Here is a 144179-nt window from a genome sequence, read left to right as displayed (position 1 = left end):
CAACAGCAGCACCTACCTCTCTGACTCCTTCTCCTCCAACGCATCTCAAAGCTGTACCTCATCCGGAAATGCTAACCCAGCACCAGCAGCAGTAGGATCGTGGAAGCAGTGCAGCACAGCTGTTGGCATGCGTCAGCAAGCGTTGCTGAAGCTGATCTGCCTTGGGGATAAGCAGCACACAGGGGAGGAAATTTGGAGGGGAATAAAGGAACAGACGGATTTGTGGCTGGCACCGCTGGACCTAAAACCGGGCATGAAGCTAGACACCTGGCACGAACTGGCAATGTACGCAATAGAGGTGCTGGCTTGCCCGGCAGCCAGCGTTATGTCGGAACGCTGTTTCAGTGCTGCCGGAGGCATCATCACAGATCGGCGTATCCGCCTCTCCACAGAAAATGCAGACCGTCTGACTCAAATTAAAATGAATCAATCCTGGATTGGAAACGACTACGCAACACTCCTGGACCCCAACCAAGTAACATGACCGATGAACATCTGGGATGGTTTAGCGTTTCCGGTCCCTGTTTATTGAACCTCTCATCTGTATTACATTTATGACTGCATGGCGGCAAAAAGCATTGCTGCTATATCCGCACGCTTTTTGTCCTCATGCAAGGCCTGGGTTGTTGTGTCTCACAAAGCGTGGCCTTCTCCTCCTGCGCCTCCTCCTGTTCCATCACGTGTGCTGCTGCTGCTGCTGCTGCTGCTGGGTTACCGTTGCCGCGTGGTCCCTGTTTATGTAACCTCTTATCTTTATTACATTTATGACTACATGGCGGTACAAAGCATGCTATCCGCACGCTTTTTGTCCTCATGCAAGGCCTGGGTTGTTGTGTCTCACAAAGCGTGGCCTTCTCCTCCTGCGCCTCCTCCTGTTCCATCACGTGTGCTGCTGCTGCTGCTGCTGCTGCTGGGTTAGCGTTGCCGGTCCCTGTTTATGGAACCTCTTATCTTTATTACATTTATGACTACATGGCGGTACAAAGCATGCTATCCGCACGCTTTTTGTCCTCATGCAAGGCCTGGGTTGTTGTGTCTCACAAAGCGTGGCCTTCTCCTCCTGCGCCTCCTCCTGTTCCATCACGTGTGCTGCTGCTGCTGCTGCTGCTGGGTTAGCGTTGCCGCGTGGTCCCTGTTTATTGAACCTCTTATCTTTATTACATTTATGACTACATGGCGGTACAAAGCATGCTCTCCGCACGCTTTTTGTCCTCATGCAAGGCCTGGGTTGTTGTGTCTCACAAAGCGTGGCCTTCTCCTCCTGCGCCTCCTCCTGTTCCATCACGTGTGCTGCTGCTGGGTTAGCGTTGCCGCGTGGTCCCTGTTTATTGAACCACTTATCTTTATTACATTTATGACTGCATGGTGGTACAAAGCATGCTATCCGCACGCTTCTTGTCCTCATGCAAGGCCTGGGTTGTTGTGTCTCAAAGCGTGGCCTTCTCCTCCTGCGCCACCCTCCTCCTGTTCCATCACGTGTGCTGCTGCTGGGTTAGCATTACCGGTCCCTTTTCCTGGAACCTCTTATATGTATTACATTTATGACTGCATGCCGACAAAAAGCATGTTACCTGTGCAAAGAAAACAGACATTTCCCGCATTTAAAAGACAGTTTTCCCTTTGAAACTTTAAAATCGATTTTCTCAAAAACTATAAGCTCTTTTTGCTAAATTTTTTTTTCCTCTTGTACCCACTCCCAAGGTGCACATACCCTGTAAATTTGGGGTATGTAGCATGTAAGGAGGCTTTACAAAGCACAAAAGTTCGGGTCCCCATTGACTTCCATTATGTTCGGAGTTCGGGTCGAACACCCGAACATCGCGGACATGTTCGGCCTGTTCGGCCCGAACCCGAACATCTAGATGTTCGCCCAACACTAATGGGAGCTTCTTTCAAATCCTCATCCTATACACAGATATAAGTATGTTCTGCCACTGAAAGCCTACACATATCTAGAAAAACAATTTGGGCTTAAAGTTTGGCTTTAATTAAAGGGAGTCTGAGGTGAAAAAACAAACAAACAGGTACTCTGGGTCCTATAGAGCCTTCCCATTCTCTTCACTGTCCCCACGTTCCCCCGCAGGCTGCTCTATTAGCAGTTTACTGCTGATAGGTTGTAGACCGCTCTCTTCTGCGTTGGGCTGGCTTCGGGGAGACTTTGGAAGCACTCAGGCTTCAGAAGACGGGCCTCTCCGTACTGCACATGCGCGAGCACCCTCTCTCGAGCACTCGCGCGTGCACAGTACAGAGCCGCCCATCTTCAGGAGCCCGAGTGCTTCTGAAGACTTAGGAAGTCTCCCGCAGTGCACAGTACAGAGCCGCCCATCTTCAGGAGCCCGAGTGCTTCTGAAGACTTAGGAAGTCTCCCGCAGTGCAACGCAGGAGCCTGCGGTGAAACGAGTACACCATGAGGAGAACAGGAAGGCTCTGTAGAACCCAGAGCCTTCCCTTTCCTTAGGTGAGTATCTGTTTTTTGTTTTTTTTTAATTTCCCTTCAGAATTGCTTTAAGTATTCAAGCAAGACAATGACACCCAAGTGGCCTGATATTTCCAAAGTATCCGGAAACCTCTTATTCCCCACACTAGCCCCCATACGGAAGCCCACTTCTTCGCTCTGTTGGGAGATATACTGGAACCTGCGCAGATATATATTCTGCGTTTTACAATGCTTTTCACTAGATGCATTTTTACCGACATCCTAAAAAAGTCAGAATACCCATAAATCTGCAGTCTCAGCTCGTAAGATTTCCCGTCTCTCGGGAGCGCAGCTGATTCCTTCTGGCGACCAAACGTGTGACTGTAAAACATATGCTGGTATCATCTTCCCCAGACACCGCTAACATTCTGCAATTTGCACTCAGAAACTTATTAGCAGTTACCACTTTCAAAGTCAAAAGCCTAAAATTGTAATATTGCAATCAAATTATTTGTGTGTTTGCTTTCTCTGGCTTTTAACGTGTTTGATATTTGTCCTTTGGGTACATTCCCGTGTAATCCCCGCCGTGATGTACAATGTATAAATCAAGTTTGTCCCGTCCTATACTGAACGTTGTTTGTCTTCAGAAGTGATTTATGTTTTGTAATAACGGGATCAGTTGGCCATAATTCAGTTTTAGTGTATTTTAAATAGATTGTAGGGAAAAGAAGTTTTGAGTCTAATCAATCACTGCCAACAATAGACAAGATATGTAATAACTAACATGTGGTTTCCAGTATCAACAATAAAGGCTAGTTAAGCTGATCACAGGAGTCACCATCTAAGACCCCCCCCCTAATTTTATGCACCACCAGGATGGAGGGAGGGCGATTCTTGGTTTATGTAACAGGGCTGCTTGAGAAATTCATGAGAGGACTAAACCGTTTCTACAAAGCACAGCTCTAGTTATATAATCATAGAGGCCCATTTATTGAAATGGTTGAAATTCAATGGTTTAAAGCCCCTCCTGATTTAAAGCACAGTGGCGTAGAGGTTAGCGCTCTCGCCGTGCATCTCTGGGTCGTGGGTTCCTATCCCAGTCAGGCACTATCTACACGGAGTTTGTATGTTCACCCCGTGTATGTGTCTGTTTCCTCCGGGCACTACAGTTTCCATCCACATCCCAAAAACATGCAAATAAATTAATTGGCTTCCCCCTAAATTGGCCCTAGACTACAATACATACACTACACGATACATACAGAGGCATATGACTATGGCAGTGATTAGATTGTGAGCTCCTCTGAGGGACAGTTAGTGACAAGACTGTGTATTCTGTACAGTGCTGGAGAAGATGTTAGCGCTATATAAATACTAAATAATTATAATAATAATATTAGCATGTGTACAGAATGAAGGCCTCTCTTAACATTGGCAGGGGAATATCTGGGTAATAAAGCGCCAATGGCAATTACTGAAATTGCTGCCCCCCAGGTGCGGCTTCCTTGCCCCATAATAACAGCTTCTTTTCTTTTATATATTCATTATTGTCTGTGTTTTCTGCACGGATATTACAGAAGTTACTTGTGTTGTCCATAGGTACCACATTTAAGAAGCTGGGTTGCCCGAATACCAGAATTTTTTATGTCACCAGATGAATACATTGGTCCCACGGCCCCTTAATATTAGAATTAAGTACCATAACTTAAAATGAAAGAAACTCAAAATGAAAGAAATAAAGTGACATGCCTCCAAATAAAGGGATGAAATAGTTCCATGCCACCAGATCAAAGAATCAAGTGTAACATCCGTAGAAATGGCGGCTGCGGGCACGCAGGGTGTCTCCGCAGCCGCCTTGCGTTTCCGCTCAGGGACTTTGCCCGTGCCTCTGGCGTCTAGTACGCCGAGGACGGGGTTGTCTTTTGCACATAGAGTTGCCGTATCGTGCGGGCGCGCGCAGAGACAGGACCTTTATGCAGGGAGGAGGCGCGTCAGCTGACCGACCGGTCAGCTGACGTCAGAGAAGACTCGCGGCGCTCTGGATTGGTTGATTGTTGTTGGCGTAGCGGTGGGGTCTCCTCTGCTTCATAAGCCTTCTCTGTTCACTCGCAACTTGTCTGCTGTTGTGAATACTTATGTGCTAGCGCTCAGACCCTAGATAGTATCCGGTGTGCTTTGATCTGGGAGGAAACCAGGGATTTCACACAGGATTATTGTTTACTGTTATTGATATTCTGTGTATGACTCTTGCTACCCTCTGACTATGCTCTTGCTTATCGTTCCTGTACATCTGCCCATCTGACTCTGTTGCTGAACCCTGTCTGATATCTTACTATTCTCTTGCCTGTTGATTCTGTACTGTGCCTGCTCGGTCGTTACTGATCATAGCCTGTCTGACCTCTCTACTCACCACCAATGAGCCCTTGTCACTGGTGATGTGCTCTACTGATAGTACCCACCAGCTCCTCTGGTGAGGTGAAGCCAAACTATCAGTTACTGTGTTCTAATAGTACCCACCAGCTCCTCTGGTGAGGTCTAGCTAAACTATTCTGTTACTGTTGCACCAAGCACTACATACCTCGTTGCTTACCAGCTATACTTGTATTATTGGTGATACTGCAGTTCACACATAATCAGACATCTGTGTTGCTACGCCAATTGTTACATCAAGTAACATGCCCCCCCCCCCCCCCCCCCATTAAAAATAAATAAATAAATAAGTAGTCACAAGCATCCGGATAAAATTATTAAGTAGTCACTTGCCTCACGTTATTCAAGTAGTCCCCCCCCCCCCAAGTATAGGTAATGAGATGTCCCTCAGTATAAGTATCCCCCCAGTATACGTGGTGAGAAGTATCCCTCAGTATAAGTAGGTTTCCGCTCAGTATAATTAGTCCCCCAGTGACGGTAGTAATATATGTCCCCTAGTATTAGTAGCCTTCATAGTTTAGGTAGTGAAAGCTGTCCCCAATATAAGAAGCCCCCCAGTATAGGTGGTAAAAGGTGTCCCACAGTAAAGGTAATGAGAGGTGTCCCCCAGTATAAATAGCCCCCCAGTATAGGTAGTGAGACATCCCCTGGTATGGCGATGCAGCATGAGTGATGAGCGGGCAGGCATAGTCCTATAGCGCCCATAGCAAGTGCCATTCCTGCACCCCTCTAGATATGCCTGTGCACATGAGCAGCCGAAAGGCACTCTGTGGCCGTCAGATCATTGCCAAGCATGCAGTCAAGCCTTCCACGTGAAAAAGCCCTTAGGGACCACAAAGTTGTAAAAAGGAAGCTTAGAGACTTTGCCTTCTTGCCCTCAAAGCTGTGTAGAAAGGCACTGCCCTCATTTGTGTACATATTTTTCATGTTCCTTAAAGGAAACATCCAAGCTACAAAAAATAAAATCCACTTACCTGGGGTTTCCTCCAGCCTGTGGCAGCCGTCCTGTGCCCTCGCCGCAGCTCCGGTGGCTCCCGGTCTTCTCTGCTTGCGCAGCCGACCTCGCCAGGCTGGGTTCTGGGTCGGCTTCCTCTGTGCTCCACCACGCAGGTCACGTGGTCCCTCTGAAGTCATCAGTAGCTTGGACCATTACTTTAAACAGCAGAATGCTCTTTGGAAATTAAGTAGTCTTCCCATTCCAGTTGGTGCATTTGGCTGCTTTAGTTACTTTTTAGAGATCAAAACAAACCACCACACTTTTCCACCATGTATTCTGTTTGGCTTTGGAATGAGTTCTTGAACCTGCAAAGCCAAACAGCTTTGAAAATGATCTGAGGCAAATTTAATAAAAAAAATCCACTCGTTATGCAGATATTCACCACTTTGACAATAATGGAACCGTGGTATTCACAGCTAAAATGATTTGACACAAAATGGTGTCTCATTCTCTCCCTATGAATATGCAAGTTTTGATTGGTGCATTGAGCAGGAAGTATGGTTTTCTTTTGGCTTCATCAAACGCCCCCTTTTGGTGCCTGTGTGACAGAGCGTAACTATGGAGGAGCAGCCCCTGCATCTGCAGGTAGGCCCAGAGGTAAAGGTGGGCCGAACCAATAACCTTCCCTCACTCCGATACACTAGATCAGGTATTTTGTGGCTACACATGTTATGGGTGTTATTATCCTGATGGCCACACTTGTTTTATGGCCCATGTAAGATGGGTCCCCAGGCTGTGAGGGTCACCAAAGGGAGGTAAGGTTGTGAACCTTAATGGAGCTCCATCAAAGCTTTGCTGCGGGCCCCATGGTTTGTAGTTTCGCCCCTGGTGTGTGAACAAGCTTTGTGTCAGGTTTTTCTTTTTTTACCGTATTTTATGTGCTGATCTGAGAGCAGAAAAAATAAAGTTCTCATTTGTTTTGCTGCAGCTGAGTAAAGTTATAATCAGAGTTCTACACCCAAAGCCTCTCAGTGCTCCACAGACGAGAGGAGAAGCCCTCGTATCATTACACAGCTCAGCTAAGAGGCCACAGAAGATTCCCCAACCACAACAGCTGGCTTTGAAGATCAATGAGTTTACTAAGCAAGAGGTGTATTCCTCTAAAAGTCCCCCAGAGGCTTCAAGTTCTTGACCCACTCCTTTCAAGCAGCTCCATTAGAGCTAATCCGTGTGTGTCGTGGGAGGAATGTTCCTTTAACTGGCTGTTGCTTAGCAACACAAAAAACTATCTTTTTTTACTTTGAAAGTACAAAAAGGAGCAGGATATGTAAAATGAACCTCTACTGTATTCGGTGCAGTGTAAAAATATCCTGTTACAGAACACCGGTCAATATCTATACAAAAGCTCATTATATATATATATAAATGCCAAGACAAGACAAAGGACATTTATATCATGCTTTTCTCCTAGCGGACTCAAGCACCAGAGCTGCAGCCACTAGGATGTGCTCCATAGGCTATAGCAGTGTTAGGGAGTCTTGCCCAAGGTCTCCTACTAAATAGGTGCTGGCTTACTGAACAGTAAGAGCCAAGATTCAAACCCTGGTCTCCTGTGTCAGAAGCAGAGCCCTCAACCAATACACTCAGTACAGCCTCACTTTTATTATTTTTTTTATTATTATTATTTAGTATTTATATAGCACCGACATATTACGCAGCGCTGTACAGTATATATATATATATATATATATATATATATATATATATATATATAAAGAACAACGAAGAGTTGCAGCACACTGCTCTTTTATTTGAGCTTGTCACAAGTTTATACAGGCACCCCATTGGACTGTATATATATATATATATATATATCTTGTCACTAACTGTCCCTCAAAGGAGCTCACAATCTAATCCCTACCATTGCCATATGTCTATATTATGTAGTGTAAGTACTGTAGTCTAGGGCCAATTTTTTAGGGGGAGCCAATTAACTTATTCGTATGTTTTTGGAATGTGGGAGGAAACCTGAGTGCCCGGAGGAAACCCACGCAGACACGGAGAGAACATACAAACTCTTTGCAGATAGTGCCCTGACTGGGATTCGAACCGGGGACCCAGCGCTGCAAGGCGAGAGAGCTAACCACTACGCCACCGTGCCGCCACCGTGCTACGCTCACTTCAGTAAAGATGACCCGAACCTCCGATTTTAGGTTCGCGAACTTCCTGCGAAAGTTCAGTTCGTGCGAACTTTCGCGAACCGCACTAGACTTCAATGGGGAGGCGAACTTGGAAAACTAGAAAAATGTATGCTGGCCACAAAAGTGATGGAAAAGATGTTTCAAGGGGTCTAACAACTGGAGGGGGGCATAGCGGAGTGGGATAGACGCCAAAAGTCCCAGAAAAAATCTGGATTTGACGCAAAGCAGCATTTTAAGGGCCGAAGTCACATTGGGCTCGATTCACAAAGCGGTGCTAACCCAGTTAGAGACTTTAGGCATGATAACCATTGCACCACGCTGGTGAAAAGCCAGTTTAGGCGTGATAAGTTTAGGCATGCTAAGTTTAGGCATGATAAGTTTAGATAAGTTTAGATTGCGCGCAAAGTCCCGTACGCAAAGCAGCCCCATTAAACTATATGCGAAGTGCACCAGACTTTGCTAGCGCAAAACTTTTGATCAGCTGTGCACTGCGGTGCTAACCCAGTTGGTGCTTAAACTTATCACGCCTAAACTTATCATGCCTAAACTTATCACACCTAAACTTATCATGCCTAAACTTATCATGCCTAAACTGAGTTTAGGCGTGATAAAGGGCTTTTCACCAGTGTGCTAACTGTTAGCACCGCTTTGTGAATCAGGCCCATTGAATGCTAAATTGCAGGCCTAAAGTGCTTTAAACATCTTGCATGTGTATACATCAATCAGGGAGTGTAATTAGAGTTCTGCTACACACTGACACACCAAACTCACTGTGTAACGCACCGCAAACAGCTGTTTGTGTAGTGACGACCGTGCTGGACTGGTGCGCACCGTGGCCAGAGTGCAGGCCGTGGCGGTTTTTAAGCCCATATGGTCACCGGGCTGAGGAAGCTGAATGACAGAACAGTGACTGTCCAGCTGATCAAATTTGGTCTGTCCACAAAGAAGCAACAACCTTATTAGCTTGGGTGTGCCCCCCCCCCCCCCTCATATAGCTGGCGGTCATTGCTTCATTGTGATATGCAAGCCCCTTCACCACGGCAAGGTAATGATCACGAAGGGGAATTGGCACATGTACATGCCTTTTGTTTTGTTGTTGCAGCCGCAGTGCAGCCAGAAAAATTAGGCAGGCATGTACATGCACCAGAAAAATTATTATAGCGGCCGCTGCAAGCAGCAGTAAAGTGGCCTGCAGGCAGAGATGATGCGTGAGGACTGACTTAGTTCTACGGCAGGCAGCCAGTCCCACGGTGTGCAGGCAGAGAACATTTGCATGCGAGAGTGCGAAGGGTTACTGATTTTTGCTAATTTTCTAGCTACACCCCCTTCAACACCTCCCTTTACTTAATACCTTATTTAATGTCCTAACTAGAGGCGATGTGCCTGGATATATGTTTTTATTTTTTTCCTTAGTCTTGGGGCAGGCTGCCAGTCACAAGGCATGCAGGCAGAGATGCTGTGTGTGGGGACTGACTTAGTCTTCGGGCAGGCAGTAGCCCTCCGGGATCCATGCCTCGTTCATTTTGATAAAGGTGAGGTACTGAACACTTTTGTGACTTAGGCGACTTCTCTTCTCAGTGACAATGCCACTAGCTGCGCTGAAGGTCCTTTCTGAGAGGACGCTTGAGGCAGGGCAAGACAGAAGTTGGATGGCAAATTGTGACAGCTCTGGCCACAGGTCAAGCCTGCGCAACCAGTAGTCCAAGGGTTCATCGCTGCTCACAGTGTCTACATCCACACTTAAGGCCAGGTAGTCGGCTACCTGCCGGTCCAGGCATTGGTGGAGGGTGGACCTGGAAGCGCTAAGTTGAGGCATTGGACTAAAGAATGTCTGCATGTTCGACATCACCATGAGATCGCTAGAGCGTCCTGTCCTTGCCTGCGTGGATATGGGAGGAGGTTTACTGGCAGTGGTACCTTTACTCCGTTGTGCTGTGACATCAACCTTACACACACTGTAAAACATAGTTGCCAGCTTGTTCTGCATGTGCAGTATCCTTTCTGCCTTCAGGTGAGTTGGTAACATGTCCGCCACTTTGTGCCTATACCAAGGGTCTAGTAGTGTGGCCACGCAGTACAGCTCATTCCTCTTGAGTTTTTTCATATGGGGGGTCCCTCAACAGGCTGAACAACAAGAAAAATGCCATCTGCACAAAGTTAGATCCAGACGTACTACCCAACTCCTCTTGCTCTACCTCAGTGATGTCAGGTAAGTCTTCCTCCTCCCCCCAGCCACGAACAATACCATGGGAGCATTGAGCAGCACAAGCCCCCTGCGACTCCTGCTGCGGTTGTTCTTCTGCTGCCTCCTCCTCCTCAAAAAAAAAACACCTTCCTCATCATCTGACTCCTCTTCCCCGCACGACTCTTTGTCGTCCTCCTCCTCCTCCCCACTGTTCCTGTTTGCGCTCATCCACAGCTTGATCCACCACTCTACGCACGGCACGCTCCAGGAAGAAGGCATACGGGATCAAGTCACTGATGACGCCTTCACTGCGACTCACCATGTTTGTCACCTCCTCAAAAGGCCGCATGAGCCTGTGGGCATTTCGCATGAGTGTCCAGTTCTTCGGCCAGAACATCCCCATCTCCCCAGAGCATGTCCTTCTACTGTAGTTGTAGAGATACTGGGTGACGGCTTTCTCCTGTTGTAGCAGTCGGTCGAACATCAGGAGGGTTGAATTCCAGTGAGTCGAGCTATCACAAATCAAGCGCCTCACCGGCAAGTTTTTTCTCTGCTGAATATCGGCCAAGTGTGCCATGGCCGTGTAAGACCGCCTGAAATGCCCACACAACTTCCTGGCCTGCTTCAGGACGTCCTGTAAGCCTGGGTACTTTGACACAAATCTCTGGATTACGAGATTGAGCACATGTGCCATTCAGTGTACATGTGTCAACTTTCCCAAATTCAAAGCCGAAATGAGATTGTTGCCATTGTCACACACCACGTTGCCAATCTCCAGTTGGTGCAGGGTCAGCCACTGATCCACCTGTTTGTTCAGAGCAGCCAGGAGAGCTGCTCCAGTGTGACTCTCCGCTTTGAGGCAAGATATGTCTAAGATGGCGTGACACCGTCTTACCTGACATGCAGCATAGGCCCTAGGGAGCTGGGGCTGTGTAGCTGGAGAGGAGATCACAGCACCAGTAAAGGTGCGCTGCCACTCAGCCAAGGAGGAGGAAGATGACGACAGCAAAGAGGATGTAGCAGGAGGAGAAGGAGAGTAGGTGGCATCAGGCCTGCCTGCAAGCTGGGGAGGTGTCACAACTAGGTCCGCCGCACAGCCACGTACTCCCTGCTTGCCATTGGTCACCAGGTTGACCCCATGGGCTGTGTAAGTAATGTACCTGCCCTGACCGTGCTTGGCAGATCAGGCATCCGTGGTCAGATGCACCCTTGACCCAACGCCGTGTGCCAGAGATGACACCACTTGCCTTTCTACTTCACGTTACAGTTTGGGTATCGCTTTTTTTGAGAAATAATTGCAGCCTGGTATCTTCCACTGCGGTGTCCCAATGGCCACAAATTTTCGGAAAGGACTCAGAGTCCACCAGCTTGTATGGTAACAGCTGGCGGGCTAACAGTTCCGCCAAGCCACCTGTCAGATACCGGGCAAGGAGGTGACTGGCAGACATTGGCTTCTTCCGCTCAAAGATTTCCCTCACGGACACAAGGCTGCTGCTGTGGGCAGAGGAGCAGTAACCATTCAAGGTGAGAGGCGGAGTGGAGGAGGTTGGCTGTGATTGTGAAGGTGCAAGGGAGAAAGCGGCTGAAAATGATGCACCTGAAGGAGGAAGAGGAGAAGGAGGGTGGCTTTGCTTTTGTGTGCTGCTTTTGCTCAGGTGGTCTTCCCATTGCAGTTTGTGCCTTTTTTGCATGTGCCTTCCTAAGGTAGTTGTCCCTACGTGGGTGTTGGCCTTTCAACGGCTCAATTTTTGGTGGCAGAGAGTACAGATGGAATTGCTCTGATCTGTGGCATACATACTAAAAAATTTCCACACCGCTGAGCCACCCTGGGGTGTGGGCACTATGGTGGCGTCAGCAGCTGACGTTGAAGGTCATGTTGGCTGGCTGTCCATAGGTGGCGATACATGGCGCCGGACACTGCCACCAGCTGTTTCTGACAAAAAGCTCCCCCTGCTTCTTTCAGGAACTCGTCTCCTCCTACTCTGACTCCCCCTCTGAACTGTCCCCTGTTCATCTCCTCTATTGGGAACCCATGTGGCATCCGTATCATCATAATCATCATAATCATCCTCCCCAGCTTCGCTTGTATCAAACAACTCCAAAACTGCACCAACAGCAGGTACTTCATCCTCCTCCTCCTCACACCTTACGTCCATAGTGTCGCCTAACTCAGACATATGAGGTGGTGTAACTTGCGTAGCGCCTTCATCTTTTTGTAACAATAATGACTGTGAATCAGTTATTTCCCCACCAAATAACTCCTGTGAAGTGTCAAATGTAGCGGATGTGGTACTTGGAGTAGTGCTGGTGGCTGCGGAAGATGAGGTGTTCTGTGTTTGTTAAATAGTCAACCACGTCCTGACAATCTTGGGAGTTGATAGGACGTGCCTTCTTCTGAGCACTGTACTTTGGCCTAGGACCACACAAAATCACGTCAGCACGACCTCGAACAGACCTGCTGGGTGGCCTGCCTCTGGGTCTGCCTCTGCCTGTTGTTTTGTCAATATTGGGGGGAGGGGGGGTGAAGTGAAAGGAATGCACTGACTTGACTAATACAATGTGCATTCACACAGGTGCAGTGAAAGGTAGCAGTGACTGGTATTACAATACAATGCGCAGCTGTCAAACAGGTGCAGTTAACAGGTATGCACGGACTGGTATACTAAACAGTGTGCGGTCACACAGGTGCAGTGAACAGGTATGCAGGGATTGGTATTAAAAATGTGCAGCTGTCACACACAGGAACCGTGACCAGGTGCAGTGACTGGTGGTATATTACACTGCTTGCGCTCACGTAGGTGCACTGAACAGGTTACAGGTATGCACTGCAGTGATTGGTATTACAAATGTGCAGCTGTCACACACAGGTACCGTGAACAGGTGCAGTGATAGGTGGTATATTACACTGCTTGCGCTCACGTAGGTGCACTGAACAGGTTACAGGTATTCACTGCAGTGATTGGTATTACAAATGTGCAGCTGTCACACACAGGTACCTTGAACAGGTGCAATGACTGGGGGTATTAACAATGCGTGCGCTCACATAAGTAGGTAAGTAGGTGCAGTGAACAGGTGCAGTGATTGGGATTACAAATGTGCAGCTGCCTGTCACACACACAGGTAGTCACTAAATGTGCTGGGCTTGGCAGTGGCACAGTAGGAATTACCACCAAGGGGCCAAAGGCCAGCTGCAACTGACTGGCAGGGCTGTATATAATGCAAGTGGGCCACAAAAAAAAAAAGAGATCACAAGAACAAGATTAGCTCTCAAAAGAGCTGTTGAGGGGTGCTTTTTTAGCAATAAGAATCAGTAAGGTGCAAGCTAACAAGCCTACAAGAGCCTAACTAAGCTTTCCCTATAGCTCTCCCTGCAGCAGCTCTCCCTTCTCTAATTACTGCAGGCACACGAGTGAGTGAAATGCCTGACGCTGCCTACCTTTTAGAAGGGGGGTGGGGCTCCAGGAGGGAGTGAATCCTGATTGGCTACAATGTGCCTGCTGACTGTGATGTAGAGGGTCAAAGTTGACCCAAATAATGCAGTGTAGGGGCGGACCGAACTTCCGAAAAAGTTTGGGGTTTTTGCGATCGCGAATCGCGGAAGTTTGCCGGTTCCCATTCGCCGGCGAACCGTTCGGGCCATCTCTAGAGGGGATCATAAAAAAAAAGAAAAAAAATAGCAATATGTATTGTTAAAAAAAGACATATTTATTAAAAAATCAATAAACATCCCGGGAGCCATCACAGCCCACCAACAGAAAGCTCTGTTGGTGGGCAGAAAAGGAAGGGGGGAAGTACTTGTGTGCTGAGTTGTGCGGCCCTGCAACAAGCCCCTAAAGCTGCAATGGCCTTAATTGTGAAAAGTAGTCTGGTCACTGGGAGGGGGGAGGTATACGCCTGTGGTCCTTAAGGTGGTTAATGTATGAACTGTGGCTGGACTCTATAAATGTCTCTCACACTGGACTTTGCAGTAGCTCAAGCTTATAGATATGGACAAGATACAGTAGTTGTGCTTTTGTTGGAATGTAATTATCCAGCTGTACATTGCTTTAAAATAGGAGTTAATTGAGGTTAAATAGTGATGCATGACAGAGCAGCTTGCGTTAAATATTGTCATTAGAGATGTAGCTGGCGGTGTTACTTTGATCTGCTCCCCCCGCTACTGTTTGTTTGTTGCGATGAGACACATGACTCTATTAACAAATGCATTAATTATGCACATCAGCATTAGAGGAGCATATAAACCATAATACTGGTAATGACTGTGCATTCTCTATCCCAATTAACTCTTCAAAGATAATTACTTGTCACATAATACACTACTGTGAAATGTAATATGCATCATTAATATGCACCGATACCATTTCATTATTTCACAGAAATGTAATCGTGTGAATCACTGTGCCTCTAAAATGTAAGTATTTGTTTAATAACAGGAATTTTAGGAAACTTTGTTGTTCGCTTTGAGAATCTGATCCCTGCTGATGAGTGGAACAATTCATCCAAGGAGGGCCGGGCCGAGGCAAAGGCAAGAGAGGCTCCAGCCTCAAGGCGCAGTGTAGGAGAGGCCGGGCCGAGGCAGAGGCGAGAGGGGCTCCAGCCTCAAGGCGCAGTGTAGGAGAGGCCGGGCCGAGGCAGAGGCGAGAGGGGCTCCAGCCTCAAGGCGGAGTGTAGGAGAGGCCGGGCCGAGGCAGAGGCGAGAGGGGCTCCTGCCTCAGGGTGCAGTGTAGGAGGGGACGCACAACTCACTCAGCTATTATTCCCCTATTGTGTTTCAAGCAAAGAGAAATAAGGAAAGGGGATACATGGCAGTGACTGCAAGCCAGATAACTAGAGATTAAGGTGTGTGTGTGTGTGTGTGTGGGGGGGGGGGGGGGGGGGATTGGGGGCCCTGGGGAGCCTGGGGAGCCTCTTAGTCTAATAGCAATCAGTGTGTGACAGCTGGGGTGGGAGGAATGGAGGGCCGCACTTTGGTGTCTCAGCCTTGGGTGCTGGAGGACCTTGTCCCAACTCTGCATCCAAGTCTGGATATGACCTTGAATCAAGCTGATCATGGCCTCTAAATGGGCAATCAATCCACTGAGGAAACCCTTCCAATCCAATGAATGGGTTAAAGGCAACCCAAGGTTAGAGGGATATAGAGGGTGCCGTATTTATTTCCTTTTAAACAATTCCAGTTGCCTGGCTGTCCTGCTGATCCTGTGTCTCTAAAGCTGAATACTCAGTCAGCACCCAATGGGTCCGGCAACGTCACCTTAAAGAGGAGCTGTTAGGTATAAGGTCTCAGAGAAAATAAACACATATATCAGTAGCTAAAGATTGGCTGTACTTACATTACATATGCATTTCACTGTCCACGTTTGGATTTCACAGAATTTGTATATAGTATATGCAGAGATAGATGCTCCTGACAGCTCATGGCAGGCTCCATGTTTTTCTGTCAAATGTGTCGTCATGTCCTGCCTGCTTCCTGATCACAGATAAGCTCCTACTTGAACAAGACACTGTGCAGTGAATATTAATGAGCCATGTGGCTAGGAACAATAGCTGACTCCTGCAGTGTACTCTGCCCGAGATTTATCAGTGCTACGCGATTACAAGCTGCTGTAACTCTCATTAGCAGCCGAGGGGAGAGCCCCAGAATGCTTTGCAGTATGGTATGCGGCTTGCGTCTTCTTAAGAATAACAGCCTTGCTGATAAGCACACATCAAAGGTAACTGAGATTTTTATCTTCACTAATTGCTTTTGGGCTTCCTTCTAAACTGTTTAACACAGGAGAATAGAGGTTTAAATTAACTTCTGCAGCCTGACAGTAAAGGTCCGTACACACGCCGGACTTTAGGCAACGACGGGTCCGTCGTTGCCTCCCGCTGGGTGGGCGTGCCAGCGAAAGTCCGGCGTGTGTACGCTCTGTCGTCAGACTGATACGGCTGTTCCTGAGCGATCCGCCGGGCGGATCGCTCAGAGACAGCCGTATCAGTCTGACGACAGAGCGTACACACGCCAGACTGTCGCTGGCACGCCCACCCAGCGGGAGGCAACGACGGACCCGTCGTTGCCTAAAGTCCGGCGTGTGTACGGACCTTTACTCTTTAAAGAGAACCTGAACTGAAAATAGTCAAATAACCATACACAGGTCATACTTACCTCCTGTGTAGTCTACTCATCAATCTCTTTCTCCTCTCCTGCGTCCCATTTGTCCACCGTGATCAATGGATTTCTCCTTCCTCCATTTTAAAAATGGCTATTACCCTATAACAGCTTCCTGGTCAGCACACTGTTAAAATGTAATATCACCCACTTGAGCCATAGGGAAACATGGACATTACCTTGCACATTCAGTTGTAACTGACAGCTGCTGATAAATACCTGACAGCAACTGGTACATTTCAGTTCTGACAAAATATTCTCAGAACTGGAAGGAAGCACTGTAAGAAGAAAATGGTGAGCTTCTGAGAGGAACTGACGGTGAGGTTAGTATGTAATATTCATTTGCAGCTACGGCATGTGTTCATTTTAAGAAATTTTCCTTGCTTCAGGTTCCTTTTAATGACAAGCATTCAACGATTCCTCTTCCTGCTCGTGACATCACACAATGTCACATGACGGCACACGACAGGCGTGCATGGGAAGTCAAGTGATCACAGTACTTTGCGTGGAATTCTCAGGGATCTTAAAAATTCAATCTGCTGTGGCGGTTGTTATTGACGTGCGTCGCTAAGCTTTGTTTGGGTGATCGTGCGTCTGTACCCACATCCCAAGATAAAAAAAAATGACCGCTCATTGCTCGAATCGCCGGCCATCTGGAAAATCACCGAGAAAATTGCGTGGTGGTTACGGGCCTTAAAGAGACTCCGTAACAAAAATTGCATCCTGTTTTTTATCATCCTACAAGTTCCAAAAGCTATTCTAATGTGTTCTGGCTTACTGCAGCACTTTCTACTATCACAGTCTCTGTAATAAATCAATGTATCTTTTCCCTGTCAGACTTGTCAGCCTGTGTCTGAAAGGCTGCCAAGTTCTTCAGTGTTGTGGTTCTGCTATGAACTCCCCCTTCCAGGCCCCTCTATGCACACTGCCTGTGTATTATTTAGATTAGGGCAGCTTCTCTCTTCTCTCTTATCTTTTACAAGCTGGATAAATCGTCCTCTGAGCTGGCTGGGCTTTCACATACTGAGGAATTACAGACAAAGGCAAAGCTGTTTGCAGGAAGAAACGAGCAGCCTGAAACTTCAGTGCATGAGAACTGCAGGGGGAAAGAAACACACAAATGATCTCTTGAGATTCAAAAGGAAGGGTGTATACAGCCTGCTTGTGTATGGATGTATTTTCTATGTGTGGACATACTGTACATCAACCTACTTCCTGTTTTGGTGGCCATTTTGTTTGTTTACAATCAAAATTTTTAAAACTGTTTTTAACCACTTTTAATGTGGCGAGGAGCGGCGAAATTGTGACAGAGGGTAATAGGAGATGTCCCCTAACGCACTGGTATGTTTACTTTTGTGCGATTTTAACAATACAGATTCTCTTTAATACTTTTAGCCACAGTGTGAGGAAACGCGGAAAAGCCGCCGTCTCTCATAGTGAGGCGGCTGTTTCCGCGTCCAGCAGGGCGTCACAACGCGGAAAAACCGCCGCATGCCGCTTAGGCAGAGCGGCGGAATCCGCATTGGGAACGGCGGATTCCGCATTGAGAACGGCGGAATCCGCATTGGAGGCGGCCCCCGCAAGCGGTTCACAAGATATATTGCAAGACAGTACTGGTGTGGCTGGGACTGATAGTCCACCAAGATTCAGAGTGACACGCGCGCGCGCACAGAGGCTGAGTTTAAATAACAGCCAGAAGTGAGTCAGCTGACCAGGAGGGTCAGCTGACATTTTCCACAACTCTCATTGGTCCAGCAATTAGGGAGGTCCTGGAAAGGTCCTTGTGTATATATACTGCTGGCTGTTCACTTGCTCTTTGTCTGGCGTTGCGATCACATACGTGGAAGCACCCAGATCCGTAGTCAGATCCGCAAGTGTGCCGGGACCAGCTGGAGCTGTAATCCTACACTTTAGCTAGATTCTGTTGATAGCTAAAGTACTAGTTTGATTGTGATTATCTGTTATGACCTTTGCCTGCCTTGACTATCCCCCTGAACTCTGATCTTGTACCTCGATACTTCTGATACTCTGTTGCCGTACCCCGGCTCGTTCCTAGACTCCGCTTCTGCCTCCTGATTCTGTACCTCGATATATCTGATACCCCGTTGCCGAACCCCGCCTGTATTTAGACTCTGCCTTTGTCTTCTGATCTTGTACTGTATCTGTCCGTGTGTGTACTACCTGGCTTGTCCGACCTCGAGAACCGACCTTACTATTGGAGGCGGTTCCCCGTCCTGTCAGTGACACCTCCTCCTGAGTGTCACTTTCAGACCATCCTTCCTACTGTCAGTCTGACTCCTCCCGTCTTCGAGAGCTCAGGTCTGCGGAAGGAATCTGTGCAGTACTCCTTGCTGCACTGAGGCCTAGTCCTCTAAACGTTACTGTTACACCAAACACTACACTCTACTCAGGTGAACAGAGGTTAGCTAGTATATCGGATTATCGGTGATACTGCAGATCACGTATAATCTGGTATACATCTGTATTCCCAGTAATACTGCAAATCACCGGTAATCAGATCCTCTCTGTGCTCACCGATCGTTACACACAGACCCTGAACAAGCATGCAGCAGATCAAGTACTCTGACTCAGCTAACACAGGTTTTACTGGATTAGCCACATGCTTGTTCCGGGGTTTGGCAACTGGCATTGTTTACAAGGAAATACATATGGCAGCCTCCATATCCCTCTCCCCTCGGGTTCCCTTTAAGATGTTTATTGGACCCTTATCATATATTCATCGCTTTCCGATTGATGGATTGAACAATCGTTGTTTTTCAATGAAAAAAATATATTGGAGTAGAAATCGATCAAAGCACCAGACACTGGTAGTGGTATTGGGTAAATCGAATATATGTTTCCAGTTGCTATAAGATCAGTATGAGATTAAGATTAATGTGAAAACAATAAAGTGCATGGTCAGAAACAGTAAAGTCGATCTTCAGTTCATCAAAAGTGGCCGAAAAGACAGCTGAATTCCTGTGCAAGCGATCAGAAATTTCCAATCTGCTCGATGGACAGAAATGATGTTGTTGTTGATGATGTTGATTGAACACAAGAATTGATAAGTGTGCGACTAGCTTAACTCTTTGGGGACCAGCTTCCTAACCCCCCCTTAAAGAACAAGCGACACACATACTAACCTAGAAATAAAAAACAGATCTATAAGTAGATAAATACGACTTCTACTTACATAACAGATGTATTGTGCTATCCACGTAATGATTCCTGTGAATTTTAAAAAGAAAAGCAGAAAATCCTATTCTAGGCAGTGGCCATCTTGCCAAGCTAATGCTGACATCATATCATCCCTGAGGGCCTGTTCACACTTAAAATCGCAGAACGCCGGCGATTACCGCCGGCGTTTTCTGGGGAGTGATTTTCCCGCGATTAGCGCGGAAAAATCACTGGACACTGCGGCGGTTTTGGAGCGAGCGCGATTAGCGTGCTATGCACGCTAATCACGATCGCAAATCGCGGAACGCTCGGCGCCGGCAAACCTCTGCATGCGATAACCGCAACCGCGGCAGTGAGAACACTGCCACTCGCTACATTGTGTAGCGGTTCTTGTAGAACTGCTAGCGGTTTGCCGTGAGCGGGAATCGCTCGATTCCCGCTCAGGTGAGAACGGGCCTTGACTCTTGTTTTCCCCCTCCTTTCTCTTGCTCATTGTGTATTCATTAGCTGTCCTCCTCCCAGAGTCTTTTTTTTTAATTTACACATCCAATCACTGAGTGACCTCAGCCTTGCTTGTAAACACAAGTGATAGCTAGGCAGGGAAATAAATGGAAGAGGAGGAATATATTATAGATAAAAAGAACTCCCAGCATTCAATAGAACTCCCAGCATTCAACTTTTTGGCACTGTTTGGCACTAGGGCCCGTGCTCCTATAGTATGTGATAACTCCAAACCATAACAGCAGAAAAAAGTTTTTAATGCAGGATTAGCATCTTTATCACTTAAAGTGGACCCAAATTAAAAATACAAGATTTCAGAAATAAAATCTATTTTCTAAATTATAATAATAAATAGCAGCCTTTTTTCAGCATGATGACTAATATAAAATATTTTACATTTATTGGAGGAACTCCTCCCTTCCTTTCAAATTGCCGGGATTTATCCGGCAAACTGGTGGAGTAGATGGTGTCCGGCAATGGAGGAATTGCTAATGGCTGCCCCCAGTATAATCCTAGTTATGAAAAGAGAAGGGTGAAAAGCATGCACTGAAATGCTCATAGGTTTGAAGGAGTGTTTATTTATCTTTGTATGTGTCAGAGTGGTGCAACTAAATATTTTTAATTAAAAAAATGTTTGGTTTGGGTCCGCTTTAATACACTCAGACCAGTTGCTGTTGAAATTTGATTTTTATGGTGACAATACCGCTTTAAGGACCAGGCTATTTTACATGTGGGTTGGGGGAGGGGGCCCATGGGGTCAGGCAGCTGGATCCCGTCTAGCTAGCTGAGCATGGTGTCCCTTTTGTAGCCAGGTGCCTCCCCTGTAGCCAGCAGCCTTTACTCACCTCCCAGGCTCCAGTGATGAGCAGCCGTGGACCCCTCCGCTGTGGCCGGGAAACCCTCCTACTGCCGCTAAGTTCCTACTCGCGGCTTGATGACGGCAGAGCAAGCGGGGATGCTGGCCAAAGCGGAGGGGAGCGCCGATTGCCTGGGGAACGTCAGGAAGGTGAGTGGATTCTCTTCTTCCCCTCCTACTGCGCCACTGCCTATAGTGATAATAACTACGATCCGCTGGTGATCGTAGTGATCACGTGAGAAGGAGCCAATCGTGATGGCTGCTGATCTCTGAGGGGAGATATCAGCTGTCATATGACAGCTTAATCTCCACTGTCGGGTGCGCACAATCATGTCGGGAACGGAAAAGTCATTAGGCTTAGACAGCCACAAGTGCGTGATAGGATTTACCTACAGCGGTATGGAAAAGGTTAAAGCAAGCCTGTGAGATTATTTTGACCAAAAAGCAGATATGTACCTCAGTAGAGGGAAGCCCAGAGACTTGCCATGTCCTCTGGTGATGAAACTCTAAGAGGTTTGTGGTTGCCCTCCCATAATGAACGAGCACGGCCGCACTGCGCAGGCCGGCTCACACCTGCACAGTGGCAACGAGCCGTTGCTTGGAATGGCTGGAGCGCTGGAATGGCAAGGAGGAGGGGAGCATGGGAAGCCTCTGAATTGTCCAGAGGTTTACCTCTACTCAGGTAAGTACCTATTTGGGGCACTTTCTTCCCTTCAGGTACACTTTATGCAAGTCAGTCACTAGGAGGTGTTTTCACATCTTATCAATTAAAAACCCTTTAAAGGATACCCGAAGTGACATGTGACATGATGAGATAGACATGTGTATGTACAGTGCCTAGCACTGTGTTGTTTTTTTTCTTTCTCTGTCTGAAAGGTTTAAACATCAGGTATGCAAGTGACAGTTTCTGTCAGGACAGGGTCAGACTACAGTGTGACCCTCACTGATAAGGAAATGCAGCCATAAAGCACTTTCCTAGCAGAAAAAGCTTCAAAGAGCAGAATAGAGACAAGGGGGGCCAATAGTTAATAGATTTTAGCTCTGGCAATCTTTAATGAATGTGTCACTGAGCAGAAACAATTAAAAAGTAAAAACTTAAAGAGACACTGAAGCGAAAAAAATATATTATATAGTGAATTGGTTGTGTACTATGAATAATTACTAGAAGATTAGCAGCAAAGAAAATATTCTCATATTTTTATTTTCAGGTATATAGTGTTTTTTCTAACATTGCATCATTCTATAATATGTGCAGATTACACAACACTCAGCATTCAAAATGATTCTTTCAGAGCAGTCTGTGCACTAATGACCTCTCCTCTAGCAGAGAAAAAGAAAACAGTTGAGATAATAAAAGTCAGATAACAGCCCTCTCCACGACTAAACTTAGTCGGAGAGTTAATGGCTTGTTTGCATAGAGATAACAACTGGAGTTTCTTAACTCTTCCTGTACTGGAAACAATTAGACTGATGTATCTGATCTTAATGTTTTATTTCTTAGCTGTACTACACATATAAATCATAATATCATAATTTTTTTTTCGCTTCAGTGTCTCTTTAAAAAGATTTAAATATAAAATAATTCCGTGGGATATCTTAAAAAGCCATTTGTATAAGAAAGAGGATAGATGCAATTGTTTGTCACATCAAGGAGAAGAAGGGCCCGCACTTGTCAAAAGAAGCAACCTTTATTGGAAGGACGTATCCATAAACAGCCAAGGCAACATTTAGATAGCTAACATGTTTCGGACTATCTGTCCTTAACTACTTCAGGATCACAGGTTTTTCCCCTTAAAAACCAAAACAACTTTCACATTTCAGCGCTCCTCCCATTCATTCAGCGATAACTTTATTGTTACTTATCACACTGAAATGATCTATATATTGTTTTTTTCGCCATAAATTATGCTTTCTTTGGGTGGTAGTTTTTGCTCTGAATTATTTTATTTTATATGCATTGTAAAGGGAATAATAAGGAAAAAAGAAAAAAAATGATTATTTCTCAGTTTTCAGCCATTAGTTTTAAAATAAAATGTGCTTTGGTACATAAAACCCACACATCTTATTTGCCCATTTGTCCGGTTTATTACAACATTTAAATTGTGTCCCTAGTACAATGTATGGTGATAATATTTTAACTGGAAATGAGGGAGCATTTTTCCATTTAGGGATTTTTAATACTTTTTCACTTATTACAAGAACTTTTTTTGAAAAAATATACTCATGACATCCGTATTACAAAAGTCCCTAAGGTAACTATTTATGTAAAAAAAATTAAATTATGTAATTTTTTTATTTTTTTTTTAACAGGTTTTATTTCTGTAACTGTGGGGCAGGGATAAAAGGGGTTAAAAGTAATAAAATAAATAAAAAAATAATAATAAACTTGCTATGGAAAACAGTATAGTGGCATAAATAGGTGTATTTTACTTTTTGGCCACAAGATGGTGCTATTGAGACCGTGTTTCTATTAATAGAACACAGCCGAACACGGAAGTGTCAGGTCTCAGAGCTTATGCGACATTAAAGAGACTCCGTAACAAAAATTGCATCCTGTTTTTTATCATCCTACAAGTTCCAAAAGCTATTCTAATGTGTTCTGGCTTACTGCAGCACGTTCTACTATCACCATCTCTGTAATAAATCAACTTATCTCTCTCTTGTCAGACTTGTCGGCCTGTGTCTGGAAGGCTGCCAAGTTCTTCAGTGTTGTGGTTCTGTGATGCATCTCCCCCCTCCAGGCCCCTCTCTGCACATTTAGATTAGGACAGCTTCTCTCTTATATTTTACAAGCTGGATAAATCCTCCTCTGAGCTGGCTGGGCTTTCACATACTGAGGAATTACATACAGGCAGAGCTGTCTGCACTCTGCAGGAAGAAACAGCCTGACACTTCAGTGGAAGATAGCTGCAGGGGGAAAGAAACACACAAATGATCTCTTGAGATTCAAAAGGAAGGGTGTATACAGCCTGCTTGTGTATGAATGTATTTTCTATGTGTGGACATACTGTACATCAATCTACTTCCTGTTTTGGTGGCCATTTTGTTTGTTTATAAACAAACTTTTTAAAACTGTTTTTAACCACTTTTAATGCGGCGAGGAGCGGCGAAATTGTGACAGAGGGTAATAGGAGATGTCCCCTAACGCACTGGTATGTTTACTTTTGTGCAATTTTACCAATACAGATTCTCTTTAACAAGCTCTGCAAAGACAAGGGAACGGTGATCAGGATTGAGAATCAAAAGATTCTCACATCCTGATCACAGATTGAGGGGGCTGCGACGGTGGATCGGCGGAAAACAGCGCGGGGATCGTGAATGCGACGGTAAGGCAGCAGTACGCATATCTATGCCCCTGATCCGCACGTGAAGTTTAAAGGGGCGTGGATATGCGTACCAAGGATCCTAAAGTGGTTAATCATGAGCTATGATTAAGGACAGATAGTCCGAAACATGTTAGCTATCTAAATGTACCTTTATTGGAAGGACGTATACATAAACAGCCAGTTTATGGATATGTCCTTCCAATAAAGGTTGCTTCTTTTGACAAGTGCCTGTTTGTCACATCATTTCAATCTCACCTCGGGTGTCCTTTAATTCCCTAGCAAGCAAGAAAATACTCAAAATAGGTTCCATATTATTTCTGTCATGAAAAGTAATTTCATTGGTCTACTGTTAGCTCCTAATGAAAGTGTTCCTAAATGCTGGAAGCAGGTGTACTATGTGTTTATATGCTCAGTATAATGGGCCATAGCTAGAAACTGGAAGACTGCTGGGGTTCTCTACATCACAAATTCTGCATAGGGTGGAAGGGATATGCCACATGGATTACTTGTATCACACCCTGCACGACACCTTGTTGCAATATAAAGCAAACTGGGAGAACTGGTCTGGCATTAGCACAGTGGCGTGACTAGAGAGCATGAGGTCCCATAGCAAAACTTTCATGGAGCCCTCAGATGTAGGCGCTCTTGAGTAATGCCACCTTCCCCTACCCTATTGATAAGAGTTCATTGGCAATTTACATTCTTATGCAGTCAGAGGGTGGAGGAACAAAAGAAAATTAATAGTGAATACATGAAGTACCACCTGGGCCCCCTCTGCTCCAGGGTCCCATAGCATCCGCTTTGGTTGCTATGGCTATTGCTACACCCCTGCATTAGCATCTTGTAGTGTAGTAACTCGTTCATGTGTTTTTGATTGGCCTGGGAAGATATGGGTTGGGTGCTCTTGATTAGTGTTGGGCGAACAGTGTTCGCCACTGTTCGGGTTCTGCAGAACATCACCCTGTTCGGGTGATGTTCGAGTTCGGCCGAACACCTGATGGTGTTCGGCCTTTTAAGTTCGGGTTCGACCCGAACTTCTAATGGCCGCCGAACAGGGCCGAACAGGGCCCCTGTTCGGCCGAACAGGGCCCTGTTCGGCCGAATACTGCCCCCCTATGGGGTCGCAGGCATAAGGGGGGAGCATGCCCCGATCGCGGGGGGGGGTCGGAAATTCCCCCCACCCCCTCCGCTAGCGCTCCCCCCTCTGCCCGCTTCCCCATACAAAAATTTCAAGAAGTACCTGTGTCCGGTGGTAGTGGGTGGCTGCCTGGCTGGCAGTGGGCGGCACTATGAAGTGACTGACTGAGGAGGAGGAGTCCGGAGAGTGACGCGTTGAGGGAGGCCGGGCAGCGGGCGGTTCAGCAGTAGTACCGTACTACTGCTGATCCGCCCACTGCCCGGCCTCCCTCAAAGCGTCACTCTCCGGACTCCTCCTCCTCAGTCAGTCACTTCATAGTGCCGCCCACTGCCAGCCACCCACTACCACCGGACACAGGTACTTCTTGAAATTTTTGTATGGGGAAGCGGGCAGAGGGGGGAGCGCTAGCGGAGGGGGTGGGGGGAATTTCCGACCCCCCCCGCGATCGGGGCATGCTCCCCCCTTATGCCTGCGACCCCATAGGGCCCCTAAAAGCGGGATGTTCGGGGAGTTCGGGGTTCGGCCCGAACATGCCGAACATTGCGGCCATGTTCGGCGAACTTTCCCGAACCCGAACATCCAGGTGTTCGCCCAACACTACTCTTGATATCTTACAGTATTTATGCTGTTGTACCATGAGTTGGAATACTGTAGTTACATGTGAAGGTTTACATAATTGTTTTCTTCCTAATATGTTGTTTCATGTCCTTTTTTGGATTATGTGTTTGGTCTTATTATATGCTTTATTATTGATCTGTCAGATGTAACTTTTATTGATCTACCTGCACTCTTCTGTTGTTTGTTTCTGATCTTTTTTCCTTTTGCAATAAAGACTAAGTGAAAAGTAATGTCATTGTGTTACATGATGACATTGAAGTGCTTGAACTTTGCCTACCTTTTTATACTTTTCCAATTGGCAGGTGCTGAAAAGTTATTTCGTGGACAAGATGAAAATGTTAATTGAATAGGGCCCTTATCTGTCTTATCTAATGAGTTTTCTCCCTTTGGTGAACCGAGGATTGCGTGTTGTTGGGGTTCAGAGTTGGCACACCGTCAGTGTTGTTGGGTGCTTGGAATATGATATAGGCAATATCACTTTAGAATCATAGGTAAAAAAAGTCCATCAGCACACCAAATTAATGGTAGGAAAACATTATTTATTGTGCTCGAAACCCACAGAAGAGCCAAGAAAAGTTTGCAGGGTCTCCTTTTTACAAGGCATATCACATGTTACATAAAGAATGTGCTACTGCCATTAAAGAGAGTCTGAAGCAAGTTAAAAACTCGCTTTTTAGCTTATAATCATCATGGGTATGCTTGCCTCAGCTAAAACGCCGCTATCCCCCCAAATCCCCTAATGGCCGCAGCCCTGCCTCCATGCGCGTATATCAGTGCGTATCTCCGCCTCCGTCCGCCCCTCTCAGTCTTCCTGAGAGGAGGCAGAGCTACAGCTCATAGCTCTGCCCCCATGAGCAGCAACATCTACGACCAAGTTGGTTGTGGATTTTGCAGGGGGGGATTTGGGGGGTAAAGGCCCCTCGTTCTGCCGCGGGATAGCAGCGTTTTAGCTGGGGCAAGCATGCCCATGTTGATTATAAGCTAAAAAGCGAGTTTTTAACTCGCTTCAGAGTCTCTTTAATAACTTGGTGCACTGATGGACTTTGTTACGTTTGGACTGAGGATTGGGGAGGAATGACCTGCTACTTGTGATGTTAGGCTCTTTCTATATCAATAACCCTGGAGGAACCCTGCAAATACTTTTTGGATCTCAAGGGAACTCCTGTAAGTAATTTTTGGATCTCAAGGAACTCCTGGCATGGTCTTTTAAAGCTGATGCGGCTGTTTATGCCACTATCCCTATTACAGTGCCCTTTATTACAAATTCTAATGCTTTTTATGAATGTGCTCATTATTCTGACCCCCAATTTAGTGCTTCTTTTTACAGTACCCCCTATTATAGTGTGCTCTCTATCATACTTCCCCCAACCCCCTTGATGAAGAAAAATGCCAAGGAACCCCTGCAGAGTACTCAAGGAACCCTGGTGGAGAAAGACTGCTCTATTCAGTAAGGAGTTATTGGGCAAGACTCCTTAACTCTGCTACTGCCTAATGTATGCACTCTAGTGGCTGGACTGGAGAACAGTGCTATACAAAAACTGGAATCATAATAATTGTTATTAATATATCATTAGAAAGACAGTAACATCACAAAGGATGATAATGCCGTCCCATAATCTCCTTCAGTCAGTAAAAGTAGAATCCCAGAAGGATCCTGCTATCTCGCTGACTTTCCAGAACACAGAAACTAATAAGAATTTCTCTGCTGTTCTCCTGGTGAAACACAACTGAGATCAATAACTAGCAAATATTATTATTTTCACACCGTGTATCCTGATCTCTGCAGCCAGAGACAGCAGACTGATTCAGAACTGAGCTAGCTTCAACAAAATCAAAGCTACTGTTTATGAAATCTGCTTGCATCCAATACAGGCCTATGCTGCTATAAATGCAGTATAATGACCATGAGCATGTACAGTACGTTAAAGAGACTCTGAAGTCTCCTGAAAACGATCTTTTTATTTAAAAAATGGGCTTAACATCTTTGCCCTAACTAAACCACTGCATGCCCACCACTGAAATCTATTGAAATCCCCCCAAACTCACCCTCCATCTCCCCTGCAAAATCCACAACTTTCTTGGTCGTGGCTTTTGCTGCTGTTGGAGGCGGAGCTATGAGCCGCAGCTCTGCCTCCATGCCCCGTCTATCAGCGGCGGATCTCCGCCTCTCCCCCGCCCCTCTCAGTGAAGGAAGACTGAGAGGGGCGGGGGAGAGGCGGCGGTCCGGGCTGAGCTGCGGCTCATAGCTCTGCCTCTCACGGAAGCGCTGCCCGGTTGGCCCCCGGCGAGTTAGGGGGGATTTGGTTAGTGTACAGCGGCGGGAATGCGGAGGTTTAGTTAGGGCAAAGATGTTAAGCACATTTTTTAAATAAAAAGATCGTTTTCAGGAGACTTCAGAGTCTCTTTAACCATTTCCAATCATATTTCCAGATCTCCCACATCCCGGGTCCAGAAAAAAAGACTGGCATTGGTGGTCCGAAGCCTCTCCTACCGACATCAGTGGCGAGGGGCTGCGGGCTGGCATCAGTGGCGGGGGATAGTGCCAGCACCAGCTCACATGCTGTAGCTCCACCCCATTACACAAGCGCCAGTGTAATATTGTTATTTCATGACGCTCTGTGCCTCAGAAGGGGATCAAAGTGTCAGTTTTTGTCGTAGGGGGGGGGGGGGGGGCGCCGTGCCAGACTCAATCCAGCAGCAGCATCCCTACGATGGAGCTAAATGTGGCAGAGGAGCAAGGAAATGGTGGATGCCGAGGTGGGGTTGATGGTCATTGGAGATCAGAGTATTGGACATAGTCTGACTGACACTCTGATCTGTACAGATGGCGCTGTGCTGAATTTTATTTAGCAACAGCGCCACCTACCAGTTCCCGACATAGAAGCCATGCAGGAAAATTGCAATATGGGAAATAGTATGATTTTTATAAAAATGCAATCACTTCACCTGTAATGTATTTCAATAGCATTGCATTCTTTATTGCATTCATATGCAAATTTACATTTACTTTTTTTTCTGCATTTTAATTCAGATGGCAGGTCTGCTTTTTTTCATGTGCGATGTGGGATTAGGGTTTCAGTATAAGTCAATTAGAGTTAAGAAAATTTACAGAAAATTCACATAAAATTACACAAAAATTTGCAAGCACTTTTGAAGTTAATTAGATGGGATATTCATTAAATTAATTTCATTAGTATTCACCAAAAATTGCAATGTGAAATCTTGCATTCAACACATGTAAAAATTGAAAAAACATGCAGAAAAGTTTGTACGAAAAATATCACAAAATCGCATATGTAGAATGGTGCATGTGGAAGATAGCATGCATAAAATCCTAGGACAAGTTTGAATGGGAAGTACTTGTTGATAGTTTGATCATTCTTTTTTTTTTTTTTTAAGGAATAATTTTTATCAATTTTATGTACTTTAACCTCTTGCGGAACGCCTAACGCAGAATGGCGGCGGGTCCGCGTCTCTCTTGTTCCTCTGCGTTGTGAATATGCATCATCTCACAAGGAGCGAGATTTGACGGGAAATTGCACAAGCTCCTGTCAGTGTGCAGTGCGGGTCTCAGTCATCAGCCTGCCAGCCAATGATCGGCGCTGACAGGCTGTTTTATTTTTAGCAATTAGTTATTTCAGTATTTATATAGCGCTTTCATCTTACACAGCGCAGTAGAGAGTATATTGTCTTGTCACTAACTGTCACAATCTAATTCCCGAACACGCTGAAACCAGCGCAGGAGATTTGGGCGCAGCCGGCGCTGAAATTACTTTTAAATTACTTGTAAAACACAATAATTCGGCCTCCAGCAATTGCTGGAAGCCAAATTATTTAATTCCCCACTATCCATGGCGGCCTGGAGGGGGAATAGTATTTAATACGGCCGGGACTTGTGCGGTAGCAGGATCAGCCATATACCGGCTGAATCCTGCGCTCAAGTCTCCAGTGCTGTTATCTCTCGTACGCCTAATCCCTGCCATAGCCATATTTTTATGTATGTATTGTGTAGTGTATGTATCTTAGTCTAGGGCCAATTTAGGGGGAAGCCAATTAACTTATCAGTATGTTTTTGTTTCTACAACATTAGATTTTTCATTAATAAAATACAAACTAAAAACTAAACTAGCTGGCAGCAGGGGACCAGAGGATTAGTGAGTGGCTGCGAGGGCACAGGACTGCTGCAGGGGGCTGGTAGAAGCCCCAGGTGAGTAAAACTCATTTTTTTCTGACGTAAGTGTTTCTTTAAGGTGCACATATACCTCCTGTGAGAAAAACTCTGGAAAAGTTTACTAAATCAATTGTTGGGTCAAAAGGCTTTTCTCTTTAATCATCTTACCTTACTTATTTTTCCTCTTAACTAATAGGAGAAATAATTCACGAGATAAACTGATAAGGGAAGTTAATTTATTGGATAAACAGAGGTTTTTTATTGTGAGTTTTCTCCCAGGAGGCAATTTTTAATCTTACTGGCAAAATAATATTTCAGCACCTGGTGGCTGAAAAAGTACCGTAAAGTGGCAAAATAGAAATTAAGATTTGAGTATTTTATTGCTTGCTGGGGGCTTAAAAATGCGTTTTATTGAGATAGTGTAAAAATGCACCCTGTTAGAATTTTTTTTTTTTATCTGGGGGTGATGCTTTCATATTCTATTAATAATAAAACATGTTTATGACCCAGCAAGCAAGGAAATATTCTAAATTGCATTGATATTACTTTTTTCTTTACTTTTTTAAGTTGCTTAGGGCTGAAACTTTATTTTGCAAATACGATTAAAAAATATGTCCTGGGAGAAAACGCATGACAAAAGTTAATTAACTAGAGAGACCATGAAAAGATAAATCATGAGTTAAGTCAGAGAAATATAATGAGTTAATAGTAAGGGGAAATCATTTATGAGATGCGTTCTGTGAATCAACACCCAAGTCTTTAAAACTTTTTCTACTTTTATCTGTAAAATAATTCTACATCACAAAAAGAAAAAAAAAACATTTAAAATACAGCAAGCTGTTCTTGATTAGCTTAACTTTGATACTGCTTTTCACACTATATTTTGGGAGCCTTTAGCTTCTTAGGTGCGAAAAAAGAATGATAGAAACAAAGTGAAAAAAGGAAATGGAAGATAACTAATAAGGTAAGTTTGGTTTATAGGTGGTCAATGCTGCTTAACTACTTTGGCCTCCTGGACGTACTAGCTATGCCCAGGAGGCCATGTGTGCGTCCGCGCGCTCCCGCGGCCGATCGCGCGCATGCACGCACGCTCCCAGGCCGCGGTTCGTTAGCCTGGCAATCAGGCAATCAGGCTATGGTGCCCGATCACTGATTCCTCTCCCCCGCTGAAAAAGCAACAGCTTCTCTCGGAAGCTTCACTTTTTCTGGCTGTAACGTACCCCATGTGTCGCTCTAAGCGTGTGTTACGCATGTAAACAAACTCATGGCCGCCATCTTGTGACCAAAAAGTAAAACTACAACTAAAAGTGAAAAAAATAAAACTCAAGACATATTTACATTATAAAACTATGGTTTACATCCCACCCTCCCAAAAATACCCAAATAAAATGTTTAATACAAAAAAAAAAAAGAAACAGTACAATAATAAAAAAAACAAACATGTAAATATTTACCTAAGGGTCTAAACTTTTTAAATATCAATGTAAAGATGAAATATTTCTATTTTTTTTATAATAACCTTGTAAATAGTGATAGATGCAAAATTTCCAAATAAAATATTGTCGCCATACATTGTGATAGGGACATAATTTTAACGGTGTAATAACCGGGACATATGGGCAAATACAATACGTGAGTTTTAATTATGGAGGCATGTATTATTTTAAAACTATAATGGCTGAAAACTGAGAAATAATGAATTTTTTACGTTTTTTTCTTATTCTTCCTGTTAAAATGCATTTACAGTAAAGTGGCTCTTAGCAAAATGTACCCCCTAAAGAAAGCCTAATTGGTGGCAGAAAAAACAAGATATAGAGCAGTTCATTGTGATAAGTAGTGATAAAGTTATAGGCTAATGAATGGGAGGTGAAAATTGCTCAGATGCATAAAGTGAAAATGACTGAAGGCTGAAGTGGTTAAAACTGTAGAAGAGACTCAAGGAACTGTTACTGTAATGTAGGCGATTTCGCTTAATAGTACACGTAATATATTTTCATAAGCAACCCTTCAACAGCACTTAATTTCTTTGACAGACATGATGTTATCTTTCAAACTCGAATCAGTATTCTTAATGCAATTTAAAACATGAAATCCCTTTTCATTCCCTTTACATCACGGCACTTCTAGTTAGTGTTACTTTCTAGCACTCTCCAGTGTAGATACATGGCAGCCTGACCTGTTTGGTGAAATTTAGATTTCTCAGCAGTGCCTGACTCGGAAATGTATCCAGCTTAATGCAGTCACAAAGCACAATTCAAACTTTTGAAACTTTGTAATAGTGGTTATGGATGCTCTCATGAGCTCTCACGGAAATATTGTTGTTTTCAAGACTTAAGAGTTTACTTTCTAAAATGCTTACAAAGCTGTCTTTTTAAATTATAAGCTGCTTTATCTGAGAATGTGCTCATTATTCAAGGTTGTAGTATGAATAGAGAAAAAAAAATAGAGAGAAAAATAAAGTACTTTTTATTACTGGACACCTTTTTAAAAGGAACCTGAACTGAGTAAAATTATTTAAAATAAACACATGACGTAGCTGCAAATAAATATTACATACTTACCTCACCGTCAGTTCCTTTCAGAAGCTCACAATTTTCTTCTTACATCGATCCCTTCCAGTTCTGACAATATTTTGTCAGAACTGAAATAGACCAGTTGCTGTCAGTTATATATCAGCTGCTGTCAGTTACACCTGAATGTGCAAGGTAATGTCCATGTTTCCCTGTGGCTCAAGTGGGAGATATTACAGTTTAACAGTGTGCTGACCAGGAAGCTGTTATGGGGTAATGGCCATTTTCAAAATGGAGGACGGAGAATTTAATTGATCACGGGGGACAAATGGGACGCAGGAGAGGAGAAAGAGATTGATGAGTAGACTGCGCAGGAGGCAAGTATGACATGTTTATGTTCATTTTCACTTTTAATTTTCAGTTCAGGTTCTCTTTAATGTACGGTGTGTATTCTGGATAGCTATAAAAAATGGGGTGATATAGTTTTCTACTAGGGATGGTCGGAAATGCTGATTTGCGATTCTGCGGAAATTCGATTTCCGCCAATCCTATTCCACAGATTTCCGAGAAGTCTTTTTTTTTTGCATTCTCTGATTGGCCAAATACTCCCGAGTTTACTTTGCATTCTCTGATTGGTCCAATGTTTCTGTGTTTGGGTTAAAGTATGCTGAGTTGCGGTAATGCGGAATTTCCACAGAAATCCAATTTCGAAAATGTGAAAATTTCATTTCCGCTGAATCTGAATGAGCATCCCTAATTTCTACAACCGACGACAGAAAAAGGATTGATAACATAATATATATTTCTGTATTTTTGTTTCACAGTTTATTCAGTTGGAATTTGTGATGCTTGGGGGGATCGCAGAAAAATGCTGTGGATTATTTTCCCGTCGGTTCATTTCTCTGGCAATTGTACTAGAAAAGAGAGAATCCCACAGCTTCCTCCCAGTGGGACAGATAATAATTCTACAAAAGTAGAGAAGACGAGGCGAGAGAGGCTGCAGGGAGCAAAGCAGACTAACTGCACACAGAGACACACTGACACATCATGACTACCGTCATTCCAAAAATAATTACAAAACATACCCCTGCATCCTGCTGCCTCCCGTGTTGGAACAATACCAAGATATCGGGTTATATTCCTTAGTTTTGTTATAAAATCTTTCATGTATGATCCATCTCTTTCCAGGAACCCGGGGCGACCTCTTTCTAAAAATGCTGATACTTTATCAATGACCTTAAAGAGGAACGGTAATGTCATATCATAGAATATCTATTTATATAAAATCGGACGTGTGTGTGTGTGTGTATTTATGTGTGTGTGTGTGTGTGTGTGTGTGTGTGTGTGTGTATGTGTGTGTATATGTGTGTGTGTGTGTATGTGTGTGTATATGTGTGTGTGTATATGTGTGTGTGTGTGTGTGTGTATATATATATATGTGTGTGTGTGTATGTATATATATATGTGTGTATGTGTGTGTGTGTGTGTGTGTATATGTGTGTGTGTATGTATATATATATATGTGTGTATGTGTGTGTGTGTGTGTGTGTTTGTGTGTGTGTGTGTGTGTGTGTATGTATATATGTGTGTGTGTGTGTGTGTGTAGGTGTGTGTGTGTGTGTGTGTGTGTGCGTGCGTGCGTGCGTGTGTGTGTGTGTGTGTGTGTAGGTGTGTGTGTGTGTGTGTGCGTGTGTGCGTGTGTGTGTGCGTGTGTGTGTGTAGGTGTGTGTGTGTGTGTGTGTGTAGGTGTGTGTGTGTGTGTGTGTGTGTGTGTGTGTGTGTAGGTGTGTGTGTGTGTGCTGCCATCACTTGAAAACGGCTTGACCGATTTCAACAAAACTTGGTATACAGATCCTTTACTACCTGAGAAGTTATGTTCCGGAGTTATATGCAAGAGCTGCTGCAGAATCAGATCTCTCTGTGTTTTTTTTGTTTTTGTTTTTAGGGTCTAAAACAGCCTTTCTCAACCTTTTTACCTTGGAGGAACCCTGCAAATAACTTTTGGATCTCAAGGAACAAAGGCAAACAATTTTTTGGTCTCGAGGAACCCCTCCATTTATTTTGCAGGAGGCATGGTCTTTAAAAGTATGTGTAGCTGTTTATTTCACTACCCCCATTACACTGCCACTCATTATACCGTCTCCTGATGCCCCAATTTAGTGCTTTTTGTTACAGTACCACCTATTATAGTGTGCTCTATTATACTTCCTCCACGATGGGGGAAATTGCCAAGGAACCCCTGCAGAGTCCTCAAGGAACCCTGGGGTTCCAGGGAACCCTGGTTGAGAAAGCCTGGTCTAAAAGCTTGTAAAAAAATTGCACGGCTTTTAGACTCTAAATCTGGAAATAATCATAACATCCGGGAGGTTAAAGTCCCACAGAAGATGTTGGTGCAATATATGAGGGTTGTTCGGAAAGAAACACCCATTATCAGTTAATTAAGGAAACATTTTATGTATTTTAGACACACGGGCCCATATGCAATTCATTTTTCCTCCTGTGTTTTCTCCTGGAAGATAATTTTTCATCTTGTATTTAAAATAACTTTTCATAACTTTGCAATTCAAAAAACACCAAAAATAAGTTAAAAGGTGCAATAAAAATTATTTTGAGTATTTTCTTGCTTGCTGGTTGTTTAAAAGGCATTTTATTTACAAGTTGTGAAAATATCACCTAGGAAAGAATCAGGTGAAAAAGTGAATTGCATATGGGCCCTGGCTTTTATCAATTTTACCTTTTTTCCTAAGTTTTCTTGTAGGTGATATTTTTTCACACCTTATCAATAAAATGTGTTTTAAGCCACCAGCAAGCAAGAAAATACTTAATCATTTTAACAGTACGTTTTTTCCCTACCTTTTGGTATTTTTTTCAATTGGAGAGTGCTGAAATGTTATTTTAAACAGGAGATTAAAAATGATCTATTAGGAGAAAAAGAGATTTGAATAAGGGTCTTTGTATTTTCTGATTAATTCTCCACATAATCACTTCCTTTATTTAAGCATTTATCATATATTTTTAGCAATGGCCTCATGTTAATGCTTCTGAACAAACAGTTACCTGTGTTCTGCAGTCATGTGACAAGCAGTGCAGACAGAGAAGAGGTTGACCTAATATGCAAATTAAATTACACTGAAAGAATACCTTGCATGGCAGATAAAAGCAAATGGCTGTTACTTTCTGAAAGACATTCATAGGTCAATAATAATAATATTGATAATAATAGATTTAACTTGCTAAATAATTATGTTGGTCTAGAGATCTAAACTCTGTACAGGCATCCTCCTGTGTTGCTCTCCCTCCTCTAGCAGTGGGACAAATCGCTCTCACTTGATGGGTATTGTTCTTTAAAATACCCAATGCAGGTAGCTGCTTACTTCTCCCACGCGCACCTCTACATACAGCAGAACTTGCTGTAGGCTAAACTGGGAACCAAGCAGTGTGTCTCTACAGCACTCGCTTCTTAACTGCCGTATGAAAGAACCTCTAACTATTGTTTTGGGCGATAATAATATGGAGTGTGTTTATAGCTTTATTTTTATAGTTATTGTTTCATAAAATGAAGACTTCACACAGGGTTCTTCTGACTCTTTTTCAGTATGACTTTGTCTAGTCTATGATAAAAGTGTCAGTTATTTTCAGAGGCATCACACCCTACTTTTATTAAGCTTAGTATCTGCCGTTTCCTAAGCAAACCTCTCATTAACGTCTTTCACTTTGCAATGCTCACTACACTTTCAAAACCCAAACACTTCCTCCCCATTGAGAGTGTTTCTAACAAGGTTACACCAGCGAGCTCATGCTACACATCCTACCGTGATGACTTGGTATTGGATTTTTTTGTACATTATTTCAACTTTGTGCTATTTCCTTTTTGAACTAGCATCCTTTTTTTCTTTTTGAAAAAAAAAATATCACAGAAAATATTTTTATTGCAGAAATATTAAAAAATATTTTTTTTTGAAAAGTCAGCATTTCAAAATCGAGACAATATGGGAATTCAAATTACCTTAAAGAGCACCTCTAGTAAAATTACAACAGTTGTTCTTACCTTTAAGATGTACCCCAAAATTCTCACTTGTTGCGGCGGGTGGATCCCTGTCAAACTCTGTGCAGCCACACCCCTCAGCCAAGCTCACAGGTAGCTGTTGGGGAAGTGAAGTTATCCCCTTCCTCATCTCCCTGCCTATTTGCGCCAATCAGATCTCAAGACATTCTAAGGAAGGTTATTTTCATGATGTTCCTTGGGCCATTTGTAAAGAGATAAAAACAGGGAACACCAAGAGCCCTAATAGTGTAATTCGTACTGGACAAGGTGGCAATAAGTTTGTATTGCTAGATACAAACAATCTGCACAAGGATTCAAGTTAAGCGCCTCTGTCAACAGAGGCGCTTAACTCGAATCCTTGTGCAGATTGTTTGATACTCCTCCCTATATTGCCTGATGAAGCAGGGTTGAACCTGCATTGCATTTCTTTTTGGAGTTCCTAATAAATGTGTTTGACTGTCTGAATCACAGTCGTTGTCGTGTCTGCTTGAGGGAGGTAAAACCACCACTTCCTCTTTCAATTTTGCCATTCAAGTTGGTTTTTAAGCTCATTTAGTCTAATCTTATACTTTTGGCGCCTCTGTTCATTGTATACAATCTTGGGCCATTTGTAGATGCCTTCAAGCCATACATAAGACGGCTGTGCTGTCAGTGCCATCTGAATAAAAGGCAGAATCAAACAGCGAGAGTGCAGCTTGGGTAAATATGTTTAATTTACGCAATTGTTAAAAGTAAAAAAAATATTATTACTGTTTAGAAGATGTGTTCAACTAATGTGAGGTACTCTTTACCTTTATGCAGCATTTTTGGCAGATATAGTGTGAGAACTAGCGGGACCGCCGCCGCCGCGCTGGGCAGCATGGCGGCGGTCTCCGCTTCCCAGCCGGCTGACTCCGACACTCGTGCGGAGCAGCCGGCACACTCTGCGAGGGACACCGCCGCCTCGACTGGCGACACGGCGGCGGGTCTCGCATGGCGGCAGGCGGAATTCTCTCCGCAAGCGGACGCGGACCCAGGGCCTCTCCACTTCTCAGAGGCAAAGGGTCGCACTCGCGCGCGCTAGGAGGCTGGACTTTTACCTCCTACGTAGGAGGCTCAGCTGACTCACTAGTCAGCTGACCTCAGGAGGTGTCCTGATTGGTTGGGGCTCTGGGGCGGCGCTGAGTAGCTCTCTAGCTACAAATACAACTTGCCTGTCAGTAGCAAGTTGTCTGCTGTCGTGAATACACTGTTGTGTTAGCGCTCAGACCTTAGTGCAGTGCCCTGGTGTTGATACTAAGGATTTCACACCTTAGCTTAGGAATATTATTGTATATTGATCTGTGTTTTGACTCTGGCTATCCCTGACTACTCTATCTCTTGCTGATCTTGTACCTTTGCCTATCTGATCCTTGTTGCCGACCTCTGCCCGTTTACCGATTACTCTTCTGTCTTCTGCTCCTGTACTGTTGCCGTCATCTCTGTTGCCGAACCCTTGCCTGTCTGACCCTTCTCCCTTCAGTGGAACGTCTCCCACTGGAGGGGTATCTCTGAGGCTTGCCTCTCCGAGACGCCTGCCCCAAGCAGACGATTACTGCTAGGGGTCGAGATTCCTCACTCAGCCTGGTTAGAGGATCTCACTCACGGGGTTCCCATTCAGAGGTAACCACACCTCTGAGGAATTACCGTGAGGTGGATATTTCCACACTTCTGTTATTTTACTGTCTTTATTGTGTTACTTTTGCTGTCGTGCCCAGAGGTTAGCAATATATCTGTATTATCGGTGATTCTGCAGATCACCAATAATCGGGTATATATCTGCATTCTTGGTCTGCGGCGTAGCAGGAAGTGACGTCAGTGGAGCGCACGCTGGAACGAGGAAGAGGTGAGTGATCCCCGCCCATTGCCTCTTACAATGCAGCCAGCGACGTAACTATTTAAAGCAGGAGGGGAGCAGAGGACGGGGGACCCAGGCGAGGGAGGAGGGTCCGACCCCCCTCCCCACCACTAGGCACAATACCCCCTTCCTGCCCGCTATCCCCTTCAGCTCGGGTGGCCCCCCCACACCCACGGGGCGGGTGCCGCCCCCCCAGAAGTGCCGCCTGAGGCAAAGGTTTCACCCCGCCTCATGGGTGGGCCGGCCCTGTCTGTACGGGTCTTGCAGACGACTGTGGCCACAGTGCAATCCCCTCCGGTCACAGATCTCCGCATGCCAGTGCCCGAAAAGTTTTCAGGGCAAAGAGCTGACTTCCAGAACTTTCGTAACCGGGTTTTATCTTACTTTGAGTTACGACCCACTCAGTCAGGTTCTGAGCAGCAAAGGGTGACCTTTATTAAGACGTTATTGTCCGGGGACTCACAAACCTGGGCGTATGGTCTTCCACCCAAGGATACGGCTCTCGAGTCAGTTGAGGAGTTTTTCAAAGCGATAGCCGTAATTTATGATGATCCGGATGCTTTGATCACTGCCGAGAGGAAGCTCAAAACTCTCAGGCAGGGTCGAGACACGGTTGAAGTTTACGCGGCAGAGTTCAGAAAGTGGGCTGTGTCATCTAGGTGGGGGTCTCACGCTTTGTTAGATTGTTTTTTGTCAGGCCTATCAGACGCAGTCTTTGAGTTATTGTTGGGACACCCAGAGCCCAAGTCCGTGGATGACGCCATTTCCTTGGTGATACGGGCGGACCGCAGGTTGCGCTATCAGCGCCAGTCGAGAGGCAGGAATGCAGTAAGAGTCTTCTCTCATGCGTCCTCATTGCCTGCCCCTCCTACCGACGAGCCGAGAAGGACAGTCTCGGTTGACTCGAGCCGAGAAGGAGCGTAGAAGGGCAGAAAACCTTTGTTTATATTGTGCAGAGCAGGGTCATATTGCTCAAAATTGCCCCAGGAAATCGGGAAACGCTGCTGTCTAGGTGTAGTTAGAGGTAATACCCTAGATGCACAGAGCTTACCTCTATGTCAGAATAATCGGTTACTTCTCCCGTGTTCCATTTCCTGGGGGAATGTTACTGTTCATACTGAAGCTTTTGTGGACTCAGGGTCCGCGACCAATTTTATAGATTACGAATTTGTGAAATAAAAAAAAGAGAGAAATCGAGAGCCCAATATGGTGTAGTATGTCAGAGATACGAAGGGAAATGAATAGGTGAGATGGTTATACTCACAAACATGGGTTACCGCTCAGGCAACCACTGTATAGGCAGGTGAGGAGATTAGACCTGTCCTCACTCAGGATTAAGAAGTCGCTCTCTGTAGATCAGAAAAAATGGGGTAGGGTCACCCCTCCACCTGGGGTGGACTCAAGTATACTGGTAGGTGATCAGAGGCGCCAGCAGAATAAAATTAGTATAAAATTGTTAAGAATTGCCGGGAGGGAAAGTGGTGGACTTCCCCTCAATAATTAGACACCAAGGTCTGTCATCGAATCAAACGAATACATTTATTCAATAGTACCCCAAAATCTGCAAAGCGTTTCGTGGGAGCAGACCCACTTCTTCAGGCAATAAAACGGGGACAACAAACACAGCAATTAATGTGCAGTGAATTTAGCACCTCTGTGAAGGAGGTGCTAAATTCCCTGCACATTAATTGCTGTGTTTGTTGTCCCCGTTTTATTGCCTGAAGAAGTGGGTCTGCTCCCACGAAACGCGTTGCAGATTTTGGGGTACTATTGAATAAATGTATTCGTTTGATTCGATGACAGACCTTGGTGTCTAATTATTGAGGGGAAGTTCACCACTTTCCCTCCCGGCAATTCTTAACAATTTTATACTAATTTTATTCTGCTGGCGCCTCTGATCACCTACCAGTATACGAATTTGTGAAAGGACTGGGTATTCCCTTACAGCCCTTAGACCGACAAATAGTCGTCACCGCTGTAGATGACTCTCCTCTACAGTGTAGCCAACCTCTCTCTCAGACCCCAAGGTTGTCATGCACGATAGGGGTACTACATAAAGAGAGTCTACAGTTTCTTGTTTTGCGCATGGCAACCTCCACCGTTATTCTCGGTATGCCCTGCTTACAGCTCCATTCCCCACAAATAGACTGGGCCTCAGGTCAGTTACTCAGCTGGTCACCTTATTGCCATACCCATTGTTTGGGGAGGATTGCCATGTGTGCTGCCAAGGTAGAGGTTAAGGGGATACCAGCACAGTACGCTGAATTTGCGGATGTGTTTTGTCCTAAGTCCGCTGATAAACTCCCACCACATCGGAGTTTTGACTGTCCTATCGACCTAAGATCTTGGTTTATGTCTCCAAGGGGTCATCTCTATAATCTTTCCGGACCAGCGAAACAGGCAATGCGGGAGTACATTACTGAGAACCTGGCTAAGGGCTTCATCCGCCCTTCTCGGTCACCAGCCGGGGTGGGGTTTTTTTTTTGTTAAAAAGAAAGATGGTGGTCTTAGACCTTGTATTGACTACCAAGGTCTAAACAAGATCACCATAAAGAATCGCTATCCATTACCTCTGATAGACGATCTTTTTGCCCAGATTACCAATGCCACTATTTTTTCGAAATTGAACCTACGTGGGGCATACAACCTGGTACGCATTAGGGCTGGTGACGATTGGAAGACGGCCTTCAATACACCAGACGGGCATTACGAGTATCTGGTTATGCCCTTCGGGTTGTGTAACGCCCCGGCCGTCTTCCAGGACTTGATTAACGAGGTCTTCAGGGAGGTGTTGGCGAGGTTTGTCGTGGTATATCTCGATGACATATTAATTTTCTCTCCAAACCTCGAGGAGCATCGCAAACATGTCAAATATGTGTTGAAGAGATTGAGACAAAACTTATTGTATGCAAAACTAGAGAAATGCCTTTTTGAGGTCACTCAGATTCCTTTTCCGGGATACATCATCTCAACGTCAGGGCTCTCGATGGATCCAGAAAAGGTTTCGGCAGTCCTAGAGTGGCCGCAACCGGTAGGCTTGAAGGCACTTCAGAGATTCCTTGGTTTTGCTAACTACTACCGGAGATTTATCAAAGGATTCTCGTCGGTAGTAGCCCCCCTGACTAATCTAAGCAAGAAAGGGGCCGACCCCTATCAGTGGTCCTCGGAGGCCCAGGCCGCATTTAATACCCTGAGGAAACTGTTTTGCTCGGCACCTATACTGAGACATGTTAACATTGCTCTTCCCTTCATAGTAGAGGTAGATGCCTCAGAGATCGGGGTGGGGGCTGTGCTGTCTCAGCGCTCGGGTCTGCAGGGCAAGACACATCCTTGTGCCTATTTCTCACGCAGGTTTTCTCCTGCTGAGAGAAACTACGATGTGGGCAACAGGGAACTGCTGGCCCTCAAGTTAGCCTTCCAGGAATGGCGCCATTGGCTGGAGGGTGCAGAACACACCATCACTGTATATACTGACCATAAGAACCTGGAGTACATTGAGGGGGCTAAGCGGCTTACTCCTCGTCAGGCCCGCTGGTCCCTATTTTTCTCGCGTTTTAGATTTGTTGTCACGTACACCCCAGGTTCCAAAAACATTAAGGCAGACGCTCTCTCCAGATGTTTTGAACCGGAGACAGCTCAGCCCGCACTTCCCGAGAGCATTTTACTACACAAGGTGGTGCTGGCAGTCACTGAAACCTGGGAAGACTGGGCAGTCACACTGGCGCCTCACCAGCTAGATACCCCAGAAGGAAAACCGGAAGGGGTTCTCTTTGTTCCACTCCCGTTCCGTTTACGAGTCATGCAGCTATTCCATGCCCATAAGAACACTGGTCACCCAGGGGTCACCCGCACTTTAGGCCTACTCACAAGGTGTGTTTGGTGGCCTTCATTGGCCTCTGATTGCAGAGAGTTTGTCAGAGAGTGTGTGGTGTGTGCCAGGAGTAAACCGTCTCGCCAGGCTCCAGTGGGTACCTTACAACCCTTACCAATTCCAAGTGAACCATGGACCCATCTGTCCATGGACTTCATTGGCGAGCTTCCCAGGTCGGAGGGTATGACTGTGATATGGGTGATCGTGGACAGGTTCAGCAAGATGGCCCATTTTGTTCCTCTTAAAGGATTCCCATCAGCTCAAGAGTTAGCCGACTTCTTCATACAGAACATCTTCCGATTACATGGGATTCCGGATGACGTGGTATCGGATAGAGGAGTCCAATTTCTATCAAGGTTTTGGAGGGCTTTTTGCCATAATTTAGGTATGAACCTGTCCTTCTCGTCTGGGTATCACCCACAGACCAACGGGCAGACCGAGAGGGTTAATCAGGCACTGGAACAATTCCTGAGGTGTTATGTGGCAGATGCACAAACGGAATGGGTTAAATTCTTACCCTTTGCTGAGTTTGCTCACAACAACTTGAGAAGCGCTTCAACGGGCTTGTCCCCTTTTCAGGTTGTGTCAGGAAGGTCCCCTAAATTTTCCCCATTGCCGGTGTGCTCCTCTCCATTCCCAGCCCTGGAAGAATGGCAGAAGGTTTTAAAGAAACTTTGGGGACAAGTAAAGGAGAATTTGGGAATAGCCTTCCAGAATCAAAAGAAACAGGCCTACAAGAGACGGTCTGTTGAGTGTCACTTTTCTCCTGGGGACATGGTGTGGGTGTCAACAAGACATTTGGCACTCAGACAACCGTCCACCAAGTTGGAGCCCAAGTTCATAGGGCCTTATCCGGTGGCCCAAAAGATCAATGAGGTCTCGTATGTGATTGATCTCCCAGCCAGCATGAGAGGTGGGAGATCGTTCCATGTTTCTTTGTTGAAACCAGCAGTATATGTGGATTCCGCTCCCCCCCAGTGATAGTGGAAGGCCAGACAGAGTACGAGGTGGGGAAAATTTTGTATTCCCGGCTGGTACAGAATATCGTACAGTATCTGGTCCATTGGAAAGGTTATGGGGTGGAGGACAGATCTTGGGTACCTGAGAATCGCATGCATGCTGAGAAATTAAAGAAGAAGTTCCATCAGTTACATCCTGAGAAACCGGGTAGGAAGTGTCCGGAGTCCCCTCCTCAAGGGGAGGGTACTGTGAGAACTAGCGGGACCGCCGCCGCCGCCGCGCCGGGCAGCATGGCGGCGGTCTCCGCTTCCCAGCCGGCTGACTCCGTCACTCGTGCGGAGCAGCCGGCACACTCTGCGAGGGACACCTCCGCCGCGACTGGCGACACGGCGGCGGGTCTCGCATGGCGGCAGGTGGAATTCTCTCCGCAAGCAGACGCGGACCCGGGGCCTGACCTCTCCACTTCTCAGAGGCAAAGGGTCGCACGCGCGCGCGCTAGGAGGCAGGACTTTTACCTCCTACGTAGGAGGCTCAGCTGACTCACTAGTCAGCTGACCTCAGGAGGTGTCCTGATTGGTTGGGGCTCTGGGGCGGCGCTGAGTAGCTCTCTAGCTACAAATACAACTTGCTGGGCAGTAGCAAGTTGTCTGCTGTCGTGAATACACTGTTGTGTTAGCGCTCAGACCTTAGTGCAGTGCCCTGGTGTTGATACTAAGGATTTTACACCTTAGCTTAGGAATATTATTGTATATTGATCTGTGTTTTGACTCTGGCTATCCCTGACTACTCTATCTCTTGCTGATCTTGTACCTTTGCCTATCTGATCCTTGTTGCCGACCTCTGCCCGTTTACGGATTACTCTTCTGTCTTCTGCTCCTGTACTGTTGCCGTCATCTCTGTTGCCGAACCCTTGCCTGTCTGACCCTTCTCCCTTCAGTTGAACGTCTCCCACTGGAGGGTTATCTCTGAGGCTTGCCTCTCCGAGACGCCTGCCCCAAGCAGACGATTACTGCTAGGGGTCGAGATTCCTCACTCAGCCTGGTTAGAGGATCTCACTCACGGGGTTCCCATTCAGAGGTAACCACACCTCTGAGGAATTACTGTGAGGTGGATATTTCCACACTTCTGTTATTTTACTGTCTTTATTGTGTTACTTTTGCTGTCGTGCCCAGAGGTTAGCAATATATCTGTATTAATTAGCAAATGATTATACTGCGCTCCAGTTAGAACAAACAACGTACAGGGGATCGCAGCAAAAAAAGGCCTCACTCCACCTTACTCAATATTCCACAACGATTCACTGCGCTTTCCACCCTATAAAAAAATTAAAAATACGCACATAGTGCAAAGTATTGCTTAAAAAAACACACAGTCTGCACCCCGTGCATGCACTCCTGGGGGTAGTGCCTCCACCAAATAAGGGATTTCAGCCTCTCTCCCAATGTGATTGCACTCACCAGAAGCGCGTCTTGGGTCTTAGCATATCATATGTAAAAGATGTCAGCCAAGGAGAATCTTCATAAAAAACAGCTTTCCGATTTATTACCACATAAAATACAGGTTGACAGAGGTTACATACGCTCCCACCCAGGCGGACAGAGCCGCCGAACCACCGACGGTCCCATCGGTGGGCCCCGACTTCCCCTCCTCCTGGGGGCCCCTAGGGGTGCGCTGGAGGGGAGAGCCGCGGGGAGGGCAGCCCGACTGTTTTTTTTTTTTTTTTCCCCTTAAAAAAAACTCTTTTCCCCGGGGGGGCCCCCTCCTATCCTCCCCCTCCCTCACCTCGGAGGGCCCCCCTCCTGTTACGAGCGGCGGGAGAGCGGCGGGTACAGCAAACTTCCGGAGAGGTAAGGCAGAAGATAGAGGTCCAGCTGCCTCTCGGGCTACGCTGTCTCCTCTATGCCGCTCGCACTGCTTCCTGGTTTAGTGCGAGTGGCATAGAGGAGACAGCGACTGGGAGGCAGCTGGACCTCTATCTTCTGCCTTACCTCTCCGGAAGTTTGCTGTACCCGCCGCTCGTAACAGGAGGGGGGCCCTCCGAGGTGAGGGAGGGGGAGGATAGGAGGGGGAGGATAGGAGGGGGCCCCCCGGGGAAAAGAGTTTTTTTTAAGGGGAAAAAAAAAAAAAAACAGTCGGGCTGCCCTCCCCGGGGCTTCTAATAGGAGGGGGGACACCCAGGTGAGGGGGAGCATAGGAGTCGGGGCCCCCACTGGCTACCCACCCGGCTACCTAACTGCCCACCCGGCTATCTAACTGCCTACATTCCCACCCGGCTACCCTTCTGCCTACCCTCCCACCCGGCTACCTAACTGCCCTCCCGGCTACCTAACTGCCTACCCTCCCACCCGGCTACCTAACTGCCCACCCGGGCCGGCTACCTAACTGCCTACCCTCCCACCCGGCTACCTAACTGCCCACCCGGCTACCTAACTACCTACCCTCCCACCCGGCTACCTATCTACCCACCCGGCTACCTAACTGGCTGCCCACCCGGCTACCTATCTACCCACCCAGCTTCCTATCTGCCTACCCTCCCACCTGGCTACCTAACTGCCCACCCGGCTACCTAACTGCCTACCCTCCCACCCGGCTACCCTTCTGCCTACCCTCCCACCCGGCTACCTAACTGCCCACCCGGCTACCTATCTACCCACCCAGCTACCTATCTGCCTACCCTCCCACCCGGCTACCTATCTGCCCACCCGGCTACCTATCTACCCACCCAGCTACCTATCTGCCTACCCTCCCACCTGGCTACCTAACTGCCCACCCGGCTACCTAACTGCCCATCCAGCTACCTATCTGCCTAACTGCCCACCCGGCTACCTAACTGCCTACCCTCCCACCCGGCTACCCTTCTGCCTACCCTCCCACCCGGCTACCTAACTGCCCACCCGGCTACCTAACTGCCTACCCTCCCACCCGGCTACCTATCTGCCCACCTGGCTACCTATCTGCCCACCTGGATACCTATCTACCCACCCAGCTACCTATCTGCCCACCCGGCTACCTATCTGCCTACCCTCCCACCCGGCTACCTATCTGCCCACCCGGCTACCTATCTGCCCACCCGGCTACCTATCTACCCACCCAGCTACCTATCTGCCTACCCTCCCACCCGGCTACCTAACTGCCCACCCAGCTACCTATCTGCCCACCTGGCTACCTAACTGCCTACCCTCCCACCCGGCTACCTAACTGCCCACCCAGCTACCTATCTGCCTACCCTCCCACCTGGCTACATAACTGCCTACCCGGCTACCTAACTGCCTACCCTCCCACCCAGCTACCTATCTGCCTACCCTCCCACCCGGCTACATAACTGCCTACCCGGCTACCTATCTGCCTACCATGCCATGGGCGTCCCTACATAGGGCAAAATGGGGCATGCGCACTCCCCTGGCTAGCTGCTGCCCCCCCCTAGCTACCCGGACGTGGCTGGCCCGCCCGCCCTGGGGTGGCAGCGGAGAGAGAAAAGAAGCGGCAGGCACAGCGGCGCTGCCTGCCGCATCACTTAATTCTAAAGGGGGGAGCGAGAGAGGGGGAGCCCCAAGGTGAGGGAAGGGGGAGGGGGAAACGTCCTCCCTTCCCCACCGCTTCTCTTCTCTCTCCGCTGCCACTGAGGACACCTATAGATCTGGCTATTTAAACTGGGGACACCTATAGACCTGTCTATCTATACTGGGGGGCCCTGTCACTACATACACCGGGGGGGGGGGGGGTCCCTGTCACTGCATACACTGGGGGCTCCTGTCATACCTAAACTGGGGGTACCTGTCACTAACTGAACTGGGGGGGGGGGGGCGCCTGTCAATACCTGAACTGGGGGCACCTGTCACTACCTGAACTGGGGGGCCCTGTCACTACCTAAACTGGGGGCTCCTGTCACTACATACCCTGGGGGGCACCTGTTACTACCTTAACTGGGGGGCACCTGTCACTACAAACACTGGGGGCTCCTGTCACTACCTAAACGGGGGGTATCTGTCACTAACTAAACTGGGGGCTCCTGTCGCTACCTAAACTTGGGGGTCCTGTCACTACCTAAGCTGGGAGGCTCCTGGTGCTACCTAAACTAGGGTGCACCTGTCACTACCTAAACTATCCAGGCCAGCCCAGCATCACCACCAGCCAACCAGCCCAGAATCACTGTCAAAAAGGCCACAGCATCACCACCAACAGTCAGGCCAACATTTACTTCAACCAGCCAAGTACAGCCCAGCATCACCGCCAGGCCGGCCACAGCATCACCGCCAGGCCTTTCAGCCCACACATCATCCCCAATCCAGCCAAAAACAGTATTGTCTGGCACAGCAGCCAGTAGAGGAGAATTCAGAAGCCAGGTGAGAGGTGTCTACCATATTAAGGGGGCATTCTGCCTATTTATGTGAAATGCTGTTTATTTATGTGCCTCATGACTGCTGAATTTGTCTTGTTGGGGGCCTCATGGTTACTGAATGTCTTGTTGGGGGCCTCATGATTGCTGAATTTGTCTTGTTAGGGGCCTCATGATTGCTGATTTTGTCTTGATGGGGGACCTCATGATTGCTGAATTTGTCTTGTTGAGGGTCACATGATTGCTAACTGCGAGACTATGGAAAAAGCTGAATCATCATCATATGAGACAATAGCTACTTTTTAGCTTTTTAAAACAGAAAATAAAACTGGGAGGTTCTAAAAAAAAAAAAAAAAAAAAGAATACCTTTTTCAGGAGTAGGATGGATGAAATTGTTTATCTTCACAGTTTATTTTCAACTTGGATTTTCCATAATGTTCATGTATGAGTTAAAACGTTTTTATTTAGTTTAAATTGCTGTTGCCACTTTGCAATAGATAAGTGACTTTTGGGTTGCAGTTTGGGCACTCTGCCTTCAAAAGGTTCGCCACCACTGTCCTAATCTAATGTCCCACCATTCATGCAAATTTGTCTCCACCCATGACTACACCCACATTCTGGTCCATGACCACACCCAATTCTTCCATGACCGCACCACTTCTTCCCCCTCCCCCTTTTTTCTATCTGCCCACCCGGCTAGCTATCTGCCCGCCCTCTCACCCTGCTAGCTATCTAACCTATACTGGGGGCAGCTACCTATCTAACCTATACTGGAGGCACCTACCAATGTAACCTATACTGGGGGCAGCTACCTATGTAACCTGTATTGGGGGCATCTACCTTGCTAGCCTTTACTGGTGGCAACTATACTGGCTACCTATATTGGAGGCACCTACCTAACTAACCTATACTGGGGGCACCTACCTATCTAACCTATGCTGAGGGAAACTATTCTGGCTACCTATATTAGCCCACTGCCTTACTGTTACAGTTACATTACAATTACCCCCCACCCATGTGATGTCATGTCCACACCCATTTTTTTTTGTCGCTGCGCGCTTTGCTTTTTTGGGGGGGGGGGGGGGTGTTGGTAAATTATCCTCACCGGGTGTCAAACACCCTAGCTACGCAACTGGAGGGGGGCGCAGCTTGGAAGGGGGGGAATTGGGCACAATTACATGTGTGAGCCTCAAAATGGGGGGGGGGGGGGAGGGAGGAGGAGGAGAGGGGGTGGGCCCCAGGCTGAAACTTCCTTGGTGGGCCCTTGGTGTCCCAGTCTGACCCTGCTCCCACCGCGGATATAAGAGAGTCGCACGCCACCACACTGTCTTTCCTTCCTCGTATTCCGTGACGTCAGCGCGCACACCTCAGACTCCGCCCTACGCGTTTCGTCACAATGCGTGACTCATTCAGGGGCTAGAGGTCGCTCCCCGACGTCAGATTAAATACCATCCGCGCTTCCTCCGCCTATGGTCCCGCCCGCATCACCGCCCTCCTCTCGTTGCTAGGCTGCCATAAGCGTGCTGACTTTCCCATACCCGCGGCATGATAATGATTAATTAAAATAGTTACAAACCTTATATATTTAAAACATCAGACATAGGTATTCATAATCTCCATACCCACATATAGTTCCTAAGAATATTCCCTTCACTTATATCCACACCACCCCTGTGCGCTCACCCTAAATCATGTCATTTATTCCCATCATATACATTATATCCCTTAACCAATCCCTTGTCTTCATTTAAAGTGACAGTGCTACTTCATGTAACATATCTCACATCATCTCGTGTTACATCATCCATTGTCAATCAGTAATTTAAATTATTTAAAGTGACAGTGTATATTGCATATAAAATGTTTATAACACCAATAGTACTCTATTTAAGTGACTTAACTCCCCACCCATATTGCTCAATATAATACACCTCCTGTTACTCACACTATACCACTGTGCTAAAAGTGCAACAACCATTAAGGTTGTCACATATAACCAACCACACTAAAAAATTATTTTTTAAATGACCGTGCATAAATAACAATATAAATACATACTACAAAATTATGAATACACCAATATAAAATCTATACAGATTACATTATGTGCAAACACTGAACCACTGTACCCTATGCAATAACACCTCTAAATTAATTATCCTTATCCATTTGCTATGAAACAATTAATATCTAATTCAATATTTAAACCTTTTGGGGATAACGTTCCCAGCCTATGTATCCATTCCGTCTCTTTCCTACATAGTTGCTGTAGTTTATTGCCCCCGCGCCAGTGCGATCTTATCCGTTCCACAGCAACCACTTTGAGACATGCTGGATCACAGGCATGGGCTTCAGAGAAATGAGCTGACACACTATGCCACTTAAATCCCTTTCTAATGTTATACATATGCTGATAGATCCTCTTTTTTAATGGCTGAGTTGTCCTCCCCACATATTGTGAGCCACACCCACATATCAGCACATACACCACATATGTCGAGGAACATGTAATAAAATCCCTAATCTTAAAATCCCGTCTAAAATACATCGATTGAATAAAATCTGTGGACACACTAACTGTCTCTCTACAAATACAACAATCCCTGCATACATGATAACCCGGCCTCTGCCACGGAATATTCACCTCTTTTGGGGGATCCACACAACTCGGGACCAATAAATCCCTTAAGTTAGGGGCCCTCCTATAAATAAATTTAGGCCTCTCTGGAATGATCCTATTAAGTTGAGCATCTTGTAAAAGTACTGGCCAATGCCTTTTGATTATCCTTTCCAACTGCTTAAATTGTGTATTAAAGGTGGATATGAAAGGAAGCTCAGGCGGAGCCCCCCCACCCCCACCCCCCCCAATTAACACTCCTCTCTCCATCTCCTCCACCTCTCTTTCCAATTCCATCATCTGTTCAGTGCCATATCCCCTTGCCACAAACCTTTGTGACAGCACAGACACTTGATTCTGATAATCTATTAATTTGGTACAATTCCTTCGGATTCGTTGGAATTGCCCCTTGGGGACTGCTTTTATCCAGGAGGGATGATGGCAGCTGGCTGTAGGTATAAAACCGTTGCGATCCGTTTGTTTAAAGAAACAACGCATGTACAACCTGCCCATCTCTTTATAAATGGTCAAGTCCAAAAAATTCACACTGGAGAAACTAATCTCTGCCTCCAATGTTATATTGGGGTACAATGAGTTAATGTTGGTTAAAAACTGAGACCACTCGTCAACCGAACCCCTCCACATAATAAACAGGTCATCTATAAACCTGCGCCACTCCATCACCCCTCCCAGACCCAACAGTATAGCTTTCTCCTCCCACTCCGACATGTAAATGTTAGCTAAAGAAGGTGCGAACGGCGCCCCCATTGCGCAACCCTTAATCTGTGCGTAAAAAACCCCTCTGTACCAGAAATAATTCCTGGATAGAGCAAACTCCAACAGCTTAAGGATAAACCCCCTTTGTTTAATGGGCAAAGTGCCATCTTTATCGAGGGCCAATTTAACCGCCTCTACACCCCCCTGATGGGTAATATTGGTATAAAGCGACGACACATCTGCTGTCACCAGCAATACAGTGTCATCTACCTCAATCCCCTCTAAAATTTGTAAGGTATGTAGGGTGTCCCTTAGGACTCTAGGCAATTTCCCCACCAAGGGCTGCAAAAAATGATCAAGATACCTACCAACTCTGTAAGTAATCGAATCAATCCCATTAATAATGGGGCGCCCTGGTGGCGCCACAATAGATTTGTGGACTTTGGGCAGCTGATATATAATCGGAGTTCTAGGATTTTTAGGAACAAGATGCTCAAATTCTTTTTCATTAATCATACCCTCATCCAACCCTTCTTTCAATAGTTCTATTAATTCCTTCTTAAAGGCAGAGACCGGATTACCCCCTAATTTTTTATATGCAGATACATCCCCCACCAGTCTGTCCAACTCAGTAAAATATTGCTCTTTATTTAAGATTACTACCCCCCCCCCCCCTTATCCGCAGGTCTAATGACAAGCTCCTTTTCTTTGAGCAGCTTGCATACGGCTCGATCGTTATCTCTGATCCGAGCCGTCTGCATCCGCTCCAAGTCATCACTTACCAAATTCTTAAAAATATCTATCGTGTATTTACTAGCATTATTCGAGGGGTTAAACACTGAGTTGTTTCTCATATCAGTGTGAGTGTATTCACTCACCTGATTAACTCTGTTGTTCGGCCCCTCTTTATCCAAAAAATACCTCTTTAAATTCAATTTGCGAACAAATTTTTGTAGATCTATAAACGTATCAAATTTATTTAAACCTTTCCTAGGGGCATATTTCAAACCCTGATCTAACAACTTGATCTCAGCACCCTCCAATATCACCCCACTAAGATTAAAAATACCCTCCCCCTTTTTTATTCCTTTCTTTTCTTGTACCCTCCTTCCTCCTCTAATTCCTCTTCTAGATCTCTTTTCCGGACATTCTTTGGGGGATAAGGGTCTATATACCAATCGTCTTGGCGGTAACGGGGTTTCTGAAAAAACGGAGGTGTATCCTCATTTACATAGGACTGCAGCGGTTCAAAACGATTATATACAGGCAGTTCTATGGGTGGGGGTCCCATCCCACCCACCGGGAATCTACCATAATTCTGATAGGGGCCCCCTGTCCCTCCCCCTCTATTGGATCTAGGTGGATTGGGGGTGTATGGTCGAGCTGGGTAATAATTATATCCCCTCCCTCTCCCAGATCCCCCTGATCCTCTTCCTCTATTGGGAGGTGGCACATATGGTTGGGGTTGAGGCTTGGGCTGACTAGGTCTAACAGGCTCCTGCCCCCCCGTAGCCCCACCTTTAGGTCTCGCACCATTTTCCACTGCTTTACTATCTTCTTTAGGTATAGTTTCCCCACCACTGCCTGTTTCCATCTTCTCACCTTGTGATTCATTATTTTTAGTTTTCTGCCACTTATATGCTTCATTACTTTTATATGCAAGGATATCCTTGGAAAACTGCTTTTGTTTCTCCAAGATGATGTCCTTCTCAGCACTGTTCAAAACTTCTTGTAACTTACTAGATCTTAATTGGAACTCCTCCGTGTGCTTAAAGGAATCCAATTTTAATTTCTGAATATCAATATCCCCTCCTAACCTTTCCAATCTCCTCGTTTTCCTCTTAATCATCAATTTCACCATCCCGATACCACATGTCTCCACATATTCAAACCACTCCAGATTATTTTCATCACTCTCCTCCCCATCTGTGGGCATAATATCCCATCTATACCTTTTTGGTATCAAACCTTTTTTCTCATACTTATGTAGAGCAGCTAAGTCCCACCATGTTTGTAATTCCTTAATCATATTATGTTGTAGAACTTTAAAGTCCTGATCCAGGTCTGTTTGAACAGGCAGTTCTTCATTAAATATTTTATCCAGGTCAATGTTTCTATGTTTCCTGAATTCAAAAATCTCCATGTTTGCAGCAGCACAAAAAGTGAAACAGTCTTACCAATTAGCAAATGATTATACTGCGCTCCAGTTAGAACAAACAACGTACAGGGGATCGCAGCAAAAAAAGGCCTCACTCCACCTTACTCAATATTCCACAACGATTCACTGTGCTTTCCACCCTATAAAAAAATTAAAAATACGCACATAGTGCAAAGTATTGCTTAAAAAAACACACAGTCTGCACCCCGTGCATGCACTCCTGGGGGTAGTGCCTCCACCAAATAAGGGATTTCAGCCTCTCTCCCAATGTGATTGCACTCACCAGAAGCGCGTCTTGGGTCTTAGCATATCATATGTAAAAGATGTCAGCCAAGGAGAATCTTCATAAAAACAGCTTTCCGATTTATTACCACATAAAATACAGGTTGACAGAGGTTACATACGCTCCCACCGCGGATATAAGAGAGTCGCACGCCACCACACTGTCTTTCCTTCCTCGTATTCCGTGACGTCAGCGCGCACACCTCAGACTCCGCCCTACGCGTTTCGTCACAATGCGTGACTCATTCAGGGGCTAGAGGTCGCTCCCCGACGTCAGATTAAATACCATCCGCGCTTCCTCCGCCTATGGTCCCGCCCGCATCACCGCCCTCCTCTCGTTGCTAGGCTGCCATAAGCGTGCTGACTTTCCCATACCCGCGGCATGATAATGATTAATTAAAATAGTTACAAACCTTATATATTTAAAACATCAGACATAGGTATTCATAATCTCCATACCCACATATAGTTCCTAAGAATATTCCCTTCACTTATATCCACACCACCCCTGTGCGCTCACCCTAAATCATGTCATTTATTCCCATCATATACATTATATCCCTTAACCAATCCCTTGTCTTCATTTAAAGTGACAGTGCTACTTCATGTAACATATCTCACATCATCTCGTGTTACATCATCCATTGTCAATCAGTAATTTAAATTATTTAAAGTGACAGTGTATATTGCATATAAAATGTTTATAACACCAATAGTACTCTATTTAAGTGACTTAACTCCCCACCCATATTGCTCAATATAATACACCTCCTGTTACTCACACTATACCACTGTGCTAAAAGTGCAACAACCATTAAGGTTGTCACATATAACCAACCACACTAAAAAATTATTTTTTAAATGACCGTGCATAAATAACAATATAAATACATACTACAAAATTATGAATACACCAATATAAAATCTATACAGATTACATTATGTGCAAACACTGAACCACTGTACCCTATGCAATAACACCCCTAAATTAATTATCCTTATCCATTTGCTATGAAACAATTAATATCTAATTCAATATTTAAACCTTTTGGGGATAACGTTCCCAGCCTATGTATCCATTCCGTCTCTTTCCTACATAGTTGCTGTAGTTTATTGCCCCCGCGCCAGTGCGATCTTATCCGTTCCACAGCAACCACTTTGAGACATGCTGGATCACAGGCATGGGCTTCAGAGAAATGAGCTGACACACTATGCCACTTAAATCCCTTTCTAATGTTATACATATGCTGATAGATCCTCTTTTTTAATGGCTGAGTTGTCCTCCCCACATATTGTGAGCCACACCCACATATCAGCACATACACCACATATGTCGAGGAACATGTAATAAAATCCCTAATCTTAAAATCCCGTCTAAAATACATCGATTGAATAAAATCTGTGGACACACTAACTGTCTCTCTACAAATACAACAATCCCTGCATACATGATAACCCGGCCTCTGCCACGGAATATTCACCTCTTTTGGGGGATCCACACAACTCGGGACCAATAAATCCCTTAAGTTAGGGGCCCTCCTATAAATAAATTTAGGCCTCTCTGGAATGATCCTATTAAGTTGAGCATCTTGTAAAAGTACTGGCCAATGCCTTTTGATTATCCTTTCCAACTGCTTAAATTGTGTATTAAAGGTGGATATGAAAGGAAGCTCAGGCGGAGCCCCCCCACCCCCACCCCCCCAATTAACACTCCTCTCTCCATCTCCTCCACCTCTCTTTCCAATTCCATCATCTGTTCAGTGCCATATCCCCTTGCCACAAACCTTTGTGACAGCACAGACACTTGATTCTGATAATCTATTAATTTGGTACAATTCCTTCGGATTCGTTGGAATTGCCCCTTGGGGACTGCTTTTATCCAGGAGGGATGATGGCAGCTGGCTGTAGGTATAAAACCGTTGCGATCCGTTTGTTTAAAGAAACAACGCATGTACAACCTGCCCATCTCTTTATAAATGGTCAAGTCCAAAAAATTCACACTGGAGAAACTAATCTCTGCCTCCAATGTTATATTGGGGTACAATGAGTTAATGTTGGTTAAAAACTGAGACCACTCGTCAACCGAACCCCTCCACATAATAAACAGGTCATCTATAAACCTGCGCCACTCCATCACCCCTCCCAGACCCAACAGTATAGCTTTCTCCTCCCACTCCGACATGTAAATGTTAGCTAAAGAAGGTGCGAACGGCGCCCCCATTGCGCAACCCTTAATCTGTGCGTAAAAAAACCCTCTGTACCAGAAATAATTCCTGGATAGAGCAAACTCCAACAGATTAAGGATAAACCCCCTTTGTTTAATGGGCAAAGTGCCATCTTTATCGAGGGCCAATTTAACCGCCTCTACACCCCCCTGATGGGTAATATTGGTATAAAGCGACGACACATCTGCTGTCACCAGCAATACAGTGTCATCTACCTCAATCCCCTCTAAAATTTGTAAGGTATGTAGGGTGTCCCTTAGGACTCTAGGCAATTTCCCCACCAAGGGCTGCAAAAAATGATCAAGATACCTACCAACTCTGTAAGTAATCGAATCAATCCCATTAATAATGGGGCGCCCTGGTGGCGCCACAATAGATTTGTGGACTTTGGGCAGCTGATATATAATCGGAGTTCTAGGATTTTTAGGAACAAGATGCTCAAATTCTTTTTCATTAATCATACCCTCATCCAACCCTTCTTTCAATAGTTCTATTAATTCCTTCTTAAAGGCAGAGACCGGATTACCCCCTAATTTTTTATATGCAGATACATCCCCCACCAGTCTGTCCAACTCAGTAAAATATTGCTCTTTATTTAAGATTACTACCCCCCCCCCCCCCCCTTATCCGCAGGTCTAATGACAAGCTCCTTTTCTTTGAGCAGCTTGCATACGGCTCGATCGTTATCTCTGATCCGAGCCGTCTGCATCCGCTCCAAGTCATCACTTACCAAATTCTTAAAAATATCTATCGTGTATTTACTAGCATTATTCGAGGGGTTAAACACTGAGTTGTTTCTCATATCAGTGTGAGTGTATTCACTCACCTGATTAACTCTGTTGTTCGGCCCCTCTTTATCCCAAAAATACCTCTTTAAATTCAATTTGCGAACAAATTTTTGTAGATCTATAAACGTATCAAATTTATTTAAACCTTTCCTAGGGGCATATTTCAAACCCTGATCTAACAACTTGATCTCAGCACCCTCCAATATCACCCCACTAAGATTAAAAATACCCTCCCCCTTTTTTATTCCTTTCTTTTCTTGTACCCTCCTTCCTCCTCTAATTCCTCTTCTAGATCTCTTTTCCGGACATTCTTTGGGGGATAAGGGTCTATATACCAATCGTCTTGGCGGTAACGGGGTTTCTGAAAAAACGGAGGTGTATCCTCATTTACATAGGACTGCAGCGGTTCAAAACGATTATATACAGGCAGTTCTATGGGTGGGGGTCCCATCCCACCCACCGGGAATCTACCATAATTCTGATAGGGGCCCCCTGTCCCTCCCCCTCTATTGGATCTAGGTGGATTGGGGGTGTATGGTCGAGCTGGGTAATAATTATATCCCCTCCCTCTCCCAGATCCCCCTGATCCTCTTCCTCTATTGGGAGGTGGCACATATGGTTGGGGTTGAGGCTTGGGCTGACTAGGTCTAACAGGCTCCTGCCCCCCCCGTAGCCCCACCTTTAGGTCTCGCACCATTTTCCACTGCTTTACTATCTTCTTTAGGTATAGTTTCCCCACCACTGCCTGTTTCCATCTTCTCACCTTGTGATTCATTATTTTTAGTTTTCTGCCACTTATATGCTTCATTACTTTTATATGCAAGGATATCCTTGGAAAACTGCTTTTGTTTCTCCAAGATGATGTCCTTCTCAGCACTGTTCAAAACTTCTTGTAACTTACTAGATCTTAATTGGAACTCCTCCGTGTGCTTAAAGGAATCCAATTTTAATTTCTGAATATCAATATCCCCTCCTAACCTTTCCAATCTCCTCGTTTTCCTCTTAATCATCAATTTCACTATCCCGATACCACATGTCTCCACATATTCAAACCACTCCAGATTATTTTCATCACTCTCCTCCTCATCTGTGGGCATAATATCCCATCTATACCTTTTTGGTATCAAACCTTTTTTCTCATACTTATGTAGAGCAGCTAAGTCCCACCATGTTTGTAATTCCTTAATCATATTATGTTGTAGAACTTTAAAGTCCTGATCCAGGTCTGTTTGAACAGGCAGTTCTTCATTAAATATTTTATCCAGGTCAATGTTTCTAGGGTTTCCTGAATTCAAAAATCTCCATGTTTGCAGCAGCACAAAAAGTGAAACAGTCTTACCAATTAGCAAATGATTATACTGCGCTCCAGTTAGAACAAACAACGTACAGGGGATCGCAGCAAAAAAAGGCCTCACTCCACCTTACTCAATATTCCACAACGATTCACTGCGCTTTCCACCCTATAAAAAAATTAAAAATACGCACATAGTGCAAAGTATTGCTTAAAAAAACACACAGTCTGCACCCCGTGCATGCACTCCTGGGGGTAGTGCCTCCACCAAATAAGGGATTTCAGCCTCTCTCCCAATGTGATTGCACTCACCAGAAGCGCGTCTTGGGTCTTAGCATATCATATGTAAAAGATGTCAGCCAAGGAGAATCTTCATAAAAAACAGCTTTCCGATTTATTACCACATAAAATACAGGTTGACAGAGGTTACATACGCTCCCACCGCGGATATAAGAGAGTCGCACGCCACCACACTGTCTTTCCTTCCTCGTATTCCGTGACGTCAGCGCGCACACCTCAGACTCCGCCCTACGCGTTTCGTCACAATGCGTGACTCATTCAGGGGCTAGAGGTCGCTCCCCGACGTCAGATTAAATACCATCCGCGCTTCCTCCGCCTATGGTCCCGCCCGCATCACCGCCCTCCTCTCGTTGCTAGGCTGCCATAAGCGTGCTGACTTTCCCATACCCGCGGCATGATAATGATTAATTAAAATAGTTACAAACCTTATATATTTAAAACATCAGACATAGGTATTCATAATCTCCATACCCACATATAGTTCCTAAGAATATTCCCTTCACTTATATCCACACCACCCCTGTGCGCTCACCCTAAATCATGTCATTTATTCCCATCATATACATTATATCCCTTAACCAATCCCTTGTCTTCATTTAAAGTGACAGTGCTACTTCATGTAACATATCTCACATCATCTCGTGTTACATCATCCATTGTCAATCAGTAATTTAAATTATTTAAAGTGACAGTGTATATTGCATATAAAATGTTTATAACACCAATAGTACTCTATTTAAGTGACTTAACTCCCCACCCATATTGCTCAATATAATACACCTCCTGTTACTCACACTATACCACTGTGCTAAAAGTGCAACAACCATTAAGGTTGTCACATATAACCAACCACACTAAAAAATTATTTTTTAAATGACCGTGCATAAATAACAATATAAATACATACTACAAAATTATGAATACACCAATATAAAATCTATACAGATTACATTATGTGCAAACACTGAACCACTGTACCCTATGCAATAACACCCCTAAATTAATTATCCTTATCCATTTGCTATGAAACAATTAATATCTAATTCAATATTTAAACCTTTTGGGGATAACGTTCCCAGCCTATGTATCCATTCCGTCTCTTTCCTACATAGTTGCTGTAGTTTATTGCCCCCGCGCTAGTGTTGGGCGAACACCTGGATGTTCGGGTTCGGGCCGAACAGGCCGAACATGGGCCAGATGTTCGGCATGTTCGGCCCGAACGCCGAACTCAATGGGAGTCAATGGGACCCCCGAACATGCCCATTTTGGGGGCCCTATGGGGTCGCAGGCATAAGGGGGGAGCATGCCCCGGTCGCGGGGGGGGGTCGGAAATTCCCCCCACCCCCTCCGCTAGCGCTCCCCCCTCTGCCCGCTTCCCCATACAAAAAGTTTAAATCAAGTTCAATAGTACCTGGGCTGGTGGCATTGGCTGGCAGTGGAGTGAGGAGGAGGAGGAGTCCGAATAGCAGAGTGACGTTGAGGCCGGGCAGCGGGCGGTTCAGCGCTAGTACCCTTGTGGTACTTCCGCCCTTTCTCTGACCTCACGTCCTCTGCGTGATGACGCATACGAGGGTACGCGTGATGCGTACCCTCGTATGCAGAGGACGTGAGGTCAGAGAAAGGGCGGAAGTACCACAAGGGTACTAGCGCTGAACCGCCCGCTGCCCGGCCTCAACGTCACTCTGCTACTCGGACTCCTCCTCCTCCTCACTCCACTGCCAGCCAATGCCACCAGCCCAGGTACACTACTATTGAACTTGATTTAAACTTTTTTTATGGGGAAGCGGGCAGAGGGGGGAGCGCTAGCGGAGGGGGTGGGGGGAATTTCCGACCCCCCCCGCGATCGGGGCATGCTCCCCCCTTATGCCTGCGACCCCATAGGGGGGCCGTATTGCGGCCTGTTCGGCCGAACAGGGCCCTGTTCGCCCGAACAGGGGCCCTGTTCGGCCCTGTTCGGGGGCATACAGAAGTTCGGGGCGAACCCGAACTTAAAAGGCCGAACACCATCAGGTGTTCGGCCGAACTCGAACATCACCCGAACAGGGTGATGTTCTGCAGAACCCGAACAGTGGCGAACACTGTTCGCCCAACACTACCCCGCGCCAGTGCGATCTTATCCGTTCCACAGCAACCACTTTGAGACATGCTGGATCACAGGCATGGGCTTCAGAGAAATGAGCTGACACACTATGCCACTTAAATCCCTTTCTAATGTTATACATATGCTGATAGATCCTCTTTTTTAATGGCTGAGTTGTCCTCCCCACATATTGTGAGCCACACCCACATATCAGCACATACACCACATATGTCGAGGAACATGTAATAAAATCCCTAATCTTAAAATCCCGTCTAAAATACATCGATTGAATAAAATCTGTGGACACACTAACTGTCTCTCTACAAATACAACAATCCCTGCATACATGATAACCCGGCCTCTGCCACGGAATATTCACCTCTTTTGGGGGATCCACACAACTCGGGACCAATAAATCCCTTAAGTTAGGGGCCCTCCTATAAATAAATTTAGGCCTCTCTGGAATGATCCTATTAAGTTGAGCATCTTGTAAAAGTACTGGCCAATGCCTTTTGATTATCCTTTCCAACTGCTTAAATTGTGTATTAAAGGTGGATATGAAAGGAAGCTCAGGCGGAGCCCCCCCACCCCCACCCCCCCCAATTAACACTCCTCTCTCCATCTCCTCCACCTCTCTTTCCAATTCCATCATCTGTTCAGTGCCATATCCCCTTGCCACAAACCTTTGTGACAGCACAGACACTTGATTCTGATAATCTATTAATTTGGTACAATTCCTTCGGATTCGTTGGAATTGCCCCTTGGGGACTGCTTTTATCCAGGAGGGATGATGGCAGCTGGCTGTAGGTATAAAACCGTTGCGATCCGTTTGTTTAAAGAAACAACGCATGTACAACCTGCCCATCTCTTTATAAATGGTCAAGTCCAAAAAATTCACACTGGAGAAACTAATCTCTGCCTCCAATGTTATATTGGGGTACAATGAGTTAATGTTGGTTAAAAACTGAGACCACTCGTCAACCGAACCCCTCCACATAATAAACAGGTCATCTATAAACCTGCGCCACTCCATCACCCCTCCCAGACCCAACAGTATAGCTTTCTCCTCCCACTCCGACATGTAAATGTTAGCTAAAGACGCCAAGACGATTGGTATATAGACCCTTATCCCCCAAAGAATGTCCGGAAAAGAGATCTAGAAGAGGAATTAGAGGAGGAAGGAGGGTACAAGAAAAGAAAGGAATAAAAATAGCCCCTGAATGAGTCACGCATTGTGACGAAACGCGTAGGGCGGAGTCTGAGGTGTGCGCGCTGACGTCACGGAATACGAGGAAGGAAAGACAGTGTGGTGGCGTGCGACTCTCTTATATCCGCGGTGGGAGCGTATGTAACCTCTGTCAACCTGTATTTTATGTGGTAATAAATCGGAAAGCTGTTTTTTATGAAGATTCTCCTTGGCTGACATCTTTTACATATGATATGCTAAGACCCAAGACGCGCTTCTGGTGAGTGCAATCACATTGGGAGAGAGGCTGAAATCCCTTATTTGGTGGAGGCACTACCCCCAGGAGTGCATGCACGGGGTGCAGACTGTGTGTTTTTTTAAGCAATACTTTGCACTATGTGCGTATTTTTAATTTTTTTATAGGGTGGAAAGCGCAGTGAATCGTTGTGGAATATATCTGTATTATCGGTGATTCTGCAGATCACCAATAATCGGGTATATATCTGCATTCTTGGTGATACTGCAGATCACCAATAATCAGATTATCTCTGTGTGCTAACATCTATCATGACATATAGGTGTTGTGTTTAGTAATCATGGATGCAGGATAACTGGAACTAGGTTTATTTACAAGTTACTGCAGTTCTGTATATCAAGCCATACTTTGCTTTGTATCAGAGACAGGCAGGAAGAGGATTCAACAACACCAGATAAGCACAGAAATATCCCATGCAATCATGCAATATCTCAGTAGTATCACAGTAATATCACAGTGCCATCTACAGGCCAGAAGCTTGAAACATCAAACTTATCTCGTTACAAAAGCTTCTTTAAATGATTGTCAAGTATACAAATATTAAATTGTTACACAAAGCAATACAACTCTAGTTAACTTCATCATATAGTCCTTTGTCCAAACAAAGTCGTCTTCTGACTCTTTGAGTACATTTGGCTAGTTCTGTTTCCAGTTCTGCAACTTGGTCATCATCAGTCACAATATGACCATGTCCTTTTCCTTCATCAAATGAAATATCGAGTAAGTCCTGCCTAACAGTTGCAATTTGAGTGGCATTCCATACACGTCTGTCAGACAGTCCATAGGTGTAAGGTCATCATTACCTTGTCCCTCTAAGCTGGTTAGAACATTTGTATTGCCCTTGTTTCAACATTCCAGGTCTTTTAACTGTAACTAGAGCTCCAAGTTAAAAGTTAATTTCTCTAGCACTGCCATTCAGATCAGTAAATGCCTTACTTTTATCTTGGTACACTTTAACTGTCTTAGCAATTGAAGATCTTAGAAGCACTGGACGTTGTAGCGTAATGTGGGTTACAGCTGATTTGTCAGGACTCTGATACACTAGTTGGACATCCTAGGACACTTTAATTTTGTGTACATTGTTCTTTGCACAACCCAATGCATTGTCCATGTATGATGAGGCCCTGGATACAGGTTCCGAAGACATAACAACAAAAGTTGTTTTGGTGATACCTTTAATGACTAACTGTGCAAGATTCTTCTGCAAGCTTTCGACACTAAGTTTTTTCTTCAAGCATATTTCAGAACTGGTCCAGAACCATACCGGTTGTACATGAGAACATGGAGTTATTGGGATAAGACCTTCCACCACTTGTAGATTTAATGCAGCGAATAGATCTCTGCCCATTATAGCTCAACCTTTCTTTACAATGTAGAATCCAGCAAGCACCAGTTGACTTGAAATGTAACAGTCACTGGCAGTCAACAAAGCACAGTAATAGGATCTCTTAGATAACTCATCAGTTTCACTGCAGGCACAGTAAGGGGATGATTCACTATAACAAATAGCGAACGTTACCTCCTGCAATGCTCGCTATCTCCTTTTGCTCCCCTTACTGCACACTTATCGTGCCTTATCAGAGTTAACATGTCTTATCAGACCTGGCATGCCTTATCAGAGTTAGTGTGCCTTATCAGAGTAGCATAGTGAGCGCTACGAACTTATGCCTGCTAATTGGCAATGACAAGAGCTCCACTCCTCCTGCCCTGAGCCCCTGTGGGGATTATATCAAGCACCCGACCTTTAAAGATTGGTGTGCCCACTCACAACTTCCTTGATTTGCAATCACTTTAAAGGACATTAATCCCACACTTTCATTGGCCCAATTTGCTGTCTGTCACTTGACAGGAAACTTGACAGGCAGCCTATTGAGCCAATCAAAGTGTGGGGATAATGTACTTTAAAGTGATTGCAAATCAAGGAAGTTGTGAGTGGGCACACCAATCTTTAAAGGTCGGGTGCTTGATATTGTGGCCTAGGCAATGCCCCTTGTAGTCAGCAATCCAATATATCAGCAAACTGTATATTCAAGGAATCACGCTCTTTATTGAGCCATTATATCCACATGGCTGTATCTATGTTGATATAATGGCTCAATAAAGAGCGTCATTCCTTGAACATACAGTGTGCTGATATATTTGATTGCTTTAAAGTTATTGGGCCCGCAGGGGCTCAGGGCAGGACGAGTGAAGCTCTCGTCATTGCCAATTAGCAGGCATAAGTTCGTAGTGCTCGCTTTGCCACTCTGATAAGGCATGTCAACTCTGATAAGGCATGTTAACTCTGGTAAGGCACGATGACTCTGATAAGGCACGCTAAGTGTGCAGTAAGGGGAGCAAAAGGAGATAGCGAGTGTTACAGGAGGTAACGCTCACTATTTGTTATAGTGAATCAACCCCTAGTGATGTAATTGCAAAGTACCTGTACCAAACATCAGGGTAATATAATGGCTCTGATTGGTAGTGGCAATACAAATAGAGCATAACAGTTTATCTGAACTGAAAGTCCCATCTTTAACCACACCCTAAGACAATGGCCCTAATTCATTAAGCATTATTGCATGCAGTAATGCAAATAACAGCTGATTTTACTGAGCATTTAGGAAAATGTCAATTCATAAAGGCTGTTACCACATTACTAACTTGTGTGGTAAATACCTCAACACATGTCAGTAAATATCAATTCATAAAAATTAGAACATGCATGCGCTAAAGCCCAGCAACATGTGTGGTGATTACCTCCAGCTCTGATGTGGCGAAACCAGCTTCGCACAGTGACTGACAAAAGCAGAGAGCCAATAGGAACAGCCTCCTTTTCCTGCAAGTTCCTCTAATAGGCTCCAATACCTTCTAGGGATGGACAAGCTCCTCTACCATCCAGCCAGTGGAGGAGAGAGCCAGCACAAAAGATATTTCCCCTGCAGTGCTTCAGACATTTAACTCGTTAGGTTCCTGTTTTAAGATGCAGAGGAGCAAGTGGGGAAATCATCTAAGCCTGTCTTATGTTTCTTGGAAGTTCATCTAAACTCTGGTCATTAAATAAAATGTTAATAATAATAATAATAGACAGATTCAGAGGGAGTAGAACAAACATGTACATCCAAAGGGATGCCGGGTATGCCTTGTGGGAGAACAGCATGTAACAAAACAGAGACTCCACAATGCTGTTCTACTGTTACTGAACAGGGTTTGTAAATTGAAGCCATGATTTTCAGTAAATTACCGAACTTCTACTTTTTTTTTTTTTGTAGCTATACTTAAAATATACTGGACAGGTGCTGACTGCTAAGTATCATATTTTTCGTAATATAAGGTTCTTAGACTATAAGACGCACATAGGTTTAGAGGGCAAAAACAGGGGAAAAAGCAATATACCAAACCTGGTGCATCTATGGTCCATGAGCATTTTGTAGATGTTCTCCTCCAATTATTGTGTCCTCCTTGTACCTCTTATGTCCTCCTGTGTCCCTATGTGTCTTCCTGTGCCCCTATGTGTTCTCTTGTGTCCCCATATGTTTTCCCCTTCTCTGTTCCCATGTCTTCTCCTCTGTCCTCAAGTCTCCTCCTCCGTCCCCTTGTCTCCTCCTCATTCCCCATGTCTCCTCCTCTGTCCTCATGTCTCCTCCTCTGTCCCCATCAGGGTTGCTCGTAAACTATGCCAGCGTGAATATACGCGTCGTAGTACACAACTACGCATCGTAGTTCGCAGAAGAAGTTTAAGAACTACACGTACGCATTTCCACGTAGTCGTATTCCCGCTATGCGAAGCTTCGCCCGCTACGCGTAGTTGACGTATGTATTGCGAAGTCAACTACGCGTGCAGTTACTGCATCTATATGGATCATTGCGCATGCACAGAAATATTATTGCCCTTTTATACACATACAATTCCGCATTGGAAGGTGGAATGTACGCTTATATTAGTTTATATTTGCAAATAGGTTGAAGATTATTGCAGGAAATTTTTCTGCATAAGGGCAGAAGCGGTCGCATCAACTACGCTTCGCACTACGCGAAGCTTGTGTATTTTAACATGTAGTCTACGGAATGCAAACGTAGTGAACTTTCTGATTACATAGCCGTAGATTGCGAAGCGTATTTGCATAAAAATATGCGTAGTTCCAGTGTAGTGAAGTTGGCTGACTACGACCATCCATGGTCCCCATGTCTCCTTCTCTGTCTCGAATGAGTCCACCTCTCTCCCCATGTCTTCTCCTCTGTCCTCATGTCTCCTCCTCTGCCCCATGTCTCCTCCTCTGTCCTCATGGCTCCTCCTCTGTCCTCCATGTTGCCTCTTATGTCCCCATTCTCCTCCTCTGTTCCCCATGTCTTCTCTTCTGTCCCCACGTCTCTTCCTCTGTCCTCCATGTCTCCTCCTCTGTCCCCATGTCTCCCCATCTGCACCCCATTTTATCCAACATGTCATCCTCTGTCCCCCATGTGTCCTCTGTCTTCCTTTGTCCTCCTCTGCTCCCCCAAGTTCTCCTCCGCTCCCCCGTGTTCTCCTCCACTTCCCCAGAATAGATGAAAGCAGCTGTAGCATGTCTCACCTAATCCATCAGAGCCCACGGCGATCAGAGACCTTTCCTTTCCCTCACTGCTCCCCTAGTGCCGGCTTCTGCTGGGTATCATGGACTTTTTCCCCCAATTTTCAGAGGAGAAAAAGTGCATCTTCTGAAATATATGGTACTTCCCCTTTCCTAAGCTTAGGCTAGACACAGAAGCAGGCATCCCATTCTGCTCTCTTTTAAGTTAAACTAAGAAAGGGAGAACTTTTTTTTTAATCATTCCACTTTTATTTGGGCTACACTGTGACACGGTTACACTTGAGAAATTTCAGTTTTAATATCACGTCTGACTTAAAGATTGATTTTACATTTTTCCAATAAAGTTATTAGGAAGAGACAAGACCGATGTGTTGTGGAATGGAAATCTGATTTGCTCCATGATTTTTGTGAAAACACAAAATTCCATTAACATGGTAATAGGATGCTTGGTATCGGAGACTGGATCTATACTGAAAGCTTTTGTTCTTTTTCGGTAGAAAGTGAAAGGATTAGAGTCTCTGTCAGGCTTGTTTGTTTTAATTATGGCTTTAATATTGTGTCACAGTTGGTGATTTTGACTTCCTGGCTCAACAATTGAAAATGAAAGGAAGGAAAAAAAACTGAGAGTGAGTAGAAGCCTTCCCAGTTATGATGCAGATGGCAATAAAATACTTTTTAAGAGGCATAGGGTGGGCTAGAGCATATGACAGGTTCCCTTCTCGGGGAAATTTTAGGCAGATGATGTCTTTATGATGATTGTAGAGGGAACACTAAGCTCAGCAATCTTCTAGTAAAGGCTTTACTTGTGTACCACACAGGAAAAACAGCAATCTGACATAGTGGAAGAAAAAACTACAGCATTATTGTATAGTAGACTAGAGTAACAGAAGAGCACTTAAAGCACATCTGAAGGGAAAATAAACTTATGAGATAATGAATTGTGTGTGTAGCACAGCTAAGAAATAGAACATTAGTGGCAAAGAAAAGAGTCTCATATTGTTCTCCAGTACAGGAAGAGTTAAAGTGTACCCAAGGCAGTTTAAAAATTTTTCCCATCTGAAGGACATGCCTCTGTGTGCCCTGCTCGCCACTCTCAGGGCCCTCTTTGCCTGGCTAGGCCCCCAGCCCCTCCCGGAATGTGCAGACATGAAGAATGTCAGCAAATTAATAGGAAGGGGTGCCCCTCTGCAGGATAGAAACTGCTGTGTAACGCCCCTTCCCCGCCCTATCAGAACCTTCTTACTGGCTCTCTGCTGCTTGCTCCCCGCCTCTCCCCCGCCCCCTCCATGTCAATCAGCGCTGTGCTCTCAGAGGAGACCACAGAAACTGCTTCTCCAGTGTCGTGATCCCAAACTACAGGAATCCAGGGCATAGGAGCGGCAGGGAGTTAGGGTAATGGGCTCTACCTCATCTTCATGGATAGTTTAAAATAGAAGAGTGTGCTTTTAAAACTGCAACTGTAACAGAATGATGCAATGTTATAAATAAAAAGCTACAAAACTGAAAATAATAACATTAGACTGTTTTCTGTAGGAATTTGCTTGAACTGGTAGTGAGCAATTGTGTGTGTTGCAGTGTGCATTTAGAGGTGATGGGGGTGAGTTCCCTGGAGGTGAGAGGTCCATTTCCCTCTAGGTATCGCATGGTGGTTTAGGGGCCCCGCCAGTGAGAGAGACTGGGGCCCCTGGCTGTCGTGCGAACTAGCGTTTGTGATTTTAAATTTCTGTTTTTGCAGCTGCCAGAATGCGGCTGACAGGTGAGTGGTTAGGGAGGGGACTGTGTGGGAGCTGCCTACATGCGGCGGTCCCTGTAAAAGATGTACGGTAATCAACGATTACGTCCAACCGAAGCCTCCCACCTGAATGCTAATTTATGCAGATCCTGCTAGATCGGTATGGCAGGCAAAGGGTGTATGACTGTACACCTGATTGGCTGACTGGCGCCTGCTGACCAGATAAAGGTAGGAATTTGCTTGAACTGGTAGTGAGCAAATGTGTGTGTTGCTACTAATGTTCTATTCCTTATACATACTACACATATCATATCATATCATATCATTATTTCATATGTTTTTTTCACTTCAGTTTTACTTTAACTGATAATTCACATCATCAAAGTATACAGTGCCCTCCCATGGCCATTCAGCAGCAGGCACAGGCCCTTATTCAATTTACTTTTTCTACTACATTTTCTAATAGGAGATCATTTTTCATTTTCTGTTTTAAATAGCTCTTAAAGGGGTTCTTCCGCGAATGAGGAAAAAAAATCAAAATGGTTTATGCATAATCTATTAAAAATCCTTCTAAAATAGTGTGAAAAGTTTTTTAAAAAAATGAATGGTTTCACCAATACAACATGTAATGTATACAGTGACGGCTGAGGTGACTGTGAGGCTAATCCATTTGTTAGGGGTGGTTTTTTTGTTACTGTCATTTCACAAGCTGCTCCCTACCTAGTTTTCATTGCTGTAATGCAGGGCTATGATGAAGTGCTGTGCAATGGCAGTTACAGCTGAATAACGGCTGTGCTGCTCTGTAGTTTCTGCTTGTACTTCCTTACAGAGCTGACCCCCCTCCCCCCCTCTCTGTACTGTACTGTACTGAACTGTAGCTCAGGCAGCTAACTTGCCGTGCAATGGATAGGAAGTCCTCTGCACAGACGCTGAAGTCTGGTTGCCCGGCAACGAGGTAAACACGTGATTTGCTCCGAAGAGCTGCCCGACCTCTGCCTACAGGGAGAGGCGGGGGGAGGGGGGTCAGCTCTGTGAGGAAGTACAAGCAGAAACTACAGAGCAGCACAGCCGTTATTTTAATAGCTGTAACTGCCATTGCACAGCACTTCATCATAGCCCTGCATTACAGCAATGAAAACTAGGTAGGGAGCAGCTTATGAAGTGAAAGTAACAAAAAAAACACCCCTAACAAATGGATTAGCCTCACAGTCCCGTCAGCCGTCACTGTATACATTACATGTTGTATTGGTGAAACCATTCATTTTTTTGAAAAAATTTTCACACTATTTTAGAAGGATTTTTAATAGAACATGCATAAACCATTTTGATTTTTTTTCCTCATTCGCGGAAGAACCCCTTTAAGCACTCTGCAATTTGGACAATACCAAAAAGTAGGTGAAAAAGTACTACTAAAAATTATGGTCTACTATTTTCTTGCTTGCTGGTGCCCTAAAAAGCTTATTGGTAAGGTAAATCACTCTAGGAGAAAATGTAGTAGAAAAAATGAATTGCACAAGGGCCACTCAAGAAAACGTTATTGCGTATTTCAATTCCTTATCTCAACAGTGAAATGGTTAAACCAGTGTTCAAATCATCTTTAAAGTGAACCGGAGGTGAAAATAAACTGATGAGATAAACAATTGTATTCATGATCCTACTCCTAAAAAATGCTTTCTTTAGGTATCCCAAGGTTGTATTTCTCATTTAAACGTTTACAAAGTAGGTTGAATGTTTTGTTGCCTCTGCTCAGTGGCAGCCTAATACGTGTCCCAAAAAGGTCAATAGTTCATGTACAGTATTTTATCTGCCCCTGCCCTCAGCGGTTGCATTCGGCCAGGAAAACTTTTATGGCAGTTCTGCAAGCTTCCAGGTTTGGTTCTTACGAAGAAACTTAAAGCTGATCCGAGATTAAAAAATAACTATAACAAGTAAGTTGTCTATTTATCTTATCTAAAGTTTAGATAGCAAATCTAGATGCAAACAGCTACAACTGTAATAAATGATTATTTATTGATGTGATACAATGACAGCAGCTATGTGTTGTTTGTCACATTACACACAGGCAAGCTGATAGCATCTCCAGCCCTCAGCCTGCTGTGACAAATTCAGTCCCCTCTCCTCCTCCCTCCTCCCCTCTGCCTTTGAAATCTCTGGCTAGTAACCTCCTCCTGCCCAGACTGAGCTCCCATAAGCCCTTGCTACATGGGACCGAGTGCCAAGGCTCTCTGAAAAGCTGTTGGAGGCTTGAAGAATGCCCTATAAACTATATGAAAGGAACACATATATGCAATGAGTAAATGTTTATCTCGGATGCACTTTAAAGAGAACCCGAGCTGAAGCTCTGGGTCAGAAACAAATACTTATCCATGACAGGTTGTGGACTTTTTACTTCCCGAGGCAAACACTGTGAGAATACTGTTTCCTTCCCCTCCCCCAGCCATGCTCTGATCCAAGCAAGAGCAAAGACCTTGTGGTTTCAGTGTGGCAATCATCCCACACAAGCATGCAGTTCAGATGTTTCTAACTGAGGTCTGACAGGATTCGTTGCATGCTTGCTTCAGGTGTGTGTGATCCAGCTACTACTGCAGCCAAAAAGATCAGTAGGAGTGCCATGCAACTGGTATTGTTTAATATGAAATAAATATGACAGCTTCCATATACCTCTCACTTCAGGTTCCCTGTAAGCACGACTTTTGGCAACAAAGAAGCCTTGACATGGGACCTCATATCTTCTCATTTATATATGCGAGTAATATTTGTGTTTTCAATGACTTTTGGAGACATATTTTTTTTTTTGTTTTCCTTTTATATTAATCTAGGTTAAGGTTTAATACAGATCAATCTGGAACATCTGCAGCCTGTAGTCTCACATGAGAGAACACAAAATAAAATAAACTTAAGGTGCCCCTACACTTATTGATTTTTACATTTACCTCCCTGCAGATTTGATAACTTTGATTGAATCGGATGGAAATCAATTCCTTAAATGTTTCATGTGATTTTGGCCCAAAATGTATTGAATGTATGGATTGTACAGGACAGAAAATCTAGGTCAGGTGGGATGAGGCAGGAACGGCAGATAATTGATAGGCCTTAGCATTGCATTGAATTAAACAGTGCGACACTGCGGTTCATTCGACTTTCAATAGATTCCCTGCTGGAATCTATTAAAAATTGATGCGCTGTATGTGGTAGGAATTGATTACTTACTGAAAGGAATCAATCGTTTTGGAACATTGGCTAGAAATCTAGAAAAGGTGGCCATACATCTATTGCTTTTGTGGCCCAATCGATCCATCTGAATCAATAACTTTATTGAATCGGATGAAAATCAGTGCCACAACAAGCATGCCCAATCCACAAATCGACTGATTTTGGGCTGAAATCGGTCAAATGAATCGATCAAGCATGCTGTGAAATTTCAGCGATAACAGCATGGAATATCATGATGACTGCATCAGAATTCCTGGTAGCTGTCCCCACAAATGTAAATGTGCCCCCTTCCCCCTGTGTCAATGCATTGTAAGTCTCACCTGTGACTGTCCAGCTGCAGCTGGTCTCTTTTGCTGCTTCTGCTTTGCCAGGCACGTGACGTCACACACGCCATGTGCTATACATAGAAGCACGTGGAGCGGGAAGCAGCAGACAAGTAGGGACGGGTGGAAATGCTGATTTCCGATTCTGATTTTTTGTTTTCCAATTTTCTGGTTTCCAATTACCCGATATCTGAATTTCCATTTTTTGCAGATTTCCGATTTTCCGTTTTTTCGATTTCCAAGTTTTGAGGATTGTTTTAGTAGTCATTTTTTTGCATCAGAGAATGCAAAAATTGAAAAAGCAAACAAAAAACGAAAATCGGGAAAATGGAAATTGGAAAAACAGAAATCAGTGTTGTAATTGCTCTAAAATTAAATGTCAGAAAAAACAAGAAAGAGCCAATCGCACTCTTCTGGCACACCACCCTATATCAAAGAAAGGGGGTGAGGTGTGCAGGACTTGTCTCCGGATACCACAGAGATTTAGGTATGTAGATCAAATGGAAGTCCGCACCGCCTCTTAGGGTAAAATTAAATGTCTGCATTCCCTGATTGGTTCAATGCCTCCGAGTTCAGTGATTGGGCTAAAATTACCGAATTGCAATAAGTTGAATTGCCGCGGAATTCTGTTTTCCACATCATTCTGATCGGAAATTCGGATTTACGATAGGAAATTAAGGGATTTCAATTCCACGGAATCTGAATGAGCATTCCTACAGACAAGCCTGTGAGCAGCTACACAGTCATGGCAGCTGGAGCAGGTGAGATTTGATTGTACAGGTGCGGGAAGGTGGGGTAGAAGGGGGGGGGGGGGACAGCAGCCAAGGCTGATTCCCAAGAGATGTCATGCTGAAATTGATCGGTGTATGGGCAGCCAATAGATCTCTCTCAGAGATGGTTGACCTGCCCATACATGGCTGGATGTATGGGCACCTTCAGTGTATAGCCAGCTTTGCAGCACTCAGAACTTGCAGCCCTGGCCTGGCTCAGAATCTGGGGATCCCAGAAGAAGCCACAATGATGAACAAGGCAGTCTTAGACAGTAAGTCATGTTGCACTCTAAAAAAAAAAAAAAAAAAGTAGCCGTGTGCATTAAATCTTTGCCCTTGACCTGCTTTTCTATGACTTTCTTTTTTTTCACTTTCCTTTTTCCTTTTTTATATGAAAACATTCTAACATTACACAGAGTAGACAATTTCCTACAGGAAAGGCAAACAACATAAGTGCATACTGGATAAAATATCTTGTAATGTATCATCCGGTAATATTAATCACAGTTTCTACCCCATGTTCCATTACTAGCTCAAGCTGACGTTTATCACCTTAACTTGATTAATCAGAGAATGGCCTTGTATTTCCCTCATCCGTTATGTATCAGCCATCATCCATATCTGCCAAATACCCATGTTGTTGTAGTTTATATCTTTGTAAGTATAAACCTCCTGACTTGATCCATAGGCATGTAGCATGAGCAGGATCTGATAAAGCCCACCTCTTATAGGATACTCTGTGTTTTCCTTAGTCTCTTATAAAAGAGATTTATTACAGAATTAATTTCCTTGTCAAGAGCAGACTATAAGGTTTACTTTATGTCAGATTCCGCCATCTTCTTTATACTTCCCTCTTAATGTCCAGAAAGGCTTCTAAAAGCGGAATGAAACCCAGAATTTCTTCTTTGCTCTAAAAGATTATTTACAGCATATTATATACTTTTACCATTTTTTTTTTTACTAGAACATTGGTGTCAGCACGCAGAGAGAATCTGATTATTGGTGATCTGCAGTATCACCAAGAATGCAGATATATACCTGATTCATGCCCCCCAACCGTCCCGGATCGGTCGGGATTCTCCCGATTTGGGGGGGCTCTCCCGCTATCCCGGGAAGCCCCCCTTAAGTCACGGCCGGCTGGGGAGAGAAGAGATGACAGAAATGATCGAGGCGCCAGCCGCGCCAATAAGGGATGCGGGAGCCTGCTTTATTCCTCCCTCCCTTCCTCTGAATGCCCCCCACCTGCTGTGAATGACTGCCCCCCCTTGTAGGCAGTGTGTGCAGAGCGGAGCGGTAGGTCCTCTTACCGCAATCCATGCGCACCGGCAACTAGTCTCTTGCTTCCTGTTTACCATGACGTCACAGGAAGCAGGAGACTAGTTGCCGGTGCGCATGGATTGCAGTAAGGACCTACCGCTCCGCTCTGCACACACTGCCTACAAGGGGGGACAGTCATTCACAGCAGGTGGGGACACTCAGAGGGAGAAAGGGAGGGAGGAATAAAGCAGGCTCCCGCATCCCTTATTGGCGCGGCTGGTGCCTCGATCATTTCTGTCATCTCTTCTCTCCCCAGGGCAATCTCCTCCCCACACAGGGGCACCTTCCTCCTCACCCACGGGCATTCTCCCCCCCTCCACTGACGATCCCCCTAACCACTAGCACCCTCCTCCCCACACACTGGCACCCACCTCCCCACCCACTGGCACCCTCTTTGCTGACTGGCACCCTCCTCCTACCCACTGACACCCTCCTCCCCACCCACTGGCACCCTCCTCACCCACTGGCACCCTCTTTGCTGACTGGCACCCTCCTCCTACCCACTGACACCCTCCTCACCCACTGGCACCCTCTTTGCTGACTGGCACCCTCCTCCCCACCCACTGGCACCCTCCTCCCCACCCACTGGCACCCTCTTTGCTGACTGGCACCCTCCTCCTACCCACTGACACCCTGCTCCCCACCCACTGGCACCCTCCTTCCCACCCACTGGCACCCTCCTCCCCACCAACTGGCACCATCTTCTTTGCTGACTGGCACCCTTCTCCCAACCCAGTGTCACCCTCCTCCTACCCACTGGCACCTTTCTCCCCCACACAGTGGCACCCTCCTTTCCACCCACAGGTACCCTCCTCCCCACCCAGTGTCACCCTCCTCCTACCCACTGGAACCTTTCTCCCCCAACCAGTGTCACCCTCCTTTCCACCCACTGGCACCCTCCTCCCCACCCAGTGGCACCCTTCTCCTACCCACTGACATCCTCCTCCTACCCACTGGCACCCTCCTCCCCACCCAGTGTCACCCTCCTTTCCACCCACAGGTACCCTCCTCCTACCCACTGGCACCCTCCTCCCCACCCAGGTTCACCCTCCTCCCTGCTCACTGGCACCCTCCTCTCTGCCCACTGACACCCTCCACTTTCCACTAACACCCTCCTCCTACCCACTGGCACATTCCTCCCCCACCCACTGGCACCCCCCTTTCCACCCAGTGTCACCCTCTCCCACCCACAGGCACCCTCCTCCGCAAACTCATTCCTCCCACTGTCACCCTCCTGCAAAAGCAGGGGTGTGGCTTAAGGCCGAACAGGGGGCGTGGCTGAAGTGTCCCTCTTTCAAATCTTCAAATGTTGGGAGGTATGCTGATTATTGATGATCTGCAGAATCACCGATAATACAGATATATTGCTAACCTCTGGACACCTATAGGTATGTGAGTGTTTGGTGTAACAGTAGTACTTTGAGTAATGCACCTGCTGAGCAGGTGATCATAGGCAGTAAAGGAATACTGCTCTTGAGGGCACAGGAACCTTCCAGCAGCCTGAGACTCTCCAAGGGGTGGAGTCAGGCTGGAGATAGGAAGGACCAGAGAGTGAGTGACACCCGAAGGTGGATGTCACTATCTGATCTGGAGACTATCTCTTAAGAGGAGAGATAGCTCTCGAGGTCGGGCACGCTTGGTCGGCAACACACGGACAGATAAAGTACAAAGACAGAAGGCTGATTCGGTATCCAAGGCAAGCAGGGTCTGGCAACGGAATATCAGATATGCGAGGTACCGAATCAGAGATCAAATGGATAGTCAGGAAAGCTGTAAGTCATAACAGATATCAACAATGCCTATTCTCGGTGTGAGGTCCTTGGTCTCTACACCCTGGAACTAGTCTGATGAATAACAGATAGATAACGCAAGTTCCCTAGTCTGGGTGTGAGGTCCTTGGTCTCTACACCCTGGAACTAGTCTGAAGTATAACAGATAGATAACACAAGTTCCCTAGTCTGGGTGTGAGGTCCGTGGTCTCTACACCCTGGAACTAGTCTGAAGTATAACAGATAGATAACACAAGTTCCCTAGTCTGGGTGTGAGGTCAGTGGTCTCTACACCCTGGAACTAGTCTGAAGTATAACAGATAGATAGTACAAGTAATCTGGCTCAGTGTGAATTCCCAGGTCCACCTGGTTCAAACACACTGTTGGATCTGACTAAGGTCTGAGTGCTTCCACGTAGTGTTCGCAACGGCAGACAATTTGAGACTGGCCAGCAGTAACTATATATGGAGTAGTGCTCTCCGGCACCACCCCTAATTGATCAACCAATAGTAAGCTGCTCTGGAGTCAGCTGATCGGCGTGATCAGCTGATCTCTCCTTGCCCAGTATAAGAGTTCTGCCTCTCAGCGCGCGCACGCGTATTCCTAAGCCTGTGTGCACTCAGCCACACCAGACACACGCTGCCGCGTGCAAACCGCCGTGCTGGACGCGGAACCAGCCGCCTTACTGTTGTTACATGCGGCGGCTTTTCCGCGTTCTGCCCTGTTACCAGACGCACGCTTCCGCGTGCAAACCGCCGCCTTAGACGCGGAATCAGTCGTCTCCTTAGCAGCACACGCGGCGGCTTTTCCGCGTTCTCTCACAGAACAGCATTCAAAGGGTTAAACACAGAACTTACAAGCTCCCTTCCGGGAAAGCTGGACGCATCCGAACTGGAGATAATGTTATTTTGTGTTTACATTCCTCACTTGATACAATTAAGTACACACTTCTCTGACGCTGCAGACTCTCCTGAACACAGTCAGACACTCAGAAAGCATTTCTGCACACATTAAAAGATGAAAAAAAACAGTTATGAATAAAATGGAAAGTCAGTATAAAGGATTGCGGAATGGCCGCCGCGTGCTCTGACAGCGTGGCGGCCGTTTCCGCGTCCAGTCCGGCGGTTTATGCGCGGCGACATGTGTCTGACCTGGTGCAGCCTTCCTGTGCACATAGGCTGAGGAATACACGCGCGCGCGCGCGGCGAGTCAGAAGCTTTATGGGAAGCAGAGAGGGATCAGCTGACTCCCTTGGTCAGCTGATCCAAGTTTGGATGCGTATTGGCTGGAAGGGACTGGGCGGCGCTGGCCAGCGCTGCACTATATAACCACTCGTCCCTCAGTCTCACTTCGTCTGCCGTTGCAAATGCTTACGTGTTAGCACACAGACCTCAGTCAGATCCAACAGTGTGTCTGAACCAGGAAGGACCTGGGAATACACACTGAGCTAGAATACTTTCTCATGCTTATTCTATGTTATGCTTTAGACCAGTTCCAGGGTGTTGTGACTACGGACCTCACACCCAAGACTAGGATACTGTGTCAGTTCTATGTTATGCTTTAGACCAGTTCCAGGGTGTTGTGACTATAGACCTCACACCCAAAGACTAGGATACTGTGTCAGTTCTATGTTATGCTTTAGACCAGATCCAGGGTGTTGTGACTATGGACCTCACACCCAAGACTAGGATACTGTGTCAGTTCTATGTTATACCTTAACCCGGTTCCAGGGCATAGAGAATAGGCCCTCACACCTAGTTAGGGCAAGCCTGTTTATATTAGCAGCAGGGCTTCCTGCAACCAGGCCTAGGCCCCTCTCCTAGGGAGCCTTTAGGCCTAGGGATTCACCCACAGTCTGAGGTGAAATCCCTTCTTCATACCTCCAATTCCTCTGGCGGTTCTCTCTCCAAGTGCTACTGTTACACTGTACACTCATATATCAGGTGTCCAGAGGTTAGACATACCTGGATTATTAGTGATTCTGCAGATCATTCATAATCTCTTGTATATCTGCATTACTGGTGAATCTGCAGATCACCAATAATCAGATTCTCTCTGCGTGTTGACACCGATCGCTACAGAACGGCAGACCAAAACAATATGGACACACTTGACAGTCATCTGCTTGCACTCACCACCTCGGTGGAGAATTGCATCAGCGTGCTGGATAGTCATCAGACCCAGATCAATGCCTTGTCTGGGTCTATACAAGCCCTTCAGACGACTGTTAATGCAGTGCGATCCCCTCTTGTTACAGACTTATGCATGCCTGTGCCCGAGAAATTTTCTGGTCATAGATCTGACTTTCGAAACTTTAAAAATCGAGTGTTATCTTACTTTGAGTTGAGACCTAATACTTCAGGTACTGCCGCACAGAGAATTATCTTTATTAAAACACTGTTGACTGGGGATTCCCAGACCTGGGCATATGGCCTTCAACCAGGGGATGGGGCCCTGACCTCTGTGGAGGAATTTTTCAAAGCTATGGCTATAATTTACGATGATCCAGACTTTGCCTCGACCGCTGAGCGGAAGCTCAAGATGATGTGGCAAGGCAAAGATTCAGTGGAGACTTATGCAGCTGAGTTCAGGAAGTGGGCGGTATCAGCTAGATGAGGCTCATTTGCATTGTTGGATTGTTTCTTGTCAGGATTATCAGATGCAATGTCTAATCTGATGTTGGGATATCCTGAGCCAAAAACTATTGATGAAGCCATTTCTCTAGCGATCAGAGTGGACCGTCGCCTACGGTATCAGAGACGAAGTCGGGGCAGGAGTAGTGTGAGATATGTTTCCTATGCTTCCTCGCCACCTACGTCACCTCCCCCTGAACCCATGCAGATTGGACGTTCAAAATTGTCCCGGGTCGAGCAGACTCATAGAAAAACTGAACAACTCTGCTTGTACTGTGCAGAGAAGGGTCATAAAGCACAGAACTGTCCCAAAAAGTCGGGAAACGCTGTCGCCTAGGAGTGGTCAGAGGTAACACCCTAGGCACACAGAGTTTACCTCTCAAAGACGATCGACTGCTCCTCCCATGCACCATTTCATGGGAGGACCAGACAGTTTCTACTGAGGCCTTTCTCGACTCTGGCTCGGCCGCCAATTTTATTGATTATGATTTTGCTAAAAAATTGGGAATTCCTATTGTCCCATTGAATCATAAAGTGTTAGTTACTGCGGTGGATGACTCTCCTCTGCAGAGTAAATACCCTCTGTCTCAGACTCCGAAGTTGGGGGTCACCATAGGGGTTTTACATAGAGAGAGTCTGCAGTTTTTTGTGTTACGAATGGCAACTTCCACCGTCATCCTTGGTCTGCCATGGTTGCGACTTCACGCCCCTCAGATTGATTGGGCCTCTGGTCAGCTAACGAGCTGGTCTACCCGCTGTTATCATCATTGTTTGGCGAAGGTAACCATGGGTAACACCAGAATTCAGGTGGAAGGATTGCCAGAGCAGTATAAAGATTTTGCTGATGTCTTTTGTCCTAAGTCAGCAGACAGACTACCCCCTCACCGTCCCTTTGATTGTCCGATTTAATTAAGGTCTGGTTGTATGCCTCCTAGGGGGTCACCTTTATAACCTGTCCGGGCCAGAGAAGTTGGCAATGCAGGAGTACATCAAAGAAAATTTAGCTAAGGGTTTTATCCGGCCCTCCCGGACACCTGCGGGCGCTGGGTTCTTTTTTGTTAAAAAAAAAAAAAGGAGGCCTCCGTCCCTGCATAGACTATCGGAGTCTAAATAAGATCACTGTGAAAAATCGCTACCCGCTGATTGACGATTTATTCTCCCAGATCACCAACGCTAAAATTTTCTCGAAATTGGACTTAAGGGGTGCATACAACCTGGTGCGTATCAGGGACGGTGACGAGTGGAAGACGGCCTTTAATACACCCAATGGGCATTACGAGTACTTAGTGATGCCCTTCGGGTTGTGCAACGCCCCGGCCGTCTTCCAGGAGCTGATTAATGAGGTTTTCAGACCAATTTTGGGTAAATTTGCATTAGTATATCTTGATCATATACTAGTCTTTTCAGCCACTCTTGCCGAGCATCAGAGACATGTCAAGTATGTGCTGGAAAGACTAAGACAGAATCAATTATATGCCAAACTGGAAAAGTGCATTTTTCAGGTGACCTCTGTTGCGTTTCTGGGGTATGTAATACCTACCTCGGGCCTCTTTATGGACCCTGGGAAAGTCTCTGCGGTATTGGATTGGCCACAGCCTGTAGGTCTGAAGGCCCTCCAGAGATTTCTGGGTTTTGCAAATTACTACAGGAGATTTATTAAAGGATACTCTACGGTCGTTGCACCCCTTACCAGTCTTACTAGGAAAGGGGCTGATACTCACCACTGGTCCGAGGAAGCTCTTACGGCTTTTGCTACCCTAAAAAAACTGTTCTGTTCTGCTCCTATTCTGAGACACGTTGATGTCACCTTCCCGTTTATAGTAGAGGTTGATGCCTCTGAAGTGGGGGTGGGGGCTGTGCTGTCTCAGCATTCTGGTTTGCAGAGTAAGCTTCATCCTTGCGCCTACTTCTCCCGTAGGTTTTCCCCAGCGGAGAAAAACTATGATATAGGCAACCGAGAACTCCTGGCCATCAAGTTAGCCTTTGAGGAATGGCGATATTGGTTAGAGGGAGCAGAACATGTTATTACGGTTTACACAGATCATAAAAACTTGGAGTACATAGAGAACGCTAAGAGACTCAGTCCCCGACAGGCCCAGTGGTCACTGTTCTTTTCCAGATTCACTTTTGTAATTACGTATACTCCTGGTAGTAAAAACATTAAAGAGGAGCTGTTAGGTATAAGGTCTCAGAGAAAATAAACACATATATCAGTAGCAAAAGATTGGCTGTACTTACAATACATATGCATTTCCCTGTCCACGTTTGTACTTCACAGAATTTTTATATAGTATATGCAGAGATTGATGCTCCTGACAGCTCATGGCAGGTTCCATGTTTTTCTGTCAAATGTGTCGTCATGTCCTGCCTGCTTCCTGATCACAGATAAGCTCGTACTGAATAACACAGTGTGCAGTGAATATTAATGAGCCATATGGCTAGGAACAATAGCTGACTCCTGCAGTGTACTCTGCCCGGAGATTTATCAGTGCTACGCGCTGGACTGATTACAAGCTGCTGTAACGTCTCATTAGCAGCCGAGGAGAGGGCCCCAGAATGCTTTGCAGTATAGTATGCGGTTTGCCTCCTCTTAGGTCTAACAGCTTTTCTGATAAGCCCACATCAAAGGTAACTGAGATTTTTATCTTCACTAATGGCTTTTTGGCTTCCTTCTAAACTGTTTAACACAGGAGAATAGAGGTTTAAATTAGCTTCTGCAGCCTGACAGTTGCTCTTTAAGGCTGATGCCTTGTCCAGGTGTTTTGAACCCGAGACGGCACAGCCCTCGGCACCCGAGACTATTCTGCCTCAAAAGGTGGTTTTGGCAGCCACAGAGACCTGGAGCGATTGGACTGCCACCCTGGCCCCATACCAGCAGGATGTCCCAGAAGGAAAGCCCGAGGGTGTGTTGTTTGTGCCCCTGCCTTTCCGCTTACAGCTCTTACAGCTGTTTCACTCCCATAAGAATGCTGGTCATCCAGGGGCCACCAGGACACAGGATCTCCTTGCCAGGTGTGCGTGGTGGCCATCGTTGGCCACAGACTGTAAGGAGTTTGTGAGAGCAGGGCCGGGCCGAGGCATAGGCTGGAGAGGCTCCAGCCTCAGGGCGCAGTGTAGGAGGGGGCGCACAATTCATTCAGCTGTCATTCCTATTTGTGTATGAAGCAGAAAGAAATAAGAAAAGGGGATACATAGCAGTGACTGCAAGCCAGATAACTAGATATTAAGGTGTTGGGGAGGTTGTGGGCCCTGTGGCCCTCTTAGTCTAACAGCAATCAGTGAGTGACAGCTGGGGTGGGAGGGGTGGAGGGGCGCACTTTGGTGTCTCAGCCTTGGGTGCTGGAGGACCTTGTCCCTGCTCTGTGTGAGAGAGTGTGCTGTGTGTGCTAGGAGCAAACCTTCCCGACAGGCTCCGGTGGGAACTTTGCAGCCCTTGCCGGTTCCAAATGAACCGTGGACTCATCTGTCCATGGATTTCGTGGGTGAACTCCCCAGATCTGAAGGCATGACTGTCATCTGGGTGGTGGTAGACAGATTCAGCAAGATGGCTCATTTTGTCCCTCTGAAAGGACTCCCCTCCGCCCAAGAGCTGGCTAACCTCTTCATCCAGCACATTTTCCGGCTGCATGGCATTCCGGAGAATGTGGTGTCAGACAGGGGAGTCCAATTCGTTTCCAAGTTCAGGGGCATTTTGTCATTCTATGGGCATGGATCTTTCCTTTTCATCAAGCTACCACCCGCAGACGAATGGCCAGACTGAGAGGGTCAACCAATCCATGGAACAGTTTCTCAGATGCTACGTGGCTGATGCACAAACCGACTGGGTAAAATTTTTACCTTTCGTGGAGTTTGCGCAGAATAACCTGAAAAGTTCTTCCTCTGGGTTTTCCCCTTTTCAGGTAGTGTCAGGGAGGTCCCCTAAGTTTGCTCCTTTTGCCAGTGGCATCTACTCCTTTCCCAGCATTGGAGGATTGGCGGCTGGTGTTGAAACAAATTTGGGCTCTGGTGAAAACAAATTTGGGGAAAGCTTTTAAGTCTCAGAAAAAGCAGGCCGACAAGAGACGCGCTGCTGAATGGGACTTTTCACCAGGAGATTTGGTCTGGGTGTCTACGCGACATCTGGCATTGAAACAAATGTCACCCAAGTTGGGGCCCAGATTTATTGGGCCGTTTCCAGCCACCAAGAGAATTAATGCTGTCACCTATGTCTTTGATCCTCCTACCAGTATGCGTAGTGCAAGATCATTCCACGCGTCATTGCTCAAGCCGGCAGTGCAGGTGGATTCCACTCCCCCCCCGTTTTGGTTGATGATCAACCCGAGTATGAGGTTGAGAAGATTCTGGACTCCCGGCTGGTGCAAAATTCTGTGCAATATTTGGTACACTGGAAAGGTTATGGTGTGGAGGATAGAACTTGGGTACCAGAGTGCCGCATGTCGGCGTGGCGGCCGGCCGTTTCTGCGTGCAGTCCGGCGGTTTACGCGCGGCGACATGTGTCTGACCTGGTGCAGCCTTCCTGTACACATAGGCTGAGGAATACACGCGCGCGCGTGTGGTGAGACAGAAGCTTTATGGGAAGCAGAGAGGGATCAGCTGACTCCCTTGGTCAGCTGATCCAAGTTTGGATGCGTATTGGCTGGAAAGGACTGGGCTGCGCTGGCCAGCGCTGCACAATATAACCACTCGTCCCTCAGTCTCACTTCGTCTGCCGTTGCAAATGCTTACGTGTTAGCACACAGACCTCAGTCAGATCCAACAGTGTGTTTGAACCAGGAAGGACCTGGGAATCCACACTGAGCTAGAATACTTTCTCATGCTTATTCTATGTTATGCTTTAGACCAGTTCCAGGGTGTTGTGATTACGGAACTCACACCCAAGACTAGGATACTGTGTCAGTTCTATGTTATGCTTTAGACCAGTTCCAGGGTGTTGTGACTATATACCTCACACCCAAGACTAGGATACTGTGTCAGTTCTATGTTATGCTTTAGACCAGTTCCAGGGTGTTGTGACTACGGACCTCACACCCAAGACTAGGATACTGTGTCATTTCTATGTTATACCTTAACCCGGTTCCAGGGCATAGAGAATAGGCCCTCACACCTAGTTAGGGCAAGCCTGTTTATATTAGCAGCAGGGCTTCCTGCAACCAGGCCTAGGCCCCTCTCCTAGGGAGCCTTTAGGCCTAGGGATTCACCCATAGTCTGAGGTGAAATCTCTTCTTCTTCATACCTCCAGTTCCTCTGGCGGTTCTCTCTCAAAGTGCTACTGTTACACTGTGCACTCATATATCAGGTGTCCAGAGGTTAGACATACCTGGATTATTAGTGATTCTGCAGATCATTCATAATCTGGTGTATATCTGCATTACTGATGAATCTGCAGATCACCAATAATCAGATTCTCTCTGCGTGTTGACACCGATCGTTACAGTCAGCTCTCAGAACAAAAAAAGTGTACTTTGGAAACTTGTAATTTCTAAATGAATATTAAAAAATGTATGCTCAAAAGCAAATATGATAACCGTATGGCATATAAAAAGTAGGGAAACATGTTTTTATTGAATAATATGTCAGGGTTTTTTACAGATTTAATGTTACTTCTCAGGCTCTGGCTTGACTGGGATAGCTAGGATATTTTTGTTGTATTTATAGTACCATAAAAAATTCTCACTGTTAGTCACACACACATGTAATAAATGATAGAGCAATTTTTTAAAGCCCAATGTTTTTATTTGTTCTGTACAAGTGAAACAAAAGAGCTACAACAGCATTTGTAAATCATTTTTCTACCATAGGATTCAAAGCACAAAAACGTGTCTCTGACAAGTGGCTAGTCTTGGGTGGATTACAATAGAAAATGATTTTAAGGTGTACTATAGATGTTTTAATAAGTAGCTTTTATATTTAAATACAATTCACCTAAAGCTGCGCTCCTGGGATTTGTACTACAATTAAGTCTATTAACGTGGTGCGCTCTTAAATATCCGATGTAAAATAAATCAAAACAATAAACAAAAAAAGTAGCGCTCCAGATCTCACAAGAGTCCACGATCAGACCAATTCAATGTCCATTACGTTTCAGTCAAAGTCCCTTTAAACGTAACACTTTGGATCATCCAGGTCTCCGTGCATCAACTCCGTTAAGGATCAACACGATATATAGATAAAAGAAAAGAAGGGGCATATAGTGTAACTCCGTTTTAGGTTCTCAGCATTACCACCACCACTTCAATATCCCAAAAGACCGTGAAATTCTAGCTTTAGTACACCACAGGTGAGCACCATGACACACCCCCTCCGTGTCCGCACTCACCCAATGGGCCTCCTCAGATCTCCGGAGGTAAGATTTAAAGTAGATGGGGGTCAATAAGCTGTATCAGAAATCCATATGTCACTCTTCAACCGAGTTACTGCGGGACTGAGAGAGCTCAATAGTGTAAAATCATTTATTTAAAAGTTCTAAAAAACCAGATTGCACTCACATTTAGGAGACTTGTTTAACAGCGTTTTATACAGTGTTGGGTCCCCGGGTGACCACTCCGCTGATCATTGCCTCAAACCTCCGTATCCTGAGTCGCTTCCCTGGTACTTCCATGTTGGCCAGCAGCGTCCGACGTAGCTCAGCTTTTATATTTACCTGGACTTCCTCCAGCCCCATGTCAGCCGTGGGCTCCATCGTGGTCCTCCTGGGATCCTCCGTTCCTCCGCCATGTCCCCCAATATATATCTCAGTTGCGGTCAGTCATGGCTCAATGCGCATGCATGGATCAGCCGCGCACAAGCACCTGTCGTGTTCCCATGGTCTGTACTAGCTACAAAGGAGCAAAATGAGCAGCCACGTGTGGCCAGGCTGCTCAAGTCTGGTGAACCAAGACTGGGTCTCCGGATCAAACCTTGGCCAAGGATTTACAGGTATCTTCAATGTTCTCCCCATCTTTGTATGGGTGTTTTCCCAACTCCACCAGACATACTAGTAACTTAATAGGTTCCCCAAAAACTGGCCTTTGATTATGGTGAGGACATTATACTTTGGTAGGGATTAGATTGTGAGCTCCTAGGGACAGTTCATGGTCCATCCATTCAATGCGATTTTTTGGTCCTTTTAACATTATCACAAAATGGCCAACTGCAAGCATATTACACGCTGCCTGGCAACGTGTAATATGCTTGCATGTCCCAACGTTGTGTCATGTGACGCCCCATTGCCATGGAGACGCAATGCGGGAATCAGCGATCAGGTGAGTTTTAAGTTCCCCCCGTTACCGCCCGCTCGCAACTCTGCATGGAGGGAGGGGGAAGGAGAGGACATGGGAATCATTTCAGGAATATGGCCTGGGCTGTGCAAACTTTGCCTGTTCTTAAGCCATATTTATATTTGTGGTACTCCTGCTACTTACAGCAAGACTGTTGGCATAACTCTCCCCCATCCCCGCTTACATCAGACTCACAGTAAACAATTTTAGACATATACTTTATTTTTAAGACAGCTTTGCAGCAACGAGCTTCCATATTTTGATGTTAGCCACTTGTCACAACTATAGGCAGCTGGAGTAAAATTAATTAGGCAGAAAGCAATGCTGGCCTCCGGTTGTATTCAGTCTCATGTGGTCATAATTGCTGGCAATTAGTTTTTTGGTTTGTATAAACTTAGATTTGAAATAGATGGATTGTGATTTGTTTTCTACTAATAAATGTCCAAGAAGCACATTATAGAGTGTGAACCGAAAAAGTTCAATATCTGTTTCATAGCATTCACCAAAAACCCACCATTTTTCATGTTTGTGAGTTAAAATACTGTACATTAAATAACTGGATCCAAAAAGTAAAGAAAAAACTTGAAAACAACGGATTAACTGAATATTATTTATACCAATTATTATACATAATATTCAGTTAATCAGTGAATCCAGTAATATTATTCATAGATATGTGGGATAATCCCCCAAAGGACCACTGTTGTGGAAATTTTAAAATGTGAGATATATGTAAACACATACAGATAAGAAATATGTTTCTTGCAGAGTAAAATGAGCCATAAATTACTTTTCTCCTATATGGCTGCCACTTACAGTAAGTAGTTGAAAACTGACAGGTTTTGGACTACCCCCTCTCCTCATGGGGGATTCTCAGTGTTGTCATTCTTTTCAAAAGCACTTAGGGCCCATTTCCACTAGAGCGAATCTGTATGCGATTCCCGCATGCAGATTCGCATAGACAATACAAGTGGATGGGACTGTTTCCACTTGTCAGTATTTCTGAGCGTTTTTTTGTGCAGAAAAAATCTGCACGGCAGAGCCCTCAGAATTCGCACACTGCCTTGCGGTGTGCGATTTGCATACAATGTATTTAAGAGGAAATTCGCATGTGTTTTCGTATGTAAATTTTACCGCGAATTCGCTGGCGTTTTCACAATAAAATCAATGTAAAAGCACACAGGCACTGACATGGTTAAATTCGCATTCGCGTGCAAATTCATTTTTGCGTTTTCCGTGACTAATTCGCACCGCACAAGTGGAAACGGGCCCTTAGTGAATGGCAGTTGCTCCTTCCAACTGCCAAAAAAGTGTGCAAGGAGTCTCTTTATAAAGAATAAAGGCCATACTGAGAATCTCCCATGGAGAGAGGGATTAGCCAAAAACCTGTCGGTAATGTCATATTTCTACTACCAGTAGGTAAGTGACAGCCACATAGGAGAAAAGTCATTTATGGCTCATTTTACCCTGGAAGAAACATGCTTTTTATTTGTATGTGTTTACATGTATTTTAAATTTTAAGATTTTCGCGACAGAGGTCCTTTAATGGTGATCAGAGAAGGTTACAAAAACCACCAATACAAAAATAAAATAACCTATCTGAACCAATGTCTGGTGTAGTGAAAATGGGAACACCTGTAAAACTTTTTAGAATCATGCCTGGCTTAGAGGTCCATTGGACTTTCAGGCAGTGGACAGTGTAGTACCAAACCACAGTGACTGGGTCAGAAGGAAATACAGAAGCCATACAATTCATAAAATAGCGATTGGTGGGGCCCCATTCAATTTACTGCCATGCAGATCACACACAGCCTCATGCTCTAAACCAGCGCTAATTTTATTAAGTTTGCACTCAAGTGAAATTCAGCCATAATGGGGAATAACATTCACCAAAGATCTGTAAAACTTACATATGCAGATAGCGCAAATAAGGTTAGGCCCCATACTTATGGGGGGATCTCTGGGGATCTCTGTCGCAGCCAGGTGACAGAATTGCCAGAAATGTACAGATGGGTCATCAGCCTCCTGGCCAATGACATTTCTGCTGCCATGCGAGGGGTCTTTGCACATACATTTCCAGCAGTGGCTGGATAGTGTAATGGTTAAGGGCATATATTCAGGGAAAATATGAGTCTGTGGTGTACTGGCGAGCAATCTAATCTATATAGAATTCTGGGATAAAATGTAAAGAGTCTCTGTACAAAAGTATATGCTTCCCTTACCTGTAGTAGTAACTCTTCCTCATCTAAGAGCTGCAGTCGCTCTCTTGCTGACTAATATGGTGATCGGCTGCCAGAAGCAAAGGAGCTTCTTTTCCAATACAGCCGCTGGCACCTACACCTACCAGTCACAGAAACTTCCATCAGCCAGGCAATAGCAGTGGCTTTTGCTGACAAATCTTCTGCCCTCAAATCATTGAGTTACTGTACATCAGACAGGTTGAGTACTACTAGACTTGTAGTCATATTTAAAGTGGACCTGAACTCAGCATGTCCTCTCTGTTCTAAAAGATACACAACAGCATAATAACCTTTAACCAAAAAACATTTCTTTGTTACAGGTGATACAAATCCTAAACAAAATCTTCACTGTTTCTACTTCCTGACTCATGAAAGCAGACATATTGTTAACAGCCTGTGCTTTAAAATGGGCTTATCTGCCATCTCTGCCATAGGCAGTCATGTGACACAGAGGAGAGGTCAGATTACAACTTGTGATTAAACACAAATGAGGGGTAATTAAACAGGCTAAAATATCTAAATACATACAGGGTGCACTCCTCTATGTATTTATTCAGTCCTGTGCAAGAGTCCAGATCTACTTTAAAAGGGTTCTAAGCAGCTACTAAGAAGCAGTCTTTCACCATATCGATCAACATGAGCGAGGCTTCTCCTTTGGAGGTGGAGGATGGGGTAGCAAAAGGATTACTATGTCTGAGGAGGTGAGTATTGTTTATTTCCACTGTTTTTCTTTTATGATCTTCCAGAATGATCGCTTGATTTGTCCAAACTCATTTTTTAGTAAGCTGTTCATGTCACCGATAAATACCCAGCAGTGAAGCTTTTTTATTGTCAAAGGTTCAGGTTTATATCAGAATTCATTATAGCACTAATAATTGTTATTTAGCGCTGGTGACTCACAACAGTAAAAATGGAAAGCTTTACGATAGTTTGATGGAAAGGTGGCCTTCCAGGGTCGTACTTTTTGTTTATTTGGCTGTACCAATCGTTGTTTTAATGATGACCAAACAACACGGACAATACGATAAACAAGAACATATAAATAGAAATACTGTTTTTTTCAGTTGTGCTCAACCTTGAGCACTTATTCAGCAGTTCGATTTAGTTTCTTTGTTATAATCCCTTTAAAGAAAATGTATCTGGGGAGCCATTGGTACATTTTGTGCTATTGCAATGTTTTTCACAGTTTGTTTATCATTGATGGCAGTATAACTTATCAGATTCAATGTTACTGCTCAAGAGGTACTTGACAACTAAGTTCTGTCTATTTACTTGTCTTACTAGTTTTTACTTCAAAACTTTGGCTCACAGTGATCAGTGGTGCTCATCTGGATTCCGGATATCCGAATTACCCGGATAATCCAAACTTTTTCAGCTATCCAACCTCGGATCCGGATTCCGGATATCTGGGCAAATCTGGAATGCAGAATCCGGATTTGCAGCGGTATCCGGATAGGAATTCGGATATATGGTCGGATATCCGGATCCGGGTACTGTAACCATGGAGATGACGCCCATGACGTCATTGAGCCAATCAGAGGGCTCACAGCAGAAGCCCTAGCAACCAATCACAGGCACTCCAGTGCTGCTTGGCTAAAACAAGTGATTTCTACTGTGTTAAACCCTGTACTATACCACTCTTTTATTGTTGTTTAGCTAGCTTGTTGTATTGTGATTTTGGTTACATAGTTACATAGTAGTAGCAGTAGGGTATTGTACCGTGTTAGCCATCAGTAAAAGCAAGAAGTTTTAAATCGGGATGATACCATTTATTGGCTAACTACAAATGAATAAGAATAAACAAGCTTTCGGCCTTGCAGCCTTCGTCAGGTTTACATCCTGTATGTAAACCTGACGAAGGCTGCAAGGCCGAAAGCTTGTTTATTCTTATTAATTTGTAGTTAGCCAATAAATGGTATCATCCTGATTTAAAACTTCATAGTTACATAGTTATTTTGGTTGAAAAAAGACATACGTCCATCGAGTTCAACCAGTATAAAGTACAACTCCAGGCTGCTCCCTCACATATCCCTGTTGATCCAGAGGAAGGCGAAAAAACCCCCACAAGGCATGGTCCAATTAGCCCCAAAAGGGAAAAATTCCTTCCCGACTCCAGATGGCAATCAGATAAATTCCCTGGATCAACATCATTAGGCATAACCTAGTAATTGTAGCCTTGGATGTCTTTCAACGCAAGGAAAGCATGTAAGCCCCCTTTAAATGCAGGTATAGAGTTTGCCATAACGACTTCCTGTGGCAATGCATTCCACATCTTAATCACTCTTACTGTAAAGAACCCTTTCCTAAATAAATAGCTAAAACGTTTTTCCTCCATGCGCAGATCATGTCCGCTAGTCCTTTGAGAACACCTAGGGACAAAAAGCTCATCCGCCAAACTATTATATTGCCCTCGGATGTATTTATACATGTTAATTAGATCTCCTCTAAAGCGTCTTTTCTCTAGACTAAATAAACCCAGTTTATCTAACCTTTCATGGTAAGCGAGACCTTCCATCCCACGTATCAATTTTGTTGCTCGTCTCTGCACCTGCTCTAAAACTGCAATATCTTTTTTTGTAATGTGGTGCCCAGAACTGAATTCCATATTCCAGATGTGGCCTTACTAGAGAGTTAAACAGGGGCAATATTATGCTAGCATCTCGAGTTTTTATTTCCCTTTTAATGCATCCCAAAATTTTGTTCGCTTTAGCTGCAGCGGCTTGGCATTCAGTATGATTATTTAATTTGTTGTCAATGAGTACTCCTAAGTCCTTCTCCAAGTTTGATGTCCCCAACTGTATCCCATTTATTTTGTATGGTGCTAGACCATTGGTACGACCAAAATGCATGACTTTACATTTGTCAACATTGAATTTCATTTGCCATGTATGTGCCCATATAGCCATCCTATCCAGATCCTGTTGCAATATGACACTATCTTCCTGAGAGTTGATGATTCTGCACAATTTTGTATCATCTGCAAAAATAGCAACATTGCTCATCACTACTGCATCTACTAGGTAATTAATAAATAAATTGAAGAGCACTGGACCCAGTACAGACCCCTGTGGGACCCCACTGCTAACAGTCTCCCATTTTGAGTACGATCCATTGACCACAACTCTTTGTTTTCTGTCCATTAGCCAGTTCCCTATCCATGCACACAGACTCTTCCCCAGTCCTTGCATCCTCAACTTTTGCACCAGACTTCTGTGGGGAACAGTGTCAAAGGCCTTTGCACAGTCCAAGTATATCACATCTACAGCATTCCCAATATCCATATTAGCATTCACTACCTCATAAAAGCTGAGCATGTTAGTCAAACAGGACCTGTCTTTAGTAAACCCATGTTGATGCTGAGAAATAAGATTATTTTCTACTATGAAGTCTTGTATAGTATCTCTTAGTAACCCCTCAAATAGTTTGCATACAACTGATGTTAAGCTTACAGGTCTATAAGTTCCTGGATCTGATTTTTTGCCCTTCTTAAATACTGGGAAAACGTGGGCTGTACGCCAATCCACTGGGACTCTGCCAGTTGCAAGAGAGTCACAAAAGATAAGATAAAGGGGTTTAGCTATAACTGAACTTAATTCCCTTAGGACCCGAGGATGCATGCCATCCGGGCCAGGTGCCTTGTCTATTTTTAATTTATTTAGTCTTGCCTTCACTTCTTCCTGCGTTAAGTATTTAATATTACAGTTAGAAGATTGAGACTCTTCCGCCTCTGTAATTTGCAACAGTGCTGTTTCCTTTGTGAAGACAGAAGCAAATAAAGCATTTAATAACTCTGCCTTACCTTGGTCATCCACCATTGAGTTCCCACCCTCATCCTTTAGGAGTCCTATACAGTCAACCTTTCTTTTTTTAGAGTTGATGTACTTGTAAAACTTTGTTGGGTTAGATTTGATATCCCTAGCGATTTGATTTTCAGCTTCGATCTTTGCCAGCCTAATTTCTTTTTTACAATTTTTATTGCACTCCTTATAATTGCTTAGTGTAGCCTCGGTCCCCTCCTGTTTTAGGACCTTATAGGCATTCCTTTTCCTCTTCATTTTATCCCTAACCTTTCAATTCATCCATAGAGGCCTTTTTTATTCCTAGACATTTTGTTTCCATATGGGATATACATACAGTACTACAATATTGATTGAGAATACGTTTAAAAGCTTGCCATTTCCCTTCAGTGTCCTCCCCTTGTAGTACATTATCCCAGTTAGTGTGTGTGAGTGTGACAGTCTCTGCTGCAGCCTGCAGCAGCTCTGCTAGTTAGGTGTCTGTGTCTGTGGGTGCTGTTTGTGCACACAGGCCAAATCTGTGCTATTATGTTAGCCTTAGCTACAGTATTGTTTAGGGCATAGGATTACTGTGTTATTGTGTATTGTTATTTAGTACTGCAGTGCTAGTTGTTAGTTGTTAGAGTAATACTGTCTATGTGGGACCCACAGCCTGCTGCTTCATCTTCTGTCGCTACCACCAGCTGCACCACTCAACCCCAGGCCTCAACCACCACAGGGCAAACCACCGCAGGGAGAAAAAAAGCAGCAGCAACCCAATCAGGGAGTAAGGGAAAATTCCAATCCCCAAGATCCCCAACCCCGCCAACTACGGCACCTCCAGCTTTATCAACCACCTGGCCAATAAACACTATCATGAGCATAAGGAGTTCAAGAGGCTGAAGGAAGCTGGCGCTGGCAGTGTTCCGGCCAAAAGCACCACCAGAACCCCCTTTGCCACTCCTGCGGACATTGAGGCCTGTTCAGGCAGCCAGTCCTCAGTAATCTCCTCTGCTCCCTCCTCGGCTTCCCGTGCAAGCCAAAAGTGACACCAGACCCTGCTGAGTGAGTCATTTGTGGTCAGGGCTCAGCCTCCCAGCAGCCGTCGCATTCGCCAGCTGAATGGCCTGCTTGCACTGGCCATGTCCTCCCAGCTCCGTCCGTACTCCTTTGTGCAGGAGGGGAGCGTCATGCATACGTTCCTGCAGTGCGCCGTGCCGGATTGGCCAATTCCCAGCCGGCATTATTTTTCATGCTCGGCCATCCCAGCACTGCACCACTTCGCAATGGCCAATGTGCAACATGGTCTAGACCATGCGGTGGAGGAGCGGGTCCATGTGACCATGGACTCATGGTCAAGCCAGTTTGGGACAGGCTAGTACCTTTCTTTCACTGCGCACTAAGTCAGTTTGGTGGAAGGGGGTGAGGAGGGGACAGCAGCATCGGGCACAGCAGCAATCCAGTGGGTGGTGCCACCCCGCAGCAGGGTCAGGGGAAGTGCAGCAGGTTCCTCTGATCCAGTTCCACCCTACGGCAAATCCGCCGCTGCCAAACGCCCACGTCTCAGCAGCAGTGTGAAGGCCCGCCACTGCCAAGCGTTGCTGGAGATGGTCAGCCTGGGGAAGCAGAGACTGATGGCAGACCACTTACTGGCCAAACTCCGAGACCAGGAGAGGAGTTGGCTGACCCCCAGAGACCTCAGAGTCGGAGAGGTGGTGTGGTGTCCGACAATGGGGTCAACCTGGTTGCTGCCATCCACCGGGGAAACCTCACCCACATCCCCTGTCTGGCCCACGTCCTGAACCTGGTGGTGCAGAAAATTCTGAGCACCTACCAAGGGATGGACGCACTTTTGAAATTGGCTCGGAAAACCTTGGGTCATTTCCGCCACTCGGGCGGTGCCTCAGCAGCCCTGGAAGGCGCACAGAAGGAGCTGAACCTGCCACAACACCGTCTCATCATAGACGTTCCATCACGCTGGAATTCCAACCTGGCCATGTTGGAACGTCTGGTTGAACAGAGGCAGGCTGTCAACTGATACCTGGCCAGAGCCACTGCGGACACCACCATGTTCGGGATCGGCACCACCCACCTCCCGGACATGATCCTCAATGCAGAGTAAGAAAAAATGCAGCTGGTGTGCTTGGTGCTGGCACCCATCCTGGACATGGTCAGCCGGGAGTGTAAGTGGGTGACCATGGTGTGCATGCTGGACAAGGCCCTCGATGCTCTGCTGGAAGTGGGAGAGGCTGCCTTGATCCAGCAGGAGCAGCAGCAGCAACCTTCACAGTCCACCTCTGTGCGTCAGGAGGAGGAGATTGAAGACTTGGAGGAGTTGGAGGTCCCTGACCTTGAGGATGAGGAGGCACAGCCAAGTGCAGCTGCAGTGGTGCAGAGAGCAGGGGGAGGCTCAGGAATCAGAGGAGGAGGACAGCACTGTGGGTGATAAAGAGTATGTGTCAGCAGAGATGGCAGCCCTCTTCCCCATGGCAGCGCACATGCTGCAGTGCCCGCGCACTGACCCAAGGGTGAAGCAGAAGCATGCTCGGGAGGGCATGTGAATCACCCTGATGCTGGACCCACGGCTGAAGGGGAAGCTGCATCAGTTCCTGCCTGCTGGAGGAGACCCTGTGTGCTGAATGAGGGACTTGCAGCGGTCCCTGGTTCGGCGCTTGGAGGAAGCCTTCCCCCAGACTCCCACCCCCCCTGCTGTCACAATCGAGCCAGCACAGCAGCAGGTGCCTGCGTCCATCAGCAGTAGGCGCCCATCAAACCTGCTGTCTCTCACAAAGGCGCTGTACGCCACGCCGGTACAGCTGCCGACTGAGGAGGTGCCTGCTGCAGCAGCATGTGGCTATCAAAGCCAGACCCCATGTAGTGGCAGACTACATGGGGTCCTACAGCACGCTTGACACCGACACCCCTATGGACCCCTTGGATTACTGGGTCAAGCACCTGGATATCTGGTGCGAGCTGGCACAGTACACCCTGAAAGTCCTTGCTTGCCCCCCCCTTCCAAAAGATGTTTCCGTGCGGTCGGCGGCATGTTCACCGAGAAGCGCTGTCATATGTCCACCCAGTCTGTGGACAGACTGACGTTTCTGAAAATAAGCCAGGCTTGGGTGGAAGGTGAATTCCTGGCCCCTGTTGTTGGCAAGAGGGGGATATGAAGTGGCTGTAAATCACTATGCCTGCCTTACCACCCTTTACCACCACAACCTCCAGGCTCCGTCTTGAGTAATAATAAGCCTGGTTCAAATTTTTTTTTACAGCCGTGGTACCAACACACTGGGTGCCAGGGTCTATCTAAACACGATTGCTGTGTAATTTTTTGGGAGGCGTCTGGGCTGAAAACTGCGCTGTCCGAGTTGTGGGGAGGCCCCAACTGCGGCAGTAAGACTGCTTCCTGGAACCTCTCCTTTGTAATGTTTTAACTGTACCGTGGTACCAACACTAGGTGCTATGGTGGAATAACTATGCTTCCTGCCACATGTTACACTTCTTCTCCTCCTCCTGTCTCCTGCTGCCTGTTCTGCTCACCCACCAGGGTGCATCTACCTACTCCTCCTGCTGCTGCTGTCTGTGGTACCCACTACCACCACCACCAGGGTCCACACAAAACTATATCTTCTGCTGCCACTGCTACCAGCTATTATGCCACTACAATAGCTGCATCAACCTACTCCTCCTGCTGCTGCTGCTGTCTGTGGTACCCAACACCACCAGGGTCCACACAAAACTATATCTTCTGCTGCCAGACAGTGCCACCACCTATTACGCCACTGCAATAGCTGCATTGACCTACTCCTCCTGCTGTCTGTGGTACCCAACACCACCAGGGTCCACACAAATCTATATCTTCTGCTGCCACTGCCACCAGCTATTATGCCACTACAATAGCTGCATCGACCTACTCCTCCTGCTGCTGCTGCTATCTGTGGTACCCAACACCACCAGGGTCCACACAAAACTATATCTTCTGCCACTGCCACCAGCTATTACACCACTACGATAGCTGCATCAACCTACTCCTCCTCCTGCTGCTGCTGCTGTCTGTGGTACCCAACACCACCAGGGTCCACACAAAACTATAGCTTCTGCCACTGCCACCAGCTATTACACCACTACAATAGCTGCATCAACCTACTCCTCCTGCTGCTGCTTCTGTCTGTGGTACCCAACACCACCAGGGTCCACACAAAACTATATCTTCTGCCACTGCCACCAGCTATTACGCCACTACAATAGCCGGCCACTGCCACCAGCTATTATGCCACCACAATAGCTTTAATTTTTTTTGAGATGTCTGCGCTGAAAACTGTGATTTCCCAGTTATGCGGTTGGACTTTGGACACAATTGGGCTGCATGACCGCTGTCTGGAACCTAGGCCTGATGTTCATTTACAGCCATTTTTTTCTATTTGAAGGCCCCACATAATCAATTAGTGTTTCTTTTAAAAAAAAACATGATGGTACATGTCTCATTTACTCTAAAAAACGTTTTAGAAGCAATTTAAAGGCCCCTTCCGGTTTTCTATCCGGATATCCGAATCCGACCGGATATCCTGGATAATGCGTTTGGATATCCGTATGTACACAGATATCAGAATGTTCGGATTCGGATCTGGATATCTGGGTATCTGGATCTGAATCAATTCGGATTTTAAAAAGGGGTATCCGAGCACCCCTGACAGTGATCAGGGGTCAGGAGCCAATGAAAGTGGCTCCTGACCGAGATACAAAACTCACCTGTCATTAGACAGCTGAGTTCTGTGCTGGCGGGGTGCACTATTGCGTCCCATGCACGGGAGTCGCTGGCATTAAAAATAAACCACATCAGGCTTAAACAGCCACCAAGGCGGCGTATTTTTAACTGTGGCCTGAACCAATTAAATACAATACTCTCTAAGGGCCCATTCATACTTAAAGTGAACCTCCAGACTAAAAATCTACTCAGCAGAACTTAAAAGACTTGCTGTTTCTTTAACAGTTCCACAGCATCAGAACTTTGTTTTTCTTACAGAAGTCTCATTTTTAGCTGCATTTTTAGCTAAGCTCCGCCCCTTCAAAGAAAACTGCCCGGGCTTTTATCCCCTGATGTTGTGCAAAGCATGATGGGATTTCCTATGTTGTTATTCACGTTGCCTAGCAACTGGGAGGGGTGATCAGGACACAGGACAGTTGGAGCTGTGTATCATGCTCCCAGTCACCTTTTTTCAACCAAAAAGATGGCTGCCCTTATGAAATCACAAACCTTTGTCTGTTCTTTTAAAACAGGGTGGGTAAGAGATTGTATTACCTATCTATTTTAATTAACATAACTAATGTAACTTAATGACAGTATGTTTGTTTAGGCTGAAATTCCTCTTTAAAAGCGCAAAAAGTTAGCCCTTAGCACTACTGGTTTGTGAAAGTAATTTTGACGCAATCAGCACAGTAAAATCACTGTACACTTCAACGATTCAGATCGATCGAGATCATTCCTTTATTAAGCACTGCAACTCGATCGCACCAGAATCGTGGCAAAATGCTGCAGGTAACAGATTTTGCGATTGGTGCTAATCGCCGGCGATCAACGCCAATCCAGGCAGTGATATTACTGCCATAGGGTTAGAATAGCACTATCGCTTTAAAAAGCACTTCAGCGATTATCGGGAATTGCCCGCTAATTGCTGTAGTGAGAAAGGACTCTAAATGGGCAGTTGATGGACAACATAATATTTTATTCTGCAATCCTGTAATTTAGCATTTCTTGTTTCAGATATAGCACGGCACTATTATTGTATAATAAATCTCACTTTCTTTTTCCTTTTATTTTTCTTGTATTGAACAGTCGTAGATCATCACTAGGTGCAAACGTTTAATCTTCAAACACCTCCTGCAGCACAATGTACAGTCTATGAACAACGCCTATGAAAATGTGTGAGATAACAAGAATGAGCAATGATCTTTCAATCCACAGATAAACCCCTACAGTCAATGTTACATTGGAAAATATTTTAGGTGATGGGAGACGAAGGTCCAAGAAAAAAGCTGAAGAAAGTTTTCTGTGATGAAAGAAGACAGTGCTTGTTGCAGTAGATTTAAGTTATGGCAGCACGGTGGCGTAGTGGTTAGCGCTCTTGTCTTGCAAGGCGGGGTCCCCGGTTCGAATCCCAGCCAGGTCAACATCTGCAAGGAGTTTGTATGTTCTCCCCTTCTGGGCACTCTGGTTTGTTCCCACATCCCAAAAACATACAGATAAGTAAATTGGCTTCCCCCCTAAATTGTCCCTAGACTACAATACAAACACTACGCAATATAGACATATGACTATGGTAGGGATTAGATTGTGAGCTCCTCTGAGGAGCAGGTAGTGACAAGACTATATACTCTGTACAGCACTGCGGAAGATGTCGGCGCTATATCAATATTACATAATAATAATAATAATGAGCCAACATAGCAGCATGAGAAGTGGCGTAGCTAAGGAGCTATGGGCCCTGGAGTGGGTTTTACATGCCCCCCCAAGCACTCTACACATAACAATTGATATGGCGCACCAAAACCTCCCAAGGAAAACACAGTGCCAGAGGTACAAGAAGGGGATGAGGAACAACTTGTTTTATCATTCAAAGCATTTATAGAAGTGATCATTACAAGAACAGGACCAATAAAAAGCCATACTGCAGTTGAGGGAGGGCACTACAGGGCCCCTCTGGCCCAGGGTCCTTGTGCAGTCGAGTCGAGACCTCTATTGCTACGCCACTGTTGAGAAAATAGGCATGTTAAATATGTTTTGCTCTTTGTCTACAGCAGTCGCTCTGAGGAGGTGCTGGATCTGATAAGCCATTTCTGTAGCTGAGGATATTAAAATATGCTGTGACGGCATTCCAACAGTTTCAAAGCAGCTGTAGTTAACTGACTAAATGGAAATACACTTACACATATAGCAATATGTACTGTCAGGCTGACTACATTTTATTGGCATAATTATTATATTCCTGCCTTCAGTTCTTTTATTTATTTCACCTGCAATTCTCTGCACTGGTATAGGTGAAATGTTGGTGGTATTGAAATTGTGGCCAGAAATCTTAAGACTTGTCACACCACATCACCCCTGGTCCTCAATCCTCAATTTGATTCAGGCCTCGATTTACCTCACAGGAACCTATAGGCACAGATGTTCTGGCACTCTAGACTTTGCCCTCCATGAACCTAAAACCCCCTCCGAACTGCACTGCAAGTGTTCTGGCTGGCCCAGCTGTCACTTCTCCCTTACTTCCCCTGCCCAGCGTAGGTAGCTACAGGTGCCCCTTAGTAATAGGTAGCCAGAAGTAGCTATAGTTGCCCCCAAGTATTAGGTAGCTAGAGGAACCTCAGTATTAGGTAGCTAGAGGTGTTTCCGGCTGAAGGGAGGTCTCGTCAGTGGAATGCAGAGAGCCGGGTGAGTAACCCCTCATTTACTCTTCACTCAGAACTCTGCATAGGGAAGGAAGGAGGGAGGCACTGGGAGAGGGGAATGAGCTGCCTTCCCATCATCAGGCACCTGTAGGCACAAGCCTACAGTGACTTATGGAAAATTTGGCCCTGATTTAATTGGACGTAGGTCACCCAACCTCTGGGGTAAAAACCTATATACCAGCCAGCAAAGATTAATTTACAAATCAAGAGTGTACACACATTGGAGTCTTTCCTCATGGCCTAGTGGCGCATGCATGCCCACGTATATGCTGTCAGGTCACAGGGTACAGACGTCTAGCAGCAATGGAGAGTAGGAGGAGACGTGCCAGTGCAAAGGTGAGTGTAAACTCTGCTGCAACATTCTGCACAGACTGGGGGAGTTAAACATTTCACATGGGGGAAGACTGGCCGGGGGATGTCTGGAAATTGAATGCTGTTACCATTGCACAGCCGACTAACCCAACTCCCCCCTTTCGAGAGAGATCTTTCCAGCCTGCTGGATCGATAGTTTCAATGTGATTGAAACTGCCGGGAAAATTGAGAATGTCATGCGTGACCCTGGCGCATGTGAGCCTCTGATGGTTTTACAATAACAACCACTAATGAGAAAGTACGATGGTCAGATGGAAAAAATGACCTGGACCTCTAGAGAGACTGGTGGGCGCAGTGTATGGGATATCACCAGCAGCTGCAAGAGAAGAGGAGCACATGTAGAAGCAGGACCAGAGCGTGGGGGAGATGAGTGCTGTGGCAGGACCAGATAATATAGCTTCTCCAATCTTCTGTGCAATCTTCCCCACTCACCACTTAATATAAGTCGTCCCCCCCCCCCCCCCCCCGTCAGTTTTGGGCAAAAAAGTGGGGTGTATATTCTGAAAAATATGGCATCTAACTTTTTTAATTTATTTCATTGGCTTGCTTTAATCAGCAAAGGATAAAAGTAGGCAGAAGCCATAGATCAGATCCACACATTTTGTGTTAGTCAGAATTTACCAAACATTGATGAAATCTCTAAATAGTGCTAATGGAACCCCTGGACACAGTGGCAGGGCCGGGCTGAGGTATAGGCTGGAGAGGCTCCAGCCTCAGGGCGCAGTGTAGGAGGGGGCGCACAATTCATTCAGCTGTCATTCCTAATTGTGTATGAAGCAGAAAGAAATAAGAAAAGGGGATACATAGCAGTGACTGCAAGCCAGATAACTAGATATTAAGGTGTTGGGTAGGTTGTGGGCCCTGTGGCTCTCCTAGTGTAATAGCAATCAGTGTGTGATGGCTGGGGTGGGAGGGATGGGGAGGGGCCTCTTAGTCTAATAGCAATCAGTGGGTGACGGCTGGGGTGGGAGGGATGGAGGGGCGCATTTTGGTGTCTCAGCCTTGGGTGCTGGAGGACCTTGTCCCAGCTCTGCACAGTGGCCTAGCCAAGGAGCTGTGGGCCTCACCGCAATTTTTACATTTAGCTGAGTTCTCAGGCCCTCTATACGTAATAGCTGATATGGAGCATCAAAACCTGCTGAGGACATCTGCAGTGTGAAAGAGGCGTGAGAGGGGGAAGGGGAATAGTTTGTTTATGCTTACCATTACTCAGAGAATAAATAGAGGTAATTATCATTACCCCGCACAGCACCAACAAAGAGTTAATACGGCATTTGAAGGTGCAGGGCTCCTGGTGTGGTCAAGACCTCTGTATCCCCTATTGCTATGCCGCTGCCTAATACCTGTATTCTCCTAGACTAACCTGAGGTCCCTTTCACACTAGGATGTTTTCATTGCATTATGTTACCCTTTTTTACTGCAGGGTAACGCTAAATCAATGAGGGTCTATTGGACTTTTCATACCTGCGCGACATTTCATATGGGACATTTTACATCAGCATGGTACGGCTCAACATCCGCAGTGATGTGCGTTGACCAGAAGTCATGTAAGTCAATGGCATTGGCACCACAGATATGTTAAACTGTTTCACGTCCGCGTTGCAGTGTGCATGCACGAAGCGTATTTTTTCATCATACTTCCTTGCAATTGGTACTTCGGCCACAGGAAGTGAGCGCTAGACAGCCTCACTTATAGTTTAGTTTGCTGCCACAAATTACATTATTGCACATCAACGCCAGTGAATACGAGGCTTCTTTTTAGCGTTGTCGTGCAATACGATCATTTGATCGCACCACAAAGCAAACGCTGGCTGCTAATGTGAAACTGGCCTGAAGCTCAGACCTGCCACTGCCATAGATCCAGTAGTGTAGTACTATAGCTAGTTGTACTGTAATGATACAATCATTGAGCACTTATGACTGAGTCCCTGTAAAATCATACAGCTGTTTCTTTGAAAAGGAATTCCACTTTATCCTCATTTAGCTAAGCTTGTCAAGGCTGCTGTAAAAACAGAATTTATGCAAGGCTCATTAAGGTCCATGTCAGTCTTGGCGCACACAGGGAGGGTTATGAGACGCCTCTGGTTCCTCAGCTCTCTTGGGAATTGTCATCTTGATGTTTCTTTGTGACTGAGTGAAGTTTGTGCTTGTCAAAGAATTGCTAGGCTCGGTTATATTTATGTGTTCTGCTCTTTGTCATTGTCTCGTTAACTGAGATGTTTTGCTTGCATTTATTTTGCTTCTTCTTTTTTAGAAAGCTTCAGAGTTAATTATTTCCTCTTTGGTGGGTTAGTTAGGAGACTGAGAACTTCAGCTGGGTCATACAAGTCAACGTAAGGACCTAATGGAGATTGTACTTAGTGGAAACTCAACCATAGCAGACGGGTCTTCTGATGGCACATAATATGTTGGAAGATGTCATTTGTACATTACCTTTTGATGGGGGTAGGATCTGTATATATCTACAGACGAGTTAGTGAACATCTTCTAGGATCTCAGAAGGTTCCAGCAGAGATAGACAATACTGGGGATAACCAGTTCCAGATTCCATTCTGGCTTTCCCAGCTGAGTTACAGTTCGACTTTTGGATTTTCGGCCAAAAAGTATTGAAATCTATGGTGCCGAGTTTCTGGCTTAAAGGATCACTATCAAGAATATTTGTAAAATTGAATATTCATGTGTATGCCTATGCATAGACTTTACATCTCTCCCAAGAGTAAAAGGCAATATAAATTACTTTGTACCACTACCTATGTCGATGTCACTTATAGTAGGTAGTAAAACCTACTATAGTAGACAGATCTGACTGGTTTTGGACTAGTCCTTATTTTCAATGAAGGTTTACTGGACGGTAGTTGCTCAGTCCAACTACCCAAACTGAGTCCAAGTGAGTAGAGAGTGAAGTCTAAAGCCTGGTACGCACCATGCAATTTCCCGTCAGATAGGTGGGTTGAATCGATCATTTCCGACAGGTCAGATAGTTTTTCAGATCAATTTGCATAGATGTGATCAGAAAATTGATCAGAAAAACTATCAGAAATCTGATCGGATCTGTTGGAAATAATCTATCAACCCATCTATCTGATGGGAAATTGCATGGTGTAAACCAGGCATTAGAGTGACAGTATAAAAAATAAAACAAAAGCTTGATAATGAAAAGGTTTTCATATTTGTTGATTGTAAGCTCACAAGGGCATTGCTTTTGTGTCTTAAAATTTGCTATACATCTTGTTCATCATGTTACATTTATCACTGTAATTACTATGTCCACAAATTCTATTTAATGTACTAGTGTATATATTTTGTGTACAGTATTTAATTTTCTGTATTATGTACCACATAATTTTAAAGAGGAGCTGTTAGGTATAAGGTCTCAGAGAAAAAAAACACATATATCAGTAGCTAAATATTGGCTCTACTTACATTACATATGCATTTCACTGTCCACGTTTGGATTTCCCAGAATTTTTATATAGGATTTTCAGAGAATGATGCTCCTGACAGCTCATGGCAGGTTCCATGTTTGTCTGTCTCCTATGAAGCCAATTGTGATGTCATATCCTCCCTGCTTCCTGATGATTCGACTCACAAAAAAGATCCTAATGGACAACACTACTGTGCAGTGAATATTAATTAGCCATGTGGCTAGAAACAATAGCGGACTCATGCAGTATACTCTAACGGAACATGTGCCCTGTGATTTTTCAGTGCTGTGAGTTTAGGCTGCTGCTGTTAGAAGCTGCTGTAACATGAGCCTGTGAAGCAGCCATAGGGCGTGATAGGGAAATGAAGGGGATGACCCAAGGTAGTGCACTGGGGAGAAGCAGCCCCAGAATGCTTTGCAGTATCTGTTATGCGTCCTGCCGGCCTCCTTACAGAGCTTGGGAATAACAGCCTTGCTGTTCAGCACACGTCACAGTAAGAGAGATTTTTAACTTCAGTATTGCCTTTTTGGCTTCCTTCTAAAAAGTTTAACACAGGAGAATAGAGGTTTAAATTAGCTTTTGCAGCCTGACAGTTACTCTTTAAGGAATTTTTCCCACTTATCATTGCTGAAAACTAAACGTTTTTGCATGCGTTTTTTGCAGTAAAATTTTTGATCGCTAATGAAAGTCAATGGAAAATCGCATGCAATGTGCAAATGTGGCAAAAAGTAAGTTATGTCCTTGAATGCGAAAAATGTGAATTTTAGCAGAATTGTGTTTTGCAAATGTACAGGATTTTTAATAAGTGTGAACCCAGCCTTACTCTGTACAGCGCCATGGAATATCTTGGCGCTTTATAAATTAATAATAATATTTACTTTTATATCAGATCATTTGTTGGATATGTAGTAAAAATACACTTTAAAGATACGATTTACTACATTGGAGCATATGTGCATGTGGCCATGTTCAGATTAGAAGCACAGTATTACCGCTTTGTAATGGTTAAAGTGGACCTGACCTCTTGCACAGGACAGAAAGAAAATGTAGAGAAATGCACCCTGTATGTATGCAGAGAGTTTAGCCCGTCTAATTCCCCCTCATCTGTCGTAATCACAAGTCGTATTTTGATCTCTCCCCCGTGTCAGCTGACTGAGATGGCAGATAGTTTTAAAGCTGGGCCCATATGCAATTCACTTTTTCACCTGAGTTTTCTCTAAGGTGAAAATTTTAAACTTGTCAATAAAATGCATTTTAAGCCACCAGCAAGCAAGAAAATACTCAAAATAATTGTAATAGTACTTTCTCACCTGCTTTTTGCTACTTTTTTAGTTGAAAAGTTCTGGAAAGATATTTTAAATTGAAGATGAAACATTGGCCTCAATTCACTAAGATCATGCTGGAGATGAGGCAAGAGAAAACCTACCACCACACAGTAAGAGAGTTATCTTATCTCTTCATTCCTTAAGTTACCTCGACTGTAGTTAAGTTACCTCCTCTGTAGTTATTTTCACACACAGTTAATTAACAGCCTGTCTTTAACTGTGGAGTTATTTTAAGGATTGGAGAGTTAATTTAAAGACAGAAGAGTTAACTTTAGGGTTGCCTGAGGTAAAATGTTTCCTGAATACTACATGCCTCATCACCATGGTGATAACTATAGAAACATTATTAAAGACAGGAGAAGAGCTTTGTGAATTGAGGCCAAATCTCCTAGGAGAAAACTCAGGTGAAAAAGTGAATTGCATAGGGCCCAGGATGTTAACATTATATCTGTTTCCATGAAAGCAGGAAGTAGAAACACTGTAGATTTATTGTAGGATTTGTATTTTGTATTTTGTGTGTAACAAAGAAATGTTTTTTTCTTCAAAAGTTTTTATGCTGTTGCTTATCTTTTAGAGCCGTGAGGAAGTTCTGAGTTCAGGTCTGCTTCTAAATGAGGTATGTATAATGATGTCAGCAAATTCTATTTATCACAAACCTACGCACTCAAAACACCAACCATGAACAGACTTTCCGCATCCTAAACAACAAATCACGCAAATAAATAAAATACATGACATATGGCCAGTCCAAATGCTGGAGGGAAAAAACTACATGAATTTAAATGACTCTAGCAGCCAAGGATCTCAAACAATATATTCACTTAAAGAGAAATGATCTGCTACAAATCAAGCACTTTGCATGCTCTCCATGTTTGTGTTTCTTCCCGATGTGTATTTTTGTACCATAATCTAAAAGCATGCAGGTTGATTAAATGGCCTACAGCATTATTAACCCCAGAGTCAGTGTGTGCAACTGTACCATATAGGGAATTTTGAAGGAAATTCTCCTTTGTTTATAAAATTTGCACACATAGTGATAGGGGCTGCACAAGACTTGTTTCAGTGTAGTGATCAGTCACTACGCCATCAATTCATCAAAGGCTGTACGATAAAAAAAAAAACAAGTCCTGAAAATACAGTATTTTAGACTTTTTTTTGCTAATTCATCAATATTTTCACAGGTGCGGTAGAAGTTCGGTTATTTACCAAAATACTATGCTTCAATTCACAAAAACCTGTTTGGTAACTGTGGAGCTGTCTAGCTGTTCTGTGCAGTGATGGCATTACAATAGTGAGAGGCACCCCGACATCCCTTTAGAAGTATATGTTTGTTATACTGTCTCTGTTCACTCCGAATCTGTCTATTAGTCGTTCTTAACATTTTATTTAATTGCCACAGCTGAGATGAACTTCCGAAAGACATTACACATGCCACATGTGATTTCCCCACTAGCTCCTCTGCATCTTCCAATAGGGTGGCCAAAGGGTAGTAGGGAAAACATCTTTTGTTTCGGCCTCCTGCTCACTGTCTGGGGGGTAGAAAAGCTGGACCTTCTGGAGAAGGCTTTGGATCCAATCACAGGGAGTAGCAGGAGAGAGGTCAATCATGGGGATATCCACACAGAAGGCATTTGAAGCTACCGGTATTTAGAGAACATGTTCCTTGGCTTTACTGCATGCATTGATCTTTATTATATCTATAACAATGCCTGATACAGCTTGAGAAAGGTCTGCGGACCGAAACAGCGCTGCTGTCGCTGTAATGCTTGCTATGTTGTTTTATCAATAAAAGGGCTTTATCACTACTGGATGGTGCTGACTTGACTGCTGATACAAGACGTTGGAGTGTCGGAGTATGCAGAGACACTGCGGGTCCTAGCACATCCTCCTGTTTTTCTTCCATGGGTGCTTGCTTCACACTGCTTCACTTCTGCATTGATCTTTATGGATTGACATTTGCTGACATGTTGGAGGTGTTTACCGCACAAGTCGGCAATTTACCTCACTGCTCAGTAATTTCAGCTTGACATATGGTAACTGCCTTGAGGAATTTACATTTTACTAAATGTTCCGTAAATTCAGCTGTTTTCAGCATTACCATTCAAAATAACTCATGCGCCAATGCAAATAAAATATTGCAAAATGTTTAATAAAATATACCTGTTAAAATATATCTCTCACTTAAATATACAGGACAGTGGCTGGCGTTCAATCTAGCAATCTCCCTCACAGTATCGTCACTTCTTACTGTCACAGAAAGGGTTATATCCCCACCTGCAGCAGTTCCAAACTACTGTTACAAGAAATGCTTCCTAACTGCACTTAAAACGCCTCACTCCAATGTGAGGGAGATTGCTAGATTGAACGCCAACCATTGTCCTGGATATTTAAGTGAGAGATATATTTTAACAGGTATATTTTATTAAACATTTTGCAATATTTTATTTGCATTGGCGCATGAGTTATTTTGAATGGTATTTTAGAATGTAAGGTGGTGGTTTTCCTTGCTAACTCTGTGCTGCCAACCGATACTGCACAAATAAGCGCTACAACATTAATCTTTGTTTTCAGCATTAATACCGAGTGCGGTAATGCTTGATGAATTGATGCCTATGGGTAATTTCACTTTTGTTGATTTTTCACTAGTGATGAGCACAAATTTCGCATGGTCGTAACTTCGAAATTCGCATGGGAAATTGTAATGCAAAATTTGGGAAAATTTTAATTCATTTTGTCTGTCATTTTAAGTATGTTAAGAAAAAAATTTATTTTAACCTCAGAAAAATGACAGTTTAAAAAACATTTTTCCTTTCCTTTTTTGAAAATCGGTTTTCCCAAAAACTACAGGTCTTTTTTTTACTTGTATTTACTATTCTTGTTAACATACGTAGCAATTTTGGTGACAATAATATGTGTGGGGTCTTTATTATTAACCTTTAAATTTGGAACTAAATTACACGAATGGATTATACAAAATCTGCAAATTGTACTTATGTATGAGCGTAATTGCGAAAATCTATGCAAAATTTAGTGTAATCTTAATTAGCTGATCATGATCGTCACTAATTTTCACAGAATACCTAGAGAGCTCATGGTGACCCAGAATCACTGAGGGAATATAATTGGTTAAAAGAGACTAAAAGACGCTAAATATACATTTGCCTTCTTAAAGAGACTCTGAAGCGAGAATAAAACTCGCTTCAGAGCTTATATTCAGCAGGGACATATGTGCCCCTGCTAAAACGCCGCCAACCCGCGGCTGAACGGGGGTCCCTTACCCCCCAAATTCCCCCTTGCAAAATCTACGACCAACTTGGTCGTAGATTTTGCTGCTGCTGGAGGCAGGGCTAACGGCTGCAGCCCTGCCTCTCAGCGCGTCTATCAGCAGCGGATCTCCGCCTCTCCCCCGCCCCTCTCAGTGAAGGAAGACTGAGAGGGGCGGGGGAGAGGCGGAGATACACGCTGAGAGACGCGTGTGAGGCAGGGCTGCGGCCATTAGCCCTGCCTCACCAGGAAGAGATCCCCACAAAGAACGGAGGGGATTTGGGAGATAAGGGACCCCTGTTCAGCCGCGGGATAGCAGCGTTTTAGCAGGGGCACACATGCCCCTGCTGAATATAAGAGCTGAAGCGAGTTTTATTCTCACTTCAGACTCTCTTTAAAACAGAAGGTATTTGCAGTTATTCAGCTTTAAAGGACAGGTCCGAGGAGAAAAAAAAAAACAAATCTACTTACCTGGGGCTTCCTTCAGCCCCTTCAGCCCCTGGCAGCCTATCTGTCCCTTGCTGCAGCTCTGCTCCCAGCTCAGAAGTGCATAGAATGCTCCTGGCCATGGGAATACAATCCCAAGCGGTGCGACTGCACGCATCTGCAATGGAGGTTCGGCATCTGCAGCGGAGGGGACCTCAGATGTGTCCTTTAAGTGAGCAAGAGAGATCTCCCATGATGCATTACTGCTGAATATGCAAATCATCTCTGTATGCCCTTGAAAGGCAGGCATACATCCAGAATTTCTGGTGTATACTGAGCCTGTAGTTCATTTTCATATAATGTTTGCAATTATGATTTTGATGCTAATTATGAATTTGTGGGTTGTTTTGATTTAGCACAATTTTAACATAATATTTGCATAATTTTGTTAAAGAGAACCTGTACTGAGTAAAAATATTTAAAATAAACACAAGAGGTAACTTCAAATGAACATTACATAGTTACCTTGCCATCAGCTCACCATTTTCTTCTGACAATAATCCCTTCCAGTTCTGACAATATTTTGTCAGATCTGAAATATATCAGTTGCTGTCAGTAAAATATCAGTTTTTGTCAGTTATAGCTGAGAGGAAAACTGATGTACCAGGTAATGTCCATGTTTCCCTATGGCTCAAGTGGTCGATGTTACAGTTTAACTGTGTGCTGACCAGAAAGCTGTTATGGGTAATGGTCATTTTCAAAATAGAGGACGGAAAATTCCCTTGATCACAGTGAACAAACAGGATGCGGGAGAGGAGAAAGACATTGAGGAGTAGATTACATGGAAGGTAAGTATGACTTGTGCATACTTATTTTTACTTTTAATTTTCAGTTCAGGTTTTCTTTAACCACTTGCCGACCGCGCACTCATACCGCGCGTCGGCAAAGTGGCAGCTGCAGGACCAGCGACGCAGTATTGCGTCGCCAGCTGCAGCCTAATTAACGAGCGATCGCGCGGCTGTAGCCGCGCGATCGCTACGTCACACTCTTCGGCCCCCATGTGACTTCAGCCCGCCGGCCAATCAGCAGCGCCGGCGGGCTGTAAACATTCAAATTGGCCAATCGAACATGTATAATACAGTTTGTTTACGTAACAAACTGTATTATACTGCCTGCCTCCCGCTGGTGGTCACACTTAGCGATCGACCACCAGCGAGGAGAGCAGGCACAGTATAGCAACACACACACACACTTTAGGAGCCCCACAGACCCCCCGATCCCCCGCAGCACCCATCAGACACCCCCCTGTACCCCCCTGCAGCACGCAGCTTCAACCTAACCACCCCCCATATCACCGATCAATCAATCCCTGTCACCACCTGTCACTCCTATTGATCAGATCAGACCCCTAACTACCCCTTAGGGTTATCTGATCACCCCCCACCCCTTCAGATCTCCCCCCCCCTCCCTCCCCCCCTGTATACTGCATATCTCTATCTCCCTCTAATAGCCCACTGATCAGCTGTCAATCACCTATCAGTCACCTGTCAATCATCCCTTGTCACCACCTGCCACTGCCCCACATCAGATCAGACCCCCCACTGCCCCTTAGGGACTTCTGATCACCCACCCACCCTTTCAGATCCCCCGAGACCCCCCCCCCCCCTGATCACATCAGCAGTCCATTGTTTACATCTTTTTTTCCCTGTAAAAACCCACTTATCACCCATCAATAACCCATCTATCACCCCCTGTCAACACATGTCACTCCCATCCATCAGATTAGACCCCCAACTACCCCTTAGGGGTATCTGATCACCCACCCACCCCTTCAGATCTCCCCCACCCCTGACCCCCCCCCCCCCCCTGTATACTATCTATCTCCCTGTAATCGCCCACTGATCAGCTGTCAATCACCTATCAGCCACCTGTCAATCATCCCTTGTCACCACCTGTCACTGCCCCACATCAGATCAGACCTCCAACTGCCCCGGGGCTTCTGATCACCCACCCACCCTTTCAGATCCCCCGAGACCCCCCCCCCCCCCCCGATCACATCAGCAGTCCATTGTTTGCATCTGTTTTTCCCTGCTGTAAACACCCACTTATCACCCGTCAATAACCCATCTATCACCCCTTGTCACCACCTGTCACTCCTATCCATCAGATCAGACCCCCAACTTCCCCTTAGGGGCTTCTGATCACCCACCCCCTCAGATCCTCCCCACACCTTACTAGTGCATTGCTTGCGTATATTCTCCCCCCTGCCATTGTGTATCTTATCTCCTGTCTGTAAGGCTTGATTGTGCTTTGTTTGGCTACAATTGTCTCAATTGCACTGTGATTGGCATCGATTGTCGCGTGATTGGCTTCAATTGCCCGTAATTGGTTTTGATTGTGCCAATTGCCCACTGATTGGCTGTTTTGCCCTGTGATTAGCATCGATTGTCATGTGATTGGCTTCAATTGTCACGTAATTGGTTTTTGATTGTCGCGTTATTGGATTCAATTGGTCCGTGATTGGCTTTGATTGCGCCGATTGCTGTAATTGTGTTGTAATTGTCTCGTGATTGTTTTTGATTATTTGTGATTGCTCTCTGATCCCCAACCCCCCCCCCCCCCCCTCCCCCCCCTCACCATCACTATCACTATCCTAGTGATCTAAAAACTTTTTTAGTATCACTAGTGGTAACAAACAGTTAGGCCAGTTAGCTAAGCAAAAGGGTTGTTAGTGTCAGTTAGTGCTCAGCCCACTGCACCACAGTCACTAATTAGCGTCATCACTGTCGCTAATCAGCATTTGTACTATATAGTATCTGTAAGTGATTATTAGTGATCACAGTCAGATCTATATTAGGGTCACAAGGATCCACAAAAAAACGCAGTGTTTGCCCAATCAGACCTGATCGTTCGCCTGCACTGCGTTCAGCCTGCCCCACCGCAGTGACAGAATTTTTTTTTTCTGATCACTGCAAAAAACACTGTGGCACTGTAAACATCAGTTTTGATTTTTTTTTTATCTAAACTCAGTGACCACAGCTTTCTACCTCTCAAGTACTCCCTTTCGCTAGGTAGGTGCTCTTTTCCTGGGTAGTCTCAGAGGAATACCTCCTAAATTTAGCAGGCCACCATGGCAAAAAAGAGGTTTTCCAATGAAGACATCTACAGGTACATGGACCAGTCGGATGAGGATGATTGGGTCGACTTATTCGACGAATCTTCGGGTTCAGAGTACGATCCTGTAGACAGCAGTGGCTCTCTGACCGATAGTTCCGATGACGAGGTTGAGGTTCCGGCTAGAGCCAGGCGTACCACACCCCATGTCACTGGACTGCAGGTGGCGGAAGATCAGTCTCAAGGGCAGCAGAGTGGCGCTGATCTGATTTTTCTTGGTGAGGCATGCACCAGCAGCGCAGCATCTCCTGGACCTATCAACACCAGTACTTCCGCAGAAGACCCTGATGAAGTGGCGGACACCATCCTGGAAGTAGAAACTGGTTCGGTGGTACGTGAATTAAGATCCGATCCGCAGCCACCAAGTAGACGGGCCCGTACTCCCATTGGTTTTCCAGAGGTGCTGGCAAACCCTGATTGGCATTCCCCTGATCCCGCCGCACCCATACTGCCCCCTTTCACCGCGCAGTCTGGAGTCCAGGTGGAGACAGTTGAACTAGGATCGGCCCTAGACTTTTTTGAACTTTTTTTTCCTTCAGATTGTAAGCTCGCAAGGGCAGGGCTCTCACCCTTTTGTGTCATGGAATGTTATTAATTCAATTGCTTGCACACTGTTAGAAATGTATACATTTTAGTCATCCTGTTAAATCAAATTGTAATCAGCAGTGCTGTATCTTGTATCAGTGTTCATATTTCCATGTATATCATTGTCTGTATCATTATGTATCCCTTGTTTGTTTTCTTACATTGTACAGCGCCACGGAATATGTTGGCGCTTTTTAAATAAATAAATAATAATAATAATAATAATAATAACTGTTCCTCACCCAGGATCTCCTTGACTTAATTGTGGCTGAGACCAACCTATATGCCACACAATTTATAACCGCCCATCCGAAAAGCTGCCACGCCCAGCCTTTTCGGTGGAAACCACTCCAAGTTTCCGAACTTAAAATTTTTTTGGGCCTTCTCCTCAACATGGGTATTACTAAAAAAAATGTATTGCGCTCTTATTGGTCTACACGCCAAATACATAACATGCCCGTGTTCTCTGCTGCCATGTCCAGGGCGCGATTTGAGATCATCCTGCGATTCCTGCATTTCAATGACAACGACACCTGTCATGAAAGAGACCACCCAGCTTATGACCGGCTCCACAAAATTCGGCCCCTCATAGACCACCTGTCATCCACATTTGCAGATGCTTATACCCCTGAACAGAACATCTGTGTAGATGAGTCCCTCGTACATTTTACCGGGCGCCTTGGCATCAAACAGTACATCCCAAGCAAGCGCGCCCGGTATGGGGTGAAACTGTATAAGCTCTGTGATAGGGCCACAGGCTATACATCTCGTTTTAGGGTCTATGAGGGAAAAAGACTCAAAATTGGAGCCGGTCGGATGTCCTGACTACCTGGGGAGCAGTGGAAAGATTGTGTGGGACTTGGTGTCACCCTTGTTCCAGAAGGGGTACCATCTTTATGTGGATAACTTTTACACAAGTGTGGCCCTCTTTCAGCACTTAAAGTTAGAAGGAATCCGATGCTGTGGCACCGTGCGGCCTAGTCGCCGGGGCTTCCCCCAACGGCTCGTTAACACCAGACTTCAGCGGGGGGAGAGGGCCGCCTTGTGTACCGATGACTTGCTCTCGGTGAAATGGAAGGACAAGAGGGACGTTTACCTTCTGTCTACCATTCACACAGACACGACAGTACAAATTACACGGGCAACAGAGGTCATTGAAAAGCCCCTCGCCGTCCACAGCTATAATGCCAACATGGGAGGGGTGGACTTCAATGACCAGATGTTAGGGCCCTATTTAATTTCCCGGAAAACCAGACGCTGGTATAAGAAAGTGTCTGTGTATTTAATTCAATTGGCGATGTACAACAGCTTAGTTCTCTACAGTAAGGCTGGGAGAACTGGATCTTTCCTTCAATTCCAGGAAGACATTGTTTCGGCACTCCTCTATCCAGAAGGTGCCAGAGCCCAACCCCCAAATGCAACTAGCCGGCTGCATGGAAGGCATTACGCCTACCCGATTCCCAGTACCCAAACTCAACGCAACCCCAGAAAAAGATGTCGTGTCTGCAGCAAGGCTGGAATAAGGCGTGACACCCCCGTTTACTGTCCCCGCTGTCCTGACCAGCCTGGCCTATGCCTAGGGGAGTGTTATGAGAGGTACCACGAGAAGACACACTTTTAGAACCTAGGGAACTACAGACACAGCAGTAGGCACACAAGGGTCTCTCAGTGCTATTTCACACTGGCGCGATGCGTTAGGGCAAATTGCCTAGCAAAAGTCACACTTTGCGGTCCCCCCCTACGCCGGAAGTGCTTGACTTAACGCTAGTGCATGCCTACGTTACTGCGTGGCTTCTGCTGCAATTTGGGTCGGCCCGGAAGTCATGTTAGTCTACGGCGACGCAGTTAATTACTAGGCCGAATGCTACTCTTGTGGTATTCCCTGAAGATCTATTTTGGGCGAGACGGTGCGGCGGGCTCGACCGACCGGATAGGCCAGTATGCAGTGTGAACCCAAACATCAGGTTTTGAGAGATCCAAATACACTGGCCTGCCAGAAACCTCTCCTTTCACTTGGGACAGAATGCATAATGTACTTCGCCACATATCTGTGCGATTTGCACTTTGCACATTGACCCATGGGGGAGGAGAAGTTTATCCTCAGCTCGCAGGTAAAAAAAAACAAAAACAAAAAAAACAGGTAAGCAAAAAAGTTAATATTTGGTTACCAATGTTATTGTTTGGTTTGAACATATTTAATAAAGTTTAAAAAGTTAATGTTATTGAAGTGCTTTGCTGCTTGCTTGCTTTTTTTTTTTTTTTTTTTTTCTTCTTCTCTCTTTTTTTCCAACCGACCAATCAGCTGCAGCACTGATGATGCATCCTGACAGAAGCATTGCGCTTCTGTCAGGTTACACAAAATCGGTGCATGCAGCGCTGTAGGACGAGATTTCTCCTCCACAGTAAAAAAGATACGTTTGCCGAGGCATATGGGCCAAGGTGTGGTGTTGGGGATTCATATGCTTTGGCAAGCACTTTGTATCAAAAAAGAACTCAAGCAATGATTTCTCCATTCACATCGATCAATGTGGATGAATAAATCAGGATTGCCTGGGCATACGAGCTGGTGGGTTTGGATTTTTGGGGTGGCAGCTCCTATGTCCAGGCGGACGCCTTCCCCTCCTTTTTGTTTTGTTTTTTTCGTTTTTCTTCTCTCTTTTTTCTATCCAGACCGACCGACCGACCAATCAGCTGCAGCACTGATGGTGCATCCTGACAGAAGCATTGCGCTTCTGTCAGGTTACACAAAATCAGTGCATGCAGCGCTGTAGGACGAGATTTCTCCTCCACAGTAAAAAAGATACGTTTGCCGAGGCATATGGGCCAAGGTGTGGTGTTGGGGATTCATATGCTTTGGCAAGCACTTTGTATCAAAAAAGAACCCAGCAATGATTTCTCCATTCACATCGATCAATGTGGATGAATAAATCAGGATTGCCTGGGCATACGAGCTGGTGGGTTTGGATTTTTGGGGTGGCAGCTCCTATGTCCAGGCGGACGCCTTCCCCTCCTTTTTGTTTTTTTTGTTTTTCTTCTCTCTTTTTTCTATCCAGACCGACCGACCGACCGACCAATCAGCTGCAGCACTGATGGTGCATCCTGACAGAAGCATTGCGCTTCTGTCAGGTTACACAAAATCAGTGCATGCAGCGCTGTAGGACGAGATTTCTCCTCCACAGTAAAAAAGATACGTTTGCCGAGGCATATGGGCCGAGGAGCGGTGTTGGGGTTCATATGCTTTAGCAAGCACTTTGTATCAAAAAAGAACTCAAGCAATGATTTCTTCATTCACATCGATCGATGTGGATGAATAAATCAGGTTTGCCTGGGCATACGAGCTGGTGGGTTTGGATTTTTGGGGTGGCAGCTATGTCCCTCTTTCTTTTCTTTTTGTTTCACATTTTTTGGCAGATATTTGTTCATCCACATTGATCGATGCGAATGAAGGGATGTTTGCCGTTCATTTTTCCTTTCAGCCCAGAATGCACTACCTGTATGCCCAATATAAGGAGTATAGCAGAAATACTGGCCATACATGTAATGATTGCAGAGGCCCTAAAATGCCAGGACAGACCCCACAAATGACCCCATTTTGGAAAGAGGACACCCCAAAGTATTCCGTGAGGTGCATGGTGAGTTCATAGAAGATTTTGTTTTTTGTCACAAGTTAGCATAAATTGTTGTTTTTTGTTTTTTTTCACAAAGTATCCTTTTCTGCTAACTTGTGACAAAAAATATTTTTTTTTATAAACTCACCATGCCCCTCATGGAATACTTTGTGGTGTCTTATTTTTAAAATGGGGTCATTTGTGGGGTTTGTTAACTGTCCTGTCATGTGGGGGGGGGGGGCTAAATTGTGAGCACCCCTGTAAAGCCCAAAGGTAGTCATTGCACGTTGGGCCCCTTAGCGCAGTTAGGCTGCAAAAAAGTGCCACACGTGCTATCGCCGTACCCGGGAGAAGTAGACCAATGTGTTTTAGGGTGTATTTTTACACATACCCATGATGGGTAGAAGAAATCACTCTGTAAATGACAATTTTTTGATTTTTTTTTACACACATTTGTCCATTTACAGAGATATTTCTCCCACCCAATATGGGTATGTGTAAAAATACACCCCAAAACACATTGTACTACTTCTCCCGAGTACGGCAATACCACATGTGTGGCACTTTTTTGCACCCTAACTGCGCTAAGGGGCCCAGAGTCCAATGAGTACCGTTAGCATTTCACAGGTCATTTTGAGAAATTTGGTTTTTAAGACTACTCCTCACGGTTTAGGGCCCCTAAAATGCCAGAGCAGTATAGGAACCCCACAAATGACCCCATTTTAGAAAGAAGACACCCCAAGGTACTCAATTAGGAGCATGGTGAGTTCATAGAAGATTTTACTTTTTGTCACAAGTTAGCGGAAAATGATTTTTATTGGTTTTTTTTTACCAAGTGTCATTTTCCGCTAACTTGTGACAAAAAAAAAAATCTTCTATGAACTCACCATACTCCTAACGGAATACCTTGGGATGTCCTCTTTGTAAAATGGGGTCATTTGTGGGGTTCCTATACTGCTCTGGCATTTTAGGGGCCCTAAACCGTGAGGAGTAGTCTTGAAACCAAACTTCTCAAAATGACCTGTGAAATGGTAAAGGTACTCATTGGACTCTGGGCCCCTTAGCGCAGTTATGGTGCAAAAAAGTGCCACATATGTGGTATCGCCGTACTCGGGAGAAGTAGTACAATGTGTTTTGGGGTGTATTTTTACACATACCCATATTGGGTGGGAGAAATATCTCTGTAAATGGACAATTGTGTGTAAAGAAATCAAAAAATTGTCATTTACAGAGATATTTCTCCCACCCAATATGGGTATGTGTAAAAATACACCCCAAAACACATTGTACTACTTCTCCCGAGTACGGCGATACCACATGTGTGGCCCTTTTTTGCACCCTAACTGCGCTAAGGGGCCCAGAGTCCAATGAGTACCTTTAGCATTTCACAGGTCATTTTGAAACATTTGGTTTCAAGACTACTCCTCACGGTTTAGGGCCCCTAAAATGCCAGCGCAGTATAGGAACCCCACAAATGACCCCATTTTTAGAAAGAAGACACCCCAAGGTACTCAATTAGGAGTATGGTGAGTTCATAGAAGATTTTGCTTTTTGTCACAAGTTAGCGGAAAATGATTTTTATTGGTTCTTTTTACCAAGTGTCATTTTCCACTAACTTGTGACAAAAATAAAATCTTCTATGAACTCACCATACTCCTAACGGAATACCTTGGGATGTCCTCTTTGTAAAATGGAGTCATTTGTGGGGTTCCTATACTGTCCTGGCATTTTAGGGGCCCTAAACCGTGAGGAGTAGTCTTGAAACCAAATTTCTCAAAATGACCTGTGAAATGCTAACGGTACTCATTGGACTCTGGGCCCCTTAGCGCAGTTAGGGTGCAAAAAAAGTGCCACACATGTGGTACCGCCGTACTCAGGAGAAGTAGTATTATGTGTTTTGAGGTGTATTTTTACACATACCCCTATTGGGTGGGAGAAATATCTCTGTAAATTGACAATTGTGTGTAAAGAAATCAAAAAATTGTCATTTACAGAGATATTTCTCCCACCCAATATGGGTATGTGTAAAAATACACCCCAAAACACATTGTACTACTTCTCCCGAGTACGGCGATACCACATGTGTGGCCCTTTTTTGCAGTCTAACTGCGCTAAGGGGCCCAGAGTCCAATGAGTACCTTTAGCATTTCACAGGTCATTTTGAAACATTTGGTTTCAAGACTACTCCTCACGGTTTAGGGCCCCTAAAATGCCAGAGCAGTATAGGAACCCCACAAATGACCCCATTTTAGAAAGAAGACACCCCAAGGTACTCAATTAGGAGTATGGTGAGTTCATAGAAGATTTAGCGTTTTGTCACAAGTTAGCGGAAAATGATTTTTATTGGTTTTTTTTTACCAAGTGTCATTTTCCACTAACTTGTGACAAAAAATAAAATCTTCTATGAACTCACCATACTCCTAACAGAATACCTTGGGATGTCCTCTTTGTAAAATGGGGTCATTTGTGGGGTTCCTATACTGTCCTGGCATTTTAGGGGCCCTAAACCGTGAGGAGTAGTCTTGAAACCAAATTTCTCAAAATGACCTGTGAAATGCTAACGGTACTCATTGGACTCTGGGCCCCTTAGCGCAGTTAGGGTGCAAAAAAGTGCCACACATGTGGTACCGCCGTACTCAGGAGAAGTAGTATTATGTGTTTTGGGGTGTATTTTTACACATACCCATATTGGGTGGGAGAAATATCTCTGTAAATTGACAATTGTGTGTAAAGAAATCAAAAAATTGTCATTTACAGAGATATTTCTCCCACCCAATATGGGTATGTGTAAAAATACACCCCAAAACACATTGTACTACTTCTCCCGAGTACGGCGATACCACATGTGTGGCCCTTTTTTGCACCCTAACTGCGCTAAGGGGCCCAGAGTCCAATGAGTACCTTTAGCATTTCACAGGTCATTTTGAAACATTTGGTTTCAAGACTACTCCTCACGGTTTAGGGCCCCTAAAATGCCAGAGCAGTATAGGAACCCCACAAATGACCCCATTTTACAAAGAGGACATCCCAAGGTATTCCGTTAGGAGTATGGTGAGTTCATAGAAGATTTTATTTTTTGTCACAAGTTAGCGGAAAATGACACTTGGTAAAAAAAACCAATAAAAATCATTTTCCGCTAACTTATGACAAAAAGTTAAATCTTCTATGAACTCACCATACTCCTAATTGAGTACCTTGGGGTGTCTTCTTTGTAAAATGGGGTCATTTGTGGGGTTCCTATACTGCCCTGGCATTTTAGGGGCCCTAAACCGTGAGGAGTAGTCTTGAAACCAAATTTCTCAAAATGACCTGTGAAATCCTAAAGGTACTCATTGGACTCTGGGCCCCTTAGCGCAGTTAGGGTGCAAAAAAGTGCCACACATGTGGTATCGCCGTACTCAGGAGAAGTAGTACAATGTGTTTTGGGGTGTATTTTTATACATACCCATGCTGAGTGGGAGAAATAACTCTGTAAATGGACAATTGTGTGTAAAAAAAAATCAAAAAATTGTCATTTACAGAGATATTTCTCCCACCCAGCATGGGTATGTGTAAAAATACACCCCAAAACACATTGTACTACTTCTCCCGAGTATGGCGATACCGTATGTGTGACACTTTTTTGCAGCCAAACTGCGCTAAGGGGCCCACAGTGCAATGACTACCTTTAGGCTTTACAGGGGTGCTTACAATTCCGCACCCTCCAAAATGCCAGGACAGTAAACACACCCCATAAATGACCCCATTTTGAAAAATAGACACTTCAAGGTATTCATTGAGGGGCATGTTGAGTCCATGGCAGATTTCATTTTTTTTTTGTTACAAGTTAGCAGAAATGGAAACCTTTTTTTTTTTTTTTGTGACAAACTGTCATTTTCCGCTAACTTGTGACAAAAAATAAAATCTTCTATGAACTCACTATGCCTCTCAGTGAATACTTTGGGATGTCTTCTTTCCAAAATGGGGTCATTTGGGGGGTATTTATACTATCCTGGAATTCTAGCACCTCATGAAACATGACAGGTAGTCAGGAAAGTCAGAGATGCTTAAAAATGGGAAAATTCACTTTTTGCACCATAGTTTGTAAACGCTATAACTTTTACCCAAACCAATAAATATACACTGAATGGGTTTTTTTTTCATCAAAAACATGTTTGTCCACATTTTTTGTGCTGCATGTATACAGAAATTTTACTTTATTTGAAAAATGTCAGCACAGAAAGTTAAAAAAAATCATTTTTTTGCCAAAATTCATGTCTTTTTTGATGAATATAATAAAAACTGAAACTCGCAGCAGCAATCAAATAGCATCAAAAGAAAGCTGTATTAGTGAGAAGAAAAGGAGCCAAAATTCATTTAGGTGGTAGGTTGTATGACCGAGCAATAAACCGTTAAAGCTGCAGTGGTCTGAATGGAAAAAACAGCGCTGGTCCTTAAGGGGGGGGGGGGGTAAAGGCTGAGTCCTCAAGTGGTTAAGTTATGCAAAATTAAAGAAGGGGGATCCATGCCAAAAGTCCCCCCAAACATTATGGAGTTGACGCAAAGTGGGATTTTAATCCTTAAAGGGAAGGAATCACATTATGCACGGCTCTGGGTGTCAGTGGGTTGTGGAGTGTCACACACAGAGTAATGCAATAGTACTATTAGAATACAGTGAATTAATAATGGTCTTGAAATTTCCTGCTTTAGTGAACTGGTTTAATCACTGTAGAGACTGTGTTTATCATTTTAAGTGGGTGAGCGGCGTTGGACCTAATCAACAGATCTCTAATCACAGCATTGATCCACGCTAAGCCTTAAAAATGCTTTCATAGTTTGCCTACACAGTCCTTTCAAGACAAGAGAGAGAACCTCCGCAATCTGTAGGCTATGAGTGTCCCAACCAGAAAACCGTCAGCCTTTCATTAAACAAACATGGAAAATCACTGCCAAAGGGATTTGTTTTTCATCTTCCAGCGACTGGCACACACTTCTCAAATTGTTAAAATCACATTCTAAATCTTCCTTTGTATGTTCTCGGGTTAAGGTTGAAATTCCAAATGAGGACCAAATGTGCCATTAATTAAACATCTAATATGCTCCGACTTTAAAAAGAAATCTTAACATGAAGCTGCTATATACACAGATTAAAGCTGAAGTTCAGGCAAATAAAAAAAAAATCCTTCCATGTAGTTTTAAAGGAAAACACATTTGTTAATAATATGATGCATAAAACGGACACACGAACGGCTAAACAGCGGCCAACAACTAAGATGGTTGTAACTCGCAAAAGCTTTGATCTTAGTATTATTTTATAGCAACAATCTGAAGTATACTGGCCTAAAATATTACCCTTGCCCAGTGTTGCTTGCACATTTTCGACACAGCATTTTTGCATTGAAGATGGCATTTTTGATTTCAAGGAAATTTTTCGCAAACATACATTGTATTTTCGCAATATGGTGAAAAGTTGTAGAAATGCAAAAAAAAAAAAAAAATAATTTATCTATTTACTGTGAAAATTAAAAAAATATAAAATTTGTGAAATTACAAAATAATTTTATGATGGTTTTTTTGCTCGAAAGTCAAATTTAACATCATACTTTTTTGAAAATTAATTAGAAAAGAATGTTGGCATTGTCGCTCATCACTGCCCTAGCCTACCTAGAAGGAGAACTAGCTCACCATGATGTCAAGATATATATATATATATATATATATATATATATATACATATATATATATATATATATATATATTTATATGTATATATTTATATATATATATGTATATATATATATATATATATATATATATATATATATATATATTTATATGTATATATTTATATATATATATATATATATATGTTTATATATATATATATATATATATATATATATATATATATATATATATATATATATATATATATATATATTACACGCGCAAAGGGTCCAGCACACTTCCAGGAAAAAAAAAGCACAGGAGACACTACAGGTGTATAACTATTTTGCACCACACCCCACGCAGTGATCTGTTAGCCCCTCCCCCTTTTCCAGCATTTAGCAAACCTATGAGTTGTAGTGTCATGGCCCACCACAGGGACTGTACATAGAGGACGACAGAGAGAAAGAGAAAAGACATACCCACATCTTTAGATGAGCATTGTTTGGCTTAAATGGTGTGTACAATTCATCTTCGGAGGGGATATATTTGGAAACTTTTCTGATAAGTGGGGACACTGTAATAAACATTTTTAACTTTTTACCTCCATAAAAGTCACCATGTATGCAAGGCTGGATTTATAATTTTTCTGCCCCTAGACCAAGTTTGTTGGGACTACCTTCCATATGCAGCAGCCCCCTCCCATTCCATGTGTAGCCCCCTTTTCTATGTGTATCTGCCATGTACAGCAGCCCATCTCTTTCATATACACCTCTCTTGGGCATCGGCTTCCCTCTTTCATGTGTTTCTCCCCATTGCAGCCTTATCTTCCATATGTAACAACCCCTATTTCATGACCAGGTGCCCCCTTGGGCTACAGCCACCCAAGGCCCAGGCCTATGTGGCCTTTCCAGAAATCTGATCCTGCATGCATGTAATAGGGAATGAAGGTAAACATTTACAAACACTGGTAACAAATGAAAGTAGAGTAAACCGACAGGAAGTGAGAAAAGTTTCTGCAGCACAAGCACACAACTCTGCCATACTGACCTGAAAACCAATGTATTAAAGTACCATATAACCTCGAATATAAGTCGATCTTGTGTCGAATATAAGTCGACTCCAATATGTGACCCTCTTAAGCTGGAATTTTTTATTGACTCAAGTATAAGTCTACCAAGCAAAGTTAATGACTTAAGGGACAGCCATTAACCCCTCCTGTCCCTTAAAGCGGACCCAAACCAAACATTTTTTTTAATTAAAAACATTTAGTTGCACCACTCTGACACATACAAAGATAAATAAACACTCCTTCAAGCCTATGAGCATTTCAGTGCATGCCTTTCACCCTTCTCTTTTCATAACTAGGGTTATACTGGGGGCAGCCATTAGCAATTCCTCCATTGCCGGACACCACCTACTCCACCAGTCTGCCGGATTCTGTACCGGCAATATGTTAGGAAGGGAGGGGTTCCTTCAATAAATGTAAAATATTTTATATTTGTCATCATGCAGCTGAAAAAAGGCTGCTATTTATGATTATAATTTAGAAAATAGATTTTATTTCTGAAATCTTATATTTTTAATTTGGGTCCACTTTAAGTGCAGCCAATAACTCTGATAGGCCTCCAAGTGAAGCAATTATTCACCCCCTTCCTGCAGCCCAGTATTTCCCCCCTGCCCCTTCCCTTTTTTTTCTATTGTGGCCAGGACTATTTCTTGGCACTGTATGAATTGTTGCAAATGGGACTGTCACTAATAGTACACACATTACACAGCATGCTCAGTGTTGCCCGTGAATCATGTATAAATCGACCCCTATACTTTTATTTAGTGAATCAGACCTAAATTTGTAGACTAATAGTCGAGTACAGTAGATATTCTGTCCTGAATAGGAACTCTACAGCAGTGTCACCCACTCTTATGTACAAGAAAGACATGGTTAAGATTTTTAGAGATGCTATTATGCTTAGTAATTGAGACCAAAATAAATACTTATTTTTCATATATCTGTATGACATCCTAGGCTAGGATTGCTATAGTATTAATAGACCATACACAGCTATAGTAAATATCTGATGCCAGATTAAGTGGTGTGATAATGTTTTAATATCATTTGTAGAAGACCACAGTAGGAATCTGATTTTGGTTTAAGGCAATATTAATCATACAATAGTTCTGCAATTATACAAAGCCTAAATGACTCCATCTGCATAAGAATACTTCAAAATGAATGATAATGGGGAGACTGGTGTTTTCATACTAAGGAATGCCCACAAGGCTTATAGGAGATGGATGTTAATCAAAATAAATTTATGGGACAAGAAATAGATGAAGGAAGTTTTAGATAAAAAAGTTAAATCTTTAGAATATTTAAATAAATACATTGTAATCACTCAAAGATCAGATAATTGAGAAACTGCAGAAAGAGCTTTGTGATCTTAATTATTATTATAACACCCTCCCCACCCCCCCTCCCCAACCCCAAAATGGTTGCAAATGAACCACAATGCAGTAAGCATGGGAAGCAAAGCTTTGCTAACCATACGCGTTAATAAACAACAGGTAAAATCTAGAGCAGCTTATTATGATGCTAATATCAGCAAAATATATTCGTCCCTTAACAAGGGACTTTAACCCAGGATTAAACTTCATCCCAATTAGTAGCCAATGCCCCTTTTCCCTTCAGAGATCTTCCCTCAGAAATCTTTACTTTACCTTTTCTCAAATACTGCATCTGTGTGGCTGATATTGTGGTGGAATTCTTCCCACAGTGTGATGTCAGGCCCATGGCACTGACAGATTCCTGTCTGTGAACCTCTTTACATTGTGAGAAATAACATCTGTTTCCAACCGCCAAACAAGCAGTATTTCCCTCTGTGCATATATATATAGTTTTTTTTTTTTAAATCATGTAGCGAGCCCAGGGCTTGCTACATGATAGCCGCTGCTCAGCGGCATCCCCCGCCCGCTTCGATCGCCTTCGGCGATCTCCGATCAGGAAATCCCGTTCAAAGATGGGATTTCCTGGAGGGCTTCCCCCGTCGCCATGGCGATCAGCGACGTCGTGACGTCATTGGGAGTCCCGATCCACCCCTCGGCGCTGCCTGGCACTTATTGGCCAGGCAGCGCACGGGGCCTGGGGGGGGGGGGCGCGCCGCAACAGATAGCGGCGATCGGGCGCGGGGCGGCGGCGATCAGTGTGCTGGCGCAGCTAGCAAAGTGGTTACCGCCAGGAAGGTAAATTTGGGACTAAAGGCAGACGCAGGCCCCAGATGGCATAAAAAGAATGAAAACATTGAATGCCATAATAATAAACAGCTGATCAGATCACAATGTTTATAAAAGTGGTGATCTGCTAATACCCACTGCTAAATAACTTTCACAGAATACAGTGCAACTAAGTTTAACCGGTTTAGCACCGCAGTCCAAAAATCTCATGCATCCGAGCAACGTTCACCTCCCATTCATTCGCCTATAACTTTATTGCTACTTATCACAATGAATTGATCTATATCTTGTTTTTTCTAATTAGGCTTTCTTTGGGTAGTACATTTTGCTAAGAATTATTTTTTTCTAAATCTATTTTAACAGGAAGATTAAGAAAGAAATGAAAAAAATTCATTATTTCTCAGTTTTTGGCCATTATAGTTTGAAATTAATATACGCTACTGTAATTAAAACGTATGTATTTTATTTGCCCAACTGTCCCGGTTATTACACCGTTTAAACGATGTCCCTATCACAATTTATGGTGCCGATATTTCATTTAGAAATAAGGGTGCATTTTTTCAATTTGCGTCCATCACTATAAGCTTAAAATTTTAAATATTTTAATAATAACATATTCTCTTGACATGCATATTTAAAAAGTTCAGACCCTTGGGTAACTATTTATGTTGTGCTTTTTTTTTTTAATTGTATTTTTTATTTTTAATAAAAAAAACTGTATGTGGGTAATTTTTGGTGTGGGAGGGAAACTGCTAATTTTAAATGTAAAATAATATTTTTTTTTATTAAAAATGTATGTTGGTGCAGTTTACTATCTGGCCACAAGATGGCCACAGTAAAAAAAGTCCTGGATGCGAACGATCTCGCATCCAGGAACTAAAATCCTGAGGAGATGTTTCCTGGGGGCAGAAATACCGCGCTCTCTGGAGAGAAAGCGTCGGTATTTCTGCGGGGAAGTTAGATCGGTGAATGGGAATTATATTCCCATTCACTGATCGGGGGGCTAGCGGCGGGCAGCGGGAGCGCGCGCGGGGGCGCGGGGGCGCGCCCGATCACGCGCACCAGCCGGCGGCAGCAGCAGTGCCTATCTGGACGAGGAAGCTCATCCAGATAGGCCGAACTGGATAAAACAAAACCAAAAAAGGAGTGTAAGTAAGTATTCACTTACATAAAATAACTAATTTTCTGGCGCAACTCATAAGGGTACCAATGTGATCTGGTTTTGACGTGGAGGGGATGTACAGAAGAAAATGGCACTTTAATATTCTACTAGTTATTTCCAATTGTACCTTATCAGTAATCTTTACCAATATTTTATTATGACCTATCCTAACCCTACTCTACAAAGAACACTCCCTCTACCGCTGCCTAACCCTAAGCCTCCCCCCCAATGGTGCCTAACCTTAACCCTCTTCCCCGTGGTGCCTAAACGTAACTTTCACCAGTGGTATTGTAACGATTGGCCATGCAGATCGTGGTCATGCCTGGAACCAGACTGGCAGATCCACGATCTCTGCATGGCAATCGTTTTGGTTTAAACAAAACCAGAAGATCACAATGGAAATACTGACGTCTGTACAACAGAGTAGAATAATAAAAGTGTTTATTTACAATTATGAACAGACACATACAACCAATATGCATGCAATCGTACAATGTGACCACTGTAACCCAAAATCACCCTGACTGAATAACTAACTAATATTTACAATGAAATATACAAAGGCACAGGTCACACAATATATACAATAATACAATATATACAGACACGTTTCAGCACAATCAGCACACAGAAGAATAGTCAGACTAGCAAGGATCAATACCAGGAGTTCAGAATATAAGAACAGAGTTCAGGAGCACAGGAAGGTTGGCCAGAGTCACAACCCTGCAAGGAATCAAGCAAAATGACCTAGCAATGTGCTGCTAGGAAGTCCGGCCTTAAATATGCAGCACATTGCTCAGGTGACTGACCAGAATCTTTCACAGTTCCATCTGCTGGTGAGCCAAGGAATTGCACCGCTCCCAGCAATATGAGAGCCATCTGCTGGCCGACAGCGGAAGTCCACCTCAAGTTCCTTAGTGCTGCCACCAGCAGGATGACACAGGCACAGATCATTACAGGTATTTAACCTTAACCCCCCTCCGTAGTGTTGCCTAAACTTAACCTCCCTAGTGGTGCCTAACCATAACCAACACTCACCACACACAATTGAAAACAAAAATGGATCCGCAAACCAGTGGGTAGGTATAAAAACTGGTATTCTTTAATAGTAACTCCACTCAACAGAGGACAATAAATTCACAGGATCAGTTTGGGTCAATGGGGGTTTCAGAGCGTTTTTGAAGGAAACAGAGTGGGGGATGCGGCGACACATACCCGGGGGTGCCGTGTCCGGGTGGCCATGCTTCCAGACGGGCAGCTGTAAGGCAGGTGGCAGGCCAGGTGCACTCTTTTCTTCCTGTTTCTGCCTGGCGCCGCCCCCACACTTTCACCACCTGAGGAAGCTGCATCACCCCGTGTCATCATGGGTGAGACGACCCTGGCAGCTTCCATATCACTCTCATCTAAGGTTCCCTTTACTCCCATTCTTCATTCCCCAGTAAACACCTTGAAAACACAAAGTATAAACAACATTGTTAATTTAATCACTTCCGGACAGGGCTAAGTGAAATCTATGCCCTGTTTTGGGACCTGTTATCCCTGCAAGGGTGTAGATTTTAATTACTCTGCCTCATGTTCCCGCCACTACCACCGATTGCGCCACTCTCCCATTGCTGCAACCCACTCACCCTGGGAAGCAGGAGATTTGGGCGCATGAGACAAGTGGACAAAAAGGGCGCCCCATTCACTCCCATTATAAATATCGTTTAATGGGCGCCGAACAGGGAAAAAAAGGCGCTGGAGATTATTAACGTTTTAACAAACGGCGCCCGGAGATTTTTAAGGATTTATAACTATGTTTGTGATGATTTAACTTTACAAAATGAGCCCGTGACAAATAACGTTTATAAAGATACTAAATCACTATTTCTAAAACATTTCTAAAACATTATTATCCACCCAAAAAAATTATTTACATTTTTTTATTTAAATGTTTTATTTATTAATGTCTGTAAAACATTATTATCCATAGGGGGTCTTAGGTTTAGGCACCAATAGGGGGGTCTTAGGTTTAGGTATCAACAGGGGGGTCTTAGGTTTAGGCACCAATAGGGGGGTCTTAGGTTTAGGCACCAATAGGGGGGTCTTAGGTTTAGGCACCAACTGGGGGGTCTTAGGTTTAGGCACCAATAGGGGGGTCTTAGGTTTAGGCACCAACTGGGGGGTCTTAGGTTTAGGCACCAACAGGGGGTCTAGGGGTTAGGGAGAGGTACAGGGAGGGTTTTTAACAAACGTAAATATAAGTTTCAGTTTACAAACAGGGAAGATTAACGTTTTAAGAATTGCCGATCTCATACACATTATTTAGTGATTTATAAATTCTTAAAACACTATTTGTAAACGAAATTCTACACAATATTTCTATAAACGATAATACTGTTTATCGTTTACTCCACGCGCCCTTTTTTCCCGACGCCCTTTTTTGATGTACGCCTCACCCTGTATGAAAGCAGATAATAAGCAGATAAAAAGACATAATCATTTTTGCAATAACTCATAGTTATTTCTACAGGCAACCGTTATGCTATAGAATAATTTGGAAGTAATTAAAAGCATGTAATATAATAAATGGGAACAGGATCTAAAGGTCCTGATCCTATGTCTCCAGTGAGAAAGAAAAAAACTAACAATTGTCACATACATTTTCCCACTGTACAAATCAGAGGAAACTCTCACAGAAAACTCATAAAAATTGGTATCTAACCCCATAGAGATTATCAAACAAAATGTACATCCAAACTAACTCAAATCAATGCTGAATGAAATACTGTATGGCCAAGTAGGTTCATCTACTATGGGAGTGAACGGTTTTAGGGATGAAGGCTTCTGTTTAATTTCAGAATAGACGGAATGATAACAAAGCAAAAATACAAGTTTAAACTTTTAAAAATAGACTACTTCCCAAGCCAGTCGTTACTGTACTCTGCCATGTTTTATTACCAGCAAGTGGTACCAGAAACTAAAAGAGTCTTAAAGCAAGTCTGAACTGAAGTTAAAATAATAAAAAAAAAACAGATCCTCACCTAAGGAGTGAGAAGGCTCTGGGTCCTATGGAGCCTTCCTGTTTTCCTGCCAGTCTCCTCATTCCCCTGCAGGCTCCTTCTCTTGAATCTGCCACCACGGTAGACTTTGGAAGTCTTCGGAAGCACTTGGACTCCCGAAGACCGCCGGCTCTGTACTGCACATGCGCGAGTGTGCGAGAGAGGGTGCTCGTGCGTGCGCAGTACGGAGCGGCCCGTCTTCTGAAGCCTAAGTGATTCCCAAGTCTCCTGAAGCCAGTACAATCTGAAAGAGAGCAGTCTACAACCCATGGGTCGTAAACTGCTAACGGGGGAGCCTGGGGAGGAACACAGGGACCTTGAGGAGACGGTGAGGCTCTATTGGACCCAGAGCCTTCCCTCTCCTTAGGTGAGTATCTGTTTTTCGTTTTTAAAATGGCTTCAGACACCCTTTAATGCTAAACTCCAGACTTTTTTGAGAACACAGTATATATTGTTAAAGTGGAGCTGAACTCAGAACTCTGCTCTGCTGTAAAAGACACACAACAGCATAATAACCTTTAAAGGGAAGGTTCAGGGAGTGGGGAAAAAAAATAAAAATTCATATCCACTTACATGGGGCTTCCTCCAGCCCGTGGCAGGCAGGAGGTGCCCTCGTCGCCGCTCCGCAGGCTCTCGGTGGTCTCCGGTAGCCGAAACGACCTGGCCAGGCCGGCTGCCAGGTCGGGCACTTCTGCGCTTCAACGACGGGCTCTTCAACATTCGAAGGGGGCGCGGACGTCCTCCGGGCTGTACTGCGCAGGCGCAGAACTACTGCGCCTGCGCAGTACAGCCCGGAGGACGTCAGATGAAGTCAGCACGCCCCCCTGAGGCGCAGATTGGAGAGCAGAAGAGCCCGACCTGGCAGCCGGGCCTGGCCAGGTCGGGTTGGCCACCGGAGACCTCTGGAGCGGCGGCAAGGGCACCCCCTGCCTGCCACGGGCTGGAGGAAGCCCCAGGTAAGTGGATATGGATTTTTATTTTTTTTCCCACTCCCTGAACCTTCCCTTTAAATTCGATAAAAACGATCATATCTCTCGAAAAAAATCAGATTTACCGTTTTTTCAATTGATATTGGTCCGGAATGCCAGATATTTCTCTTCAATTTCTACTAAAGATTGTATGGTGTGTGTTGGATTGTCAATTTATTAATATACACACCCTAGCAATTTTCTCAGAGTTTCCAATCATTTTTATCATAATTAGGAAAAAAAATTGAACATGGGTGTGTGGTACATTGGTCATATTTTTGAAATGTTACAATCAGTCAGAAAAACTGATTGCAATTCTTAAATTGAACAGATATTTAAAAAATTGTATGGTGTGTGGCCACTGGCCACCTTAACTCTGATGTGCACCAGTTTCTTTGTATATGTATTGCCCTCATATGATGCTGCACTTCTGTCATCACACAGCAGACTTCTTTTCTATGCATCTGTGACTCTGTGTATTTTTGACACATGCTGCAATCTGTACAGTCGCTGGACTATGTGATCCCTATTTTCGTACCGATTTTGTATATATTGTATTTGAATGTTGTCTTCAGCCTCTTTGTCATATTATAATATACAACTAATTATATTATATATATATATATATATATATATATATATATATAATATTATATTATATATTATATTATAATTATATTATAATATACAACTTTTGCAACTAAATCCATGGTGTGCGTGCTTTGTACATATTTCTATGTTTAGATAGTCTATACATGGTGTGCATCCTTACATTTGTCTACTTATCTGCTTATCTGCCATATGCAGTCATGTGACACAGGGGGAGATCAAATTACAACTAGTGATAATTAGACACAAATGAGGTGGAATTAATCAGGCTAAACTCTTTAAATACATACAGGGTGCATTTCTGTTGTTTTCCTTCTGTCCTGTGCAAGAGTTAAGAGTTAAGGTCCACTTTAAAGGGGAACTTCTGCCTAAACAAACATACAGTCATTAGTTATGTTAATTAAAATAGATAGGTAATATAATCTCTTACCCACCCTGTTTTAAAAGAACAGGCAAATGTTTGTGATTTCATGGGGGCAGCCATCTTTTTCATGGGGGCAGCCATCTTTTTGGTTGAAAGGAGGTGGCAGGGAGCATGTGAAAAAGTTCCAACTGTCCTGTGTCCTGATCACCCCTCCCAGCTGCACACACTAAACTTAAAATCTCTAATTCAAAATTAAAAAAAAAATTGTGCCAAAACAGCAGAAGGAGAACAACAACATCAGGAATCCCATCATGCTTTGCACAGTATCAGGGGAAAAATGCCCGGGCAGTTTTCTTCTGTGCAGCTAAAAATGAGGCTTGGGTAAGAAAAACAAAGTTCTGATGCTGTGAAACTGCCAAAGAAACACCAAGCCTTTTCAGTGCTGCTGAGTAGATTTTTAGTCTGGAGGTTCACTTTAACTGTGATTCAACCTAACCACAGAGCAAAGTCCGCACAAGCCCACGCCTTCATCCACTCTGCAGCTGAGCAACAAAGCTTGGGCAAAGTCTCTCCCCAATTGTTTTAAACAATGTGTAATTGGGCCATGGCAAGTGAAGTTTGATTATCTGTGCAATGCAGCAGAACCTAAATGTCTTTCTGTGCAGCCCACCTCTTCTTATTGAGAGTGCAGAGGGTGCAGGGAATTACAGTACAGTACACTGGTATAGAAAGAGAATTCATTTAAAATGTATTATATCATGACTGATTACACAGTTGGATAAAACTGTGACTTTGTTACCTCCCAGCAATGTGGTTATTAAGATACCAAGTAATTTTTTAAAGTCTAAATTCCTACTTTTAATTGTTTTCAGAGAAAGGGCTTGTCAATGAGCGAAAGTTGTTTCCCCCACATATTTGTATTCTTGACTTTATCAGGCATGGAGAGCAATATTTAGAGGAGTCTTATCAGCTGCCTGAGGTTGTGACTGGTTCTCTTTAGGGCCCGTTTCCACTAGAGCGAATCTGCATGGGTTTTCTGCATGCAGATTTGCATAACCAATACAAGTGGATGGGCTGTTTCCACCACTTGTCAGGAATTCTGTGCGGTCTGCTGTGCAGAAAAATCTGCACGGCAAATCTATCAGAATTCGCATGCCGCACACCCGCACGTGAATCGCCGGTAATGTAATTTAATAGGAAAACCGAAGGGTTTTTTTGTCTTGCGCTTTTCCATGCATTTTTCACGTGCGTTGTCGCTTAAAACCCATGTCAATGCTTACCGGCATTGACATGGTTAAAATCGCACAGAGCAAACCGCGAGCAGAATCGCGTGAAAAAACGCATGGAAATGTGAACTAATCCACACCCGCATGTGGATTTGTTGACGCGTTTTCCGCAACGGAATCGCAACGCACAGGTGGAAATGGGCCCTAAAGGTTCCCATACTATTGGCAGCTATTAAAGAGGAACTGTAATAAAAATTAACTAATGAATACAATTTCCTAATTTTTGACAATTTTACTTTATAAATTATTTAGTCAGTGTTAGTTCAATGTACAATCTTTCCTCTCCCTGATTTATACTCTGAAATTTATCACAGGTGGCAACATCTTTGGAACTGGCAGGTGATCTCTGCTGGGATGTTTGTTTCTGAGAATTCCGAAGCCAGTAAAATATGTACCTGGTCTCCCAGAATGCCACAATCAAATAAAATTTAGATCTGTCCAAATCAACAAGAATACCGTATATACTCGCATATAAGCCGGCCTGTGTATAAGCCGAGGTACCCACTTTTTCCTCAGAAACCAGAAAAAAAGTGACTGACCTTTTCCAGTACAGCCCCCCTCGCAGTAGCCAGATGTGCCCCCAGTACAAGTACAAGTCAGCCTCCTCCTTATAGCCAGATGTGCCCTAAGGATGATACAGCTGTGTCTCAAAATGCCACTAGATTGTGTCATAGATATGAGACACAGCGAAGAATATGCCACACAGGAAGAATCCCCGATCATTGCCTCACTGACACTTTGCTTGCACACTCCGCCCCACCAGCCAGGGGATGCAGGTAGTCTTGAGCAGCGCACTCTGCACACCATGTTGCAGGGGTTGGAGGGCACGGACACAGCAGGAAACCAGCTGTTTCACCATCTGTTCTGCTGGCAAATAAGCAGAGGGGGTAACTTTCAGCACAATTTTAGTGTTGAAAAATTTGGCTTATATTTGAGTATATAAGGTACACATTTTTTCAATATACAAACATGTACTTCCTCCAAAGTGCAAATGTGGTAAAACAAACCCACTACACAGACAGTTAATACAATAAATATGCACAGTTTATATCAGTCTAATATTTTAATGGAATTAAATACTTAAAAGGCATGCCACAGGTGGAACTGACTAACATTCATGAAAAATGAATCTAATAGAAATTAACCTCTACCAATGCCTTATAAGTATTTAATTGCATTAATATATTTGACTGAAAAACTGCACATATTCATATAAAATTACCTAACTATGCATCAGGATTGTTATTATTTTTTTTAAACACCTGTTGATTTGAGCAGCTATAAATTATTATTGATAGTGATGTTCTGGATTATGAGCCCTGTTTTTTTTTCTCTAGATTATTGACATTCTCCTTTATATTTTAAAGCAAGTCTGAAGCTTAAATAAAAATAAAAAGACAGGCTGTGGGTCCTATAGAGCAGTGTTCCCCAACCCTTTCCTCAAGGCCCACCAACGGCGCGTGTTTTGTGGAAATCCACACAGGTAGGTAATCAGCTCTGCTGAGACACTAATTACCTCACCTGTGCATGTTTGTGGTTTCCTGCAAAACATGTACTGTTGGTGGGTCTTGAGGACAGGGTTAGGGAGCTCTGCTATAGAGCCTTCTTCGTTCTCTCGCAGGCTCCTCTGCTTGAATTTCCCATCACGGGAGACTTTGGCAGTCTTCGGACGCAGTAGTGCTTCTGAAGTGCCGAAGCCAACCCAATGCAGGTCATGGATTGCAAACGGGAGAGCCTGCGGGGGAACGCAGAGACTGGCAGGAGAACGGAAAGGCTCTATAGGACCCATAGCCTTCCCTCTGCTTAGATGAGTATCTGTTTTTTATTTTTTATTTCACTTCAGACTTCCTTTAACCCATTCGTGTTCCGTCGTTTTCACGTGAGAAATGTTCACCTCCCATTCATTAGCCTATTACTTTATCACTACTTATCACAATGCACTGATCTATATCTTGTTTTTTCCGCCACCAATTAGGCTTTCTTTGGGGGGTACATTTTGCTAAGAGCCACTTTACTGTAAATGCATTTTAACAGGAAGAATAAGAAAAAAATGGAAAAATTCATTATTTCTCAGTTTTCAGACATTATAGTTTTAAAATAATACATGCCTCCATAATTAAAACTCACGTATTGTATTTGCCCATATGTCCCGGTTATTACACCGTTAAAATTATGTCCCTATCACAATGTATGGCGACAATATTTTATTTGGAAATAAAGGTGCATTTTTTCCATTTTGCATCTATCACTATTTACAAGTTTAAAATAAAAAAATATAGAAATATTTCATCTTTATATTGATATTTAAAAAGTTTAGACCCTTGGGTAAATATTTACATGTTTTTTTTTTTATTGTAATGGTTTTTTTTTTAATAGTAAACATTTTATTTGGGTAGTTTTGGGAGGGTGGGAGGTAAACAATAGATTTATAATGTAAATGTGTCTTAATTTTTATTTTTATTTTTTTTTCAGGTGTAGTATTCCTTTTTGGCCACAAGATGGCGGCCATGAGTTTGTTTACATGACGTCACTCTAAGCGTAGCACACGCTTAGAGTGACGCATCGGGGAGGGAACAGCCAGAAAAAGCACAGCTTCCGAGAGAAGCTGTCGCTTTTTCAGCGGGGGAGAGGAATCAGTGATCGGGCACCATAGCCCGATACATTGATTCCGTGGCTACCGAATCCACGGCCGGGAGTGCGCGTGCACGCGCGCGATTGGCCGCGGGAGCGCGCGGTAGCGCGCATGGTTCCTGGACGTAGAAACTACGTCCAGGAGCCAAAATAGGTTAAGGAATACAGAGGTTAAAATAAACTGATAAGATAAACAACTGTATTTATTCCAGTACTCCCACAAAAAGACATTTTGAGATATCCTAATTAATATTGAAATTTTTTAATGTTTCATTGTCTCTGCTCAGTGACACAGTCTTTGAAGTATGCCAGAGCTAAAATATATGAACTAATTGCATTGCAGTCACTCAAACTAATCAGACCAAATCTATATATACCCCATGCCAAACTTTCATATATTCAGGTACTGGGAGGTTATTTACTGTAGCAAAGATATGACCATAGTTGACCTAATTAGAGTTGGGCCGAACGGTTCGCCTGCGAACGGTTCCATGCGAACTTCCGTGGTTCGCGTTCGCGTCCCGCAGGCGAACCTTTGCGGAAGTTCGGTTCGCCCCATAATGCACCATGGAGGGTCAACTTTGACCCTCTACATCACAGTCAGCAGGCCCAGTGTAGCCAATTAGGCTACACTAGCCCCTGGAGCCACTCCCCCCTACTAAAAGGCAGGCAGCGGCGACCATTACGGTCACTCGTGTGGCTGCATTAGTGAGAGTAGGGCGAGCTGCTGCACACTCTCTCTCATAGGGAAAGATTAGTTAGGCTTAGCTTGTCCCTGGCTGCATACCTGTTCTGTGAACCCACCACTGCATACCTGTTCTGTGAACCCACCACTGCATACCTGTTCTGTGAACCCACCACTGCATACCTGTACTGTGAACCCACCACTGCATACCTGTTCAGTGAACCCACCACTGCATACCTGTTCTGTGAACCCACCACTGCATACCTGTTCTGTGAACCCACCACTGCATACCTGTTCAGTGAACCCGCCACTGCATACCTGTTCTGTGAACCCACCACTGCATACCTGTTCTGTGAACCCACCACTGCATACCTGTTCTGTGAACCCACCACTGCATACCTGTTCTGTGAACCCACCGCTGCATACCTGTACTGTGAACCCACCACTGCATACCTGTTCAGTGAACCCACCACTGCATACCTGTTCTGTGAACCCACCACTGCATACCTGTTCTGTGAACCCACCCCTGCATACCTGTTCTGTGAACCCACCACTGCATACCTGTACTGTGAACCCACCACTGCATACCTGTTCTGTGAACCCACCACTGCATACCTGTACTGTGAACCCACCACTGCATACCTGTTCTGTGAACCCACCACTGCATACCTGTTCTGTGAACCCACCCCTGCATACCTGTTCTGTGAACCCACCACTGCATACCTGTTCTGTGAACCCACCACTGCATACCTGTACTGTGAACCCACCACTGCATACCTGTTCAGTGAACCCACCACTGCATACCTGTTCTGTGAACCCACCACTGCATACCTGTTCAGTGAACCTGCCACTGCATACCTGTTCTGTGAACCCACCACTGCATACCTGTTCTGTGAACCCACCACTGCATACCTGTTCAGTGAACCCGCCACTGCATACCTGTTCTGTGAACCCACCACTGCATACCTGTTCTGTGAACCCACCACTGCATACCTGTTCTGTGAACCCACCACTGCATACCTGTTCTGTGAACCCACCACTGCATACCTGTTCAGTGAACCCGACACTGCATACCTGTTCTGTGAACCCACCACTGCATACCTGTTCTGTGAACCCACCACTGCATACCTGTTCTGTGAACCCACCACTGCATACCTGTACTGTGAACCCACCACTGCATACCTGTTCTGTGAACCCACCACTGCATACCTGTACTGTGAACCCACCACTGCATACCTGTACTGTGAACCCACCACTGCATACCTGTTCAGTGAACCTGCCACTGCATACCTGTACTGTTCAGTGAACCCGCCACCGTATACCTGTTCTGTTCAGTGAACCCACCACTGCATACCTGTTCTGTTCAGTGAACCCGCCACTGTATACCTGTTCTGTTCAGTGAACCCGCCACTGCATACCTGTTCTGTTCAGTGAACCCGCCACTGTATACCTGTTCTGTTCAGTGAAACCGCCACTGCATACCTGTTCTGTTCAGTGAACCCGCCACTGCATACCTGTTCTGTTCAGTGAACCCGGCACTGCATACCTGTTCTGTTCAGTGAACCCGGCACTGCATACCTGTTCTGTTCAGTGAACCCGCCACTGCATACCTGTTCTGTTCAGTGAACCCGCCACTGCATACCTGTTCTGTTCAGTGAACAGTTTGGTGTGTCAGTGTGAAGCAGTACCTTAATTACACTACCTGATTGATGTATACACATGCAAGATGATTTAAAGCACTTTAGGCCTGTCATTTAGCATTCAATATGATTTCTGCCCTTAAAACGCTGCTTTGCGTCAAATCCAGATTTTTCCCGGAGATTTTGGCATGTATCCCACTCCGCCATGCCCCCCTCCAGGTGTTAGACCCCTTGAAACATCTTTTCCATCACTTTTGTGGCCAGCATAAATTATTTTTTTTCAAAGTTCGCATCCCCATTGAAGTCTATTGCGGTTCGCGAACTTTAACGCGAACCGAACCTTCCGCGGAAGTTCGCGAACCCGGTTCGAGAACCTAAAATCAGAGGTTCGGCCCAACTCTAGACCTAATCAGTGTTAATCAAGTCCAATCAACAAGAAAGGGGTATATAGGAGTATTGGTTTTCTGTAAATAAGGTCACTGGTCTGGTAGGGTAGTGATGAGTTAATCAGTGAATGGACAGATAGAGATATTCTGGCAAATACAACAGTTCACATAAATGTTTTTCCACTGTGTATTTTGAAACTTGGCCACAATTCAGTGTTAACATGGGAAAAACATAGCTCTTCCGTTACTTAAATTATTCTATAAATTGTTCTATAAATTGATATCGTAGAAACATTCATTTGACATATTTTAGAGATAATGTCCATAGCATCTGTTTATTATAAAACATGGCTTACAAAAAGAGAGCAGCACATAGTAGCGGTTAGCACTCCTGCCTTGCAGCAGTGGCATGGGCATAACAATAGCCCCTGCAAGGGATGCAGGCACAGGGGGGCCCGTAGGAGGTAAAACCTGGTGGAAGGCCCACCCAGAGCTGTTTTTTAGCAACAGGAGGGGGGCAAAGCACAGGAGAGGAGGCAGTGGGCACAAAATGGTGGGGGGCAGACTCCCCCTCCCTCACATCAGGCCCCATTCCTTCAGCGCTCCCAGCTCCTTCTCCAGATATGATAACAGTTGCAGCTGACTCTACTTACTGTGAGTGACATTGGAGACATAGAAGACAAAGGCACACAGAGCTTCGTCGCCACGGGGGACCAGGAAGAGGCGAGTTCCCCGCCCACTGCTGCTGCGCTCATTTGTGGAGGGAGGGGACCGGAAGCACTGAAGGGGGGTGTGACGAATATTACGAAAGTCGTGCGCGTAAGCGCCATCGACTTTCGCATGGTCGTGCACAGTTCCTGTCAGTCTTGGGTAAATGCACAATAGATGTCAATTTCCCTCTCTCTTACTGAGTACAGTAACCTCCCCCACATCCTGTGTCAGGAAAGAATTTCACAAGTAGCCAGACCACCTGGGGAGCAGCATTTGGTACATAGCTCATCTTTCCCCAAAAGGAAAACCAGCTCAAACTGGTTGAGATTCAAAATTTCCCTCCAAGCGTATAGCTTCACACAAAGGGAACGTTAACTTATTAATAATTCAAAATAGGTTTGTCACAGCAAGACCAAAATTACATTTCCTGATACCTAGGAAACAGGTCTATAATTCACATGAATTATCCTTCTCTAGCTATCAGGAATCAATTGAGAAACCGCTTTATCCGGCATGCGTAGAGCAAATTCGTTAGACTAGGCGTGTATAGTCTCATTTAATACAGAGTCGCATGCTGCTTATGAATATGGTCTCGGATCTGCGATGCACCCATCTGGGGCGGAATTACACAAATTATTAATAATTGGTACATTCCTTGCTCCAAGTCTGTGGGTGGTAACCTGACTTGCCAGGAGGTAACCCTGCCTCCAACACACCTACTTTCCAGGTAGTGACCGCCCCAAAACTCTGGTCAGTAAAAAGCGTTTGCAAGGAACTCCACCCAGTTCTTCAATTTACATCGACTAGGGAAGTCCAGACATGTGCTCACGGAAGAACCGGGCGCATGTGGTGTACAAAGGACTTTTAAGCTGAATGCCTACGTTTAAACTGGACTATTTTCTTCATGCTTCAATGGACTGCTCAGCTAACTAAGTAAGAACTTTCTGTTTTATTCCTTTTATTTTTAAGCTCTGTGTTTTATATGTTAATAGGTGTATATAACTGTATGTAATGCATTTGTGTTATTAAACGTTTAAAAATCGTTTAGCGGTTATGACCTGTTGCTGAACATACACAATCGTACCTATTCTCCTGAACTCGCTACCCTGTGTTTAATAGAAGTATACATTTATAACCCGTATGCGAGAACCCGGCCCAGACATAACGATCTGGCCCAGATTCTTGTATACTGCTAGGGGTTACTAAAGTGTTCTCGAAGTCCTAGTAAAATTACAGTAGCGGGCTGTGTAACTCGCTTGGTGGCAGATCTTTGAATTGTATATGTGTGTGGAGTGATTCGGTTGGTATCAGAACGCTCCCTTCGCGAGTCAGTTCATCAAATTGCGAATGCGGGTTACCCTTCGTGATGAACAAATGACCGTGTAAGAGGATTTCTGACGCTGATCGATTTACCCCACCCGCAGACCAGCTTATTGGGATTTGTGTATGTTCAGAACATCAACGGCAACGTTATTTGATTAACCTGCCAGAACAGATTAAAAATCTGTGGTTGATAACCGGTGCATTACCATTTATATAGACTAAACGTGTAGCACAGAGTTCCCCCCCAATCTCTTTTCCTATCCTATCTTTTATTTGGCAAAAATGGCTGTAGCAAGATACAAGAAAATGTCAGTGGCAGACCTAGCAAACTTGTGTGAGGAAAAAGGCATTATGACGTATAGAAAAAAGAAAGCGCAATTGATTGACGACTTATTGCGACTGGATACCCAGCCAGAGCAGATGCTGGGAGAGCACACTCCTGGTTCAGACGGTGCTGTAACTGGGGCAGAGGAAAGTGAGCGGTTGGAGCAAAGCAACCCACTTCCAGACCCAGAGGAAAACGGGACCGCGTCTGAACCGGTCGCTGTAACTGCTGAGGAGCATGGTGGCCGGCAGGAGCCCGCCCATGCCAACCTGTTCTGTGTTCCTGATGCTGGAATGCAACCTGGATTACAAAGGCTGTTGGAGACAAATCCTGAGCTGTACATGCAGATTGTCAGAGAAAACGCTGACAGAGCAGAACGAGACGCTGACCGTTTAGAACGCCAGGCTGAACGGGAATCTTCAGAACGCCGGTGGCGAGCTGAGCAAGTAGCGGAAAGAGAGGAGAGAGAAGCCGCACGCAGACATGACCTTGAAATGGCCAAACTGCGAGCGCAAGGCCAAAATTCCTCACAAAGTGCTCCGGAACTCCGGCCCACAGCAGGTCCGTTTGGGACTCCAAAGTTTAAATTCCCAGAAATGGAGAAGGGAACCGACCCGGACACTTATTTACACTCCTTTGAAAAGACTTGTCGTCAGCATCATCTGCCCCAGGAGCAGTGGGCGAGATATCTGACACCCAACTTGCGGGACAAAGCGCTTGAGGCGTTTGTGGACTTACCCGCTGAGAAAGACAATGACTATGCTGCGATAAAAGCTGCAATTATCGCCAAATACCAGTTGACCCCAGAGGTCTATCGCAAAAAGTTTCGCTCCCTGCAGAAAGGCCACACCGACTCTTACACCGACCTGGAGAGTCACCTGCTGACTGTGTTCAGGCAGTGGTCACGGGGCCTCAAAAAAGACTCTCACCAAGGTCTGGAGGACCTCATCGTACAGGAGCAGTTGCTGAACTGCTGCACTCCAGATGTCCGGCAGTTTGTCTTGGAGCGGAAGCCTGAATCCGCCAAAGCTGCCGCAGAACTTGCAGACACTTTTGTGGCCACCCGTGTTCCGGACAGCCGCAGACCTCCAGCCCAGAGCTGGAAAGGGGGGAGACCTATGCAACCCAGCTCTCCTCCCCCTGCTAACCGTGGGAATCGGGTCCCACAGCCACAGAGGCCGGATGCTGCACCTGCAACTCATCCGCCTGATGCCACATATGTTCCGAAGTGCTACCACTGTGGACAGCGAGGACACCTCAAGTCTGCCTGCCCCGAGGTGAGGACGCCGTCTCCAGAGCCTAGCGCAGAAGTGGCTAGCGCATCCTCTACTGCACACGCCTACCTCGTCATGGGAGCAGCAAATCCTCGACTTTCCGGAAATCATCAAGTCGTGGAAGTTAACGACCAGATCGCTGTTGGTTTCCGTGACACAGGCGCAGAGCTTACCTTGGTTCGCTCTCATCTTGTAGCCAGGGAGAATTTCCTGCCTAATGAGCGTGTCACACTTTTGGGAGTTGGTGGCGCACACGCACGCATCGCCAAAGCTCGTGTTGTTCTCGATTGGGGAAGGGGCCGCCAGTCAAAAGTTGTGGGGGTGACAGATGACATCCCAGTGCCTGTGCTGTTGGGCACCGATCTTGGCACCCTACGATCCTTTTATGAACCTGTGATCAACACCCCGGATTGCCAGTCTGGACCCACTCAGGTACTGTACAAGCTTGGGGTGGGACAGAGGGAGGCAGCCAGGGTAATGGTACCTAGCCCTCCTAGGGAAGGAGGGAAGGAAGCGGTACCTGTTTCTAATGGACAGCTGTCCAGTCACGGTTTGTCTGACTCTAAACCTGTCACTGTTGTTCCAGATACCTGTGTACATGTGAAAAATGAACGTAACTGTGATGTTAATGTTGTACCAGATGTTGCTAATAGCTTTCATGCTGAATCTCACAGTGCTAAAAATGATGTATGTTCAAATGTGACAGTCTCTAATCTAAGAGGTAACAGTCTTGTTTTGCCTGGGTCATATCCGTCCAGGGCAGTGGAAGCAGGCCAGGTGTCAGAGCAGGCAGCTGGGGGCCTAGACCTCCCCTCCTGCTATGACAGCCAGAGTGCTCCACCATTGTCTGCTGTTAACAAACAGCTGGTGGAGACAGGCCGTTCCTTCCCTGTCTCACCCTTGCATGTCTTCCCCTTGCAGAAGCAACCCAGTGCAAAACTGCCCACAGGTCCACCCTCTATCCTTCCTGGAGAAGGGGCAAGCCTCGCCACCCAGGTAAAGGCTAATTCGTTTTTTAAAATGTACTCTAATGTCCACCTAGGTTGTGCTGACCAAAATGTTGTGCCAAGGTGTAGTCAGTTAGAGCAGGGGTATGCCACGCTGCTTCCAGATTCGCAGGCTGACACCCGAGAGTCAGGAAGTGACCCGGATGTCAGCCAGCGACTCTCTCCCTTACAGGAAGCGCTACGCAAACCCAGCCAGGCCTTTAGCGGTAAGCCTGTTGGTGTGCATCGCACCGTCTGCAAAGCGGACACTGGGACACACCGGACCATGAGGCCTTATGCTTCTGGTGAGTTGTCTAACGGGCAGTCAGATAAGAAGTCGAGAACCCGTTCAGTAGCTAAGCGCCGCGTAGAGCGGGTCATGCAGACCCACTCTGTGCGTCCGTCTGGTAGGGGAGAGATGTGACGAATATTACGAAAGTCGTGCGCGTAAGCGCCATCGACTTTCGCATGGTCGTGCACAGTTCCTGTCAGTCTTGGGTAAATGCACAATAGATGTCAATTTCCCTCTCTCTTACTGAGTACAGTAACCTCCCCCACATCCTGTGTCAGGAAAGAATTTCACAAGTAGCCAGACCACCTGGGGAGCAGCATTTGGTACATAGCTCATCTTTCCCCAAAAGGAAAACCAGCTCAAACTGGTTGAGATTCAAAATTTCCCTCCAAGCGTATAGCTTCACACAAAGGGAACGTTAACTTATTAATAATTCAAAATAGGTTTGTCACAGCAAGACCAAAATTACATTTCCTGATACCTAGGAAACAGGTCTATAATTCACATGAATTATCCTTCTCTAGCTATCAGGAATCAATTGAGAAACCGCTTTATCCGGCATGCGTAGAGCAAATTCGTTAGACTAGGCGTGTATAGTCTCATTTAATACAGAGTCGCATGCTGCTTATGAATATGGTCTCGGATCTGCGATGCACCCATCTGGGGCGGAATTACACAAATTATTAATAATTGGTACATTCCTTGCTCCAAGTCTGTGGGTGGTAACCTGACTTGCCAGGAGGTAACCCTGCCTCCAACACACCTACTTTCCAGGTAGTGACCGCCCCAAAACTCTGGTCAGTAAAAAGCGTTTGCAAGGAACTCCACCCAGTTCTTCAATTTACATCGACTAGGGAAGTCCAGACATGTGCTCACGGAAGAACCGGGCGCATGTGGTGTACAAAGGACTTTTAAGCTGAATGCCTACGTTTAAACTGGACTATTTTCTTCATGCTTCAATGGACTGCTCAGCTAACTAAGTAAGAACTTTCTGTTTTATTCCTTTTATTTTTAAGCTCTGTGTTTTATATGTTAATAGGTGTATATAACTGTATGTAATGCATTTGTGTTATTAAACGTTTAAAAATCGTTTAGCGGTTATGACCTGTTGCTGAACATACACAATCGTACCTATTCTCCTGAACTCGCTACCCTGTGTTTAATAGAAGTATACATTTATAACCCGTATGCGAGAACCCGGCCCAGACATAACGATCTGGCCCAGATTCTTGTATACTGCTAGGGGTTACTAAAGTGTTCTCGAAGTCCTAGTAAAATTACAGTAGCGGGCTGTGTAACTCGCTTGGTGGCAGATCTTTGAATTGTATATGTGTGTGGAGTGATTCGGTTGGTATCAGAACGCTCCCTTCGCGAGTCAGTTCATCAAATTGCGAATGCGGGTTACCCTTCGTGATGAACAAATGACCGTGTAAGAGGATTTCTGACGCTGATCGATTTACCCCACCCGCAGACCGGCTCGCGGTCTGTGACAGGGGGACCCATCCAAAGTTTTGCAGGAGGGCCCAGTGATTTCTTGTTACGCCCCTGAGCGGTGGGTCCCTAGTTTGAATCCTAGTCAGGGCACTATGTGAGTTTGTTTGTCCTCACCATGTCTACGTGGGTTTCCTCTGGGAACTCCAGTTTTCTCCTACATCCCAAAAACATAAAGATAAGTTAATTGGCTTCTCCCCAAATTGGCCCTAGACTACATTACATACGCTACACGATATAGACATGTGACGATGAAACTGATTAGATAGTGAGACTCTCTGAGGGACAGTTAAGTGACAAGACAATATACTCTGTACAGCGCTGCAAAAGATTGATAAAATTCTAATATACAGTGGCTTGCAAAAGTATTTGGCCCCCTTGATGGTTTCCACATTTTGTCATATTACTGCCACAAACATAAACCAATTTTATTGGAGTTCCACGTGAAAGACCAGTACAAAGTGATGTACACGTGAGAAGTGGAACAAAAATCATACATGATTCCAAAAAGTTTTCAAATCAATAACTGCAAAGTTGGTTGTGCGTAACTATTCAACCCCCTTTGGTCTGAGTGCAGTCAGTTGCCCATAGACATTGCCTGATGAGTGCTAATGACTAAATAGAGTGCACCTGTGTGTAATTTAATGTCAGTACAAATACAGCTGCTCTGTGACGGCCTCAGACGTTGTCTAAGAGAATATTGGGAGCAACAACACCATGAAGTCCAAAGAACACAGCAGACAGGTCAGGGATCAAGTTATTGAGAAATTTAAATCAAGCTTAGGCTACAAAAAGATTTCCAAAGCGTTGAACATCCCACGGAGCACTGTCCAAGCAGATCATTCAGAAATATAAAGGAGTATGGCACAACTGTAAACCTACCAAGACAAGGCCGTCCACCTAAACTCACAGGCCGAACAAGGAGAGCGCTGATCAGAAATGCATTCAAGAGGTCCATGGTGACTCTGGACGAGCTGCAGAGATCTACAGCTCCGGTGGGTGAATCTGTCCATAGGACAACTATTAGTCATGCACTGCACAAAGTTGGCCTTTATGGAAGAGTGGCAAGAAGAAAGCCATTGTTAACAGAAAAGCATAAGAAGTCCCGTTTGCAGTTTGCCACAAGCCATGTGTGGGACACAGCAAACATGTGGAAGAAGGTGCTCTGGTCAGATGAGACCAAAATTGAACTTTTTGGCCAAAATTCAAAACGCTATGTGTGGCGGAAAACTAACACTGCACATCACTCTGAACACACCATCTCCACT

This window comes from Hyperolius riggenbachi, chromosome 1 (genome assembly GCF_040937935.1).
Source record: "Hyperolius riggenbachi isolate aHypRig1 chromosome 1, aHypRig1.pri, whole genome shotgun sequence".
Classification (NCBI taxonomy): Eukaryota; Metazoa; Chordata; class Amphibia; order Anura; family Hyperoliidae; genus Hyperolius; species Hyperolius riggenbachi.
Note: the sequence above shows the minus strand (reverse complement) of the source record.